General features: G+C 37.8%; 1 protein-coding gene and 1 long non-coding RNA gene across 2 annotated transcripts; one reads left to right on the top strand and one right to left on the bottom strand.

Moving 5' to 3' along the window:
* Positions 1–43,733: 43,733 nt before the first annotated feature.
* On the bottom strand, positions 43,734–44,473 carry LOC129244879 (uncharacterized). Its single transcript, XR_008582389.1, has 3 exons — positions 44,342–44,473; positions 43,980–44,067; positions 43,734–43,900 (listed from the first exon to the last, which is right to left on the bottom strand). It is a non-coding gene; the product is annotated as an uncharacterized LOC129244879 (long non-coding RNA).
* Positions 44,474–44,725: 252 nt separating this feature from the next.
* LOC129243936 (sodium channel protein 60E) lies at positions 44,726–137,718 on the top strand. Its single transcript, XM_054881416.1, has 30 exons — positions 44,726–44,903; positions 44,989–45,316; positions 45,390–45,472; positions 45,559–45,778; positions 49,259–49,393; positions 49,474–49,695; positions 49,771–50,359; positions 50,495–50,583; positions 56,115–56,240; positions 56,325–56,495; positions 56,560–56,753; positions 56,832–56,934; positions 62,703–62,831; positions 74,649–74,663; positions 75,223–75,432; positions 77,278–79,751; positions 83,695–84,022; positions 84,111–84,211; positions 93,397–93,571; positions 93,866–94,162; positions 98,543–98,697; positions 105,559–105,692; positions 105,906–106,575; positions 106,680–107,039; positions 111,305–111,413; positions 115,986–116,167; positions 127,871–127,989; positions 131,876–132,127; positions 132,203–132,388; positions 136,978–137,718. Exons 1-30 carry the CDS (start codon positions 44,842–44,844, stop codon positions 137,553–137,555), a joined length of 8,796 nt encoding a protein of 2,931 aa, XP_054737391.1. The 5' UTR covers positions 44,726–44,841; the 3' UTR covers positions 137,556–137,718.
* The last annotated feature ends 6,461 nt before the right edge of the window (positions 137,719–144,179 follow it).

The following is a 144,179-nucleotide window of genomic DNA, read 5'->3' as shown; positions in this document are numbered from 1 at the left end:
GGAAAGCTCCTCTTGAAAAACCATCTGCTATTCGAAGTATGCTTGAAACTGTAGATTCCTCCATTTGTGGAACAACATCCAATCCGCAATTTCGAAGAGGAGCTCAACCAAACACCCAACACAGGATATAAGCACCCTACATTGTTGTTGTAACATCATAAAACATTCCGCATTAAGTTGCAGAACCAAAAGTCGTGTAGCTTCAAGCGCGCATTCCAACTAAAAAAAGCAGTTTATGTTTAATATTAAATTGAAATATTTTTTTTTTAGTCCAATTTAGTGTCGAATTTTTACTTCGCGTAAATTCTAATCCATTCCAGCAGCTTTTACATATTAATTCCTGTTTTTGTATTCACCATAAAAAAACACAAATGAAAACTTTCAAAAATATAAAAGTTTTCGCTTGTATCCTGCGCCAATTTGTTAGCGCATGCATTTCCGTGTGCCAGCGTAGGACAACTTTTACTTTTCAGCACCAGCGTAATTTGCAGCGAAATAATTACGCAAGTAATTTAACGCGTTTATAGAGCGCGTATGTGTGTGTGCTCAACGCACATTAATTGCAGGCGTTCAAATGCCAGGGCGCTCGCGTAGCTTACTTTAACTCGCAGAGCTCAGCTTAGGCTCATTATCTCTTTGCTGGCTGCGCTCTGCTTTTAAAAAGGAAAGTTTTCATTTGCATACTTCAAATTTGCATATCGGCATGCGGACAGACGCATACTCGTACGTATGTGCACTTATAAGCGTATGCACCTGCACATGTATGTATGTATGTATGTATGAGCATACGCTCGCATGTGACGCGTTGCAGCATAATTCGCCATTTAATTTTAGTAATTCGTTATTCGCTTAAAAATCTTGTTCGTTTTTTTTTTGTTGCTTGCCTTATTTTCTCCACCACTTTGCAGCTGTGTTTGTCAGCAAATGCTTCCACTTCCGCACTTCCGTTTTAACTGCTGTTGCATTTTGCTGCAGTGTGCCACATACCGCCGGCAATATGTTGCAATATCTTTCTTTCTCTGTTCTCTGGTCTCTGTTCTCATTTCGATAAAACTTTTATGCAGCTTCAATGTGGGTTGTTTGAATGCGGATTTGCAGTTTTTAAAAGTAATTAAATTGTAGTTAACGTAACACTTTTTTAAAGACCGCCTTGAGTTGGTGTGATTGTGTTGACGAGGCCACACTCGCAGTGCTGATTATTTGCGTAATGTTAAAAGCGAAAGTGTTTTTATTTTCATAAAAAAGGAGAGTAGAGTAAACTACGAATTACGAAAGTTAAATGCCAGCCTTTGTGAAAGCCTTGGAAAGTTTACTTATGAAAAATCCTTCAATTTCTTTGTGCTAATTCGCACTCCTTAAGCAACCAACCAACTACTACTCAATATTCCATGAAAGACATAAGGTATTGCATAGCACGGGTAGCCAGCCACCAGCTAGTGATAGTCTATTTTGACGCTTAACTCTAGTTAGAGCCAATTTCCACGATGGAGGAGGAAAGTCATACCTAGCTGCCTCGGTAGTCTAGCGTAAGTGGACTAGCCTGCCATCCCATAGGTTGTGGGTACGACTCCCATGTAAAGCACGGTCCTCGCACTTTTCCAAATTTACCTAATTTCCCTGTTTCTAAGCAAAAAAAAAAAACAAAAAAGCAAAAAGATCTCATTCCTCAAACCCACAAACTTATCCTTTCCATCCTTACTCCCGCAGAATAGTCAGCGCATTATTTGCATTATGACTGCTAAAACAAGCTAAATCAGTAGCATTGCATCAGTGACGCCAGCAAGAGGAAGCGGGCGTCCGTGGTAGTAGCGCAGACACACTAAATTTAGCGAAGTCCCCAACCATCTGTGCGATCCTTCTGCCAGAAATATGTGAGACATAGATGGCGCTCCAAGCAGTAAGAAGGCGTTGTTCCTAAGCAACGACAGGTGGGCATTCCCGCTACTTAGGACTGGTACCTATACCTATACCGCATGGGCAAGGGAACCGATTCCAAGTGCTTATGCTGCGAAGCGCTGAGCGTTGACGCTGAACATACGTTTTTTAGTCGTAACAGATCGCTCGCGGAAAAAAATGCTCTGAAGAATCAGATTGGCGACATCAGGCCGAGCAACGTAATCAGCAAAATGCTGGAACGCGAAACAAATACATCGAGAACACTGGCGACAAATATGGTAGACCCAGACGTCGCAATCGCACTTTTACGCTTGAAATCCATTACTGATTTTCTTTTTTCGCGTTTACTCTCGGCAAACTGCTTCTGCGCGCTTGTAAACAATACTCTGGACTGTCATTTAGTCAACTTACAGACAGCTGAAGGCTGTGCAGCAACTGCGCGAGCGGTCTGAAGTTGGTTACACATCGAGTGCCGGACCCTGTACAAACCCTGGACAGTGGAAAAGCATTCGGAGAAGTCACATGTTCTTCCGATAGCTTAAACACAATCGATAAGTTTGATTTTGAATGATGTTTTAGCGTTTGTGCTTTGGTATGATTTTATCGTCGTTTTTGTATACTAAGCGAGAGCCTATGAAGTGGTTTCTTACCAAAAAAAAATTAAAAAAATTAGATTAACACACAATGAAAATATGTAAAGAAATATTTGTTTTTCGCAACTTCCGCAACTGAAAGTATGTAATTTCATTCGGGTTAAAACTAATGACACTTAATGAAAATTTTCAGCCAATACATTTAAAGGAATTGTCAAATAAGCTCACTTAGCCTACACGACAGCTGACTATCATCTAAACACTCATATTATCATCATCACTACCCTAGCCAAGGGAAAATTCTTATAGTCTCCCCTTGTTGGTGTGACATTCTATCTCTCGTTTACCAATAGCAATTTCTTATAACTGAGAAATATATCTACTATGCTCTAAAGGCAAGGCAACTAGTCATTTTTATTCTTACAATTCAATAACTGCTGAAACTTTACACGGCAATTGTCAGACCAATCCTAACATACGGCATATTAGTATGGTGGCCAGCTTTAGATAAATTGTACGTCAAAAGAACCATGGCACACGTACAAAGAATGGCCAGTCTTTGCATCTGCGGGGCCCTCAGAACCACACCCACAGATGCACTAAATATTATTCTTAACATTCTACCAATAGCAGTACGGTAAGCAAACAGCTGCCAAAGCAACTCTCAGACTAAGAGAAATCGGCCTACTCAGAACGTACCAAAGAGGGCACTCCTCAATTTTAAAACAATTCCCCTGCATTCCCAGCACAACGGATTTCTGTAGGACCAAGGACATCAATTTCGATAAATCCTTTGTCACAGTATTTCCTTCCAAAGAGGAATGGGATAACGGGCTCATTGTCAAGATAAATGACTTAAACATCTACACAGATGGCTCAAAACTAGACAACCAAGTAGGCGGAGGGGTCTACTCCGACAAACTCGGAGTATTCCAATCATTTCGCTTACCTGATCATTGCAGTGTATTTCAGGCGGAAGTCATTGCCATAAAAGAGGGACTTAAAGAGATAAAAACGAGAGTATTATCCGCAAATGAAGTCTTCATTTACTCGGACAGTCAAGCAGCAATAAAAGCGCTGGAATCAAAAACACACTCGTCAAAAACAGTTCTAGAATGTTTTAAACTACTAGATGACGTATCTAAGTGCTACAAGGTGCACCTTATCTGGGTGCCAGGCCACAGAAACATTGCAGGAAATTGTAAGGCGGATGAACTTGCAAGAACCGGTACAACGCTCGGTCTCGAACCGGATAAGGCGCTGATACCCATGCCCATAGCCACTTGTAAATTACTTATAGACAGGGAAACCATCAAAAAGGTAAATACAATCTGGCAAAACCTCACAACATGCGAACTAAGCAGACAGACATGGCCGAACTGGAACAGCGGTAGATCGAAGATCTTGCTACGATTCAACAGAGAATCTATAAGAAAAATGATAGGTGTTTTAACTGGTCATTGCTTAATAGGCAGCCACGCTAGAAGGTTAGGACTCCCTTACTTCGATTTCTGTAGAAGCTGTCTTAATACAGAAGAAGAGGAAACAGTCAGACACCTTTTATGTGAGTGTGAAAGCCTAGCTATGAGAAGGCTGCGCACTCTCGATACAGCATTTCTAACCGATGTAGCGGATATAGCCCATCTAAAACTAACGAAGCTCTGCTCGTTTATTAAAGCAACCGGATGGTTTGAAAAGGAACACGTAGAGTAAGGATAAGCTCCAGTGGTATCACAATGGACCTGCCGAAGGTCTAAGTGTGTCTTGCGACAACCACCCTACCTACCTACCTAACTGCTGAAACTCCTCATTGTCGTCATTACAAACTTCTCAGCACTACTCGTAATAAACATACTTCTCATTTTTGTTATCAAAAAGTAATCAGCGCTGATGATACAAACTACTCATTTTCGTTATCAAAAAGTAATCAGCGCTGAAGGTCCAAACTACTCATTTTCGTTATTAAAAAGTAATCAGCACTGATGAACAGCACAGAATTTGTTTAAAGATTATGACAAAACATTGAAAGTTTGATAAAGAAAATTGTTTGACATTTCTTAGATGTGTATTATTTTGTTTGGAACTTTTATTTGTAAGGCTTTTTTTGTTCAATGAATTATATTTTTATAAAAAATTAGCGCCAGAAATGTTGTTTGTTAAAGTGCCTTAATTAGACGAGCATCAGTGTATAAAATATCAGTTACCTGCAACTTATCTCGCCTTTTTTCAGATAAGCAGCTTTTCAAATTACCTCGAATTAAGAAAGTTCAAACGAAATTTAACTTCAAAAAGCTACTCAAGCAACTGCACAGCTCTCAAAAGAAAGCCAACGCGCGCTAATTGCATTTTTTCTGATTTAAACTCAAACAAAACAAAAAACTTAGACTACGCGACCAGGTTCACTGACCAATGCAACACACCCCCAATAATCAGGCATAATAGAAGAGTTAGAAACAACAGCATCAACATCAACAGTTGAAAATACACTTCACTTGAAGCCGACATGAATCGATATGAAGGGAGGAGGAGTCTGCAAAGGAACGAGAGTGACTACAAATTCAATTTCCTTCGACCACCAGCGCAAAACAGCTTGATAATAATGTTGCTAGCGTCAAGTGAAAGGAGGAAGTTTGCTTTACGGTTGCTGTTTCCGTAACAAAAACATTGCCCGCAAAGAGCCTACTGCTTCACAGCAACGTTATTTGTGTGTGCACGAGCATTTGCGATGTTGCTGCTCGTTGAGGCTGGCGTGAGCCACAGTATTGTTGCCACAGCTGCTGTTGTTTACAGTTCAGACAACTTAGCTGTTGCTATTATGAGAATTCCTTGTACTGAAGTATGTGCATACTTGCACACGTATATACGTACGTAGGTATGTGTACATGGTTGGTTTCTCGGTACGTGTCGTTGCGACCATCTATAGTTGACGCCTGTGGCAATCACCAGCCAGCTTTTATGTACTCGTAATTATGTTGGCAAGATTATCGTGATTGTTTTGTCATATAATTGAATCAATAATGACTAAAAATTATAGAGCTCATTTCGGTACAAAAGATATCATCAGTAATATTGAATGGATCGAAATGGGTCATAATTGCGAAATCCAAAACTTATTAATTTGTTTTTTATGGTGCAAGTTTTCTTGCCAAATTTAATTGAACCGAGTGTTGAAAACGCTTTTAATGAGAAGATGCAACGGATTAGTGCTTGCAATTAATTCGCTAGGAGAAAACCGCGCAAAATCGATGCTGAGCAAATACTTCCACTTAATTTGGGAAATTAGGCGCTCAATTATTTAAAAATTTGATTGGTTTTGAATTAAAATTGCCTCGCAAGCAAAATGTTGCTGATTTCACACCGGAATTATAAATTGTATTATATTAAGTTGTTCAATAAGTTTTGCCGTTCAATCTGTGGTGCATCAGCGCAACACAGCATCAATACCGGAAGACCTCAGAGCTTGCTAGCGAAGGCACAACTTGGAATTTTATTCCGCCAGCCTCTCCACACATCGGTGGTTTATGGGAAGCTGGGGTAAAATCCATAAAATTTCACCTTAAGGCCAGGTTACCCTTGATTTGTGTGCTTTTTTAAATAAACTTTATTCATAGTACAAAATATATTTATTAATCAATTTTTTTACATGTGAAAAAACAAATATTAAATTGCTTAAAAAAAATTTTTTTTTTTTTTTTTTTTCAAATGGTGGCTTTCAAAATGGCTGCTAAATTTTAGCTGATTCGTAGTTGGATGCCATCATATCTCGAAAACGAATTATCTGAAAGTAAAAAATCAAACGGTTTCATCTTCTGTATTGAATTGGTTATGACCGCAAGCAGAATCAAATATTTTTAATAAAAAAAAACAAAATGGCGGACTTTTGAATTTTTTACCACTATTTTTTCACTTTTAATTGTTTATAACTTTTTTAAATAACAATAAATGTTTGTGATTCTGCTTGCGGCTATAACCAATTCAATACAGAAGATGAAACCGTTTGATTTTTTACTTTCAGATAATTCGTTTTCGAGATATGATGGCATCCAACTACGAATCAGCTAAAATTTAGCAGCCATTTTGAAAGCCACCATTTGAAAAAAAAAAAAAAAATTTTTTTTAAGCAATTTAATATTTGTTTTTTCACATGTAAAAAAATTGATTAATAAATATATTTTGTACTATGAATAAAGTTTATTTAAAAAAGCACACAAATCAAGGGTAACCTGGCCTTAAGCGTGTTGTGCAAGACTGCGCTTTGAATTTCGATGAGTTGACTAGACATTTATATCAAATAGAAGCTTACCTCAATTCGCGTCCCCTTTGCCCGCTCAATGAAGATGAGGAAAACTGCGACGCACTTACACCAGGACATTTTTTAATTGGAGAACCAACTTTTAATATTCCTGATGAAAACTTACTTGCTTTCACTACTGCTGGATTAAGTCGGTGGCGTATGGTTGAAAGCTTAAAATTTGGCGTCGCTGGTATTCGGAGTATCTCAGTCGACTACAAAGTAGTCCGAAATGGACCACTAAATGCTAAAATGGCGACCTTGGTCTGATGTATGCCGAGAGATGTCCACCTGGCAAGTGGTTTTTAGCGCGCATAGTTGAAATACATCCAGGACCTGATGGACTAACCCGCGTAGTCACTTTGAAATGTAAAGGAAATTTTTTCAAGAGACCTATTCGTAAAAATTTTTTTCTACCTAACGTGGGCCTTTCCAAATTAACGGAAGATAGGATTGTTGAAGGCAACAGCGATACGGCTGTGAGTCGGGGCACAACCATTCAACCTGGCGATAAACCAATTACCTCCAACGGCTCTGCTGGAAACAATTCTACTTTTGCCGTTTAGTGAAGTACTGTCGTCCTTGGGCCCGGGAATGTTCATGCGAGGCATATTTAAATAATTTGTAAATATATATATTTTTCTTGTTAAACACATTCAACATACTTCAATTTATATACAATAATTTAATTTTTGTAGCTCGCCATACTGTAATTGCATTATTTGAGTGCTCTCGCCCTTTTCAAATTGTTGCCTTGCAGTATTCGAGCTTAGAATTTAGCTTTCCTTTTTCTTTTGGACGTCAGACCGTGTGGTCGCGTAGGTATCAAGAATATTCAATAAACTATGAGAAATCATTGTTTCGTTTCTCAAAACTACAGAATGCGAAACTTCTTAATTCGTCGAGTGTTTGCCACAGCGCACGCGCTACTCTGCGGTTGTTTAGATGGGTCGAACTGGTATTAGTAAGTGTTCTATTGGGTTGTTCGAAAAAAAATTTCGTTTTTTCCAGACAGAAGATTTAATTGTATTTTCTCACAGCTAACTTCACACTTAAGTCGCATTGTCATTATATGTTTTGACAGCTGATATAGCAAGGCTGGTGTGTGAATAAATTCAATTGATTTTACGGAGTAATTTTTGGTCGGTGCCCTTTGAAATATGGAGAGCAATAAGCAGCATTTTCGTCATATTTTACTTTTTTACTATTGAAAAGGTAAAACAGCTGTTCAAGTCAGAAAGAAATTAACCGACGAATCTTGTATGATCGCACCTGATTACCAAAGTTTTGTCTCAGACACTTTCTTATTCCTCCCATATAATTCCACATTTCAAGAAGCATCTCGAATACCTCGAAACCCAGAACAGATTGGCGGTGTTCAGTTGAAGACATTGTAAGGATCTGGGACATTTTTTGAAAATATTTTTAATTGGTTTATAGCAACCTAAAGGCCATGGCAGCAGGCTGACAAAGAAAGCTTGTTTTGAAGAAGCGACAGCCATGGATACTTACCAGCTTTGCACTTGTGTTTGTTGTAACAGCTCGCAAAACCCTGCGAAGTGCAGTGAAATCATCGATCGTCGGCATCTTTCTCATCCGAGAGTAGGCCCGGGAAACAGACTATTTCGACAGGGTACAGGCAGAGGCAAAGAGGTGTTAGATGAGAGGGTTTAGGGAGCATGTGTACAGGTTGTTAGTGTCGAGCGGGGTGCCTTCGCATGTCGTACATATATTGAGGAGGTCTGAATCAATTCTGGATAAATGGGAGTTTGACTTACGCCGTTGTGTAAGAATAACCCGCGAAAAAGGAAAGATGGATTGCTGAATTTAAACGTAGTTCATACAAGCCAGGGCGTCCAAAACCAGGAAAAACACCACAAATCGTTGAAAAAATACAGGAAATCATATTGGAAAATCGTCGAGTGACTGAAAAAGATTTAGTAGAAGCCCGTTGAGCAATCTAAGTAATATTTCGACTGAAGTATTCGGCGGCCTCGGTAGTCTAAGCGTAAGTGCACTAGCCTGCCATCCCAAAAGTTATGGGTTCGAATCCCACGTAACGCAGGGTCCTCGCACTTTTCCAAATTTACCTACCTTCCCTGTTTCTAAAAAAAAAAAAAACAAAAAAAACTCATTCCTCAAACCCAAAAAAGACTAAAGAGTGGTGTAAACCAGAAATCGGCCAAGAAGGTTTTAGCATCAGATTTTTGGGATGTGAAAGGAATTTCGTTTGGGGATAAATTCTTTAAAAACTGCCTCAGCGACGATTTCGCACCTTCCTTGCCATTGCCTGCTCTATCCAATAGTAGATTTACCATTTTAGGTAGATAATCCTTTTTATGAACTGGAAGAGCTCGAAGCTGTGGAAATCAGGGATCTTCTAAAAAAATTTAAAAGCACAAACTGGTTTTAGGAGAGATAGGGACTAGTTCCCACGCGGCATCACAGTGACCTATGAGCCTGAGTGTGTTTCACAGGACAACCGATTTAAGCAAACTTAACCTAACAGTAAAAAGAGAATACAGTCGGTCACATAAGCACTAAAAATGTAATCGGCAATATTCTAAGCAGCGAGGAAACTTTGGAGATCATTAGTGGTTCCGGGAAAAAAATACTCTGATTGAAAAATTGGGACCTGGGCGCATCCACATAGGCTTTTTGTAATGAGAAAGATGGAATGCCACTCTGAAGCAATACGAAAGCGGCTCCAGGGTGGGCGATGGTTCCAATGGATGTGGAGTATTTTAATCTCCAGACATACCATTGCTGCGACGGCAGCTTTGATGTTGCATTAGGCATTTTTTAGCCCCCAAACCGCCAAAAACCAAAAACCAGAAAATCAGTAAAAATTACAAAAACCTACAATCCAAACATTCCACTTTTATATTTGCAGGATCTCGTTTTAAAGGAAAAAATTATAAAATATACAGCAACATTCATGGAAAAAATAAAATAAAGGATTATTTATAATAATAATAATAGGCGTTTACAATAGTGTGAGAATTTTTTGGGTGTTTGGCCAAGCTACTCCTGCTATTTTTGGTTTGCGTCCTGATGTGTTTCAACAAATGGAAGTACCTACTATATGTCGACTCCGGAAGGCAGTTAGTTTTTTAATATAAGGAACTTTTCTATGGCAGAAGTTCACTCACAGGTTTTCCATTGCCTGCCAATTGGCGACAGCTATTAGAAAACATTTCCTCTCTAATTTTGGTGGTAGAATTTGAGAATTTTTTTTTCCAAAAACGTTCCAGCTAGGTATCACTGAGAAACGACGACGTCTTTGCAACCAGACCAGGCGATTTTTGGCGGAAAGGCATCAACAAATTGGTTGAGAAGTGAGAAAAAGCCGTAAACAGCAACGGCGAATATATAATTGACTAATTTCTTGATATAATTATTGTTTTTTGCTTAAATAAAAGCCTTCGGTAAAAACGGTACGAACTTATTCCCCAACCCAATATGACCATGGATACTTTTGTAAGAATGTACAACGGATGATATATGTCCTTTAAGATGTTGACCACAGTCGGTCGAATTGGCGCAGTGGCCAACAAATAAAAATCAGGTGAAGCTGATTGTGACAACAGCCAAGAAAGGAACAGCAATAAATTGGCCACCTCTGCTAAACAACAAATCAAATGATGTGAACAGAGAAACCTCATTAACGTGCAAGGCAAAAACAAAGGCTAATTTGGCGAACAAAAAAAGTAACGAATATTGCAAAGCACCTCTTCACTGCGAATAGGTGGGTTGGTGGTGTTGCTGAAAAAACATGTGACCTGCGACGATAATGAATTCAAGCGCTGTAACGCCTAAAAGCATGTGTCTGTGATGACTGAATGAATGCGATTGGCATTCAAAATCAAAATCTAGCTAATAAAAATGCAAAGCGCATGAGCAAATATATTACCGAAGAGGCAGTGTTTATAAACAAAGTCACAAAAGTTGTATATGCGCAACGAGAGATAACTGCATGCACTGGCATATCATTTGCTTCTTTATTTAAATCTAAATTAGCTGAACAATGTCACAGAAACATACGCACACACACACACATGGGCCTCACGCTGTGGCTGCTGCTGCTACTGCTACCGCAACAAATGAAATAGCACACATTCAGGCGCATCGCCCTATGTTGCCTCATTTCGCATGCAAATTGCTTTCATAGCTGCAGCATTCGCTCAGCGGTTGCCGTTGTGGTGGCTGCTGACACTATCTGGCGTTGCTGGCGTTGCATACCAAATCTGCATTTATTAACATCTATTAAAAGTTGCGGCAGGTCAAGAGTGCCAGAGTGTCAGAGCGTCAAGCATGCCTAAAAATATGCAACACCACAAATCGTTTCAATTATGCAAAGTGCCCAGCACCGATTTAAATGCGAATTAGTTTTCCTCTTTCACATTTTTTGGACAATACAATGTTGCCAACACTTTAAAGACAATTTATGCTGGAAACAATTAACTGCATTCTAGTTCAAGGAGTAAACTTAAGAGCCGGCAATTTAACACGTAACAAAAATTTAATCGATTGCAGCTTACTCAGAATTTAGGATGCGCATGGTTCCTTATTGTAGCCAGGATGCTGAGTATTCTGTGTAGAATGCAGCCATGAAACAACTAAGAAAGAGACAGCATGCAAAGGTGGCAAAAGAAAAATTGTGTGTGATAAAATGAAAACTTTAATTCAACGACTTTCGTCGATGAGGAACTGTGAGGAGCAGACCGTAAGGGTGAAGTGCATAGCTTCCTTTCATATCTCATCGTCATAAGCACGTGAGCATAGGAAGAAGTGACTAAGAGAGCATAAAGAGAAATCGGTATTGGTGTTACAAAATTGGGTTATAATCACACAAAAAGGCACTAAAGCCCCTCTTTTTATTTTTATTCCACTTCTGATTTTTTTATATTTTTTACTCCACACTAAGAAAAGAATTGTTCTATATGGCTTATTAACTGCAAGTATACTTTTTCTTCCTTTTTCACTCCTCTCGGGAGCATAGGGCTTCGACAAGACTCAGGCTTGCGTTGGTTTCGTTAATCTATTTTAATTGCTGACTAAGTAATTAGCCTGCCCCTACCTGTCCTAAGTAGTGGGAATGCCCACCTGTCGTTGCTTAGGCACAACGCCTTCTTGCTGGTTGGAGCGCCATCTGTGTTTCATATTTTTCTGGCAGAAGGATCGCACAGATGGTTGAGGACCTCGCTAAATTTCGAGTGTCTACACTATTACCACGGACGCCCGCTTCCTCTTGCTGGCGCCACTGACGCAATATGTTTTTCTTTGTTTTTGCATATTTTACCAGCCACAATGCAAATAATACGCTGACTACTGTGCGAGAGTAAGGATAGGAAGGACACGTTTTTAGGGTTGATTAGTCCTGCCATAATTTCTGTTACAAATTAAGTCCGTTAAAGATATGAAATTATACTATTTTTTTTTAGTATTCGGCGAAGAGCTCCTTATTATACACAAATTCAGTTTACCAGACCACTACAGTGTTTTCCAAGCAGTGGTAGTGCCACTTAAAGAAGCAGCTGATTGGCTGCTCACTTGTGAAACACCTGTAACGAAGCTTAATATCTACTCCGATAGCCAAGCGGCAAACGGGGCCTGGGTTCGTTGATGTTGCACTCGAAACTGGTTGGAAAATACTTGACTTTCGATCGCGTCCGAATTCTCCGATATAAGGCTCATCTGGGTACCTGGTCATAGCGACATTGCATGCAGCAAACTGTGAGGTGGATGAGCTGGCTATACAGGGGAACTGTGATGTAGTATCCCAACGAAACGAGAGGATTGGGATCCCGTTGACTACCTGCGGTCTGATTGTGCAGAGGTGGGCTTCGCACATACTATTTACATACTTTGTAAATCTGCGAAATCTTTCAGGCCACGAGTACATCCGAGGCGCTCGAGTGATTTTCTGAGGTTAAAAAAAGTTCAGCTCTCGAATTTCGTGGGCACCCTTGCTGAACATTGGCTGCGAGGCATACATGCTGTGAGACTCGGCATCACTTCGAATCCTTTCTGCGTCAGCTGTATGGAGGATGAGGTGGAATCATCTCAGCACCTTCTTCTTCGCTGCCCTGCTTTCGCTGGGCTAAGATTTAAGTATGTTGGATTTCATCTCTCTGCTAAGCCTGCTGATATAGTAGGCCTTGATAGGCGGCTAACATCACCGGAAATCAGTGATCGTTCCGTCGTCCTCAACAAATACATTTCTTCCAACCCCTATGAGGTCTGAAGCAGTCATCTGCAGGTCGACACCTATCAGTAGTACTTTCCTTAGCTGAGACATGGCATTCTCTCACTACGTTTGTTTCTATATTTTGAAACTCTTCCCACCAATAGTGTTTTTTTTATCTCAAGCTAGCTACTGATGACTTATTCGATAATGACGTCTGCTAACTTCCGCCTGGGTCGGTAAATATTTTCGCTGGTACTCACCAGATCCCAATAACGTTCGTACTTTGCTAGGTGCCTGGCTGATAAATTACAAGGCGACCGACAGCGGTTATTAAACTAAGTTGCGACATATTAGTCGCCGTGGACTGGTTAGTTGACCGAGCTCCTTCTCCTATTTGTGGTGTGCATCTTGATGTTGTTCCACAAATGGAGGGACCTACAGTTTCAAACCGACTCCGAACGGCAGATATGTTTTTATGAGGAGCTTTTTCATGACAGAAATACACTCGGAGATTTGTCATTGCCTGCCGAGGGGTGACCGCGATTAGAAAAAACTTTTTCTTACTTTTGATCTTTCGCCGAGATTCGAACCTACGTTCTCTCTGAATTCCGAATGGTAGTCAGTTTGTTTAGCATAGTACGCACAATAAAGAAGAAAATAAAACAAAATTGTTTTGATAGCTTATACAAATTTTAAGGTACACTGATTTTAGCCCAACCAATATTTTTCGTGTCATCGTCATTTGCGGGAAGTGTTGATTTTCCTCTTTCATTCGAAAAAAAACGGTGGCTGAAGCGCGTCGAGAGCTACAAAAAGTTTATGAAGATGCTGCTTTAAGTGAAACAACGTGCCGAGATTGGTTCCGTCACTTCAAAGACGGTGATTTTAATGTTGACGACGGTCCGCATGAAGGAAGGCCAAAAACCTTCGAAGACGCTGAATTGGAAGCATTGCTCAATGAGGATCCGTGTCAAACGTAAGAAGAGCTTGCTTCAGTATTTGGAGTTACCCGCCAATTCATTTCCAAGCGATTGCATGCTTTGGGAATGATTCAGAAAACAGAAACAGGGGACTTGGGTTCCTTATGAGTTAAAACCAAGGGATGTTGAACGTCGTTTTTTCGACGTTTCGCCTGTGAAAAACTGCTCCAGTGGCAAAAAAAGATGGGGTTTTTTCATCGCATCGTGATGGGTGATGAAAAATGGATTTATTACAACAGCAATCCAAAGAAAAAAAGTCATGGGGACTGCCCGTCGCCTCGGCCGAATATTCACGCTGCGAAGGTTATGCTATGTATTTGGTGGGACTAAGTTGGTGATATTTATTATGAACTGTTAAAATCAAGCGAAACCATCACTGGGGATCGGTATCGACTTCAATTGATGCGATTGAGCCGAGCACTGCGTGAGAAGCGGCCGCAATACGCGGAGAGGCATGAAAAAGTGATTCTACAGCATGACCGTTAAAACCTACCTGGACACTGAAATGGAAATCCGACCCCACCCACCATATTCTCCAGATATTGCGCCATCCGATTATCACCTGCTCCGAACGATGGCACAAGGTCTAGCTGACCAGCAGTTCCATTCATATGAAGACATCAAAAAATGGCTTGATCCGTGGATAGCCCCAAAAGATGAACCGTTTTACCGCGACGGTATACGAGATCTACCAGAAATATGGGGAAAAGTAGTAGCCAGCGATGGGCAATACTTTCAATGATTCATTTGTAACCATTTTTTCAGAATAAAGTTGTATTTTCATCAAAAAAAAACAGCGAGAATTAGTTGCGCACCTAATAGCATTTCTCGATTTTTCGTTCAATTTATTTCAATTGCAACTATTTTCAAAAATGTATTTTTCTCAAAGCTTCTCTCACTTCAATAAAAGGCGTTTAGTTTACTCAAATTTTATTTCTTCCCAAAAACAACTCGCCCAGAAGTTGCTAAAACAGCTTTGCTAATGCCATCATCCCACCAGATCATCTCACAAGATTTCTTTGCTTAGTAATTCGGATTTTCTAGCTATGCAAATCTGAGCTAATATTCGTATTTCAATTGCGCAAAAATGTCAACTTACTGTTGCGGAAGAAAGTACCTACAAACTATTTTCGAAAGCTTTACCCCCCCTTTTATCCACTTGCATAAATTTTAAATGCACTGTTCAGTGCAACTCTTCCATTAGGACGCTTGAAAAGCTCTTCAAATTTATGTCAGCATTGAAAGTCGTATTATTGCGGCTTTGCCTAAGCGCTCGACTCCGATGCGCCATTTCCAGTTTTTGGTATTTCTATTTTCCCACATTTCTAACGACATTTTAAGTCGGTTAACCATCAATGATGGCAACAACAAACCGCAACCGGTTGGCAATGCGCTCACAATGGGCTAATCTGGCCGGGGCAATGAGTCAGTAAAGCAGCTGGCTGGCGGGTGTGTGTAGTGAATGGATAATAACTTAACTACATACATACACACGTGGCACATAAGTATGTGTGTGTAATTGTATATGTCTTTGTGTATGTGGGTGATATACAGTACTGAATATTTGAGCATTTTTTCGCCGAGTACCAAGGGATGTAGCTCACGAAGCAACAAGTTTAGCAGCAGCGCCAGTTGTGGGGAGCAAAAAAGCATTAACCACAACAACAGCAAATGCGCTGGCAGTTGCACTGGCATTTGCATATACACAAACAACTGTGGGTGCACAAATTATCAACTCTCCAAATATGCACACAGCGTACAAAGAAATGATCTTTTTTATTTGTCCCCTAAAAGTTAATTTAAAGCAATTTTTGTTATGCATAAGCGGCTGCCATATATCCATTTGTGTTGAAACATACAAAAAACAACAAAACAAGACAAAGAAAAACAGCACAGCAGCAACATGCCAACAACTAGAGAGAACATGACAAATTATTTCACTCCGTTGCACATCGCCTGGCATCGTTACCCACTGGCTGGGTTTGCCACCAGCTTTGCCTGCTTTGGTGCTTGGCAGCTCTGAAGTGCAAGTATTTCCACTTTGCATGCTTAGAGTTGTTGCTGCAGTTTGGATTTATTTTGTCGCATTTTCGGCGCTTTTGCTTGTTTTTCGGAAGCTGGACGCTTGAATTTGAATAATGAGCAGCAGCCGAAGCATTCTTATGCCCAGGCAACAACCATGCAATCTTTGCACCCTGATTGCGCCCACTTTGGCTATTTGCTATAAAAAATTTACTTTCACTCCACTTGGACGCTGCATAACTGTGGTCAGAAGCAATAAATGCCTAAGTCGACTTAAAAATCAGCAAATTCTCTCAACTGGAGAATGAAATGAATACTATATAATTCTAAAAAATCCGATTTGTATATAATAAAATGTCATGAATTGTATAAAATATTATTATTATAAAATATTATTATTATAAAATATTATTATTATATAATAAAATATTATTATTATAAAATATTATTATTATAAAATATTATTATTATAAAATATATTATTTTTATTTTTTCAAAGTAATACAAATTGGCGCAAAATGTGTCACCTATCGGAGACAGCTGTCAGACAGCTGCTACCGGTCCTCTTCCCCACCTGGACAAAGGAGGTCAAACTGCAACATAAGGTAAAAGTTGATGACGCACCAATTCACCAAACAACCCCAGAATATTGGGAGTTACCTTTGACAGTTTGCTCTCCTTCTCAGCGCACACAACCGCTATTGCCACTAAAATACAGTATCGCAACAAGGTCCTCAAATCGCTTGCCGGCAGCACTTGGAGCAAAGACAAATAAATGTTGCTATCGACATTTAAGGCAATTGGCCGGCCGGTTCTAAACTATTCTGCGCCTGTCTGGTTGCCTGGAACCAGCAATTCGCAGTGGACGAAGCTACAGACCTGCCAAAACACTGCCAAAAAACACAACGAGGCTTATTTGCTACCTGTAAAGGAGCATAATAAACTGATCAGCAAGCAGTTTCTGCTAGGGTGTTACCGTAGGTCCCACCCATGCAGACACCTGTTTGAGCCTGAGCCACATCCCATGCATATCAGGAGGCATTTCCTCAATTACGAAGAGTTTCTACTTCCCCGAGAGTCCCGCGTGACCTTGGCACAATTACGTTCTGGATATTGCAGCATGTTAAACTCCTACTTATCCAGAATCGACCCCGACATACTAAACATATGTCCGGCATGTGAACGCACCCTGCACGACACTAACTACCTTTTCACATGCCGCATCAAATCCACTCATTTAACACCCCTCTCCCTTTGGACCCAACCTGTCGAAAGAGCAAGTTTCCTGGGCCTACCGTTAGATGAACTAGACGAAGACGAGCGGTGATTGCACTACACTGGCAGGGCAAAGATACTGCTACAACAACAACAACCGGCGCTGATTTTTCCGCGTGGCCGGCTCCGGTCCCTGAGGACCGTCATTACATTTTTCGTGGGGCCGACGATATTAAAGTTGAAAGATGTATCCTGAATGAATGTAGTCCAATATATCTACTTTTGATGAGCTTTATTGAAGCATTCTAAGCAAAAGTGTTACTGGGATCTACACATTTAACAAAATGTAACAACTTTTTTTTGTTAAATTCTTGGCTTTCTTTCAAATAATCTTGAATTTTCATCATAACAACCAGAACAGTATTTCTGAACTTTATGCACGTCTCCTTCCTTTTTCTGTAATTTATGAACAATTTTGCCCTGCCAAAGTGGAGTTCGAACATATACTCGCTGTGTTAGTCCATTTACCAATTGTCACCGAAATTCCGTAACTAATATTTTTTGTGCGGCAACTTCGAGAAAGAGGAAGAGGGAATCGAACGCCGCTTCTTGCCGGCCGTGGAAAAAGCTCAGAAATTTCGGCGCCGGGCTCAACGTGTTAAGGTTAAAATAAAGATTTCCATTACTCAAAATCATTTTTTTGTGTTTATTTAGTAAAAAATGTATTCGAAAACAAAATAGGATGATTAATTTTGTGCCACCTTGTACGCAAGAAAAAAGCGGCTGGGCAGATTTTCCGGCATGTGAAGGTACGATACTTACCACCTATTCACATGCCCTTTTAAACTCGCTAGCCCAACACCTCTCTGCCTCTAGAGTCAACCCGTCGAAACTGCATGTTTCCTGGGCCTACCGTTAAATGAGCTAGACGGTGACGGCCACGGAGCATATCGGTGGTGACTATACCGCACTGGGTTCATGCACTTTGATGGATCCAGAGTATTTCTCTGAGCCCAACTTTTTCAATAAAATTTACCATTTGTCCTATTTTATTGAGTTTTATTTCCTCCTTTTCTATGCATCAGTGCTGGGCGCCATGCCAGTGCATATTTGGCGGTTTCTTCTGCCTCCCTACAGACCCTACGAGATCCTTTGGAGTATATTCCCAAGTTAGTAAGATTATAATTGCATCTGCAATGGCCTGTCAGAATTTCTGTGATGATTCCAAATTTATTCTTATTTATTTGCATACAATTTTTAAATTGCTTTAGGTTAATGTTACCTATAATTGAATTTTATTGCGACAAATCAGGTAAATTGACGCAGTAAGATGGAAAAAAACCCGGTGTGTGCAAAAAAAAAAAAATTTTTAATTAAAAACGATAAAAATAAAAATTAAAACAAAAACTAAAAATTAAAAAAAAAATTAAAAAAAAGATTAAAAATTAAAAATTAAAAAAAAAAATTTAAATTAACAAAAAATAAAACTTAAAAACAAAAAATGCATTTACAAAAAACAATTAAAAATTAAAAAAAAAAAATTCAAAAATAAAAAAAACAAATTAAAAATTAACAAAAAAAATTAAAAATGTAAAAACACATTAAAAAAGCAATTAAAATTAAAAAAAAAATAATAATAAATAATTAAAAACTAAAAATTAAAAAAAAAAACAAAAACTGAAAATTAAAAAAAAAAAATCAAAAACTAAAAATTAAAAAAAAAATTAAAAATTAAGAAAAAAAACAGATTATTCTGCAAATAATAATTTACAAAAAACTATTTTAAACGTCTAAAAACAACGCCAACCGTACTTTCATGCAAAATCTAACTGGGAATTCTGTCAATCAGTTTCGGTTATGCTTCCGAAATTAAAAATTACAGTATTTAAATATTTTTCTCAACTTTATACTTTGGGTAGGTAATTTTTAAAGTATTAAGGCAACATTTGAGCAAATTTCTAGACTGCATACCCGAAAAAGAAGAATTTTCATCGAATTGTCAAACTTTTTAATCAGAATTTCTGGAAAAAATTGTAGATGGCATACCCACAATTTTATAAATTATTTTTGTTTTTTAAGTGCAAGTTTCTGGTAGGTCAAAATTCCCACTGATTTTTGAGAATTTTTGTCGGTCACGGTCTTGTGCATTTCCTCCATTTAAGGCCTACTCCACATTTTGTTTTATATGGAAGAAGCAGCCAACACCTTCAGCAAAAAAATTTTTTTTTTTATTTTGAAGTTTCTGGTAGGTCAAAATTCCCACTGATTTTTGAGAATTTTTGCCGGTCACGGTCTTGTGCATTTTCTCCATTTTCTCTTCTGAACCACTTTAAACTGGCATTTTATTATATAACAATTCATTGATCTCTAAAACTGTATACCCAACAAAAAAATTCTAAAAATTCTGAATAAGAAGTCTGAAATTTTAATGAAAATTTGTCGCATTTTTACAAATTGTATACAAAGTTTTCTTTTATAATATATGGTTCTTGTTGTAGTATGAACTGTGTTTTCATAGAGGAATAAATGAAATTACAAAATAAATAAATAAATAGTCACAACATATCAATATGTGGTGTACACTTTACTTTGACGCTGATGGCTCAGTAGTAATCAGTATCGGTATCAGTAGTAATTTCTTCCTAAGCAATGTTTTCAAGGAAGTTTTCCCTGAAAACATATTGGCTTTTATACACTTTATGCATAAATATAGCATATGAAGCACATTTTACTCGGAAGTAAAATTTTCGACTTAAGCCATTATTGGTTGTGATGATATTCTATTCTACCCGCCCCTATTATGCCTCTTACCCTATTTTAGCACTCTATTGTACGACAAGTTGCTTATAAATATGTGCACAGCCACTTTACCCAGACCCGCACAATTTGCAGCCTTATCGTTTTAATATAAATTTAAACGAATTTTAAGTGCTACTTGAGTGTTATAAATATTTTTCATTGCCTCCTTTGTCAATGTTTTCGGTTTTTCTCTCCATGAACTTTACTTATGCAATCTATGTAGAAATATTTATTGCTCCTGATACAAGTGTCTACAGCACTTGTTTCAATTTTTTTTATATTTTTTTATTTTATATTTTTGCTGCCCCTGGCATTCTCTTTATATTTATGTGCCTGTTGCAAATTAACATTACACTCGTTTAGTGCTGTTGTAGCCGCTGGGGCGTATGAGCAACATTTCTTGTAGCAACACTTAAGCGGTGTTACAAAATATGTACTTCCAGCTCTCGTTACATAAAAATTTTAGTTTTTTTTTGAAGATTTATGGCAAGAAAAACAACTAGCAGGTTACTTAAAACAGATTTAATACTAAGCAATTGTTACACTACTAGGAGGGAATGCATATTTTATGAAGACTATTTTCCCCCTTGATGTCTATAATGGGGTCATATCTTGCGATCTATACATTGCATAGAGTCTCACTATGAAGCGATTTAAAAAACAGGCGACATTATGCTGGAAAAAAGTGCATTGACAGTTTTGTGTTTGTTTTGTCCAGTTGTGTCTTACAGCCTTCCAAAATGGAGGTAAAAAGTAAGAAAATTCGATACATAATTCAAAATCACTACGCAGCAGCATCAGATGAAAAATCGGAGCAGGTGGCCAAAAAATTCGTGCGGCTTATGCGTACCGTACTGCAATAGCAAAGAAATAGCAATGGTTCTAACAATTCCATTTTGGTAATTTGCATAGATGGCGAAGATAGCGCACGCAGCGGTAAGCGAATCCTCGAAAATGTCGATAAAATCATGGATATCATCGATTCGAACCGACAAGTGAGCATTTTTCACATTGCTCATGAACTGAAGATTAGCCAGAAACTCATTTGTGACCATGCAAATTGACACATAGAACTTTTTGAGCTGAATTGACGTGTGCAATTCTTTGCTAAAACGCAAAGAAGGTAACATATTTTTTAAACGCATGGGAACTAGTGAGCCGGTCTAACAATCGACAACCGTGTCTTGATGGCCGAGTAGGCTTTCTACGCTTTTCTGTGCGTTTAGTAGAGTTAGAAGGGAATTATGCGTTATGTGCTGACACATCATCCGTCAGGCTTCACATCAGGCCGGAAACTTAATTCGCCATTAATATCCACATTGAAACGGCCACTTAACTCAGTTAAGGTCAACAGGTTACTGACATTTTACGGTATTCAAAATACTCACCAAATTTTGGTAGCCAAGAAGGACGAACTGATATAGCGCCAATATTCTTTAGTGACCTAAAGTGGGCCATTTCTATTATTATTATCAGTTCAGTATGTCGAAGTAAGCGCTTAGGAGAATGAACTTGCAATTCCCTTCTTAGACAAATAATCACATTGTTTTAAAGGCCCAGCTGATTTACACAGTAGACGAAAATTAAAGCGCAAAAACAATACTTAGTTGTTAGTAGTTAACCAAGAATGCCTTTTTCATCGACTCTGGACTTTGTTTACGGAACACCGTCTCATACTCAAATATATAATACTAAGTCCTGCCACGAGTTACAAGTTAAGTCCGTAGTAGATATAACACTATAATACTTTTTTTTAATGAAGCTAGCTTTAGTTAATCATGAAAATATAAAGCAAAAAAGTTTCCATTTTCATTCGAAATGGTTGCCATTTGCTTATACACAAGCCTTCAAACGATTAGGCCTTTCAGCTAATGCAGCACGCACGGTTTCCATGGATGTTGACGTCGCTGCTCGCACCAAAGATTGTTTGAGACTCTCCAAATTTCTGTGAGGCCTTCGACATGCCATATTCTCCAATTCTGACCACAAACTGTAGCCCAATGAATTCAGATCTGGACTTCCAGACGGCCAATCTTCTGCGGCTATGAACACCGGAATATTGTTTCTTAGCCACTGCTGGGTGGTTTTTGACTCATGGGCTGGGGTGGAATCCTCTGAAGAAATTGCACAAAATTTATTATTTTTTGACTTAACCTAAAAAAAATTCAAGCTCAAGGGATTTCAATTAAAAAACGTGTAGTTAGTTATATTTTGAATGTTAATGCACCGCCTCAATGTCTCTCTGAGCTGTGATCGAACAAAGAAATTCTCTGCAGAAATTTCAAAACATTATTTTTTGACCTTACCTAAAAAAATGCAAACTCGAAGGATTTAGAATATAGAAATGTGTGAATAGTTTTTTTTTTGCATTTTGGTGGACCGCCTCACTGCTCTCCTCAACTGCGATCGAAAAAAAAAAATTCTGAAGAAATTTAAAAAAATTTGTTTTTTGACTTAACCTAAAAAAAAATTTAACTCAAAGGATTTAGATTAAAAAGTGTGCAAAGAAATTTAAAAAATTTATTGTTTTTTGACTTAACCTTAAAAAAATTCTAACTCAAAGGATTTGGATTAAAAAAAAGTGTAGATAATTCGTTTTTGCATTTTTCTGCACCGCCTCACTGCTCTCCTTTGCTGTGATCGAAAAAGAATTCCTCTGAAGAAATTAAAAAAAAATTATTGTTTTTTGACCTAACCTAAAAAAAAATTCAAACTCAAAGCATTTGGATTAAAAAACGTCTAAAAAGTTATATTTTGTATTTTGGTGCACCTAATCACAGTCCTCTTAAGCTGTAATCGAAAAAAAATTCTCCGAAGAAATTTCAAAAAATGTATTGTTTTTTGACCTAACCTAAAAAAAAGCAAACTCAAAGGATTTAGAATAATGAAATGTGTAAATAGTTTTTTTTTTTTGCACTTGGCGCACCGCCTCAATGTCCTTCCCAACTGTGATCGAAAAAAAATCCTCTAAAAAAATGTCCCAAAATGTATTGGTTTTGACTTAACGTAAACAAATTCAAACTCAAAGGATTTTAATTGACTGGAAATTTAACTATATATTTAAAATCACTTTCTACACGGAAATAAGCAGAATATTTTTCATATTTATAAACAATTTTCAGACGTTGTAAATGTTTTTATTTTCGAAAGCTTTTAAGGGGTTATGTTTTGCTATGTTAACAAAAGTCTTACATTTTCATTTTATTTTTCCTACTTTCTGCATTTACAACTGCTTGTAAGATTTCAGTCTTAACAATTAATGCTGTTGCTCGTACTCACAATGCGGCGTGAGCAACTATTATTGTTTTTGTTTTTTCTTTTTTTTTTTTTGTTTACTGCGGTAGTTGTTGTTGGTGTGCCTAGTGGTGTGAAAAACTTGCGTCAAGAGATACATAATAACAAATTTACACAACTTAAGGTGTCGCAACCAAACCCTGGAACAAACACAAACAAAATGGGCATACATACATGTACGCCTACGTGGGTATGTATGTGTGTATGTATGTATGTATGTGTATGTATGTGTGTGTATGTATGTGTGTGTATGTATGTATGTATGAGTGTGCTCATATTTGTATGTCCACGCGTATGTGTGCGAGTAAGTTTGTTTCTGGGTTAGTTTGTTGGCGCTTTTGTTCGAATTAGCTGTACGCCGTCTAACACCACACCGCCGCACCACCCAATCACCCACACCACAGCCCACTTTCGAGTCATTGTTTTCACACGCTTAAGTTTCAGCTTGACTGCAAGCAAGCACATTTACTTTGATAGAATAAATAAACATGAATAGCTGCAGACACAATGTTATTTCTATAGTTTGCTACACCCACACACATATACATAGGTATGCATGCATGTATGTGTGTGTATGTATGTATGTGCATGTGATTGCTGCACAACTTTCTTGGAACTATCTGGCCTTTCCGCCCTTTCATCTACTACCTCCCGGGGCATGACTACCCCTGATTGAAATGGAAAATGAGAATGAAAAAGAAAAGAAAAAGTTGTTCTCCCGTTTTCTTTCATTTTCCTTCAACAAGCTTTTTAGCGCACTCATACTTGAGCAATTTCACTTTGGTCAGAAGCGCGCTTTCAAACACAAACACACGCACACAAACAGCATAACAACTAAAAGTGAATATGCAGAGAGCACACAATGCATACACACACACTCACGCATACGCTCGCGCATTCACTCAACAGCAAACACATACTAACCAAGTAAATATGTTCAACTAGACACACAACAACAACAACAACACACACACACATATATATTAATCTAAACTTACATAATAAGAATACTTTTAATTTTCTGTATCTTCTCTTCAAGCTCTTCTCACACACTTTCGCTATCTTTAGCTATGGCTTTTTGTTTATAAATAAATATTTCAACAACTTATTCAAGTAGATTTTTTCTTTTTATTTTTCTTTTTTTTTTAAATACATAAATACTTGTTGTTGTGCTCTCATTTCTCTTTTAAATTAACTTTTTTATTTCACTTAGTTTTCCTCTTCGTTTTCCTATCATTTTTTTTTGGTTCCGCACACCCACAGTGCCACAGAGTGAAGAATTTGTTTTTGCACTGTTAAATTAAAATGCATGAAATTAATCGTTTTGTTGTTTCCACTCGACGTTATTAAATTCCACAGCTGCCACTATTTCTCTCTTTCGCTGCAGTTATCTGTTATTTTTTAGACATTTGTAGAGCGAACATTTTTTGGAGTTGTTGCCCAGCGTAAATATTTAATTTCTTTCCAATACACGCCGCGATATTTATAAATAATTTGCATCGCAGAGTTCGCGGCCAAATAAATTTCGATTTTTTTTTAAATAGAAAACATGAAAAATTTAATAAAAAATTTGTCCAAGATAAAATTTTTTCTTTTCTATTAAAAAAAATGAAAATTCGAAATTTATTTGGGCGCGAATGCTGTGGGGAAAATTAAAGGTTAAGTCAGACGAGTTACCCACTTCTTCTTCTTAATTGGCACGTGCTACTCGGCGCCAGTTAGACACACGAAGTGAAGCCAAGTCCTTCTCCACCCGATCTTTCCAACACAGCGGAGGCCTTTCCCTTCCTCTGCTACCACCAGCTGGTACCGCATCGAATACTTTCAGAGTAGGAGCGTTTGTATCCATTCGGACGGCATGACCCAGCCAGCGTAGCCGTTGGATCTTTATTCATTGCGCTATGTCTAGGCGGCCGCCGTAGTCGAATGAATTGGTGCGTGACTACCATTCGGAATTCACAGAGCGAACGTAGGTTCGAATCTCGGTAAAATACCAAATTAAGAAAAACATTTTTCTAATAGCGGTCGCACCTCGGCAGGCAATGGCAAACCTCCAAGTGTATTTCTGCCATGAACAAGCTCCTCATAAAAATATCTGCCCTTCGGAGTCGGCTTGAAGCTGTAGGTCGCCCCATCTGTGGAACAACATCAAGATGCACACCACAAATAGGAGGAGGAGCTCGGCCAAACACCCAAAAAGGATGTACGCGCGGTCCGTCGCCTGCGATATTCGCCGTTGCCAACGTGCAAAGGTCCAAAAATCTTGCGCAGAATCTTTCTCTGAAATACTCCAAGCGTCGCTTTATCCGATGTTGTCATCGTCCACGCTTTTGCGCCAGACGAGTTACCTACAAAGGGAAATTATGTTGGCGATGAAAGACTTGCCTCGTCCTATTCCTATTTGTTGCAAAATCATTGCAATTTTTTTACGAATCTATCCAGCTCTTCCAGCGAGGCTATGCCTCAACTATACAGGCCCTACGTAGAAGTGACTCCACAGAAATAGGAAGATCATTCCTCAAAGAGTCCGACACTTGACCAGCGGTATTTTCTTCGAACCAAGCGTCCATATTGTCTATCATCATCATCATTGTTTCTTTGAATACCTAGCGGGACATAGGGCACCAACAACACCTACGCGTCATATCGCCCCCGGGTGCTGGATAACGCTTTTATCTGCTTCCAGCTTATACCGAGTTAAGCCGTCTCGCGATCTACAGTTCTTTGCCAGGTTTCTCTTGATCTGCCAAGCGCTCTTACTCTCGCTGTGAGTGGTTTTTCGTGACATTGCCATCTTCGCTATGTTGGCGTCTTCCTTGCGTAAAGTCTGACCAATACGCTTCCAGACGGAAATATATACATATATATCTACTATAGAGTCTCGTTCGTATTCACGTGAGAAATCATAGTTTCGTTTCTGAAAACTAAAGAACGCGCAACTTCTTATTCCATCGAGTGTTGGAGACAGCGCACGCGCTACTCTGCGGATGTTCAGATCGGTCGAACTGGTATTAGTAGGTGCAACTTGTAAAAACGCGCCAGCGAGTCTTGTATGATTGTACGAGCCACCAGATTACCAAAGCTTCCTTTCTTATCCCACCCATATAATTCCACATTCCAAGAAACATCTCAAAAATCTCGAAATCCACAACAGATTGACGATTAAGGATCTTCCACATTTTTGAAAATATTTTTAGTCGTTCTATACCGACCTAAAGAAAACTTGTTTTGAAGAAGCGAGAGCCATGGATGCTTACCAGCTTTGCACTTGTGTTTGTTGTAACAGCTCGCAAAACCCTGCGAAGTGCAGTGAAATCATCGATCGTCGGCGTCTTTCTCATCTGAGAGTAGACCCGGGATACAGACTATTTCGACAGGGTACGGACAGAGGAAAAGAGGTGTTAGATGAGAGGCTTAGGGCATGTGTAAAGGTTGTTAGTGTCGAGCAGGGTGCCTTCTCATGCCGTACATATAGTGAGGAGGTCTGAATCAATTCTGGATAAATAGGAGTTTGACCTAAGCAGTTGTTTAAGAATATCGCGCGACTCAGGAATGTTTTCGCCATCAATTAGTACACTAGAAAGGAAAGATGGGTTGCTGAGTTTAAACGTAGTAATACAGGACGTCCAAAAACAGGAACGACACTAGAAATCGTAGAAAAAATACAGGAAATCATATTGGAAAATCGTCGAGTGACTGAAAGAGATTTTGTACAAACCCTAAGCTTAACATTGGGCAGTGTAAGCAATATTTTGACTGAAGTATTGGGTTTCAAAAAGCTGTATGCGTAATGGGTGCCGCATTCTCTAACAATGGAACAAAAACACATTCGAATGCGAATTTCTCAACAACATTTGGAGCGGTTTCGAAAGGAGATCCACTTTGATTTAAAGCATCGATTCATCACTATGGATGAGACTTGAGTCTATCACCAGGATCCTTAATCAAAACCAGAGGCTAAAGAGTGGTGTGAACCTGTTTCTTCGGCTCCGAAACGAGTTCGTGTCCAGAAATCGACCAAGAAGCTGTTAGCATCAGTTTTTTGAGATGTGAAAGGAATTTTGTTTATGGATTACTTACCAAACTGGTAAAACAATAAATTCTACATATCATTGCAACCTTTCAAGCCAGCTGAAGGAAAAAATTCGTGAAAAAAAACCGGTTTGAAAATGAAAAAAGATCCAGTTCGCAAAAGAAAAAAACATGCTTGTTTATCAGGACAATGCACCGTGTCACAAGAGCATTTTGACAATGGCTAAAATCCATGAATTAAAGTTCGAATTGTTGGAGCATGCACCAAATTTTGTCCCTAGCGACTTCCATCTGTTTCCAGACCTAAAAAAATGCATGCAAGAAGACGAAGAACAAATATTGGAAAGCGGCTTTGTTTAGTCTATAGAACTTCTCAACTCTGTAAAGCTGAAAAATTAGTAGATACTTTAATAAAACTCATTTTTGGGATTTGCTTAATCGCGAAAATGTCTTGTTTAAGGCCGCCCTTGCCTCATTGGAAATGGTGTTTTTTGGATGTTTCTTTAAAAGCGTGTAAGACGCAAACGAAAAAAGATTTTTTATTTTTATTTCAGTATTTTATTCTTTGATCCTTTGTTTAAAAATAAAAATTTCGTTTTTGGCCAAACAAGGTTCGCTCAAAAAGTTGCCAGCCTTCAAAAAATGGTCTTCACATGAACAATGGACACAAATATAGCCGGTTCTTAAGAACCGATTTTGATGCAATAAAATTTAAATGACGTAGAATTGATGTCGTTATCGCGTTAAGTACGAAAATTCGGGGGAAAAAAATTGTTTGTATTTTTTTTTGGACCTTGAAAGACAAAAACAAGCGACAAAAACCGATTTTTCATCTTTGAACGTCCGGTATTTTGTACAAAAAATTTTTTTAAGATCGCAGTTCACACGATGATGACTTACATACTGAACAAGAACTTTTGTGCCTATGACTGACGCTACAACGCAGCAGTTTCTTCCTCTGGTGTTTCCCGAAAACAGCATCAACTTTGGAAGCGAGTTCTTAATATTTCAAAGCGTTCTGCAAGCGTAGACCTATTCAACTCGCCCCGTAAAGAAATACTGCCGCGATTCTGTAACTTTTTTTATGTGATTTAAAAAGAATCCAGCCATCGGCGCACCCTTTATATACATACTTGTATGTGTATGAAAAGCACAAAACCAAAGCGCAGAATACAAATATAAAATTAACAAAATATCATAAAGAAGGAAATGAGGAGGCATGAGCGCGATGCAAAAGGTAGCGCAAAGAGAAGTCAATGAAAAATTGAAGTATTATTTACGCGCCCAACGATAAGAAAGAAACGTAATAATGAGGCGTAATAAAATAAAATCATGAACGAAAATAAATAACTTAGCGCCGTAAATAGGCAGTGAGGAAGTGGTGGTAGCAGGGCATTCGGAGCTATGATGATTATAATGATGGCAATGATAAGAGCTGTGCTATCGTATCGTCGGTGTTATTACTGGGTAGGCTGGGTTGCTATTTATTTTTAGATGACGCTTAGACAGCCAAAGTCGTTCAACTTGCGCCGATAAGCTTTGATTGGTGCTGGAGACGCTAACACTAATAATGATAAGCGTAAATGAGTAAACAATGCGGTGTTGAGGCAGGAAATTTTACAGCAAAAAGCGTCAAGTGTGAGAATATTTTGGCATTAACAACTTGAGGCTTGATTGCACATATAAAATAATAATAGCTGAGAGGGCATAAAACATACTTATAAAATATGTACATATATATATATATATATATATATAAACAAGTATTAGGGGGACCGAAAAGTGGGCCAATGCCTGCTGCGTATCGCAATGCTTCTTTGCCGTTTATGAGTTCATTGCGTAGTTGAAAGTCATGCCAGAGGCATTTAATAGGAGGCTTATTTAGTTGTGAAGGCGGCCGCCATAGTCGAATGGGGTTGTGCGTGACTACCATTCGGAATTCGGAGAGAACGTAGGTTTGAATCTCCGTGAAACACCAAAATGAAGAAAAAGTTTTTGAAGTGAAACTTCTTAGGCGTCGATGGACGAGCGAGAATGGAGAGTGAAATTTCAAGGTCATGCAACGTTTTGGACAGTTTCGTGCCGCGAGAGAGAAAAAAGATCTAACGTAGAGGAAAAGGGGAGAGAGAGCTATTGCTCATACATATATATCTTAGATACACTTTAAGCTATTTTTCCTGAGTTTTTCCTTGTGGTTGCTAATTTCTAGTGAGAAATAACACTGCCTACTTTTTGGTGCTTGTTTGTTGGTGCAAACTTTTAGGAAATATATTTTTGGTGCCAACTTTTTGGCGTTATATTTCCTTGGTGCCTACTGTTTGGGGCGTTTTTTGGTCCCAATTTTTTTGGCGTTTTTTTTTTTGGTGCCTACTTTTTGGCGATTATTTCCGTTTCCTGGCTTGTGCTTGTGCGTACTAAAAAGTGTTATCCATTCCGGCGTCGGTTTTATTGGTATTGCCTTGCGGTAATTCGTGCCGTTGCTGCAGTCCTGGAATCGCTGCGTTTGTGCGCGTGATAAACGCTCGGAGTAGTGAGCGTTGTTGCCACGGTTTATGTCCGGCATTTACCTACACCAGTCGACCCTTCTCCGTTTTTAGTAAATTTTGTCTATTTGTATTCTCTGCAAATGTTGTGAATTTATTTAGATATACATTCTTTCTCTCTCTCTCTTTCTCATTATCCCTCGGGTCTCTCTCTCTCTCATTATCTCTCGGGTCTCTCCCTATTTCTTTGTCTGCCTTGAAAGTTTCACTTATGTTATGTGTACTACGCTACACGCACTTTTTTTTCTAATAGCGGTCGCCTCGCGGCACGCCATGGCAAACCTCGGAGTGTATTTCTGCCATGAAAAAGCTCCTCATACAAAATATCTGCCATTCGGAGTCGGCTTGAAACTGTAGGTCCCTCCATTTGTTGAACAACATCAACATGCATGCCACAAATAAGAGGAGGAGCTTGGCGAAACTCCCAAAAAGGGTGTAAGAGTGTTCTCTCAGTTCAGATCTAGTTGTTTCGATATTTACGACTCGCATCGAGCAGGAAGACCAACAACTTTAGACAATTTGTAATAAAGGCGGAGGTGGAAACAAATCCATGTCAGACAAACGAGAAACTGTCAAATACTTTTAGCCAACCTTGATACTCACATCATCGGTCTTAACAACCGCGCGGTTAGTTCTGCCTTTTGCAAACTGGATAAAGAAGCAAAGCGAATGAGTCTGGTGGTGAACGAGGACAAAACGAAGTAACTCCTGTCACCAAACAAACAGTCGGCGGAGGTTGTAAGAGACTTCGCTTCTCTAGAAACCAACATTAATACCGATAACATTGCCAGCCTTGAAATCCAATGTAGAATCTCTCTTGCCATCAAGTACTACCTTAGACGAAGTAGTAAAGTCCTTTCTCCACGAAGAAAACTAACATTATACAAGGCTCTCATCATGCCCGTCCTAACGAATGGCGCAGAAGCGTGGACAATGAAAATATCCTATAAGGCGTCGCTTGCAGTGTTTGAGAGAAAGATTCTGCGGAACCCCTGCACGTTGGCGACAGCGAGTGTCATAGGCGATGCTGAGCTTTACGGCGACAGGGGCATAGCGCAATGAATAAAGATCCAGCGGCTTCGTAGCCCAGCCCCTGCGGCTCACAACGAACCCATTTCGTGGTCTAAGTGGCATTTCTGTCTCTATGTGCGATGCGGCTGCCAAACCTAACCTAACCTAACTTTCTTCAAAAGTGGAAAAAATTTTATTTCTTGAAAAGCTTGTGTCAAACGATACCGACACATTTTTTAAGTAGTCAATTTGCCCATCTCAACCTGTTGCAAGAGCACCACTTTCGGGGATTTGCATTAAAAGTAGTTTAAGATGCTTCAATGGACAGGGAGCAGTTCATTTTTAAGCTCGCGAACATCTAAAACTCCTTTAAGGGTATACACCTAACATCTTTTAGATTCGAAAAGTGCAAAAAGAAAGCCGACTTAAAAGCTTATTGGAGCTTCAGGCACCTTGGGTTTAAAAAGTAAGGTTATGACGAATTGAAATGTTTACCATTTATCTTAATTTCGAATTTAATCGTTGCCGTAAAAAAACTTATTTATGCCTGCCGCGACACGTAAGGAAATCACTTCTGTTCTACCCATCAAATAAATAGGTGCACATGATTTCGAGTGGGCTTCCAGGGTAAAAAAAGGAAAAACTTACGCCGACGAGTTGCCACGACCTTAGCCATTTTATCAAACGACCGAAAATGTAATGTAAAAAGTCTCTAAGTATACAAATAACATTTTATCACGCCGACATTAAAAGTAAATCAGGTAAAACGCCAACATACAAAATACTTGTGAAATGGTTGGTGCCTTTGACTGCCGCATCAAAGGAGCACAAATATTTGTAAGGGATGCATATAAATAAACAACGGAGGCACCAGTGAAAGTGCTAAGGACGTAGAGACTGCAAAACGGAAAATAACCTATTTTCCAGCATTTATAGCACACACAAATTTACATCAGCACACAGCTGAGCATAAATAGAAACAAAGAACCACGCGCTACCTGACAGCATCAGCTGCTGTGAGAAAAGGTGATGAATAAAATGCGAAAGTTGAAAAGGTTAAATAGAAAAGAGAATAAGAGAAAAGAGCCATGACGCAAAAAAGACGGTTCCAGCGTGGTGTTGAGAAAGCTAGGCCGGAAAAGGTTGGCAAGCAGTTAGCGGAATTTGCTGCGCTATAAAATCTCTAATTTCCGCCCATCTTAACAAGCGATTTATATACGCACACATAGAATATGACATGTATACATGTATGTGTATATGTGTGTGTGTAATAATGCCGCGAGTGCGATAAAACACAACAGCGTTTGCCAACCAACCAACCAACCAAGCAACCAACCAACCAGCCAGTCAACCAAACCAAAACCGACACCCAGCGTCTCTCCTTATTTGTAACTCTTTGTAAATCCCATAACACAACAAACACATTTTACTAAGTATTTTCGCCACATTTCGTTGGGCGTCTTTTCGCACCTGCAAATATACAATGCTAATCATAAATAGGCGACCCGCTCTCCCAACATAAATATAAAGTTGAAATGGAAAAAGCAGAAGCAAAATGTGCAAAGGTGTCAGCTTTGTGAAGGTCACGCAACCCTTCTATCACCAAAACACTTGATAATAGTGAAGACTAAAAAATGAAGAGCAGGCCGGAGAGGAGGTGAAAGTTCGCCGAAAGTATTTGAATACAGACTCCTTCTATCCTTTTTATAGTTTGCTACAATTGGCTTTGTTGCTTAGTGAACAATAGATAGAGCTCGTGGACGTCTTTATGGTGTTGCTAAACTGAATTTTCACTTTTCATAAAAGTTTTTGAAAGGGAATCCAAATCTACTGTATAGCACCACATTTAGCATCGAAATACAATGGCATGGCAAATACATACATAAGTCGTCAACTATTTCTTTATATATGTATGTACACATGTACATCTGTGTTCAAAATAATAGCAGCGCGACATTATTGCAAAGTTTTGCCGATGTTCTTACTTTATTTTTTCTTATTTATTTATTATTTTTTCTTATTTATTTAATTTTTTCTTTTATTTTTATATTGTGTTTTTTTTTTACTTTATGTTTCTTTTTACTTATTTTGTAATATTATATTTTTTTTATAATTTAATTTAATTTTTTACTTTTACTGTTCTTCTTTTATTTTTATTTTTAATTCTATATTTATTTTTTTTGTTTTGGTAATTTTTTTAAATTTTTTTTTTTTTGTTTAATTTTTTAATTTTTTTTTATTTGTTTTTTTTCGTTTTATTTCATTTTTTGTTTTATCTTTTGTCTTTATTTATTTATTTTATTTTTATTTGTTGTCTTGTTTTTTTTTATTCTTTTATTTTATAGTATTTTTTTTCTTTATCTTTATTTTTTTTTTTTGTGTTTCGTTTTATTTTTTTTATTTTATGTTGTCTTTTTTTATTATATTTTTCTTAATTTTATTATTATTTTTTCGCTTTTCTTCTAATTTTTTATTTTATTATTATTAAATTTATACCTTATAAAAAAGTATTAGAGACTTGGAGCATTTTGCCTCGCAATTCAATTCATATTTCATTATATTTTATATTTTTTTTTTTATATATTGATTTTAACTCTATTCCTTTATTTTAATTTATTTAATTTCTTTGTTTATTTTATTTTATTTGTTTACAGTTATTTATTTTGTTTATTTCATTTTATTTAATTTTTTTATTCTATTTTATTCGATTTTTTTATTTTATTTTTTAATTATTTCATTTTCTTATGTTGTGTTTTTATTCTATTTTTTTAATTTTATATTATCTTTTTTTTAATTTTTTTTTTTTTGCTTTTTTTTATTTTTTTTAATCATTTTAATTTATTAATCATATTTTTTTTTATTTGTTGTCTTTTATTTTTTTGTTTGTTTATTCTGTTTTCTTTATTCTTTTATTTTATAATATTTTTTTTTGTTTTTCTTTTATTATTTTTTTTTTGTTTTTCCTTTTATACCTTATAAATTAATTTATAAAAAATTTTTGGAAACTTGAAGCAAAGCAATTCATATTTCAGGTTGTGCTTTTTATATTATATTATTTCCACTTTATTTTTTTAATTCTATTCTTTTATTTTTTTATTTTTCATTTCTTTATTTTTTTATTTCATATTTATTTCTTTATTTTTTTCATAGTTATTTATTTATTTTATTTCACTTTTATTTCTTTATTTAATTTTTATTTTGTTTTATATTTATTTAAATTTGTTTTTTATTTATTTATAATAATTTTTTTACTTTACATTTATTTAATTTTTTATGTTTTTTTATTCTATTTTTCTTTATTTCAATTTATTTTTTTGTATTGTTTATTTTTTTTCTATTTTGTTATTTTTTTATTTTATTATTATCAAATTTATACCTTATAAATTCATTTATAAAAAAGGATTTCGGAAGCTTGGTTATTGAAGCATTTTGCCTCGCAAGCCAATTCATATTTCATGCAGCAAGTTGTCCTTTTTTATTTTTTTATTATATATTTTTTTATTATGCTTTTATTTTTATTTATTTTATTTCTTTTGTTATTTATTATGTGTTTTTATTACTTTTTTTTATTTTGTGCTTTTTTCTTTATTTTTTTATTTTTATTTATTTTATAGATGTTTATTTTTTTATTTCATATTTATTTTCTTTGATTTTTATTTTGTTCCTTTTATTTCATTTTTTTATTTTATTTTTCAATTTTATATTTTTAATTTAATTTATTTTTATTTTACTTTTTTTATTCTTATTTATTTTCTTTTTTAGTTTACATTTACTTTTTTAAATTTTTTTTTTTTTGGTTTTTTTTTTAATTTAAAATTTAAAAATATAGTTTGTGAAACAAAAACCACATAAATAAATATTTCGAATTTTTTAGCAAAATTTAAAAAATTCAAAAAATCTTTCGCAAGCTTTCAAACTTCTTAGTCAGTTTTGTAGGCGATTCAATTTTGGCATAATATTTTGCCAGTTAACGAATGCTCGCAAACTCTTTTATATGGAGAAAATACCGCTAGGAAAAAAAATATTTAGCGCGATTTTGGACCCACTTTAAACTTGCACTTTATTATACCAAAAGTCAGTGGGCTACAAAATGTTACGATCTAATTATTAAATAGTCAAAGCTTTGCAATATCTCACGCTGATATTATTGCGAACTCAGATGTACTTGCATACGATATCGCATTTATTGTATTTTACACTTCACGTCCATTTCACGTTTCACCGTCGGTGGGTCCCGACAGTGGCAGATTTAATAACCGCGCCGTAGCCATGTTGTTATTATCAACGCTTTACCACACCTCTACCCTCCCTCCATGTAACTGTTAATGTTAATAAGTACATACGAATTTACTTTATTCGTTCATTACCATATTTCGGGCTTTGTTTCAGTCGTTTTTCTTGGTTTCCCACATTGTTCCAATTTTGCTAAGATTTTTTTGTTTTGTTTTATTTTGTTGTTGCGGTGGAATGCGCTGAAATTGCCGCAACATGGCTTAATTAACATCTTAGCTGAATTTATTTCTCCGCCTTCTCTTTGCCATTTTCGTTTGTTTTCAAATTATTTGTGCAGATTTGCTTGTAAGCTACGCAATAAGTAAGACTTCTTTATTTTTGTGGGATTAGAATTTAATGCTTCTTGTTGTTTTTGACACAAATGGCTGTTTCTAATATTTTCCACAATGGAATCATTTCTGCGAAACATTTACGATAGGAAAGAGAGTAAATCTTGCGAGAGAGGGAGTGTCAGCAATTGAGTAATGTAGATACATATTTAGCCACCAAAAGTTATCATATGAAACTCTCATATTCTATTAACACCCGGAGACTGTTTTCGATTTTGGGCCTGCGACAACTTCCACAAATCCCTCCCAGCTAAGTTTACACTGCAAAACTAAAGTACGACGAATTACAAATTTAATGATAGCATACGAAATGTCGCGTCAAAAGCAAAGGGTATTAAAATTCCATATAATTTTAGTGTTTTATTTAAGCAGAAGTAAATAAAACTAAGTAAATAGGTATATTTTTATTTATTTTTATTTTTATTTATTTTATTTAAAAATGCATTAGCAGTTTCAGTTGTTTCTTTGATAACAACTTTTAAAAATCGATCCATCAATCGGGTTTTTATCCTCGCCCTATTGACGAAGCATTTCTGTTCGACATATTCAAATCAGGTGCAAATCGGCCTATTATTTATGTCAGATGTACAGATAACAGTATTTTATTTTGAGATATTTATGGCTTTAAAAATTTTTTAGCCACTTCTGTTAAACGATTCATAATTTGTAACCACAAATATATATGCATATATATTTCCCTCATTGTTGTTGTAGCAACATTTCCCATACATGTACGGGGAGTGCTGCTGGAGCGACAGTCCTTGGCCGGACATATAGTAAATTCGGGTCGTTCCGGTAACGTAGAACTGACTATTTATTTTCATTGCCTTCAATGAACTATAATTTTGGTATTCATCTTTATGATACAAAATTGTAAGGGAAATAAAAAAATATTAAAAACAAAAATTATTGATAAGTTTTACATTATACAGATCGATAAGTAAAAACACTCTCAGCTGGTTGTCAAAAAATGCCCACAGCTGAGAACACCTGATTTCAAAGAGCTCTTTTATCTAACATAGTGAGAAATAGCACTGCCTACTTTTTGGCGCTTGTTTGTTGGTGCAAACTTGTAGGAAATATATTTTTGGTGCCTACATTTTGGCGTTATATTTCCTTGGTGCCTACTGTTTGGGGCGTTTTTTGGTCCCAATTTTTTTGGCGTTTATTTTTTTGGTGCCTACTTTTTCGCGCTTATTTCCTGGCTAGTGCTTGTGCGTACTATAAAGTGCTATCCATTCCGGCGTCGGATTTATTGGTATTGCCTTGCGGTAATTTGTGTCGTTGCTGCGGTCTTGGAATCGCTGCGCTTGTACGGGTGATAAATGCTCGGAGTAGTGCGCGTTGTTGCCACGGCTTGTGTTCGGCGTTTTCCTACACCGGTCGACCCTTTTCCGTTTTTTGTAAATTTTGTCTATTAGTATTCTCTGCAAATGTTGTGAATTTATTTAGATATATATTCGTTCTCTCTCTCTCTCTCATTCTCTCTCGGGTCTCTCTCTCCCTCTCTCTCTCTCATTCTCTCTCGGGTCTCTCCCTCTTTCTTTGTCTGCCTTCAAAGTTTCACTTCTTTTGATTTATTTTATTTCTTTTTTATTTTATTATTTATCTTTTATTTATTTTTTTTTATTTTATATTTATAGCATTTATTTTGTTCTTTTTATTTCACTCTTTGCCCTCAGCGAATTTGACAATATCAGCTGATTTGCAAAACGTCACACTAACCCAATTAATGATCAGTGTGACCAGATTACAATTTTCGTAACTTCATTTAGCATTTTTATTTTTATTTTTGTTCTCTAAGCTCGGAGTTTTAGTTCTTTCTTCCTGACATTTTTCCAGGCTCTTCTAAATAAAATGTGATGTTTATAATTATGTATAATTTATATATTTTTTTTATATTTAAATTAGTTCAATAATTCACTTAGTTCTATTTAGCTTTACTTTTTTTATCATCTGGTCACACTATCGGCGATTGCGATTATTGTTGGTGTTCGTGATTATTTATGTATTATTTGTGCGAGTGTCAAGCAGGCCACAGACGTCAAACAAATCAAAGAAATCGGTTGAAACTCATTTCGAAATTTGTTTTGAAATATAGAAAAGTGAAAAAAATTGTATGCGAATACTCATCTCGCATGAAGCGGTTGACGCAAACGCAGCACTGTCATCATTCATAATCCACACACCCGTTCTCCTAACCCAGCCCCATCTCTCTCCGCCGACTCCTTTAATCCCAACGGCTATCTCCTTCACGTTACTTCACGAATTCGTTCATCTTCGTCCAAGTGTACCCATTCCTTGCGTAACCATTCTAACATGACCTAACCTAATTCATCTCGGCTTTTCAACCAGTATATACCCAAATTGAACGACTTTATTTCTTCGTCCTTTCCTCTCTTTTCACACACAAACAAATACCATGCAATGTTTACTCAGCAACGAAAATGTGAAACTTAAATCGTCAACAAATCCGTAAGTGCGTGGCGAACAATGTTCTGTACGTTTGATTGTCAAAGCAAAGTATTGGGAAAGTAGAAAACAAATAATGAATTCGCCTTGTTTCATTCTGAGCCAACAGCCACATGGACACAGCGAAAGAAAAAAAAACAAATCAGCTGATTTACCAACACCACCTTTAATAGATTCGCCTTGGTTCCACCGATTGCTGCGATTTGTTCCCCGTCTGTGGCCTGCTTTATTTGTGTGTGACATTTGTTCCCTTTATTTACATTTGGTTTTTCGAAGTTTTGTTCTTCTTCTCCTTGGAGCAGTCAAATCTCTCTCTGTCGCAACTACAGTGTTGCCTTATTTGGGATATAAAAACCACTAAAATGCCCATTTAAAGAAAATAAATATCAAATTTTTATTGAATTAGTTAATAAGCTTTGTATGCATGACAAATTTACTATGTGCGCTTTTTTTTAATAAATGTGTTAAGTAGAATAGACTGTATAGAGAAAACAGAGTTTTAAAAATCCATCTTGTGTTTAAAATTTATGTTGAGAGAGTCACCTTAAATTTTATAAGAATCAACAAATTTTCAATAGCACTAAAATCTTCTCAGAGTGGTCTTTCTTAGCATTTTTTTTATCATTTATGTAATTTTTTCTTAACTTACCATTTTGGTAATTTTGGATCAAAAAAAGAAAAAAAAAACTGAAAAATTTTCGTATTTTGCGTTTCAAAAATCACTAAATTTATTGCGAAGAGCAAAGAGTTGGTAACACTGCACAACTAGGCTAGTGTGACGTCACGCGCTCTTTCACCGGCGCAATCTGGTTTAAGTATATTAATATTCCACAAATAAAATATTTCAACACCAAAAGAGGTAAATTTGCTTATTTAAAAAACAGTCCAACTAGAGATTTTTAAAAAGTCGGCGCCAGTGGGAATACGTGGTCTGAACGAAGCCACGTACAAGAAAGAAGGAATATGCGAAATATCTACAATTAAATATTTTCCATCTGGAAAAATTTAGCTTCCGCTAGATACCAAATAGTGAACGCTGATTGTAGCAACATTGTCACGTAGGCAACTAGTGGCTCTCCAAAATCTGTATTTGCCTAAACAGCAAATTTGACACGCCATCGTTGGCAAGAATCACTGCGACTTTATAATCATTCATTGCGTCGTTATTTATGATCACTTAAAGATAATTGCTACGATTCTTATCCAGTTTAGAATGCCAATAAAATAAAATTTCGTACGGCATTTACTTCACCTTGCGCTAGTACAAAGAAAATACAATCAACTACCTCTGTTGGCAAACAAACACAAAAATCTATAAACAAGCAGTAACAACAACAACAACCGGCCTAAGAAGTGGGTAAACAAGTTATGTATGTATATAAGTACCGGGCGGCAAACTTGGTTGCCGGAGTGGAACGCTTGTGAATGTATGAAAAAGTTAAAAGCACGAATAATAATTTCGAAGTAGAATCCGCAGAAGCAAAAACTTTACAGGCACGCGTCAATGAGAAATTGAACAGCTGGCGCTATTCATATTTTTATCATATTCGAGGAGTATTTCTTTGAAATTTTCATTAGAGATTGGCGATTCGACTCATTTTCGCTTTTTAATTTATAAAGCCCAAGTCTTATTTGAATACCAATTGAAATTGTGTGGGCAGGTTCACCGATTTCTATACATCTTTTTATCAATATACATACATACAAATGTACAAATGTATGTATATAAGTGCATAAGAGTGTGTTTATTAAGCTAAATTTTTGCTCAAAATTGAAGAACCGCACATAATTCGTAGTGTAAGCTTTTGACCGAAACTGCATCTGCTGCCGCAATAACAACAACTCCCAATAAGAAATTATGCAAACGGTTTATCGGCAATTAAGCGGCATTTCTTCAAATACTCATGTTTCAACTTCGCAATACTTCACTCACCAAATTATTTGTTTATTAAAATACCACACGTTTGTCTAAAAATTGCATAATTCACAAACCTTTTCGGTTACACAATTACCGCAAAATGTATATAAATGTATGTAAATATATAAATTCGTGGTGTCCACGCTAAGGCGATTTCTCCATACGACAGCAGACGACGCGGCAAAACGAATGTAAACAATGGAATGAGTGTTCGAAATTCGAACCCAGATGTTTGCCGAGAGCAAAAGCTTTGCCAGATGGGAAGAACATTGGATATTCTCTCTAAGTATTTTAAAATAAACTGAATGAAGCAAAAAGTGAAGACTGATAAAAAAAGGAATTCAATTTAGCAAAAATAAATTAAATATTTTATAGCGCAGACAGTTAGCAGAGTTAATGCTGATTTATGAACGCGCATACTGAAATATTTAACTGACCGACGATAATTTTGTTCATTTATCAAATAGTTTTGTTTTCATGTGGATTAGAATTCCATAAGTTGGAAGAGGAACTCAGCAGAGCATCAACAAACAGGTGTAAGCGCCAGATATATGTTAATATATATATCTTTAACTCTAATATACATTTAGAGGGCTTAATGCAAGAGCTAATTTTCACTAAATCCGTTGCCTCAAACAACTCGTGAAGCTGTAATTAGTGCTGTGGTATCCATAACGGCATAGCCGTAACATTACAGCATTTCTCGATTAGTCAGACCGTAACCATAAAAAGCTGATATTGAAGTAGAATTAATTTCCACTAAGTCAATTAATTTTTCGACGTTCATTTCTAATATTCCAATTTTTATCAAAAATATCAAAACAAATCTAAAATATTTCACTGATGATAACGATTACGGGGAAAAGCCAAAATTATTTGATGCGGTACCTATAAGCGGCCGCCGTAGTCGAATGGGTTGGTGCGAGACTACCATTCGAAATTCAGAGTGAATCTCAATGAAACACCAAAATTAAGAAAAAGTTGTTTCTAATAGCGGTCACCCCTCGGCAGGCAATGTCAAACCTCCGAGTATATTTCTGCCATGAAGAAGCTCCTCAGAAAAAATATCTGCCGTTCGGAATTGGCTTGAAACTGTAGGTCCCTCCAACATCAAAACGCACGCCACAAATAGGAGGAGGAGCTAGGCTAAACACCCAAAAAGGGTGTACGTTCCATATTATATATATATGTATACCTATAATCGTTTATAGTAATGCCCCTATGTTTGTTCAGTACCGCTGATTGCTATGGTAACGTTTATGGCTAAGGTTCGGCTCCACTAATTACAGCTTAAGAAAGCTAAACGAGGAAAGGAGAAGAGCACTCAATTGCTCGTGCTCGGCAAAAAAAATGTCTTAATTTGAAAGAAGAGAAATCATGTCATGTGGTAGTAATGAAAATGTGCACACCACAACAAATAACTATTTGTTTTATTCAAATTCATTTATTTCGCTTGTGCACTACATTGTTTTTGTTAAGTAAGCGAAATTAATAAGTTTCTGGTCGTTCATTTTTAGTTTTTTCGTCTTCAAACACAAATTTGAATGGAATAAATACGTAAAACCTTAAAATCAGCTGTTTTGTTTGTCGCTGCCGATTTGAAGGTATTTATGAAGCTGGCTTTACATTTGCGGATAAAAGAAATTAAATTCTTTACATCATCAGTCTGTTTAAATTATAAAACAAATACATTTTGTGATAATAACGCCTCAGCTGACCATCTTTTAAACGATTGTCGTACCTTAGAAAGTTTCAGGAAAAAACACTTTGGATCTACCAAACCTTCTGCTCTGTTGGCTACGGTTTCTACAAGGTGAATTTATTATAGGTGACAGCAACCACATATAAGTAAAACCCTACATGTATTTGTTGTTGCTTTTGGTACAAGCATCAAGTCAAAATATATACAATACAATACGAATGTAAACATACCTGTCACCTATAATAAATCCACCCTGGGTTTCTACCACCAATATAACTGCTTTGAATAATTTTTTGAAAGATTGTAACTTAACTACAATGATTTAATATGATTTGCTAATAATAACACAGACGGTTCTATCTATCTATCGAGTTGTAGGCCCTGGCAGCTTGTACTCGTTCTTGTATTAGTTTTAGTATTACATATTAATTCTAATAAATAAATAAATAAAATAAAACAATTACAGGCAGCGGTGTTGCCCTGTGTCAACGACACGGACAACACAAAGTTCAAGCAACAAAAGTTTCCCAGTAAAAAAAGAACAAGGCCTAGAAAAAGCCAATTTGAGTGCTTAACCCTCAACAAACATTTCCCAACAATTTATGTATGCGATTTTGGTGGATTCTTTACACTAGAAGAAAATCAGTGACATTTAACCCTACTCGAACCACATGAAACAACTATATATATGTATGTACATAGATGTAATATAATAAATTCATACTTGAGCACCATCGAGGCTGTTCCTCACGTTGAACTCCCCTCGCATTCTTGTAGTCAGTTGTAATATAAAAAACCTTGACTTGAGCAGCACCAAGGCTGTTTATCCTCATGTTGAACTCCCCTTGTATTCTTGTAGCCAGTTGTAATATAAAAAATTCATACTTGAGCAGCACCTAGGCTGTTTATCCTCATGTTGAACTCCCCTTGTATTCTTGTAGCCAGTTGTAATACAAAAAATTCATACTTGAGCAGCACCTAGGCTGTTTACCCTCACGTCGAACTCCCCTTGTATTCTCGGAGTCAGGTAAAAATTGTTGATCCGCTGATTCATATATGCTAAATTTCAATTTTTCGGATAAATCATGTAACATAACCTAACCATTGGGAGCTGATATCCAGTCATTTTTGATGCTACAGACTCTTAGCAGCACAAGTCTGCGTACTTACATATATACTGTTTCAACGAGTTATTGTTGTAGTAGCAAAGCATTCCCCATACAGGTACGGGGAGTGCTGCTGTGGTGACAGGCCTTGGCCAGATATATGTATAGTAAATCCGGGTTGTCCCGGTAACTCTAGGGGGGACGAGTGTAACACAATGATGCTCTATGCAGACCTTGAAATATTGGTAAAAACGCTGAAATACCTGCACTAAATATTATTTCAGATAAATAGATGTTTTCCTAATAAACCAACCGACTGTTATGGGTAGATCATATTTGAATTAGTGTGAACAGAATCGCGTATCTTACTATTTTGGAATTCCATCTGCTATATTCTTGTTCTTCACCGGGAAGTATTACATCAACTAAATATCTGAAAGTTTCATAAGATCCGCTAATACCGAAAAAACGTGCAAATACAAAATTTGCAAGTTTTCGTTGAGTGAAATTATAAAATTTTATAATTGTGAGCCCTTATGCTATGTATAGTTGTTGTTATAAGATTGCTTTTGTTTAAACTTTTTTGCTAATTATTTGAACTTCCGCGTGTGAGAACAGTTTTCAAACTGTTGCAAGTGATCAATTTCTGCTTCTTCTTCAAGTTGGCGTTCCCAATATGCTTTTCTTTACAAGTTTCATGCAAAATGTTGCTTTGTGCAAAAAATTTGAATAATATTACATATTCACTTCTAGAATATAACAAAATGCTATTTCAAATTTGTGCAAAATATTTCACTAAAAATCGTAATTTCAGAACAAATTCCCAGCAAATATATGTATCTATTCATCGATTACCGAAACTCGTAATCAAGCTGCGAACCGCCCGCTACTTTGCCATTATTGAGGTTATGTAGCTTAAAACGTGGTCTGCCACTGTGTTTGCACAAGTGTTTTACATTGTTCCAGCGTGTATTTGCCACTACGTGTCATGTGTTTTGAACACATGAAATGCCCACTAACCAATATATTTCCAATAATAACTGCACATTTATAAGTTTTTTTGTTTCACTTCCAGCAAAAATCAAAGATTTCTCTTTATTTCAAACATTTTACACTTTTCAATGTAAATTTTCCGAAACACGCCCAAATATAATACTTTGTAGCGAAATCTTTACTTGAAGCATTTCATGTCAGGTTGAAGCTTGTAAAAAAACCTGCAAGAACATAAAAGAATGTTAGTTTTGCTTTATTTGGAGCGCTAGCGCTCCGTAAAGTGCCATTACGAATACTTACATTCTTCAGGGTCGTCAACGCTTTACTTGGACCTCGCACGCATCTTCCTGCGCTTACGCTTCAACCTCCGCATACGCTTCTTACGCCACTATAAATAAAATTAAAGGAAAAACACACAATTACAAAAAATTCGCCAGTTGTAGTTTTTTAGCACAAACGCCAATAATTCAACCACGTGTGTGTGTATACAGAAACTGAAAGCAATGGCGGCCGGCCGCAAGAGAATTGATTGTTCTTATTTATTATTAATGTCAAAAAATGTATTTCACACATTGCTTAGTTGGAATATTGCGCCGTGGTATATTTATTTTCATAAATACTTAAAACACTTTTTTCACTTATATGCTCATATGAGACTTTACCTTAGCTCTCATATTTGATTCTTCACACGAAGACGGTTCAAGAGAGAAAGAAATATGAACGGAAATTTCTTTGCTAAACTGCCTTTTGTACCATCAGCGGTGCCAACGTTGAAATATCGATCGCATGCGCTGAATCGCTGTATTGCACAGGGTTGATTTGTTTGTAGTACCAGTAGGTGGCGCTGCGGGTATTATGTTAGCACAGGAAGTTGATTGAAACAGATTTTAGTTATATTTCATTTTGTCAAATAAATTATTTCAATGACTTTTTGTTTATTGTCTACTTATTTTAGGTACGAGTAATATTTCAGAATTACTGTAAACAAGTAACCTTTGCTTTTTTTTCATTTTAGACATTTTGTGTGGTGTCGAAGCGATTTCGCAAGAATTATATACACCGTTTCACCGGCACCAAGAGCCTCTTCCTATTCCATCCATGGAGTACAGCGCGCCGTGTCTGCGTTTACATAGCAACGAATCAGTTCTTCGACTACTGCGTCATGGCCACTATTTTGTTCAATTGCATTTTTTTAGCCATGACCGAAACTGTGGAGGAGGCTGAGTAAGCATAACTAATTCTAGCCCCACGTACATATATTTGAATAACTCAATAATATAACCATTTCTTGCGGTATTCCCAATTGCAGATACATCTTCCTTGCGATTTACTCCATTGAAATGGTCATAAAAATCGTTGCCAAAGGCTTCCTACTCAACAAGTACACCTATTTGCGTAATCCATGGAATTGGCTGGATTTTGTAGTCATCACAAGCGGCTATGCCACTATCGGCATGGAAGTGGGAAATCTAGCCGGTTTGCGTACATTTCGCGTATTGCGCGCCCTAAAGACTGTTTCAATAATGCCAGGACTCAAGACTATCATCAACGCACTACTGCACTCATTTCGACAATTGGCCGAGGTCATGACTTTAACCATTTTTTGCTTAATGGTCTTTGCACTATTCGCACTGCAGGTGAATAATACGAATGAGCGAATTCAAAAATTTCTTTTGTAAACATTTTTTATAAATATTCTCTTCACAACAGGTATATATGGGTGAATTGAGAAATAAATGCGTGAGAAATCTTCCAGACGATTGGGTTAATACCACAGATTTGGAGTGGCGGAGGTGCGTCTAAATAAATATTGCTTGAAAATTTCTTCGCTAAATTTTTATAAAGAATTGCATAAACTAGTCATACATTTTTTTTTCAGCTGGATCAACGACACAGACAACTGGCTCTACGATGATGATGAAATGCCAATGCTATGTGGCAATTTGACCGGTGCACGTCACTGCCCTTTTGGTTACACTTGCCTCTGTGTGGGCGAGAATCCAAATCATGGTTATACGAATTTCGATAACTTCATGTGGTCTATGCTAACAACGTTCCAGTTGATTACATTAGACTATTGGGAAAATGTGTATAATATGGTAAGCCTTAATATTTCTAAAAACACAACATTAACTTTTACAATTTACATACACGAATAGTAAAAGAATACAACACCCTAAAAGACAGCAGACTATCATATAAGCACACATATTAACAATATCACTAATTGCAAAAGTGCTCAGTAAACTACTCATTTTTGTGTTACCCATGGGAAACAAATTGTATGTTATCGAAACCGAATACTGTTCAAGTAGCAGCTATGGGAGTAGTAGTAGCGCAATAAAAGTGAGAGTAGTAGCGGTACCTGGAGTACACGTGATTAATTTCGCAGTACTCCGAGAGAGTACTGAACATTTTTGTTTGACTAGTACTCTGAGCTACTAGCAGTAACGAAACGTAGCTTGGAGCGGAGTAAAACAATTGAGCGCGCGTTTTGCACTACCTGCTACACTACTCATCTGTTCAAGTTCAGAGTAGTAGCAGAGAAGGTTAATGCAATTGCATTACCATTCTCTGGTAGTAGCGAGAGCAGAACAATGCTTTCTGTAATTTCGCTGCTATGAAGTAGTCAATGCAAACCCTGAATGAAATATTTGTAAATTTCTGCTGAAAGTGAATTGTCTTGAAGGCAGCAATCAAATATAAAAAAAGAAACGAATATAACTACATAGAAACATGAAGATAAGTATGAGTATGAAAACAAAGAAAGAAATTAGGTTTAGGGACCCTAAGACGCAAAATAACGCAAACTTAACTCTATCCGGGGTATAAAATATCAGGGAGTCATCCTTGATAAAACCTTGACATGGAAAAGTCATTTATCGTACATCACAAATTAAGCTTTGAGAGGCTTTACGATACAAAATGGTGTCTGCGGCCAAAGATAATGGCATGGTCTTATAGGACAATAATAGTGTCAATGATAAGCTCAGCTGCCTCTTTGTTATGGTGGGCAAAAGTAGACCAAATTAATACTCAAATGGCACTTGACAAGGTACATATATAGAATAGCCTGTCTGAGCGTAGGGACCAATGGGAATTTGTCCCACAACGGCTTTAGGAATGGTCACTGGACTCAATCCACTCCACCTTGTAGCCAAACGGACGGCAGTTAGTGCAGTTCTAAGATTTTGTAATTTACTTCATCTTAAAAAAAGGCAATCTTAGAATTCTGGGTTCAATCCTGAACTCTTCGTGCATGACGGTCAGTGACAAGATGGAGAGAAAACTACAATTCTCCAAGAATTTCAAGGTGGTGATGAACAGTGATTGCTCAGCGTGGAGACATAATGAAAATCTTTAAAACAGGGTGCATAGTTAAGGTTTACTGATGGATCCAAAATGGAAGACGGCAGTGCCCGGAGCTGAGGTTGTTGCATCATATTTCAAAAAGGCAATTGCAATGGGAAAAACGACTTCCATTTAGATTAGATTAGATTAGATTAAATTTGTGGGTGATTGGACAAGTCCAAGCACTCAGTCTGGAGGCCATTGTACTACACCCGGATAGAATTCAGTAGAACGAATAGAGATAGAAAAGATAAAATGTGGGCGGTAAGACTGAAAAACTAGTTTGAGGTCACTCACTTCTCCAAATCTCTTGGATTCATTCATGAATCTTAAGAGATTCGGAAGAGGAAAAGTATGAACCTTTCACGTCTTAGAGCTATGTGCCAGGGAATGTCTTCGTAGAGGCACGCGTGGTGTCAATATCAATAATCTCTCTGACAGTCAAGCAGCTCTAAAATCGCTTCTCATTTCAATCAAGGTTGGTCTGGGAATGTTTTAAAATTCTCGAAACTCTAGCATCAAAAAACTTCGTCACTCTGATATAGGGGGTGTGCGTACCGGGACATGAGGGGCACGAAGGGAATGAAATTGCGGACACTTAGCGAAAAAGGGTGCAAACACCCTCTTCATTTGTTCTGAACCTTTCTGCGGGGTAATATCTTCAAAAGAGCCTTTTTGCGTAAGCGGAAACAAGGAGGCCAAATTGAGTACTGGAGAGCTCAATTGGGGCATGCGGCAATCGAAAAGACTCATTCATCCAGAGCGTATAAAGATAGAGGCAATCCTTAACCTCAGCAGAAAAGTCTTAAAACTCAGCACTGAACTCTACACAGAACTGCTGGCAGGACATTGTAAACTTAATTACCACATGAAAAAATTTGGTGTGGCAGAAAATGATGCTTGTAGACTCTGCAAAGAGGCACAAGAAACAACAGAACACATTCTATGCGACTGCCCTGCAGTGGCACGACGCAGACTAAATTACCTGGGAAACGGAGTTATACAAGATGAAGTTCAAAATAAACAGACTGGCGTGATAAAAATGTTTTTGATGGCGCCATCTTTTTAATGAGTTAGTGCGATGGAAAAAAAATTTGAATTGATGAAAAAAGTCTATGGCGATGATTATCTATCTCGTGCTAGAGTTCATGAGTGGTTTACACGTTTCAATGATGGTAGTGAGGACATAAATGACAAGGAACATACGGGCCGCCCTAAATCAGTAATTACCGAAAACTCCATCGAAATTGTTCGTAAATTTATCAAAAATGAACCGAAATCATCGTTCAAGTTCATGGAATCGGAGTTGAATATCTCCAAAACATCAATTTATCGCATTTTAACTGATCATTTTGCCTTACGAAAGGTCTGTGTCCGTTTCATTCCGCACAGGTGAACTGAGGACCAAAAATTGGTCAGAACTCAACATTCGAAACACTTCGTTACGGAGGCGAGAAAAGACGAGAACTTCCTTTACAACATTGTAACGGGTGACAAAACGTGGTGTTTCCAACATGAGCCTGAAATTAAGTGTCAAAGTGTCGAATGGAAGGCCCCAGACGAGCAAGCACACAAAAAATCGCGTTTGGAGAAGTCAAAAATCAAGTCGATGCTTATTTGTTTTTACGATTCCAAAGGAACTGTCCACAAGGAGTTCATGCCAATGGACCAAACCGTCAATGCACTTTTCTATCTTGGCGTTTTGAAGCGTTTGTTGCATTGCATTCTTCGAATTCGCCTTGAATGCCGCGAAGGAGGAAGCTGGCGCTGATTGCATGATAATGCACCATCTCATCGATCCACTCTTGTGACTGATTTTTTTGAATAGAAATCGCATTTTAACTATCAATCTCTCACCGTATTCACCTGATTATGGCGCCCTGTGACTTCTACCTATTCGGAAAATTGCATTTGGCCATGAAAGGAACACGTTTTGCGTCCATAGAGGTCATCCAACAGGCTTGTTCCGACATCCTGAAGGACAGTCCGGCCAAGGCTCTTTCGAAAAGCACACAAAACAGTGTATCGAGGCCAGAGGAGACTATTTTGAATAAATAAACTCGAAGTTATCAGAACAAAGCTCCCGTCGTTTCTATTTTAGTTCAGTCTTGTTTATTTTGGACTTCACCTTGTAGATCCAAACAGCCTGGTAGAAATTAAGCCTACTGCAGTGTTAGGATTTATAGCCTAAAACTTTTACTTACGCCTTTTTTTTGTTGCAATTTCAGGTCTTGGCCACATCTGGTCCCATGAGTGTGTCATTTTTTACCGTGGTTGTGTTTTTTGGCTCATTTTATTTAATTAATCTAATGTTAGCCGTAGTTGCATTAAGTTACGAGGAAGAAGCGGAAATCACAAACGAAGTGAGTTCATAAAAGTGACACAAATCGTAGACAAAAACTAGGGATTTCATTCTTATTTATTTCCATTATTCATTATTTAGGAACGCAAGAAAGACTTATTGGATCATCGCGATGATTCAACCTTTAGCTTTGACCCGTCCGTTTTAAATGTTAAAAAATTAAATAAGAATAACAAAAAGAAGATCGATTCGCGTAAGGGCGTCTTACTAGCATCGTACAGCAAAAAGAAAACGCGCAGAAAAAAGGTGAAAGGCGTCAAGGAGGGTGGCAATAGTAATAACGATAGCAACGGAAATGGCCAAGTAAAGTTCACTTTTCGTTTTTTTTTTCAAATACATTTTAATAAAACTACATTTGTTTCATACAAACTTCCATAGAATAAAAGTAGATCCGTTACGCCCAGTCCCGGTCAAAGTCCGCGACACAGCAACGCCGAACGTCCCACACAACTACCATTGCAGCTCTCCACTGCACAACAGCAGCAACAGCAGCAGCAGCAATTGCTGCCACCCCCCATTGCACCACAACAACAACTACAGCAACAGCAACAGCACAAATCACAACCGCAAACACCACAAGCGCTCACACCGAAAGAGGCGCAGACTGCTCGCACACGCATTTGCTTCCAAGAAGATGGCAATAAAAATCCAAATATGTTATATCCATCCGATAACAAAGGTCAGTTGGTGCCTGGCAGCCGTCAGGCCAGCTCCAATTCGAGTGGTGTAAATCGCGAATCATCGCAAGATGATTCCGGTGTGGTGGACGATCATGAGGAACAGGAAATGGGTACCGAAATGGTGAACGTGTCCACAGTGGAGCTGCCAAATGAGCTGACCTCAGTGACGTTGGCTCTGTCGCCACGCGAGGTGCGCCTCATCAAATGCAATGGCAACATTGCACGCATTAAGAAGCATAACATTTATGCGCTGCATCAGGAATTTTCTTCGGAAATTGTGGTTATCGGTGAGTTGGCAAAAAACAGACGAAGGACGTTTTTAATGTTGATAGTTGAGAGTTAACGTTCAACTTTTTACGGGCAGTCGCTGTTAAATATGCAAATTTTAGTTAAGTTTTAACATTTTTTTTACATTTTTTCAGATGATCTTCCCGATCGTAATTGTGATAGATGCATACAGTGCTGCGTCAACTATGAGGGTTGGCTGCAGTTTCAAAATTGCTTATATAAGGTAAAAATAAATATAAAAATAAAAATAAAAAATTTGGATGCTAAATTTATATGTTAAGGGGTTATATACGGTTAGAAGGTCAAAGAAAAGCGAATTTTCCAGATTTTTTTCTGAGAAAACTTTTAAATTTATTGATCTAAAATCTTTCAACTGTATTTAAGACTTAGGGTGCGGCCAGAGTGAACGCTGATGCCGAGCCGAGCCGAGCCGAGCTTATTGACGCTTATTTTCATGCGAGAAGAAAATTTGTATATAACACAGTGAATGCGAGAATCAGCGCTGAAATTTTGTTTATTCCATGTGTTTTGCTCTTATGTCATTTAATTTTGTTGTTCATTTGTGTTTATAAAATTGCTGTACACGGTAATGGATTCATCTGATGAAGGGTATTTTGCTTCTCCTAGTGTGATTAATGCAATTATTAACACAAAAGAGTTTGGAAAACATCCAATTACACTAAAGAGGAATGAATTTGGTGAATTTCATCATTTATATAATGATTTATCTTATATTTATTTCGTGGAGGGAGCCTGAGAAACGGCTACCCCACTCCATTGGCCAGTTTTTTTTCGATTTTCGTGGTGTGGTGCACTATGGATTCATTCCACCTGGCCAAACTGTTAATAAGGAATATTGTTTAAGCGTTATACGTCGTTTACGTGAAGCAATTCATCTAAAAAGACCAGAATTATGGGCCAACAACTCTTGGTTTTTGCATCACGATAATGCACCGTCTCACACTGCACTCGTTCTTCGTGACCATTTCGCCAAAAATTCCACGCATATCGTTCAGCAACCACCGTATTCGCCTGATTTGGCTCCGTGTGACTTCTGGCTATTCCCAAAACTCAAGAGGCCACTCCGGGGAACGCGTTTCGAGTCGATTGAGGAGATAGATGCTGAATCGAAGAAGGTGCTGATGGCTTTACCGGAAATGGATTATTTGGCATGTTTCGGGGATTGGAAAAATCGTTGGCATAAGTGTATTTCATCGAGAGGGGATTATTTTGAAGGGAATGAAATTGATTTACAAGAACCAAATTCACCTTACTTTTTGCCCACAGGTAAAAAAAGAAAATATTAATCCTGGCAATCCTAATAAGGATAATGGAAAACTTTTATCAAATTATTGCATTGTCATCGGTCCTTGATAGGTGTGCAAAATTTCAAGTCGATCAGATTTTTAGAAGCCAATGAAAATTAAGCTCAAAGATTCCGTTACATACATACATACATACATACATACATACATACATACATACAACCCGACCTAATAAAAGTGTGTTAAAAACACAACTGCACTCTAAAAAGTAAACATCAACAATCCAAAAAAGCGAGCAAAACGCTTTGAAACTGTTTTCTCGCACTCATCGGCTTTGCTCTCTGCTCTTGTCGGCGCTCACTGTGTTATACACAAGCTTATTTGTATTGACTTGTATGTAACCAGTTTTATCGCACTGACAATCTCGGCTCGGCTTTCAGCGTTCACTCTGGCCGCACCCTTAGTATTAGTAAAAATATTTATTTGGAAAGGAGCTACAGCTGATCTGCGGGAGCTCCTCTCAAAAAAGACGTTTTGCGGTGACCACTAGATCTCTGAACGGGATCCTCTGAAATTAAAAAAACCCAACAGATTTCGTTAAAGTAATGTTAAATCTAGTAATAAATCGAAGGAATAAGCAAAATAATTTTTTTTTTACAAAATGGCGGTTTCTCCAAAAAAAAAAAATCGATTTTTGACCAAAATTTCGGCCTTAAATAGTTTATAAAAAAGACAATGTATCGGTGTGAAAAAATCTTCGATTAATTACTAAAAAATATATAGGGTGTGCCATCTTTTATGTCGGTAATTTTTGTTTTTTTTTATGTTATATTAAATTTCGGCCTTAAATAGTTTAGAAAAAAATATATAGAATTATCGGTGAGAACAAATCTTCGATTAATTACTAAAAAATATATAGGGTGCGCGATCTTTTATGTCGGTATATAAACGCTGAATAACTTTGCCATTTACCAACCGATCGACTTCGACAAACATGTTTTCAGTTCAGTACAATTTCAACTATGGAATCGCTTTGCACCGAAACAACGCGCTGAAATAGTGACGCTATACAGCGAAAATAGTCGTTCTCTTCTTCTAACTCAACGCGCATATCGCAAAAAGTATCGCGGCAAACAGGCACCGTCTGACAATACTATTCGCCGTTTGGTGTCGAATTTTTTTGAGCACGGGACAGTAGGAGTTCGTCAACATGCCGTTCATCAACGACCAAGACGTTCAAATGAACTTGTTGAAGCAGTGAGGGAGAGCGTTGCCCAGGAGCCAACAGTGTCGTATCGTCGTCGCGCTCAGCCTTTTGGCGTCAGTGAAACCACAATGCGGAGCATATTAAAGGATGATTTAAATTCGTTTCCTTATGAAGTGCAATTGACACAAAAAATATTGCCGATAGACCATTCACGCCGCCTGGAATACGGCCAAACAGTCGTTCGAATGGTTGATACTGAACCAAATTTTTGGACGCAAATTTTAATGACTGACGAGGCTCATTTTAACCTCTCTGGCAGCTTGAATAAACCAAATTGCCGCTTTTGGGGAACTGAGTATCCACACGAGATCCATGAAACGCCATTGCATGACCGGAAAGTAACTGTATGGGCCGGCATTTGCGCCAAAACCTTCATTGAGCCATATTTTTACCGAGAAAACGAAACGGTCTATGGAAACCGATATCGATGGATGTTGGCTGCCCGCAAATGCGTGAGAAAGGTTTAGACGGTCACTGGTTTCAACAAGACGGTGCGCCATGCCACACTGCAAATGCACCAGTTGAATTTCTGCAATGAAAATTCCCGGGTCGTCTAGTATCAAACCGAGGCGACATCGACTGGCAACCCAGATCACCTGACTTAAAACGCCCGGTCTTCTTTTTGTGGGGTTATCTGAAAAGTAAGGTTTACGCCAACAAGCCGCATACTATTGACCAGCTTAAGGCAAACATTCGTGCCGAAATCGACGCTATAAAACCCGAAATGCTTGACAAGGTGATGACAAACCCAGAAAAAAGATCGCAGTTTGTGTTTGCTAATCAAGGTGGCTACTTGGTTGATATTGTATTCAAAAAATAGTTTTAATAAATTGTAAATAACGAAGCCAAATAAAAATACCTCACTTATACATCAGTTTTTTTTTCAAAATTATTCAATGTTTTCATACCGAAATAAAAGATGGCGCACCCTGTACTTAAGAAGCTCGTGTAGGAATTTGAGACTAATCGGCTTAGCCGTTTTCGAGTAATGTTGGTCACCGAATCTGAAAACACCATTTTGAGAAAAACGCGTTTAAAGTCCGGCCTTGTACTTTCAAGCACTCTGAAAGGCCTTTCAAATTTGTGTATAACTTCGAAAGTATTCACCGAAACGATATTAAATTTTCTGTGTGTATTCTTAAATAAACGGTTTTCCACTGAGAGGTGTTATTGGAGGTCTTTTCCCGTAAAATATCAATGGTTTCGTTGCTTGTGTCGCACGTAGCGCCGTCTTGTTGAAAATAAACGTTGTCCAGATCTATCCAGAACCATCCAATTCCGGCCATAAAAAATCGTTAATCATATCCGATAGCGCAATCCTTTCACCGTAACTGTTGCTCCAGCTTCATTTTCGAAAAAGTAATGACTCCGGCGGACCATTAACCGCAACAAACAGTCACACGTCGAGGATAGAGAGGTTTTTCAACAATAACTCTTAGATTTTCTCAGCCCCAGATCAAACAAATTTGCTTGTTGACGAAGCCGCCGAGGTGAAAATGAGCCTCATCACTCAATTTGATTTTTCGATGGAATTTCGGAACGTTGAAATGCTTGAACAACGACTCAATCAGCAAAGACACGACGTTGTTAATGATCGGCCGGCTTGAGTTCTTGTGTTAACTGGACTTTATAAGCCTTAAGACCCAAATCTTTATGCAAAATACGGTGTAATGACGCTTGCGGAATGCCTAATTCCAAAGAACGACGAGGAATGGACAAACCTGGGTTTTCTTCAACACTTTCGGCTACAACAGCAATATTTTCGGCTGTTCTTGAGCGACGTGAACGGGTTTTATTCTTCACATCACTAACTTGTCCCAACAGTTCGAATTTTTGACGTGATAACGTCTTATAATTCGATTTAACAGGCTGCACGCACGAAAAAATGTGTCGTTACCTTGCTCATTAGTGTTACCTTGCTCATTGCCGTTACCTTGATCATTGCCGTTACCTTGAATGAACTGCAAGCGAAAGCGCGAAGCGAACGACAAAGCAAACAAAGCAAACGAACGGCAACGTTCGACATCTTGCTCTCTCCTACTTAAGTGAGCGTATATGTGTATGTATATGCGCATATGTACATATATAAATTCACGTATTTTTATTTGCATATGCCTTCTTATTGATTATTATTAATTTGATTTACTTGAAGAATTTAAAATAAAACCAAGTTTGTTAATAATACCTGTTGTTTTAATGTTATTATTATTTTTTGACGTGATAACGTCTTATAATTCTATGCGTGCCGGCTGCACGCACCAAAAAATGCGTCGTTATCTTGCTCATGCGTCGTTACCTTGCTTGAACAGCATGTTATGTTATGTTATGTTATGTTATGTTATGTTATGTTATGTTATGTTATGTTATGTTATGTTATGTTATGTTATGTTATGTTATGTTATGTTATGTTATGTTATGTTATGTTATGTTATGTTATGTTATGTTATGTTATGTTATGTTATGTTATGTTATGTTATGTTATGTTATGTTATGTTATGTTATGTTATGTTATGTTATGTTATGTTATATTATGTTATGTTATGTTATGTTATGTTATGTTATGTTATGTTATGTTATGTTATGTTATGTTATGTTATGTTATGTTATGTTATGTTATGTCATGTTATGTTATGTTATGTTATGTTATGTTATGTTATGTTATGTTATGTTATGTTATGTTATGTTATGTTATGTTATGTTATGTTATGTTATGTTAATGTTGACTCATTCTCTATATCCATACAAAATATCTATCAAACAAATAAAATTAAAATTTTCTTTTGAAAAATGCAACCATTCAATCAGTATGACATTATCACGTTAAACTATCGTCAGTAAACCGACTTTACAGACAACCTCTTTTTTCACCAATTTCTGTATTGCGGTCCGACAAGGTGCTTTACGATGACTCAAAAATGTTCGAGCTTTACGAACCGTCTCTGCCAAATTTTCACCATTTTTATACTGAATTTTAATAATTTCAATGCGTTGTTTAAGCGTGTATCGTTCCATTTTTATTAAAGGCGTAGTTTCTGCTTGTCAAATATCAAAAAATGACTGCTTCAAAAGTGACTTTTACCAAAATAGCGGCTATTCAAAATAACACCTGTTATTGGAAAACCCATACATTAAGAAAATAAAATTAAAAAAATGGATTTTTTGAAAATTCTAACTGTATATAACTTAACCACTTAACTCAAATTTTTTGGCAATTTCTTGTAGGTGGTGCGCGATCCACTCTTCGAATTAGCTATCACACTTTGCATAGTATTAAATACAGCATTTTTAGCTATGGAGCACCATGGCATGAGTGAGAACTTTCGCAATGCGCTAGACATAGGAAATAAAGTATGTATTCTAGCATTGGCAGCGTCTTCAAGTAGTGGCTCATTAATTTTATTTTTCATTTTTCATATTTCGTCTGTTCACCAGGTTTTTACGTCTATTTTCACATTCGAATGCATCATTAAATTAATGGCCTTGTCGAAAGATTTTTTTCTATGCGGCTGGAACATATTCGACCTGATAATTGTGACAGCCAGTTTATTGGACATCATATTTGAGTTGGTGGATGGTCTCAGCGTGTTGCGTGGCCTGCGATTGGTGCGTATCACTAAAGACATACAAATGTATTTTAAATTTTTAAAATATATCCTTTGCTCAACAGCTGCGTGTGCTAAAACTCGCACAATCATGGACGACAATGAAGGTCCTGCTCAGCATTATTATATCGACAATAGGTGCTTTGGGTAATCTAACCCTCATTTTAGTTATAGTTATTTATATTTTCGCTGTGATCGGTATGCAATTGTTTTCGAAAGATTACACACCCGAGAAATTCGATCCAGACCCAGTGCCAAGGTGAGCAACTGAAACTACCGAAGAACTTTGTGTAATATGAAATAAAATTTTTTGTAATCTTCTGTAATTTATTTGCAGGTGGAATTTTAATGATTTTTTCCATTCGTTTATGATGATTTTTCGCATATTGTGTGGTGAGTGGATTGAGCCGCTGTGGGACTGTATGCGTGCGGAGGAAGAGGTAAGCATAGTCTTTCTTTTTTTCAAAATTTTTGTTTTATGGGGTTGTCCGGAAAGAAATTGCCGATTTTTAAAAACAAAGTAAATAAATTTTTATTAAAACTTAGACTGAATCTCAATCAATTATATATTTTCCATTTTGTTCGATAACCTTTTGCCATCTTTCCGGAAAATTCACTATTCCGCGCTCATAGAACTTCTGGCTTTTATTTGCAAAAAACTGCACCAAGTGCGATTTTATAGCCTCGTCCTTGCCGAAAGTTTTACCATATAAGGAGTTCTGCAAAGACTGGAACATATGGTATTGTGACGATGCAAGGTCAGGGCTATATGGTGGATGTATCAAAAGCTCCCAGCCAAGCTCTCTCAGTTTTTGGCGAGTGACCAAAGATGTATGCGGTCTAGCGTTGTCCCGATGAAATATGACACCTTTACGATTGATCAGTTTTGGTCGCTTCTCGTTGATGGCTGCATTCAATTCGTCCAATTTTTGGCAGTTAGGTTAGGTTAGGTTAAATGGCTGCCCTAGCTAAAGGGCTCACTTGGACAAATGTTAAGAAATTCGTCCGTTGTGGTGCCATACATGGGAGAGGAGAAAGGAGATGGGAAGGAATAAGGAGCCTTGGGATTAGATACGATGATGACCATACATTTTTACGACGGCGCCGACGGGGGCTGATTTGCGTTCGTAGTTAGCCGTAACAAGCTACTAATGGACTTCACCAAATTTATGATATTTACAACGGCTATATCCGCAGGCGTAGCGAAAAAGTGAGAACCCAGATTTCTAAGTCTTTGCCAGACGAGAGCAGGGCAGCTGAGAAGAAGGTGTTGAGATGAGTCCACCTCGTCCTCCAGACAGTTTCTGCAGAACGGACTTGAGACAATCCCAAGTCTTACGGCGTGAACACCTAACGGACAATGTCCGGTAAGGATACCCACCAAATTTGAGAGCTGGGGTTTTGTAAGCCTTAGGAGTTCCCTTGAGTGTCCCCGATCTACCCGTGGCCAGAAGGATCTCGCGACCTTGCACGTTTGCGCACTAGCCCAGCGGTCGCTGAGTTGACTCGTGGCCCATCATTCCAGGAGCAGACCACAGGTTCTCAGGGGAAACCCAATTCTCTCATTTCGCGACGAAACCGTCTCCAAAGTTTCCTGTCTAGCTAGCTCATCAGCCCAGCAGTTTCCCTCTATGCCGCTGTGCCCGGGAACCCAAATGAGCCTGATGATGAAGTATTCGGATGCAATCGAGAGAGAAGCCAGACATTCCCCGACCAATCTTGAGCGCACAAACAGCGAACCCAAGGCCCTAATTGCCGCTTGGCTATCGGAGTAAATATTTACTTCCTTAACGGTAATTACCGAATTAAGCAACCAGTCCACCGCTTCCTTAATTGCGGATACCTCCGCTTGGAAAACACTACAGTGGTCCGGGAGCCTAAATTTAAGTTTGATGGGGGGCTCCTTACAGAATACTCACCCACCAACCCTTCCGTCCAACTTCGAGCCATCCGTGAACATGTTTGTCATGCCTTGCCGCCGAATGTTGCACCCCGCCCACTCATCCCTTGAGGGAATGTGAGTAGAAAAAGGTCCGCTCGGACCTAGCGTGGGTGTACAGTGGTCCAGCACCATAGGGATGAACTCAAAGTTTTTAAGAATGCTAGAATGTCCGTAACTTAAGTCTGATTGCGGCGTGCGCAGCGGTAGTTTTTCCTACAATGTCCACGTGCGCCACATTCAGCATAGCGTTAAGCGCTAGAGTAGGAGTGGTACGGAGAGCCCCAATGATTCCAATAAGGGCAGACCTTTGTACCCTCTCCAGCTTCTTAACTGATACCATCCTTTCTAGCGAGTTCCACCAGACAAGGACTCCGTATAGCAAGATTGGTTTTATAATCGTGTTATAAAGCCAAAAAGTTGATGAAAGATATATTTGAATTAATCGTTTGGTTTCTCTGAAGCAGGTCAAAATATTCCACACCCTTCCAGTCCCACCAAACTGAGAATATAATATTCTTTTGGTGAATATCAGCCTTTGAAGTGGCTTGTGGCGCGTCATCATGCTCGGACCATGATCGTTTTCGATTGATGTTATTGTAAAGAATCCATTTTTCATCCCCATCAGTAATAATCCGCTTCAAAAACGGATCGACTTCATTGCGTTTAAGATGCGTATCACAAGCGTTGATTCGGTTTGTTAAATCAATTTATTTTAATTCTTATTTTGAAAAAAAAAATTAAGTGAAATTATATTTAATTCAATCAACGCTTATGAAAAGGAGCGAAACAATTCTTGCGTAGTGGAACTTCACATTCTTCACGTATTGTTTTAGTATGCCTTTCAACATTTTTGAGGCGACAGCCAGCGCATCTTGTCTTGTGCTTCCTTCGATTGGTAGATGAGTAGCGGAGTTTCCATAAGTCTTTTTCTTTTTGGAAATGCAACCAGACCTTCCACTGCGAATATTGGCGGCCGTTTTCTGACCTTCGGCAATCAGTTCTTCTGCCAAAATTACTATAAACTCAATCAATGGCATCTTTTGACGACGTAGCTCTGAATATAAAATTCATGAATTCACAACGGACATCATCAAAAGTCGATAAACAATTTTCTTCCACCACTTATTGGATTTTCGGTTCAAATCATATAAGCCGGCCATTTGATCTGCTCTATCGGCTCCTCCCATAATTTCGCGATAAAACTGTATCATCTGAGGACATGGTGTAGGTATTATTTGGCCATTCCTCTGCTTTTTTCCTATGGTTGTCATTTCATAATCGTGGCAGTTGCTTAGGAGGATAACTGCTTTTGTATACAGTAAAGGGTGGTTAAGTTTAAAGGGCCAGTGTTGATTTTGAATAAAATTAATTTTTTTTAGAAAATTATTGTCATTTCTCTTTATTATGATAATATTGGTATAACTCAATTACGTATGGAACAAAATATTGGCCAAATAGCTGCCACGGCCTCAGCGGCTCACCTCCATCCGATGGTCCAAATTTTCGATGACGCTGAGGCATAATTGAGGTTCTATGCCGTTAATGCGCCGAATTATCTCATCCTTTAGCTCTTGAATTGTTGCTGGCTATCGGCGTACACCTTCTCTTTCAAATAACCCCAATGAAAGAAGTCCAACGGTGTCAAATCACATGATCTTGGCGGCCAATTGACATCGCCGCGACGTGAGATTATTCGGCCATCAAATATTTCGCGCAAAAGAGCCATTGTTTCGTTAGCTGTGTGACAAGTGGCACCGCCCTGTTGAAGCCACATATCGTCTACATCCATATCTTCCAATTCGGGCCAGAAAAAGTTCGTTAGCATCTCACGATAGCGAACACTAATCACAGTAACTGCCTGACCGGCCTCATTTTGGAAAAAATACGGCCCAATGATGCCGCATCAAACTGTCACTCTTTGTGAGTGCATTGGTTTTTCGGCAATCACTCTTGGATTATCATTCGCCCAAATGCGGCAATTCGGCTTATTGACGAATCCACTGAGGTGAAATTGTGCCTCATCACTGAAGATGATTTTCTTCATGAAGTGCGCGATATGCATTTTAATTTATTTATTTATTTATTTATTTATTGTCTTTGAATGGATACATTCTTACAGACTATATTAAGCTAATGTACAATAGTTTATTAATTACTAAGAAAAGAACGATTTAAGATGATTGACTAAGATGCCATACGGCCATGTAAAATCAGCACCAGAAGAATTGAAAAACATATTTAAATCTGAACATGCCCTAGGAATCGGAGCATTCATCCCATAGTTGGTTCTCGAGAAGCCAATTTTAAAGGTTTCGTACTGTCGGAGCCTCATATTGGGTATATTAAATTGAATTTTACTTAAAAGGGAAGGGCAATCAATAGATCCAGAAATAATACGAATAATAAGTGAGCACGATAGAATAGAGCGTCTGCTATCAAGTTTAAAGATCGGAGCGCAAAACGAAGAAAGACTTTCTGAACTCTCTCAATCCGATTAGACAGACCTATTTGGTACGGTCTCCAAATAATAGCGGCATACTCTAATCTTGATCTAACAAAAGCACAATACAATGTTTTGAGAGTGTGTGGGTTGGTAAATGCAGAAGAATTTCGGCGAACGAATGCTAGCATCGCATATGATCGTCTTATGACGTGGTTAACATGGCTAGTGAAATTCAGCTTAGAGTCGAAAATAACGCCTAAGTCTTTAATTTCCTCAACGGATTGCAAAGGTAAGCCAGCAATATTATACGAAGTATGCAAAGTATTGTTTGATTTAGCATATTTTACGTGAAAGCATTTACTAATATTTAGTGACAGATGGTTTAAATAGCACCAGTTCCGGACATTGTGCAAGTCGGTTTGCAACTTTTCAGAGTCCCTAACACTGTTAATCACCGCAAATATTTTAAGATCATCAGCATACAACAAGTGTTCTGCAAACGAAAAGCAAGAACCAATATCGTTAATAAAGAGTATAAAGAGGAGGGGTCCTAGAATACTTCCCTGTGGGACACCGGAGGATGCAATAAATGCACGGGATGTCGTATTATCGACGGCTACAACGCAGTGTCTGTTGGACAAATATGATTTGATCCAAGACAAAAACGTGGAGTGTATACCCAATGATGCAAGCTTCGACAAGAGTATTCGGTGCGAAACTTTGTCAAACGCTTTAGAGAAGTCTGTATAAATTGCATCAACTTGAGATCTGTTCTGGAAGGCTGAAATGCAGTAATCAGTGAAAATAGACAAGTTAGTGACAGTGGAGCGACTTGCGACGAAACCATGTTGGTTGGTAGATATTAGGCCTTTGACAGCAAAATATAACTTATCATTTACTGTTATCTCAAAAAGTTTTGAGACAGAAGCGAGACACAAGCAATTCTTCAGCAAAATGCCCGAAAGGCCATCTGAGTCAGTTTTCGTTGTAGACTTAAGCTTCGTAATACCCTTGACGACATCAGTAACAGATAGGCACAAAGTCCCAAAATTGAGAGGTGAAAAACTATTAGAGGGCAAACTAGAATCGGAGTCTAGGTCGGGTTCAAAATTAGAGCAAAAAAAGTCAGCAAATAAATTGGCAGATTCTATGGCAGAATTTGCATATTTACCATTATAAAAAACACTGTTTGGCACCATTGAGCAAGACTTTTTTGATTTGATGAATTGCCAAAAAGCCTTCGAATCCGAAATAATATTATTTTCGAAACTCAAGATGTAATTTCTATATAAGAACTTGTTCAAACAGTTAAACTCTTTTAAATGGCATTGAAATTTTGAGAAGTGCATTGGGTCTCCAGACCTTTTATACAGTTTAGAGAATTTGTTTTTTAGATTCTTTAGGTGCCTAAGCCGTTTGGTATGCCAAGGTGTCTTATATACTTTCTTATGATAAATAGGAATGTGCTTCAATTTGAACGCCCGTTTTCATAAAAGCCTGAATAACTTTAACGCGTTGCTCGATTATGTATCTTTCCATAGTTCAAATTGAGTTAGTCTGAAATTGAAAAATGTCAAATGAAATGGGGAAAAGAACTTGACGTTTAGGTGTGGTTCAGATTCAATATCGGCCCTTGAAATTTAACCACCCTTTACATTAGTCCAGAGCTGCTTGTATTACTGAGTCAGTTATAAAAAAACTTTTGCTGGGACGTATGTGTCCCAATAGGTCCAAAAGGGTTAACGCCGTCTATATGTAAAATCGGCAATTACTTTCCGAACAACCCAATAGAAAAATAATTATTGTCATTTATTTATTTGCAGCAAGGTGCCTCTTCATGCTTTGCAATATTTTTGCCAACTCTGGTTATGGGCAATTTCATGGTGCTAAACTTGTTCTTGGCGTTGTTGCTCAACAGTTTCAATTCGGAGGAATTGAAATCGAAAAAAGAGGTAAAGTATAGAAAAATGTCACGCATAAAAGTACCCATTTGATTAGCCGAAAAAAGTCCAGTCAGATGTGCGCGTTTACTGTGTTTTTTCTTTCTTTATAAATGTGTATGTTTGTGATTCTTTATACGAAAAAAAAACCAAAATAATTATTTATAAGCAAATCCTGAATTTATAAAATTCGCTTAAATCGATTGCAATTAAATACAAACAAATGTTAAGCGATGTCTTCGTTGTGTGCTAAAAATGACTTTTAAAAATCCTAATTTTAAATGACAAAAACAAAAAAGTGTTTGTTAGTTTTAACAAGTTATATTGGTGTTAGTGCAAAATATACAACAAAAAAAAGAAACTAAATTATTTTAATCTAAATTCCATGAATTTAAATTATCTAAAAGCTTTGCATTGACAAATTTTCATTTGCTATTTAAATATTTTTTTTGTTTTAGCTGTGTGCGTGTGGGTTATTTACTTTTCAAAATGCACTTTGATGTTTAGTTATAAAATAAGAACTTCAAAACGTTATTCAAACACTAATTTGCACAATACATTGAAAATACAAAATTTTGTTTTATTTACATGATTAATTTGCTTTAGAATTTTTAAACTTTGTAACTTTTAAGAGGTTAGCGGTAGTCAGAGACCCGAAAAAACGATGATTTTCAATAATTTTTTTTTTGCTGGTCAATAAAAACGTAGCATTAATATGTACATCATGGAGCGGCAAGCTAATCACCTACCCGGCCAGAAAGCAAAATAGATTAACGAAACCAACGCAAGACTGAGTCTTGTCGAGGCCCTGTGCTCCCAAGTGGAGTGAACATGGAAAAAAAATATATCATTTGACTTTAGCAAAATTTCAAAAAAAAAAATTTATAATTGTGAAAGTCATCGCTGTTTGTGTGGCGCCCGTTTCCCCAGAAGTCCCTTGCGGTGATCATCACCAGTCCTTGGAGATTCATCTACAATCAATCGGACAAGAGAAATTAGTTTTATTAATAGATAATCTTGCGCGTGATCGAAGCTTTTTTTTCAAAATTAAAAATGTGGCGGCCTCAGGAGATATTTTTGAGAATTTCGAGAAAAAAACCGACATGTAATTGCTAAAAAAAATTAAAATTTTGAAAAAAAAAAAAAAAATCCTTCGATAAGGCACGAGTTTTTTATGTTTTTCAAAAGCAGTACAAATCTTATTGAAATCTACCAAGCGTCTTTTAAGTTACAGTGATCACCAGTCCAAAAATCATAGTTTTGAAAAAAACGCAGATCAAGTTTTACTATGTATCTGCTGCGGAGCGCCCGAGCGCTTTTTGTTAACTGTTAAATAACTCGAAAAGTATGTGCCGGCTTCACTTGAAATTCTCAGACAATATTTTTAAGATATATGCTTTAAGAAAATGCAAAAAAATCAAATTTTTTGAAAATTCTGACTACCCCTAACCCCTTAGTATTTATTTCAAAATTAATTCACGTCTTTCCATTAATTTTATTTCAACAAAGCTGCTGTGAAATGGAAAAGATTGAAAAAAGAATGAAAAGTAGAAAAAACTAAAACTAAAAAAAAATTAAAAAAAGATTTAAGATAAAAAATGTAATTATTTATGGTCCGGTTTCACTAAACGGTTTCAAAATTTATTATATGTGGGTATATATATATATAATTGGCGCGTACACCTTTTTTGGGTGTTTGGCCGAGCTCCTTCTCCTATTTGTGGTGTGCGTCTTGATGTTGTTCCACAAATGGAGGGACCTACAGTTTTAAGCCGACTCCGAACGGTAGATATTTTTATGAGGAGCTTTTTCATGGCAGAAATACACTCGGAGGTTTGCCATTGCCTGCCGAGGGGCGACCGCTATTAGAAAAATGTTTTTCTCAATTTTGGTGTTTCACCGAGATTCGAACCTACGTTCTCTTTGTGAATTCCGAATGGTAGTCACGCACCAACCGATTCGGCTACGGCGGCCATTAAGCTGTTATAATTTTAAGTTTTATAATTTCAATACCAAGCTTTAGTATTAGATTGGGGAAAATTTAATCAAAAAATCCATTAACTTCTCGATAGATGGCCGTAGTGATCGTAGTGATGATGAACGTATCGATCAAACACCTTAAGTTACAAAGAGAGCCGTTTAAATTTTGTGGCCTCCGTGGTTAGGTTAGGATAAGTGAAATGACTGCCTTTGCTAGAGGCCCACGTGGACAAAAATTTAAAATATGTCTCTTGTGATACCATACAGGGGGAGGGGTGGGAAACAGGAGCGGGAGACGAACTAGACAGAATTCAGGACTTGGTTTGAGGATGACGACCAACGAGTGGCGATTTACGTTTGTGTTAACCGCTTCAGGCTACTGAATTGTCTGAATTGATTGAACTGATGAATTTCACCAGGTGTGTGATATTTAAACTCGCAATATCCGCAGGTGTAGCAAAAAAGTGAGAGTTCACGTGTTTAAATCATTACCCGACGAGAGCAGGGCAGCTGAGAAGAAGGTGATGAAATCATTCCACCTCGTCCTCCAGCCAGCTTTTGCAGAAAGGACTTGAAGCAATTTTGAAGCCTCGCCGCATGGACACCTAACGGACAGTGTTCCGTGAGGATACCTACTAAATTTGATAGCTGCCGCTTTGTTAGCCTTAGAAGTTCTCTCGAGCGTCCCCGACCAACCCGCGGCCAGAAGGATCTCGCGACTTTTCACGTTTGAGCACTGGCCCAGCGCTCGCTGAGTTGACGCGAAGCCCATCTTTCCAGCAGCAGAGCACAGGTTCTTAAAGGAACTCCAATCCTCTCATATTGCGATGAAGCAGTCTCAAGGGTCCCCTGTCTGGCCAAGTTATCGGCCCAGCAGTTTCCCTCTTTGCTGCTGTGACAGGGAACCCAAATGAGTCAAATATCGAAGTATTCCGATGCAATCGAGAGGGAAGCCAGGCATTCACCGACTAATTTTGAACACACAAACAGCGAGCCCTAGACTCTAATTGCTGCTTGGCTGTCGGAGTAGATATTTACCTTCTTTACTGTAATTAACGAAGCGAACATCCAATCCATAGCTTCCTTAATTGCGGTTACATCTGCTTGGAAAACACGACAGTGATCCGGAGCCTAAATTTGAGCTCGATGGGGAGCTCCTCGCAGAATACTCCCCCACCAACACTTCCGTCCAATTTCGTGCCATCCTTAAACACATTTGTATGCCCTGTTTCCGAATGTTGCGCCCTGCCCCCTCTTCCCTTGAAGGAAGCACCCTAAAGTATATATTATTATTATTTATTAAACTTATATTAAAAACTAAATACGAAAAATGTATACTTAATTAGATTCGGGCTCGGATGTGCTTTATAAAGTTGTTGATAGAGATGATATGATTGGATGTGGGGTTTCTTAACAATTTAATCCCGTTCATCCTCAAGTAATGATTTCTGGCGTCTACCGAATCGGGGCAATCCTGGAATATATGGTTTAAAGAGAGAGCTCATCCGCAGTGTACGCAAATGTGTTGATGTGTGTCAATAGCGTGGCCAAGACGTAGCCAGGAGAAATGTTTTACTTGTGTTTTCCTTCCCCCGTTGGGGGTATATGCTCTCGGTTTATGGTAGTGTAGTGGGGGTGGGTGTAGTTTAGCCACTCTAGTTTCGTTCTGGTGTTGAGATATCGTTTAATTGCTAACACAATATCTCTCTTTTCGCATATGTGATCATTTGTTATCGGTGCTGATTAGGCTTGTTTGGCCACCTTGTCTGCCATCTCGTTCCCGTGAATTCCAATATGGCTTGGTATTTAAAGTAAACGTAAGGTAGCCTCCTTGCCAATGAGCGTATCTCTTATTCTGCTAATGGTGGATGAATTGGATAGAGGGTCTAGAACTGTTTTTAGAACAGATTTGCTGTCGGTGCAAATGAGAGTTTTATGGTCTTTTCTGAGGTCAGGCTTATAGCATGGCAAACGGCATCTGCTTTTGCAGTAAAAACAGATGCCCAGTCCGGCAAAGTTTGCACCCGTAGATTGTCTCCGTTTGTGTTAAACACAGCAAAGCTGGCTGGCTACGTTATCAGATTTTTAATCACCTGTGGACACACAAAGTCCAATTGTCAGCTTCATAGTATGTCTTGCGCTCCTGGAATATAGAAAGGAGTGCTTCGGGTGATGTCGTTTTGTTTTGCAAATTTTGATAGGCTGAGGTCACAGGATGATTATGTTATCTTCCATTGTGGATTTTTTGCATGGTAGTTTACCATCAAATGGGATAACTCTAGCTTGTTGGCGATTCCAAATATTTGATGCATAGCAGAAGTAACTTTTTGTGAGCTTTTGGATCGGTTTATATTTGAGGTGTCTTTGTCGATGATTGAGATGGATGGGAAAAGAAGTTTAGGGAAAGTTTAGGTGAAAGTATATAAAGGACTTGGAAATGAAAAAAAGTGAAATGCGATTAAATATTTTCCATTTCAGTTACGCTTTGCTATATTTAATTTTCATATATCGTTTAAACTTAATTTTTTTTTGTTGTTTTTTTTTTCAATCTTTAAAAATATTCACATAAAAAAATATCGTTTACTTTCTTGTTGTACAAATGAAAGTTTGCGGAAAAATTTACTTATTTAATTTCATATATTAATTTTTGCCTAAATGTACAGTGTGTGCAATAATTATAAGATACTTACTCTACATACTATATAACTCACTAATACATACCCAAGCATTGTGCTAATATACACACTTTTATAAAACACTCAAAATACATATACATGCATACATACACATTATGCGCATTTCTATAAAATATATGCCTTCAAATATATATCAAATACAAATACATTTTTACAATTATAGCAAAAGTTGCCAAAAAGTAACTTTTCACTGTTTAAATTACGGAGAGATGTTTCAATACTTTTCGCAGTAAAATAAAAAGTTTGCACTGGAAAAATACCAAAACGAAATACTAAATACACTTACAGGAGTGCTAGGATCAAGCGTTAACATGGCGCTCCCAGTCGCACACGAAGAGATTATACAACTATGGTAGGCGTGCCGACGGGACATAGCCCAGTAGCAGGGTATGCTTGTATGCGAGGAATCTCTTACAGCGTGGAATACAGGAAATTTAGGAAGCAGGGCTCAGGCCAACTTGTAGATCACCTCCTTTGCAGAAACAGGCTTAAGGGGGTATTCTGGTCTAGACGCCTTAATATTAGGTATTTTTAAAACCAAGATAAAAAAAATGAAAAACATTTTTACTATTCATTTATGGTTATTATTAATATTGCAAAAGTATAAAAAAAAATTAATAAAAAAAAAATAATAAAAAAATCGTGGAATTACAGGCCGGCGGAGTGGGGGCTACATAAAAACCAGTGCTCTATGGTTGACATGATTCTAACCATTGTAGTGATCTAAAACAAACAAATTAAATAAATTCTTCATTAGTTAGGATGTGGCTATCGGATTACGCCAAATCAAAGAAAAAAAATTCACAAAATGGCGTCAACTTGAAAAAAAAAATCTTTTTTGCCCTCTTTTTTTACCTTTTCAAATTTTTTAAAAATATTTCAAACTTAAATTTTTCAAAATCCGAGGCTGAAGCTATAGACAGATGCATAATAAAAAATTCTTATCAAACTGCAAAGCGATCGGTCAAGTAGAACTTGAGATATCATGACGACCATCTCAAAAAAAGTAGTTTTGAGAAAATTGCGTTTGAAGTTTGAGCAACAATTCCAATAGAATAACTTAGATCACCGGGTATATAAAGGGTTTTTCAATTGGCGCGGGTCGATTTTGGCGCCCTGTGGCAGCCATTTTGTTTTGGTGACATCTGTCAAATCTTTTGTTTATTATTCAGTTATTTATGCCAAATCATCATGGCAAGTTACACGATTGAACAGCACGTTCAAATGATAAAACTTTATTATCAAAATGAGTGTTCATTAACGCAAACGTTGCGCGCATTGCGCCCATTTTTCGGTAGACGTGGTGGCCCTTCAAAGTCGACTCTTCAACGTTTGGTGGCCAAATTTGAGACGACCGGGTCAGTAAACAATCAGCCAACTCCCGTACGTTCAAGGAACGCAAGATCAGCCGAGAACATTGCTGCGGTCCGTGAAAGTGTACAGCAGAACCCAAGGCGGTCTATTCCTCGCCGTGCACAAGAACTTGGCCTTTCGCAGACTGCAACTTGGCGAATTTTGCGTCGGGACTTGGGCCTACACCCGTACAAGATCCAACTGACCCAGGAGCTCAAAGTTGATGACCATAGACAACGCCGTTTTTTCGCTGACTGGGCTTTGAATCGTTTGGAAGAGAACCCCAGTTTTGCGCGAAAAATCATCTTTAGTGACTAGGCGGATTTTTGGATGAATGGCTGTGTTAACAAACAAAATTGCCGTACATGGGACGACACCAATCCACACGAGGTTCATCAGGTGATAATGCATCCTCAAAAAGTTACCGTTTGGTGTGGATTTTGGGCCGGCGGCGTCATTGGTCCGTACTTTTTTTAAAACGACGTTGGTGAGGCGGTCACCGTCAACAGCGAGCGCTACACAACGATGATGACCAATTTCTTATAGCCCAAATTGAACCATATGGACCTGGACGACATGTGGTTCCAGCAGGACGGCGCTACGTGCAACACAGCAAACGCCATTTTATTCCATTTCAACATATATATATATATATGTATAGAATAAATAAAGATTAAAATATCTGGGGCACCACAGTTTGATGAATGGGAAGATATCTCAGCAGTAGGTTGGAAAATATATAATAGAAACAAGCACCATACGAGTTGACTCGACATAACTAATGGCCTCCGTCTGGTATTGCTATAGACCGAACCGTTCTGTGCGTGAATGCAAGTCAACCAGTTCAACCTAACCTAACCTACCCACTGAATGGGTAAAATGTTAAAAAAGTACAAAGAATCTATCACTTTTGATCATCGGTTCCTGTTTCTCCCACTGGAGCATAGGGACTCAGTAAAACACTTCCGTCTGATTGCAAGAAGCTTGATTTCGCTCCAAGTTTTTCCAGACGTTTCAACTTTCTTCTGAACAATTCTTCTCCAAGATATTTTTGGACGGCCAACCTTGCGAGCACCTTGTGGATTCTAATCCCGTACTTGACGACAGATTTCATTTACCTCCTTGCGAAGCGTATGCCCAATCCACCTCCACTTTCATAACTTTATCATGTGAACTACCGGCTGCATTTTGCACCTCTCGTATACGATAGATCGTCCTTGCGTATGGTGTTGGGTCACCAGATCTTCAATATTCTACGTAAACATCTGTTCACACAGCTTTGAATTTTATTTTCAATCCAATTATTTGTGAGCCAGGTTTCCGATCCATGCAGGAGTACTGATAGTACATTTGTCTTAAAGATCCGTAATTTTGTATGTACGTTGAGGATGCTCGGAGACTAGATAGCTCGAAGTTGTGCATCCGCGCCGTTCGCTTTATTTATTCTGGCGATAACGTCTAGTTTCGCATTGTCTTCAGCGGCAATTATACTACCCAAGTAGGTAAAGGTGTCAACGTTCTGAATTTGATCACCATTTAAGAGAAACGGGCGGCGAATTTTCATGGCTTTCGTTTTCTCGTGATTTATTTTTACCCATGCATTCAATGAGTTTGAGGACAGATTGTAATTTTGTTCTGTATGTCGGTGTGTTTGACGAATAGAAGGCATATATCATCAGCATAGGCAAGGTCTTCGAGATGTTCATAGAAGTTCCAATAAATACCTCTCTAAAACAAGGAAAACCAAATGCGGGTGCCGACAGTTCTAAATTTTTATGCTGTTCATAAATTTGACCGTAAGCGAATTAGAATTGACTTTTTTTATAAAAGAAGTGCATTTTAGCCATTATACTGATTACACCAGTTAACAACCAAAAAAAGAAAAAAGAACCAGACCAGCTCATTCCGATATAAAATCAGGCGCTGAGTAAAAAAAATCCATATTTTTTTCTTGCCACATAATTTATGGAATATCAATATCGCCAAATAGCGGTTGAGGATTAAAGAAAAGAGGTATGATCCCCCCCCAAAAAAAGGTCTAATATTTGGAGAATCCGTTAAATGATCAAAGCAAATGATAAATCAAATGAAAGGTACTTGGAAGGTGGGCTGAAACGATATTTTAGGGCGAAGTGTCGGCCATTGGGCACACTACAGGTACAAAATTTATATTAAAGGTAATTCAATTTGCTATCTTTTGTTCGTGTTGCATTTTTCATTAAACGGTTAAAAATGTTTTTTTATGCAAAAACATGAAAATTTTCGATTGATTTTGTGAGAAATACATCTAAATACATCTCTTAAAAACTCGTAGCCTTGCTCTAGCGAAGGCAGGACACTCACAGAGAAAGTGTTCAGTGCTATCCGCCCCCTCCAAGCAAGACAGGGAATCGGGTTCTCACTGATTCCAATGGTGCTTAAATCCTAATCCCTTGGGTTGTGTCTTGTAATATTACCGACCATCAACCGAACGTCTTTCTACCAACTACTTAGTGGAAACTTATCCGTGTTTTTGTGACAAAATGCACAAGTTGTCATTAATTCTACTTGAATATCAGAAGTTTATGGTTACGGCATGACTAATTGATAAATGCTGTAAAGTTGCTTCTATGGTTATGGTTATCGCTATGGCGTTATAGCTACGACATCACTAATTGCAGCTTCACATAGCCCAGAGCAGACCGGGTAAGGATTGAATTCTTGTCGTTTGGGAATCATTGCACAAATCTATAAGTAAAAACAGTCTCAGGTGGTTGTCAAAAAATGCCCACATCTGAGATCGCTTGATTCCATAAGGCTCTTTTATGTAAGATGGTTGCCTAAAAAATAATAAATTTCCTAGAAAATCGCATCAAAAAGTCTAAAAAATTATGTAAAAATTCAAATAACTCTTAAAAAAAAGAAAACATTATTATAGCTAAGAAATATATTAAGGGGTTAAGGGTAGTCAGAGGCCCGAAAAAATGATGATTTTAAATGATTTTGTTTTGCTAGTCAATTGCTTTATTTTACAAAAATAAAAACATAGCATTAATACATCATGGAGCGGCAGGCTAATCACCTACCCTGCCAGAAAGCAAAATAGATTAACGAAACCAACGCAAGACTGAGTCTTGTCGAGGCCCTATGCTCCCGAGTGGAGTGAACAAGGAAAAAAATACATCATTTGATTTAAGCGAAATTTCACAAAAAAATTAATAATTGTAAAAGTTATCGCTGTTTGTGTGGAGCCCGTTTCTCCAGAAGTCCCTTGCGTTGATCAGCACAAGTGCTTGGAGATTGATCTAAAATCAATCGGACAAGAGAAATTTGTTTTATTAATAGATAATCTTGTGCCTGATAAAAGCTTTTTTAAAATTAACAATATGGCGGACAGGAGATATTTTTCAGAATTTCGAGAAAAAAAACCGACAATTAATTGTATAAAAAAAAATCTAAATTTTTGAAAGAAAAATTCTTCAATCAGGCACGAGTTTTTCATGTTTTCAAAAGCAGTATAAATTTGAGTTAAATCTACCAAGCGGTTTTTAAGTTACAGTGATCACCAGTGCAAAAAACATAGTTTGCTATCGATTCCGGAGCGCCTAAGCGCTCTTTGTTAACTGTTAAATAACTCGAAAAGTATTTGTCGGATTCACTTCAAATTTTCAGACAATATTTTTAAGATATTATACTTTAAGAAAATGCAAAAAACAAAAGATCCAATTTTTTGAAAATTCTGACTAGCCCTAATCCTTTAAAAATATTTGTTATTGTAAATTTTTCAAGTCAAAAATATTATCTTGCATTTTTTTGTCGATATTCTATCGTTTTTAATGTTACCAAAAAAATTCTTATTATAGCAACAACGCTAATACGATCAAGTAAAAAGACCAAACCTTCACACCATCGCACACTTGACTCCCTGTCAAACTCACACCAAGGGTGCCTGCCAAAAAATAAGAAGAAGAAGAGTGTTTTTACTCGTACTTTTGTATAATGTTAGGGATGTCAGAGAAATCTGTTGTTAGATGTCAAGTTGTTTAGTTATAGTTGCTTTGCCACAGAGTATTCTACAAAGAGCTTCCCTTCAAACTCAAATTCAGGCTACCGGATCACTGCAATGTGTTCCAAGCAGAGGTGGCCGCAATCAAAGAAGCAACTGACTGGCTACTTATATACATATAATTGGCACGTATACCCTTTTTGGGTGTTTGGCCGAGCTCCTCCTCCTATTTGTAGTGTGCGTCGTGATGTTGTTCCCCAAATGAAGGGACCTACAGTTTCAAGCCGACTCCGAACGGCAGATATTTTTTTTTTTATTAGGAGCTTTTTCATGGCAGAAATACACTCGGAGTACACTCGGAGCTTTGCCATTGCCTGCCGAGGGGCGACTGCTATTAGAAAAAACTTTTTCTTAATTTTGGTGTTTCACCGAGATTCGAACCTACGTTCTCTCTGCGAATTCCGAATGGTAGTCCCGCACTAACCCATTCGGATACGGCGGTCGCCTACTGGCCTACTGGCTACTTACTTGTGTAATAACTGTTAAGAAGGTTAATATTTACTCCGATAGCCAAGCGACAATTAGAGCCCTGGACCAACTCAGCGAGCGCTGGGCAAGTAAACGAACGTGTAAGGTCGCGAAATCCTTCTGGCCACGTTTGGCTGGGAGACGTTCGGGGGAAATTCTGAGGATGACAAAATCTCAGCTTTCAAATTTTGTGAGCATCCTCACGGGGAACTTTCCGCGGGGTATACATGCCGTGAGACTCGGAAATTCTTCGAGTCCATTTTTTGTAGCTGTATGGAGGATGAGGTGAAACCATCTCAGCACCTGCTTCTTAGCTGCCTCGCTCTCGCGAGATTAAGATCGAAAATCTGATGTACTTCATCAGCAGAATAAAACGGCTAACACAACCGCAAATTAGTCACCGTTCATAGTCCACAAATACTCAAACTTTTCAATGTGCAAATATTCCTTTAGAGATTTTTAGTATTTCCAACATGTAATTATTCAACTAAATTAATGCTTGATGCAAAAAAAAATGCTTTATGATAAATGCAAAAGCCAAAAAAAAGTATTGAAACACCTCCGAATCAGTGCTGGACGTTATTTAAAAACATACATATTTTTATACTAATTATTCAACATAATCTATATTTTTATATATTTCTATTGTCTTCCTCTCTTCAATACGTCTGTGTTTCCCCGCTCAACTGTTGATAACTTGCGAACGATCCTCCATAACTTTGTGTCTCTAAAACTCAACCAAACTAAAACCAAAAAACTTTCCCAAAACTACTGTGTTCTACCTCTATTCCTGTGTGTGTTTGCGTGCCTAAAATGACTTAAATGCAATGAATATTGAAAAAATATACTCACTCTTAATTACAAAAACAATTAATTTATAAAATGAAATTTATAAAAAAAAATCAAAAACTGCTTTTGCAAATGTACAAATATTTGCACATAATTATGAAATTAATTGTTTTCCTTCTTAAATTTGCCATTAATTTTGTTGATTTTTTATATTGCCATAAATGTTCTGAAAAAAAAAACAAACCATAAACTATATATTTATGTACAACAACAACTAAATATGCACCAAATGTGTTCAACTAAACAACATAACCATTTACTACTATGTACTCCGCCGCTCCGTTTGTGTTGTAATGAAACCATGAACTATTGAACTATTGAACCATTGAACTATTTGTACGTACACCTTTAAACCGCAAATGTTTAAAAATCACATTGAAAATCAATATTCACTTAATACCAAAAACAAAAAATATATGTATGTCACAAAATAAACAGATTTTCAAAAAGAAGGTAATTTCCTGCGATTTAAATTATTTTACAACCACCCTAACCAAAAAAAAACCAAAAAAAAAAATTATATTATATTATATTTTACAACAAATTACTTGTTTTACTGTAGCGCTCCCTCCAAAACTATATAAATTTAATCAATTCAAATTGCTTGCTCTTTGCTGTTGCTCATTGTTTGTGTTGTTAAATTTTCGAAAACTCTAAATGTTAACTGTAGTCCTCAAAACATTTAAAATACATATACACACATAAAATATTACTGTAGCATGCCCGATTCCTTTTACAAAGTAGAATTTATGAAACACAAATAGAATCCGAATTGGCGCAATTTTGTAGCTTAGCAAACCTCAAAAAACTAACTAAAATTTTAACCAAAATTTTTGTATTCCGCAGTTTAGATGATTTAGTGTATATTCTATATGAAATTGGCGCCAATGCAAGCATAAAAATTCTCTACAAAATTTTTATAAAATTCCTCAGCTTCTCCCAAAACGCATTTCAACGAAATCAATTTAATACTAAGACTTTTGGTTTTTTCATTTCCTCTCGCATTCCTTAGGAAGTCGGCGAAGAGTCGAAGTTGGCGCGTAGCATCGAGCGAGTACGCGATCTGATACGCAAGAAACGGCAGGAGCGCAAAGAGCGTAGGGAGCGAAAGTATGCCACAAAGTTCCAGCAAATCGTTATCGAGGCGCAGCAGGCGGCGGCGCAGGTGATCGAAAAGCCAAATCTTATAACGGAGACTAAATTACATAGATTAAGTTATCAAGTGAGTGTCTAAGTTCCTCTCCTTCTCCTTTGGATTCAACTTTTTCTCTTTCTCTTCTTTTTTTCATCCCTTTATTTTTTCTTTTTATTTTCTTTTTTCCCCCTTTTCCTTTTCCTTTTCTTTTTCTTTTTATTTTTGTTTTAATTTTATTTTTATTTTTGATTTTCTTTTAATTTTTTTCATTTTCCTTTTTCTTTTTCTTTTTCTTTCTCTTTTTACTCTTTCTTTTCTTTTTCTTTTTCACTAACTTTATCTTTTTAATTTTGTTTTTGCTCTTCCTTTTCTGTTTCCTTTTCCTTTTCCGTTTGACTTTCCTTTTCCTTTTCCTTATCGTTTTCCATATGCAAATCCTTATCCTTATCCTTGTTCTTATCCTTATCCTTATCATTATCATTATCATTATCTGTATCTGTATCTTTATCCTTATCCGTATCCTTATCCTTATCCTTATCCTTATCCTTATCCTTATCCTTATCCTTATCCTTATCATTATCCTTATCATTATCATTATCTGTATCTGTATCTTTATCCTTATCCGTATCCTTATCCTTATCCTTATCCTTATCCTTATCCTTATCCTTATCCTTATCCTTATCCTTATCCTTATCCTTATCCTTATCCTTATCCTTATCCTTATCCTTATCCTTATCGTTATCCTTATCCTTATCCTTATCCTTATCCTTATCCTTATCCTTATCCTTATCCTTATCCTTATCCTTATCCTTATCCTTATCCTTATCCTTATCCTTATCCTTATCCTTATCCTTATCCTTATCCTTATCCTTATCCTTATCCTTATCCTTATCCTTATCCTTATCCTTATCCTTATCCTTATCCTTATCATTCTCCTTATTTTTACCATAATCCTCATCCTGACCATAATGCTTCCTCTTATCCCAATCCATATCCTTATACTTATACTTATCCTTATTCTTAACCTCATATTTATCCTTACACTTATCCTTATCCCTTTCATTTTCCGTATCCTTATCCTTAGCCTTATCCATATCCTTATCCTTATCCTTACCTTTATACTTATCCTTACCATAATCCTTATCGTAATGCTTCCCCTAATCCATATCCTTATTCTTAACCTCATATTTATCCTTATCCTAATCCTTATACTTATCCTTATCCCTTTCTGTTTTTCTTATCCATTACCTTATCCTTTTTCTAATCCATGTCCTTATCCTTATCTTTATCCTTATCCTTATCCTTACCATAATCCTTATCATTATCCTTATACTTATATTTATCCTTATTCTTATCTTTAACCTCATTTTTATCCCTATTCTTATCCTTATCATTATCCTTATATTTATCCTTATCCTTATCCTTATCCTTATCCTTATCCTTATACTTATTCTAATCCTTATCCTTTTATTTATCCCTTTCCTTTTCTTTCCTTTCCTTTCCTTTCCTTTCCTTTCCTTTCCTTTCCTTTCCTTTCCTTTCATTTCCTTTCCTTTCCTTTCCTTTCCTTTCCTTTCCTTTCCTTTCCTTTCCTTTCCTTTCCTTTCCTTTCCTTTCCTTTCCTTTCCTTTCCTTTCCTTTCCTTTCCTTTCCTTTCCTTTCCTTTCCTTTCCTTTCCTTTCCTTTCCTTTCCTTTCCTTTCCTTTCCTTTCTTTTCCTTTCCTTTCCTTTCCCTTCCATTCCTTTCTTTTCGTTTCGTTTTCTTTCCCTTTACCTCTTCTTTTCCGTCTCCGTTTCTTTCCCTTTTCCTTTCCGTTTCCCTCTTCCTTCCTTTCTCCTTCTTCCTCCCTCTCTCTCTTACTCACACTTTCAACTTATATATTAAACTGTATTTCATATCCTTTCTTTCGCCTACTCTTCTTTTTCCTTCAGGAATCTATGAATCGTCCGGTGTCCGGTTCAGATTTCGGCTTTCAGATACCGCTCAAAGACACCTTGCACACCATAATTGACGGCGTGGAGAGTGAAAATGAGCTTCCCGAACAACAACAACAACAAACACATTTGCAGTCACCCACACAACAATTGCATCAACAACAACAGCTCATGCTGCTGCAACAACAGCAGCAACAATTACATCACATGCAATTGCAACAGCAAGTGCCGTCATTCGATGGCATTACGACAACAACAAGCTCCTGCCAATTAGACAATAATAGCCGCAACGACTACAATACGCTTTATCCGCAAGCGGAACGTCGTCTGTTACATCAAGTGTCTTCCGGTTTCGGCACCCAACACAACGATTCACGCGACGAGCCCACATACACCGAGTCCATTGAGTTACGACTCATGGGTCAATATAATTCGACTGATACTGATCCGTATGCGAATGATCAGCGTAGCGGCTCGTTTATGCGTGGCGATTCGCTGCAGGATACATCGTCGCGTCGTTACTGCAGCGAGGAGCATGATGAGGCTTATTTGCAATATCAGAAGTCATTGTTGACGCGCTCTCCCAGCTATCGGAAGTCGTTGGACCGCCTATCGCAATCGAGCGATCAGTCGCAACGTTCGCTCATACCTTCGCGTAGTCTGAAGTCTGACGAGGATTTGCATTTAAGTGTGCGCCGGCACTCAAGCGGCCACTCGTTGAATACCATCTCTATGGAACATGAAGAGCTGCTGTCGCATCAGGGTAATTTACGTGATGAGCTGCTGAATTGCGAGCATAAGGAGCTATTTCAATTTCTCCAAGATGATGCAGACAATAGCAATAATTATTTCAGCGAGACTGTTGGTTATGGGTCGGCGATTGTTGATGCCGACACAGATTCGCTGATTGTCGATGCGCGCAGGGAGGAACGCAAACCGTCGACGAGCAGCATCAAATCGAATTTGAGCTATATTTCTAACTCGATAATGCAGCAGATTGAGCAGCGTCGCAATGGCAGCCATGCATCCAGCAATGGTAACGGGCATGACAACGAAGTATTGCCACTGGTTGAGCATTCCGAATTCGATAACATCATACAAAGCTTCGAGAAAGAATTAGAAGAGATTAAGCGTTCAACAACGTCGCTGGAGCGACGCTTGTCCACACTATCAGAGCCCTCGCCTGCTGCCGATGAAGCCAATAAAGCCATACTCGATCATATCGCTGTCATTACAGGCGCTTCCGAACGTTCTGCCGCCGATGAAGTTGTACACCCACTCAATCCGTATGACAGTTATGATCTGTCAACGGTGCCACGACGTCAGCATTCGTTACTCACAAGCACCGATCGCAATTCGGTGAAAATTAAGCGTCGCAGCCTTGAGAAGCAACGCAAAATCGACGAAGACTTTAGCATATCAAATGAAATACGTAAAATCTGTGATCAAATTCATGCCCCATTCGTGACAATCGAATCGATGGCGGTGGCGGCTACTGTTACAGCTGCAGCCAAATCGCCATTTGCACGCCACAAGAGCGATCAGTTTAGCGCACAATTTGATCGTTTCAAGCGATTGTCGCTGATTGAACGTGTCGATGAAGTACCTGAAGAGGAGAAACCCATATCAACGCTGCGCATGGAGTCGGAGAAACTACCACGCAAGTGCCTCACCACCGACGCCATCCGATTGGACAGCTTATCGTTGAAGAGCACAAACTCATATGAGAATTTGCTAATACAAAAGCAACAGTTAAGCCGTCAACAGAGTAAACAACGTGATGGCGGCTCTTTGTCTTCGTCGGGTGTGGCAGTACCACCAACGCCACCGACGTCACTCAAGTCGCAACTCGAACCGCCAACACTAGCACAAATATCCTCAATCAAGACCACGCCGCCGCTAGCGGCACTCACTGAGCACCAACAACATTACCATGCCTCGAAAATACATGACCCACCTCCACCACCACCACCAAAACAACCACTACTTGCGTCAGCAACAAGAACCACCATTTCCACCACTATCACCACCACCACCACCTCGACCATCCGCCCAAGGGCTGCCGGCGTTGCGGGCGATATGCGTGCCAAACGCTTCGCCGAGCATCCACAATCGACTCTAGACAAAGCCGCTTCCTTTCAATCCGCACGCACCGAATCGCATAGTTCATGCGGTGGCGGTTATGCCGACACCAGTTCGGTACTGGCACTGGGATACAGTGTACCGGGTGCACGCTCATCTGCGGGCGGTGCTATGGTAACGGAGACCGCCGAGCCAACACAGAAGTCGGCCTTCTCACGGCTGACTGAAAAACCATGGCATTGTCTGGTCTCCTACGTAGACGATCTCACAGTAGGTGGGAGACGTAACTCGCAGGGAGCATACAATGATCCCATGACTTTTCCAAGTTTCGGACAAACGAAACCACCGAAAGTGCCAGACGATTGTTTTCCGCAAAAGTGTTACGAACAGTAAGTATGATTAGATACATAATTACATAAATGTTGAATATGATCGTGAGTTCAATGTTGAAGAAATATACATATATTTTATGGACTATTGATTTTTTTATTTGTAATATTTTTTTTACAAGTTTCGAAACGTCCACAAATAGAAAATTATAAATTATATCTACATTGTAACCTTCCAAATATTCAAAATCTTGTATTTATCCTGATCATTAATGGTTGTTATTTATATTTAGAGGTGATTCTATCCAAGTTTAAGCCTGAGACCTCATAGCTCATAAACAGCAAAATTTAAAGGACATTCAAACTCCAGTTTTGCTTTTGTGCACTTTTTTTAATTTTCCTAGTCATAAATGCAAATTTCAAGAAATTCTTATAAAATCAGAACCCATTCCAGTCACCTCTTATTACATTTAAATATAGGTTTTTTTAAAATTTTGTTAACTGTCTAAACGAGATACCCAGCTCTCGAAAATATACCGATAATATTCTGGATTCATACGAACTGCATATGCAGGTCTTCTCACCAAAGATGTTAGAAAATAAATAAAATCTCTTCCACCGGTATTTTGTATACCGACCATTTCATCTTATGACGTGCTCCGAAAAGAAATGTTTCAAGCCAGATGATCTCAGCTGTGATAAAAATAGGGAAATCAGTTGCGAGTTTCTTCACCTATAAAATGAGCTCGGCTTCGAGCAAGTAACAACAATAGGCCCTACCGGATTTTTTCTGATATGAAGTTTTATGATATTTGGAAAAATCATATTTTATTAAATTGTTTCGATCTCAGCTGAGGCTTCCCGATCACTTCGTTCTTTTCCACGCGGAGGTAGTCGATATCAAAGAAACGGGCGATTGGCTGCTAACACTGAAAACTACGCTATCAAGCTTAGGTGTCCCCGAATTGACGTGGTAGAGAGAGCTGGCTTGTCTTGTTTCTCAAGGCCAAGAAGGAGTTCGGGTTTTCTCAGCTATCCGTATTCTGCGTTTGTATTCTGGTAATATTCATCGAAAATATATTAATATTCCGAACGAAAACTCTGCCTTGAGACTTAACATAGCTTTAAGTCCCTTCGGCAGTAGGTCTATGGTTGATGATGAGAACGAATCAACTTCTGTTCCGCACCTGAGTAGGTCTCACGTAATATTATTACAATGCTCGAAATATTATCAGGCTTAGATATAAACTGTCAGCGAGATTTCCTTAAAAGCGTGTCATAAGGATGACTTCGGTTTTATGTTTGGTGAGTGCCAGGCCGTGATTGCGTCCTTATCATGACTTGGTTCAGCTTCCTTCTAGCGCCCTCAGTGTCCCGATCTGGTATGACCGCCGCTATATCGTCCGCGTATCCCACTAGATATGTGTCTTCTGGCATTTCTATGCTCGCTGCGGTTTCTGGCCATCTGTTGGCTCGTAAAACAGTTCACGCTCACTCAGGCAGCTCTGGAGAATCCTTAGCAGGTATGCAAGTATTCGAAGCATTTCTCGTAGTTCCTTCATAATATCTATCCATCGTAGGCTGTTAAAGGCATTTCGTAAATTAAGAGTTGCCAGGACGGTGATGCGGTTCAGGTAGTGGTATCTGCGTTGAACGCTGCTTACCACCTCCTCTATTGCGCCAAGGGTTGATTTTCTGCGTCGGAAACTGTATTGCCTTGCTGACAATCCTCCTGCACTCTCAAAAGACTCTGCAAGCCTGCGTTGTATGAGTCTCTTAAACAATTTTCCGGCGCTGTTCAGCCTGCAAAGCGGACGCCAGGCTGACGGTAGCGCTGGGTCGCCCTTATCCTTACTGATCAGCGTCAGGTTCTATATTTTCCACAGCTTGGGGAAGATGCTTTGAGCAATGTATGCATAGTAAACGTCAAGCATCACATCTGGTCGCCTTTCAGCCACAAGTTTGAGAGCTTCAACTGGGATGCTTTTGAGGCTTCTCGCCGCATGTTACAGGGTCCAACACTCGAAGTGTGACAAATTAAAAAGGTCATAAATTTAGTTTGGAAATTTACTTTTATTCAATTCAAAGTAAAAAACGTGTGCAAATAATACAAAATTAAGAATCAATTTACTTTTGCCCGATATGACCACCTTTTGCCTTGTTTATGGCCTTGAGACGGTCCAGAAACGAATCGCAAGCTGCCCAAATGGAACTTGTAGGTATTTTGGCACTCTCGTGGACAATGGCTTTTTCAGCGCCTCGAGACTTTTAGTTCTTACTTTGTTCTCTAAAATGACCCAAAGAGAATGACTCATCGGATTCGCGTCTGGTGTCGGTGTCGAGTTCTGTTGAAACGTCCATGGTCTGCCACCGAAATGTTTGTCTGCCCACGGCTTCTAAGCAACCTCCAGAATATTTTCCCGATAATATTTCGCATTTACCTTGACGTCAGGCTCGATGAAAAGGATTGGAAAGCGCCTATCTGCGGTTACAGCGGCTCAAACCATTACGCTTGGCGGGTAGTGTCTCCTGATGGCCAATCGATCACTCAAATTCTCGTATGAATGGTTGGTCAAATAAACCCTATTGTTTTGGGAGTTTACGAATTGCTCAATTTGAAAATTTTTCTCGTCAGCAAACACAATGTACGGAACACGAAAATTCACCGCTTTCGGCCAAGCGAAGCAACTACTTCGCTCTCGCAAGTCTGAGTTGTTGCTGCTTTGGTATGAGATCATGCGCCTTTTGGATCTTGTAAGGCTTGACTTTGAGATCATTTTTCAGCATGAGGCGGATAGTACTGCCAAATATTTTCAGTTCTTTCGATATTTGATTGGCGCTTCGTCGTTAGCTCAAGTCGCTTCTTTTTGAACCATTTCACGTGCCGTTGCAGACTTTTGATGACCACCTCCATGACGTTTCGTGATGCTACCAGTCTCATTGTAACGAGTAATAGTGCGATAAGCAAAAACTTTATTTAGTTTAAGGTGCTCGAGCTCTCGAACAATCGCTGGTTGTGATTTTCCAGCCAAATATAATGCAATCCCACACTATTACGTTTGAAATCCATTACTGATTTTCTTTTTTCGCGTTTACTCTCGGCAAAATGCTTCCGCGCGCTTGTAAACAATACGCTGGACTGTCATTTAGCCAACTAACAGACAGCTGATGTGCGGGCAGCGAGCGGTCTGAAGTCGATTACACTTCAAGTGCCGGACCCTGCAGCAGTCGTAGCAGCGCCCAGCTGCTAAAGATTGACCATAAAATAGTTTTAAACCATTCGCGCAAAAATTTTACCTAAAAATAATTGACTTCTTTTCCCTAAACTAATAAGTAGACACGCCCAAAGGATGGGTGTGCCAACACATCACTTCTGTAGGAGTTGTCTAGATGAGGGCGAGAAGGAGACAATCTCACACCTACTGTGCTACTGTGCTGCTCTATGCAGACGCAGGTTTACTATTCTGGGTGAACAATTTTTTGATGAGTTGGAAGATCTCAGTTCTACAGAAATCAGAGATATTTGAAAATTTTTGAAAAGCACACAATGGTTTTAGGAGAGATAGAGACAAGCTCCCCACGCGGCATCACAATGGGCTATGAGCCTGAGTGTGTCCCACAGGACAACCGCTTAAACCTAACCTAACCTAATCTTTCCCCAAAGTAGTAAGTTTCATGCTGCGTGTCAAATAAAGTATTTCTAATTTTTTTATTCGTTTTTATTACATTTTTTTATAATTATTTATATACTTTCATACCATTTCCATAAATTAGGTCCTTACATATTTTTCATAGAATTAACTAAAATTTATATGCAATATTTCTTTACCCATAACTAAATTCTTCCAATACTTCTTTCTATTCCACAAAATATTTCTTACTTTTCTATTTTTCTCCATTTTTAAACTTGCTCTTTTTCTTTTCTCTCACTCTCACTCTCGTGCCTTTACCTTTTCTCTTACTCCTATGCAAAAACAAAAAAAAAACAACCGTATACTTTCAGCTTCTATTTTCGCTGTCCATGGTTCATGTCGTGCATGGACACGAAGAGCGCCAAACATTGGACACGCATAAGGACGGCTGTCTTGACGGTTGTCGATACTCCAGCCTTTGAGTGGTTTGTGCTAGTGCTCATATTCGCGTCGAGCATCACACTCTGTTTCGAGGACATCTATTTGGATAGTAATAAGACGTTGAAGCGCGTACTCTACTGGACGAATTTCTCATTTTGTCTCATCTTTGTCGTTGAAATGGTATTGAAATGGTTGGCGTTGGGGTTTTCCAAATACTTTACGAGTTTTTGGACGATATTGGATTTCATTATAGTCTTCGTGAGTAGCAAAGAGTTTTAAAAACCAAAAAAAATATAAACAAAAATGGAAAAAAATTAAAAAAAAAAAAAATGTTTCTCCCATACAGGTATCCGTTTTCTCATTGCTCATCGAAGAGAACGAGAATCTCAAGGTTTTGCGTTCGCTGCGCACATTGAGAGCTTTGCGTCCATTGCGTGCCATCTCACGGTAAGTTGTGCAGTGTGCGCTGAGCTTGTAAGCCCCTTTTTGGGGCCATTCACCTTTGCTTAGTAAAACTAAAACATGCTAGATTTGTAAAAACTGTATAACTGAAATGAAAATTGAAAATTTCGCCCAAATATGCGTATCTTATTGAATTTTTATCAATACTTTTTATATTTGTCATGCTCCATGCTAATTCTGCCAAGCTAAAACTATTGATGTATTTGTAATTGTGTAATTTTATTCTTTGAGTCTTTAATATTATATTTATGCATCAACTTTCTACTTTCAGATTTCAGTCTGCCCTTTTGACTTATTTCATTAAAAAACAATTTACTTATATACTCAGCTACTAATTTTCTACAACTTTGCCTTTGACGCTTGTACTTGTGCACATTTCTTGTAATTCTCTTATGTTTACGTATAGAAAACTATGATTTTCAACTTTCTTATTGTATTTTAAATGACATTTACAACAAAAAAAAAAAAAAACCAACAACAAGATACAATTTGGAAGTGTTTAATACAATCTCGTCTTCTTTATGAATTTCGAATAGAAATAATTAAGCCACACCGAAAAGTACCGTATAGCTGTGCGAGAATCCTGTATTTGAATGACAACACAGTACTTAGCAGTACTGAGTATTCCCGTGCTCCAAACAAAAACAAAAAAACGAAAAAACAAAAACAAAACAAACAGTTAATGTATACCGTTTACCGTACTCCTGTACTTCCTTTTAGGCAGCCAGTTCCTAATAAATATTAAGTCGAAATTCAGCAGCTGAAAATTGTACCCAATCCGGTTGTTAATTGTGTTGATTCAAATTTGCGTACAGTTGTATTTGCGCACAAAAAGTAATAAAAACAAGTAGTAAAAAAATTTTTTTGAAGTGAAACTTCTTAGGCCTCGATGGACGAGCGAGAATGGAGAGTAAAATTTCAAGGCCATGCAACGTTTTGGGCATTTTCGTGCCGCGATAGAGAAAAAAGATATAACGTAGAGGAAAAGGAGAGAGAGAGCTATACCACATATATATCTTAGATACACTTTAGGCTATTTTTCCTGAGTTTTTCCTTGTGGTTGCTAATTTCTAGTGAGAAATATCAGGTCAGTCCATAAGTTCGTGCGTATTTTACCCATAATTTCACTTTTGTACGATTTTTGTATACAAAAAATTAATCGCGGAATATAACGGAACTATTTATATTTTCTTTGACATATTGTACATTCAACAAGTGATTTTTATCGCGGATAGAAGCACTTGTTGTTAAAAAATAAAATGAAATCTGCGAACGCGTTTAAGAGGCATATTTTGTATCTTTTTATAAAAGTGGTAAAAATGCAACAACTGCTGCTGCAGAAGTAAACACTGTTCACGGAGAGAATACCGTGAGTGTAAGGACTGCGCAAAAGTGGTTTTCAAAATTCCGAGGTGGTAACTGCGACGTGGAGGATACCCCGCGCGCTGGTCGTCCTGAAGTCTTTAACTCCGACGCCTTGCTCGAACTCGTGGAAGCTGAGCCAAATTTGACAGTCGATATAATAGCTCAGAGGTTAAATTCATCGCATGGAACAGTTCACAGGCACCTGGTTCAGCTGTGAAAGGTTTCAAAGCTGATAAAATGGGTTCCGCATAGACTTTCCGTCGCCAACCTTCAGCAGAGTGTGAATGTGTGTTCTGAGCTGCTGCAACGGCGTGAAAATGAAAGTTTTTTTAACCGTATCGTTACTGGTGATGAAAAATGGGTCCTTTACAATAATCCTGTTCGCAAATGCCAATGGTTAGATAAAGATGGAACACCAGAACCGACCCTTAGAGATGGCCTTCAACCCAAGAAGATTCTTCTGTCTATTTGGTGGGATATGACCGGTATTGTTTATTATGAACTTCTGGAACCAAACCAGACGATAACTGCTGATTACTATTCCTATCAGCTATCAAACCTGAATGAGGCACTTAACAAAAATCGACCGGCTTTAGTGAATAGACGCAAAGTTTTATTTCACCACGACAACGCAAGACCTCATACCGCAAGGCAAACATTAGGCAAGCTGAACGAGCTCGGATGGGAGCTAGTACCGCATGCACCATACTCTCCGGATGTTGCACCTTGTGATTATCACCTTTTCCGTGGACTTCAATCCCATATGAGTAACAAAAACTACTCCTCAAAAGAAGCTATAAAAATGGATATCGAAGCGTATTTTGGCTCCAAGGACAAACAATTTTTTGAGCAGAGAATTAAAAATTTGCCTAAACGTTGGGAAGACATTGTAAATAATGAAGGGAAATGCTATATTTTTGGTGCCTACTTTTTGGCGCCTGTTTCCGTTTTCTGACTAGTGCTTGTGCGTACTATAAAGTGCTATCCATTCCGGCGTCGGATATATTGGTATTGCCTTGCGATAATTTGTGCCGTTGCTGCGGTCCTGGAATCGCTGTGTTTGTGCGGGTGATAAACGCACGAAGTAGTGCGCGTTGTTGCCACGGTTTGTGTCCGGCGTTTACTTACACCGGCCGATCCTTCTCCGCCTTTTGTAAATTTTGTCTATTTGTATTCTCTGCAAATGTTGTGAATTTATTTAGATATATATTCTTTCTTTCTCTCTCTCTCTCATTCTCTCTCGCGTCTCTCCCTCTTTCTTTGTCTGCCTTGAAAGTTTCACTTCTGTTATGTGTACTACGCTACACGCACTTTTTTTTAATAAATGTCAAAAACAAGTAGTAAAAAAATTTTTATTTTTTTAATAAATGTAATTGCCACTAGCCACGTGACCAAAAAATATTTATATCTGAAATTTATGTGCAACTTTTTGTGCTGCAAACACAGAGCAATTCGTGTTACACTTTGCCTTCCAAATCGTTAATTCGCCTAGCCCAAATTTTGTGCCCAGTTATTGTTTAGAGTTTGAATCCTTTGTAACCACTATTTGTTTGAGTCCGCACCTTGCACCTCTCAATCCTGTTTGTATGTATGTCTTAATTGTAGGTACTCACTACTGCTATACGGCACACAAACTAACACACAACTCATCCTTTCACCAACACCGCTATCCCTGTCACTATGCTATCCTTTTGTATTAAAAATAAAGTTTTCTTTGCCAAAAAAAAAAATTAAGTGGATAGTTATTTATTCGCATGTGTGTTTGTAATTTTTCACCGTATAAAGCGATGAAAGTAATTAGTTGCTTAGGAGCCCATGTCTCAAATAACCCCTAAAACTACAGTTTACTTTATCGTGCCGATAAGCATACTTTCGATACGCTTTCTGAGAGATATATTTACAGGTTAGTTGGCGCGTCCTTTAAAATGTTTAGTTCACTTTAAAGTGCAGGAAAGTAAAGTGAAATTAATTAAGGTGATGGAAAATTAAGAGCAAATGCTTTTTGGCTTCGAAACCACCAAATTTATCTTTGTCAGGTATGCGAGAAAACGAAGATAGTTAAAGATCACTTTTAAGTTAAAAATACTTTTATGGGTGCATTTTGAATGCCCGAAACAGAATTGCAGTGAACATCGGGTAACGCTTTGACGGGTGGTGATGACTAATCTAATCCCGTGGGCCTAGCACATAAAGCTCACTTTACTGCTTAGCTGAAAAAAAAACGGTTCTAAGCAAATCCAAATAGGCCAATCCACGCTTGCTTGAGTAGCAGAATGTATGACCATTTTTCGGCTATAAAATACATACCCAGTATTGTCCAACATATTTTTTTTAGATAGATTTAAAGGGGTTAGGTGTAGTCAGAGGCCCGAAAAAATGATGATTTTCAAAAAATTTTTTTTTGTTAGTCAATAAAAACATAGCATTAATACATCATGGAGTGGCAGGCTAATCACCTACCCTGTCAGAAAGCAAAATAGATTATCGAAACCAACGCAAGTCTTGAGTCTTGGCGAGGCCATATGCACCTGAGTGGAGTGAACAAGGAGAAAAAAAATACATCATTTGACTTAAGCGAAATTAAAAAAAAATTAATAACTGTAAAAGTTATCGCTGTTTGTGTGCCCGTTTCCCCAAAAGTCCCTTGCGGTGATCATCAGAAGTCCTTGGAGATTCATCTAAAATCAATCGGACAAGAGAAATTAGTTTTATTAATAGATAATCTTGATAATCTTGTGCCCTTTTTTCAAAATTAACAATATGGCGGCCTCAGGAAATATTTTTCAGAATTTCGAGAAAAAAACCGACAATTAATTGTATAAAAAAAAATCGGAATTTTTGAAAAAAAGAAATTCTTCGATCAGGCACGAGTTTGTTTTATGTTTTTATGTTCATTCCATTCAAAAGCAGAATACATTTTATTGAAATCTACCAACCGGTTTTTCAGTTACAGTAACCACCAGTTCCAAAAAACATAGTTTTGAAAAACACGCATTGAAAGTTTTACTATCTGCTCCGGATCGCCCGAGCGCCCTTTGTTAATTGTTGAATAACTAAAAAGTATTTGTCGGATTTACTTCAAATTTTCACACAATATTTTTAAGATATTATACTTTAAGAAAATGCAAAAACAAAAAATTCAATTTTTTGAAAATTTTGACTACCCCTGACCCCTTAAAGATTTTCGTTGTTAATAAATTCTTACAGTTCTCTGACATTATTAACTAATGAAACCAGACGCTTGAAAAATTTGCGCTACTTTGAGACCACTAAAGAAAGCGGCCGCCGTAGCCGAGTGCGTTGGTGCGTGACTACCATTCAGGAGTGCGTAGGTTCCGCATTAAGTAGTAAAGGCACATGTCAACTGCCTGCCATGCGGAAAAAGGCTTTAGAACATCTATGGTACTTAATCTGCTTCCGTTGAAATGTTTGCTTTAATTTGCAAACACCCGAGCAGCTGGCAGGCAAATATTGTAGTTTGAATGCGATGCGGACCTGGGTCCAGCTTAGATTTGGTCACCTTTAAAGGATATTCACACCCTTGAAGGATATGCCAGTAAGCTATGATTATAGCACCACTCTACTACTGTAAAAACCACGTTTCATATGACAAGTCTAGAGAGCATCTACTGAGGGAAAACTAGATCTGGGATCAACTGCGAACTTTAACGATTCTGCAAGCTAAGCAAAAAGGTTGGCAGTGATATTAGCTCTGAAGAGCTCTAATTGAACTTCAATTTACGGCCTCTTGACCGTGTAAATTAATAGTAATAAGAGTGGGAGGGGGCTCTTTGGCTTAGTAGTGCTGTCATCTCTGCACAATCCATGACAAGGGCAATCTATCAAGTTACTTGTCTTCTTCTGCTGAATTGGCGCGATGACCGCCGCTAGTTGGACACACCAAGTGAAGCCAAGTTCTTTCCTGTTCTTTCTTTCCAACGCAGAAGAAGCCTTCCTGTTCTTGAGATTTCTCTTTCTGAGATATATGAATTTGATTGCCTGCTTGCCTCTTATGGAGATATTTTTAGTTAAGTCCAAAAATTAAAATCTAAGCTCCTCGAACATATTCTAAAAATGTTCAAATTACAGATGAGTAGGAGTTATTTATCCAAACTTTAATAGACCTTCTTTAAAACAGACTTCTCTAAAGAAAACTTTGTATCGCTTTATACGAATTGTACGGCTTAACGTTTTTATTGGTGTCTTGTTTGTTATAAGTAACTCTCTAATTGTGAACTTTATTGTTTAATATTCTATTAACACTTTTTTTTGTTTCAATGCTTTACACAGTGATTTGATGGTAAAATATTTTCGAAGTATAAAACGTAGATAGTCAGTTTTATTCTGTCATCCGATGCGCCGTCCGTTCGTCTGCGCTATAAAATAGGAAATAACAAGCGATTTAAAGATCTCAGCAAAACCATTGCACTCACTCATCCTCATCTTGGCATTACAGTCCGGGGTGGACCATTGCTTCCTCTACAAATGCCTCCATTCTTCTCGACAGTCCGCTTTCGCTCTATGTTGTGAGATTTTTATCTTTCGAATATCCCCTTTTACGTCTTGCAACCATCGTCTCCTTGGCCGGCCTCTCCTTCTTGCTCCTTCGGGGTTTGCTTCAAATACTTGTTTGGTCCATACCACCATAATCTTTGGGACTTTATAAACCGCGTTACATTTCCTCCCACGATTAAAACACTGAGCTCGTGGTTATACCGTATACGGCATGTACCGACTTCTAATCGTATAGAGCCGAATATTCTTCTAAGAATTTTTCTTTCAAATCGCATCGGTAAATTAACGTCATGAACTTTAAGAACCCATGTTTCACAGTCGTAGGTGAGAACCGGTCTTATTATAGTTTTGTACATCTGTAGTTTTTGTTCCTTTTATATCAATGAAGACTTCATAAGTTTGATATGGCCAAAATATGCTCTGTTAGCTACCTGAATGCGGTCTTATATAAATAAAGACATATCCTTATTTATGCTGAGTACTACGCCGAAGTGTTTAAACTCTTGCATGAACACAAAAACATACAATGCATACCCAACATAAAATGTTTCCAAGGACAACCTTTTAAAAAGTATATCAGCTCTAATGGGATGAGCTCCGAGAGCTGAGCATCAAAAAGTAGTAACTTCATCTGCATGATGTACGATCGATGCAAGATCGAGTTTCAAATTCAAATCCTGAGGAGATATTCGAATAGGGAAATAAATCCTGTATTTATGCCAGCCCTGGTTAAGCCGAAATTTAGGTCTTCCCAAGACTGGGGCATTAGTGAAAGTTTTAGACTGCCTACTTGACTCAATGGTGAGCCAATATTCATAGACTGCGAGCTTAGATGGCTGAAAACCCCCACCAACTGAGGTTCAAAGAATTTCCCCCAAAAGTGCATCAGCTTTTTCGTTGGTTGGCTGTCCGCTTTTCTAAAAAACCGAGTTCGCCGCCGAGTTTAACAAAGTGCCGCCATCGTTTCTTTCTTGTGCTAACCGGTGCCGAACACACCAAAGGAAGCCAAGTGCTTCTCCCTTTGATCTTTCCAACATAGAGGAGGTCTTACTCTTCCTCTGCTACCACCAGCTGATAACGCATCGAATACTTTCAGAGCCGGAGCGTTTGTATCCATTCGGACAACGTAGCCGCTGTATCTTTATTCGCTGCTATGGTCGTCTATGTCGTCGTAAAGCTCATACAGCTCATCGCATCATCGCCTATGATACTCGGCTTTCAATGAATTCGACAGCGTTCGTTGTTGAGCTTTTCTTTCCGTTCTCTCCTAATATATATTTACATTACCCTAACCTACGGTTAAGAGAATACAGAGGGTAGCGTATACCGCGGGTTCTTAGTGAATTTGGCAGATTCAGCAAGAATCCAACTTTTCTTTAGAAGATACCTCTTTTCTATTCAATCTTCTACCAACTTCCATGTTTACAGTAACCTAACCTAACATTTTTTTCTTTACAAAAGCCGTTTATTTTCACAATCTCTTCTCAGTTCTCATAAAAAACTCATCTACAATTACGTCACTGAAAATTTACGCGCATTTTTCGACTTCCATGTGATTAATCTTTTATTCTATAATTCTTGAATCTAACCTAGTATTTCATAGTTGCCAACGAGAGGTAGCTTTGTGGAACTTCCCTCTAAAATTAAGACATTTTGCCGTCTCAAAATTTCGTTTCAAACTGCGTAATCTTGTATCTTTGCACCTCTGTCCCACGCTTGCATCTGTCGAGCTCATTTAGCCTACCTTATCCGCTTGAATGGTAGTCTTCCAAGCTGAACTATGTCGGTAGACATAATAGCCTGATACACGTGGGTATCGCAGGTAACGAGATCTTTGACTCTTTAGCCAAAATGGGGGCCTCAGAGGCCAACTTTCTTTGCTCAGATCCCGTTCTGTCACTCTCTTCTGCAGCCTACTCTAACCTACAACCGAGCTTGGCAGGCTTTGAGAGGCTGCAGATGGACAAAACTCATGTTACCTGTCATGTCCGACCGACAGTCGTAGCTCCTCCTGTCATTAAGCAGCAGGGACTGTAGGCAGCTGCTTGGACTGATGACGGGTCAATTTCTATGTGCAACTCTGTGCACGCTGCCCAGCATGTGGAGAGGAGGATGAGACGGCGGACCACTTTCTGTGCGTCTGTCCAGCCTTCGCTCGAATCAGGCTTGAACTCTTTGGCACTGACGGATTAAGAAGGCACCACCTTGGCTCCTGGCACCAAAAGATCAAGTTACAAGTGGAGTTGAGTTGAGTTGCAAGATTTTATTGGATACATTTTTACTTGTAAGAATCTGTAAGTGAGAAAAACAGCTGATCGGAAAGTAAAAATAAGCACGAATTAAAATTTGCGAATTGCAGTTGCTAATGGAATGTTCTTCATCTGACAGCGATGATGAAATGCAACAAATTATTCTGGGAAAAAAAAAATTATGGGATGATAAGCTTTTTATTTGGATTTTACTTGCTTCATTTTTATTATTTTAATTTAATATGATACAAGGTAGCTCAGTGAAAATTTTTCTAATTTTTGTAATTTTTTCTTTTTCTGCCAAGAATTTATTCAGCTGTTCGTCAAACTTGCAAATTGTTACTGATTTTGCGTTCAGGTACTTTTTTTGATATTTTTATCTTTGTGAGAGAATTCTCGGAAATTAAGTTACTGGCAAGTTACTGGACAATTTTTACATGAAAAGAGCAGTCAGAAAATTCATACCGAATCGAAATATCGCGCGTTATTCATTCCCGAGTAAATTTTTAGCAAATGAAATGCAGAAGAAGCATAAAAAATTTTAAATAAATTTAAATAAATAAAAAAAAATTTAAATAAAAATAAATTTAAATAAATTTTAAATAAATTTAAATTTATAAAGCCTTAAAAATCCACAAGCCTTGATTAACAAAAGTTGTGCGCCAAATTTTTACCCTCAAATCACTGATGCTTGTAAATTTTTTAAAAAATTCTTATTGTTTTATTTCAAAAGCAATGTTGTCGGTGTCTGTATGTATGTACTACATATGTTTTTGTTTAGCATCACTAATTACATCAAATGCGATTGTGTTTTTTTTTGTGTTTTCCATTATAATCCTTAAATATTTGCGCACTTCTCCAATATCCCCAATACCAAATCTCTTGTAAAAACATGCAAAAAAAAAAGAAATAAAAATTAAAAAAAATAAAAATAAAAATTAAAAATAAAAGCATTTACAAATAACAAATAACAAATATGTAAATATGTAACGCATATCCCCCATAAATCTATGAATCTGTTTCATTTTATTTCTATTCCAGGTGGCAAGGAATGCGAATTGTAGTAAATGCTCTCATGTATGCAATACCGTCAATTTTTAATGTACTTTTAGTTTGTTTAGTCTTTTGGTTGATATTTTCCATAATGGGTGTACAATTTTTCGGTGGTAAATTTTTCAAATGCCTTGACGACGATGGTGAATTGCTGCCAGTGACGGTTAGTAAGCAGAATTGGACAAATTCTACACACACTCACATGCATACACGCACACACTCATACACACACAATTATATGCATAAAATATTATATCATATAACATATTTTATATACATAAATATGGAATTCAATAGCGATTTTTTTGGAATTTTTGATGTCGTGCACTAAAAGTGTAACGATGAATTTTTACTTCTTGAATCAAATATTTTTTTTTTTCTTACTTTTAAAAACCTAGTTTTTATGCATTTTAATATTTTTATATTTATATTTAATATTTTTGCGTTGGACAAACAGGAAGTGAACGACAAGGCCGAGTGCATTAAGCAGAATTACACTTGGATCAATTCGAAGATCACATTCGATCATGTGGGCATGGGCTATCTGGCGCTGCTGCAGGTGGCCACCTTCGAGGGCTGGATGGAGGTGATGGCCGATGCAGTGGATGCGCGTGGCGTCGATCTGCAGCCGCAACGTGAAGCCAATCTGTATGCCTACATTTACTTTGTCATCTTCATAGTGTGCGGCTCATTCTTCACACTCAATCTATTCATTGGAGTTATTATCGATAATTTTAATATGCTCAAGAAGAAGGTAAGTGTGTCGAGGTTCAAGGCGCATGGCACTACAGGTTTGGTACTACTAGATACATAGCGCAAAATATTGCGAATAAAATTTGTTAGTGCACTTGATTTACACTCGACAAAGACGTACGCACACACACAAGGATATGTATTTCGAAGATGCGCACAGACACTTGTGGTTCACATACAGCTGCGGTCAATATAATGGCACCACGCACAAATTTATACTAACTCCGTTTACATCTGTTTAACTGTTGGGCCGATTTAACTCAAAAAAAAATAATAAATTATTTGATGTTAATGGTTTATTATCATAAGAAAATTATTTGGTTTTCTTCAACAGTTTATAATACGCTAATTAATTTAAACAAAAAACTTAAAAACTACTTAGTCAAAATAATAGCACTTCAGTTCATTTTTAACAAAAGTTAGTGGTCTTTGTTAAAATAAATAAAAAATTTCACTCAGATACCTTGAAGATAAATTAATTGTATTGGGCAAAAAGTAAGGTGAATTTGGTTGTAAAATAAAAAATCTTTATTTATTCTTGTAAATCAATTTCATCCCCTTCAAAATAACCCCCTCTCGATGAAATACACTTATCCCAACGATTTTTCCAATCCCCGAAACATGCCAAATAGTCCATTTCCGGTATAGCCATCAGCACCTTCTTCGATTCAGCTTTTATCTCCTCAATCGACTCGAAACGCGTTCCCCGGAGTGGTCTCTTGAGTTTTGGGAATAGCCAGAAGTCACACGGAGCCAAATCAGGCGAATACGGTGGTTGCGGAACGATATGCGTGGAATTTTTGGCGAAATGGTCACGAAGAACGAGTGCAGTGTGAGACGGTGCATTATCGTGATGCAAAAACCAAGATTTGTTGGCCCATAATTCTGGTCTTTTTAGACGAATTGCTTCACGGAAACGACGCATAACCCTCAAATAATATTCCTTATTAACAGTTTGGCCAGGTGGAAGGAATTCATAGTGCACCACACCACGAAAATCGAAAAAAACTGCCATCATGGCCCTTATTTTTGAACGACTTTGACGTGCTCTTTTCGGTCTGGCCTCGCCTTTAGCACGATATTCGCTTGATTGGTCGGTTGTTTCAGGGTCGTAAGCATAAATCCAAGTCTCATCTCCCGTAATGATGCATTTGAGCTTGTCCTGATAGTCTGAAAGAATTGTTTCACACACATCAACGCGACGACTTTTTTCCAAGAAATTGAGAGTTTTCGGTACCAAACGATATTTGACTTTTCGTAGGCCCAAATGGTCTTTCAAAATGGTTTTCACAGATCCTTCTGATATTCCGATCATATCAGTAAGGTCTTTAACAGTCAACCGACGATTTTTGAGCACTAACTCCTTCACTTTATTGACGTGTTGGTCATCTGTTGACGTCGATGGTCGTCCGGAGCACTCCAAGTCATCAAAACCACGTTCTCGACCCTCTTTGAAGTTTTTGTACCACTTGTAAACATTTTTCTGCGACATGGTCGAATCACCAAATGCCTTCTGCAACGTGCTAAACGTTTCCGCAGCCGAAATTTCATTCCGCAAACAAAATTTGATGGCACTTCTCTGCTCAATCAAATCAGACATTGTAAAAATCGAAAAATGCACTCTTAGTCGTTTGGTAAACACAAGCATAAATATATTACTGATAACGACATTCACATGAAAGTTGGCCCAGATGTTATTAACAGTGCTGCCAACTCATGAAAAAAATAACTAGAGCAAAATTTTAATCCCACGAAGTTTGACAAATAAATTCACCTTAGTTTTTGCCCACAGTGGTTTCAATACTTTGTCGCGTGCCCTTTGTTTGCTGTTACCTCGGCACAACGCCTTCCCATGGAATCCACTAAATGCTGGCATCTTTCAACTTTGCTGGAACTCCAATTTTTCTGCACAGCCCTCCAGAGCCCTTCAACGCTTGTTGGTGTTATTGTAGATACACCCTTCTTTATGTCCGTCCACAGATTTTCGATAGGGTTCAAATCTGGGGACTGTGCAGGCCCCTCCATTACATTGATAGAGTTATCGTTAAACCATTTTTTTGCCATTTTGCTGGTGTGTTTGGGGTCATTGTCTTGCTGGAAGACCCACACCAGCGGCATTTCGTAGAAAGCATGCGGCAGCATAATTTCAGCAAGGATTTTTACTTAAACTGATGAATCCATAACGGTTTTGATCCAATATATAGGACCCACACCTTGAAACGAGAAGCAACCCTAAACCATAATACTAAGACCTCCATGTTTGATAGTTTTTGCTGTGAATTGTGGCTTGCATTCGCTGTTAGGTGGCCTACGGACAAAGCATCTGGAACCCTTTCCACCAAAAAGAACAGTTTTGGATACGCGAGTCCATAGCACATTTCTCCACTTTTCCTTTGGCCAATTTAGATGTGCTTTAGCAAAAGATATCCATTTAGCAACATGCTTAGAGGAAAGGAGCGGCGCTTTTCGAGGACTACAGGCATTGAGGCTGTTGTCTCGAAGTCTGCGGCGAATAGTTTCCACATTTGTCGGCACATCCAATGTTGTTTTGAGCTCTGTGACTGTCATAAAGGGATTTGCTCCGTACTAACCGTTTTACTATTAAGGGTAACAAAACTCGCTTCCTACCACGGGATTCAACTTTTTGCTCATATCTTAGGGCATTTATGCATTATAATTTTATTGTAACAGCCCAGCAATTCTCTTATTTGGGAATACAGGATTTGATTGAAAAGTAATGAGCCTTATTTTTTTTTAAGCAGTTTCATTAAACCTTTTGACTTATACAACTAATATTCTTCAAAATAGGGCCCTTGAGCGTCAATATACCGCTGGTAGCGGTCCTTCCACTGCAGGAAACATTTTTTAAACTCATCCGCCGGAATCGCGTTCAATTCGGCTATCACAGTTTTTTGGATTGCCTGGATGGAGTTGAAACGCCTCCCCTTCAGCTTTCTTTTCAGGCGCGGGAACAAGAAGAAGTCCGGAGTGGACAGGTCTGGGCTGTAAGGAGGGTGGGAAAGCACCGGAACCCCCATCTTGGTAAATGCAGAGGTACAGATTAAGGCGGTGTGCGCCGGCGCATTGTCATGATGAAGGGTCCAATTGTTGACGAGGTCGGGCCGAACCCGGGCGACGCGGGTTTTCAGCCGGAGGAGCACTTCTTTGTAAAGTGCCGCGTTTACAGTGCTTCCTGGAGGTACAAACTACTTGTGGACGATGCCTCGACAGTCGACACACTTTTAAAAAACAGCTTTCCCGCGCGGAGCGATGTTGACTGCACCGCTGTTGCGAACTGGGACCGGTTTCTAGTGGAAGAGGAAGGTCCAACGATCATTTTCCCCCACCAGCCGATTCGGTTGATCGCTTGACGCGGGAAGGCTCATTACTTTTCAATCAAACCCTGTAGGATTTACCCTCGGACACAAATTTTTTTATTAGTCCATGTTTTTCAGGGGAACAATGCTTTCCGCGACCCATAACTATACAATTTTTATAATATTATTACACGATTTTATTGAAAGTATTTTAAAAAAATTTTATTACCTTCCGTTTTCGCTTTTTTTCACAAAATTTTGCAAAACAAAATTAAAAAAGCCTACTGGTGCTATTTTATTAACTGCACAAAATGATAAGTGTTGACAAAAGATCTTTTATAACTGATTAACAGTTACGAAATTTGACAACAAATGCACATACTCTGAGATAGCATAAAAAATGTAACTGTGTTTTACACTCCAAAAAAAAAAATGTATAGTAAATAGGTGAAATTTTTACATCTTTCGAATCAGAATATTGCAACTGGTGCTATTATATTGATCAGCACTGCACATACATGCATACATACATGCTTACATTCATACATACATACATATATACTTACATACATTCAATATTGACAAAATACACTGGGATACTTTGTTTTATTTTTAATAAATTTTATTTTTAAGAGAAATGCATCAAATTTATTTGATGTTGTGCAAAGTAATGACATGCATACATACATACATACATACACACATACATATTAACATACATACACCTACTTGTATATTTAAACACCACACGAAATAATGTAAATTAAAAAAAAAAATAGTAATAATAATAAAAAAAATTTAACCAAATACAGGAAAGTACTTTTCGGCAAGAGCGGCAACTTTTGCCGAAAAGTAATTTCGCTCACATTTTTTTTTTTTGTTTTTGTTCGGTGTATAAATGTTAATACATACCTTTATATATGTAAATACTCGTACATTTTATTTGCTACACATACAGACACACACACTTTTTTTATAAATATATTCAAACATTGATAAAGTGAAACATTTATGTTGTTTTTATATATAAATATTAAAAAAAATTTACTTTCATCGTTCCATAGTATGAAGGAGGAGTGTTGGAAATGTTTCTCACCGAATCTCAAAAACACTATTACACCGCCATGAAAAAGTTGGGACGAAAAAAACCACAGAAAGTCATTAAGCGACCAATAAATCATTTTTTAGCAATGTTTTATGATTTATCGAATTCGAGAAGGTAATGATCAAATGCTAAAATTATGATTTATACAAAATAGCTGCATTCAGTTAACATTACTTTTACATTTTATGTTTGAATACTCTAACTTACCTACTCTAACTAACCTACATACGTTTTTTTTTGTTTTGTTTTTGTTTTATTTGAAACGCAAATTTTTGGTTTCCTTCCATTTGAATTACGCCTTTGCATTCACCAAATTTTAGTTCAGTTCGGTAAAGCTGCTGCTATTTACTCTAGAATTGCTCAAGTAACAGTAACATATCATTAACATATCTACAAACATTAACATTACTTAGAAATGCATACATTTTAGCCCCTCTCCAACTCCACGCCACTGCTGTGCGCGGCCTCTTCTCTCAGTTTCTACCTCTCTCTCTCTCTCTACCGCTCTCTATCACTCTTATTCTACTCATACTCTACTACTACAGCATAGTTGAGTGCGTACTTGAAAAAGAAAATATGCTGAAAATTTATATACAATCCACTCGTATCGTACATACAGTGACTCACAGCTGCATCAAATATGCAGGTAATACTTTTTTAGAAATAAGAAAATTACACGATGTTTATTAAAATTAAAAAAGAAAAATGTATACGACTTGTAATGAGATATGTACATATGCAATCAAAACAGATACCCCACTAAGTATTAGCCGTAATCATGAAATAAAAATATTAATGAGTTTGTGTTTTTTGAATACTTTTAATTTACAGGGTGAACGATATGAAGTGTTACCTATTCAAAACACCATAACTTTTTTGTGTGAAATTAGTTTTTATTGATTTCAAACACAAAATTGTCTAAAATGATTACAATTTTAACATTCATTCACTTCAGGTCGATATGACCACCTTTTGCCTTGACTATAGCCTTCAAAGAGTCAAAAAATAAGTTGCATGCTGCACGAATGTGATCTTGAGGTATTTTGGCCCATTCTCGTATAATCGCTTTTTTCAGCGCATCCATACTGGCATATTTTTTAGTCCTCACCTTGCTCTCCAAAATGGACCAGATGGAATAGTCCATCGGATTTGCGTCTGGCGAATTCGAAAGCCATTGTGTGGACGAAATGAAGTGTGGAACATGATTTTTAACCATTCTTGGTTCACACGAGCTTTATGAGACGGTGCCGAGTCCTGTTGGAACGTCCATGGTCTACGACCGAAATGTTTGCGTGTCCACGGCTCTAAAGCAGCTTCTGAAACATTTTCCCGATAATAAGTCGCATTCACTTTGACACCAGGCTCGATAAAAACGATTGGAGAGCGTCCATCAGCGGTCATTGCGGCCCAAACCCATACTTGCGATGGGAAATTGCTTCGAGTGGCCATACGTAGGCTCAAATTCTCGTATGTGCGTTTGGTCAAGTAAACACGATCGTTTTAAATGTTTATGAACTGCTCAATTCGGAATTTTTTTCATCAGAAAACACAATGTTAGGAAATTCGCTACGTTCGTGCAAGCGCAACAACTCCTTTGCTCTTTCGCACCGAATTTTGTTTTGCTGGGATGAAAGTTCGTGGAACTTGTAAGCCTTGACCTTGAGCCCATTTTTCAATATGCGTCGAATGCTGTGTTGCGATATTTTCAGTTCTTTGGCCATTTTTCTTCCACTTCGACGTGGATTCCGTTCAAGTCGAGCCTTCACTTTCCGAACCATTTCTGGCGTTGTTGCGGTTTTTTTGGTCCACCTCCATAGCGTTTTGCTATGTAACGTTTTATAGTGTGATAGACAAACATTTTATTCACTTTGAGGTGACTGAGCTCACGAACAATGGCTGGTTGTGATTTTCCAGCCAAATATAACGCAATCACACTATTACGTTTGAAAAAAATTCAACAAAACTGCTTTTGATGGCTTATAAACAATATATTGAACTGTCATTAGAAAAATTTTGACGTTGATGTCATGAGCTGTTCTACAGATACAAGCAGTGTGAATTTGGTCTTTTACCCTGTAGTGCATCATTTAAGCTGTGACCTCAAAACTGTAACTGAATTATTTTAATTTACCATATCTTTCTTACGAAGAAACATTTTTTGTTATTAAATAGAACATATTATTTAACAATAAAAAAATATAAGATATTTTTCTGCAATGGAAATAAAATAAAAAAATATTTGATATTTTCGAAAATTTTTTTTGGCTGTATCAAATAAGCTGTGAGTCACTGTACAAACTCGAATCTATCTGAATACTTACTTTACTTACCCTATTCTCATTAAACTAATTTCAATACTGTTGTTTTTTTGTTTTGTTTTTTGAAAAATGAGTACTCGTACTTGCATACATACTCGCATACGTTAAAAATAATTGCATCGCAACCGCTTATAATCTTTCAAAGTGGTTTTCTTCAATTTTTTGGTAAAAGTGTTACAATTTTAATCATACATACATACCTACATACATAGTTAGGCACATTCATATGTAAATATACTCTCTCGTTGCGATAACGAATTTACTGCTACAGTGCGTTCTTAGCATACTCGTACCCGCAGTGCGTACCCGCCGCCCACAAACAAATTTAGCTGTTCATACATAGCTGAATGATTGAATGATTTGGTGATAAAATTATTTAAACACTTGCTTTCTTCTCTAATTGCGAGTGAGAGATTTTACTTGTAATACGATTGTTGCGGTGTGTTCTACAGTTTGTAGTTTCCTACTGTGGGAGAACTGTAAGCGTAGAAAACCCCAAAACTATTTAATTTGTATGTACTATGTAGTGCCTACTAAGTAAATCTACATAAAGTAGACAAATTTCCATACCTATATTTCGATATTAGTGTCGTTGAAATGGTTAAAATGTACATAAATAGATTGTGATGGAACAAAGTGACCCTGTAAGTGTTTGCATTGATCATCTCTCCTGAGAATGTATAGTAATTGACTCCCCTACAAATATGCAATGAAAATCTTTATTTGTAGTGTGACACTTCCCAGTATGTTTGTATGTAACACCTCTCTACGTGATCTCCGTACAAAGGAGAGACCTACTTATGTATATTTTTATTTTTGCGCATAAATCATTGTGAAAAATCCATGCCATCATCCGTTCATTGTTGTTTGCTGTTTTCAACTTCAGTTTGCTATTTGTTGCTTGCTATAGCTGTGCATATTAGTGTGTGTGTTTGAGTTGAATATTTTATATTTTCTTAAATGTATAAGTAGTATTTTTCACTATATTCGTATTATTTAATTTCGTTAGTCGATAGTCGATTTATTAATCGATAGTCATAACTAATATAAAAAAAATATGAAATGAAAATTAATAAGAATATTTAGTTTGTTGGTATATTTAATGATGTTGAGAAGTTCGTATGGGTTTAAAACTACATAGAAGAAAAAAAACCAAAAACATCTATACGATTAACTGTATTAGTTCTCAATTTGCTTAAAAATATACACAAATATGGAAAAAATAACGGAAAATTCAACCGACCAACAAATTTAAATGTTTTTAATTAGACTAGAAAAGCGACCGTACAAATACAGGGTGTTTCAATAAGACCACAATTTCAAAATATACACAAATATAGAATAAATAACGGAAAATTCAACCGACCAACAAATTTAAATGTTTTTAATTGGACTAGAAAAGCGACCGTACAAATACAGGGTGTTTCAATAAGACCACAATTTCAAAATATACACAAATATAGAATAAATAACGGAAAATTCAACCGACCAACAAATTTAAATGTTTTTAATTGGACTAGAAAACCGAGCATACAAATACACGGTGTTTCAATAAGACCACAATTTCAAATTATACACAAATATAGAATAAATAACGGAAAAATCAAGCGACCAACAAATAAATTTTTTTCAATTTCACTAGAAAAGCGACCGTACAAATAAAGGGTGTGTCTATAAGACCACAGATTCTTTCTGCATAAATTAAATGCAACGCAATTTTTCAAAACAATGTTTGTTTTAATTAATCATTTTTTTAGTCAATGCCCACAAAATTTTCATTTCATTATTCCACGGCATATTCCGCGAACAAAAACTCTCTCTTATCACCAAGCACGGAATAATCCGCAATAAATTATTTTTTTGTTAGTTTTGAAAAAACTAATCCTGTAATCCTGTAACATTCTTTTTCATTAGAACAAACAGTAAAAGTCTTGCCGACGCAAAGTATTTTGAGAACATCGCGCATTTCGAGCAGTGATGCAAAGGGGTTAAGCTCTAGAATCATCTCGGGCTTATTGGCATAGACTTTATTTTTCAAGTAGCTCCAGAGAAAGAAGTTACAGGGTCTGAAATCGCAAGACACAACATTTAAAAAATTCGGCAAATTTTTATCAAAATTTAAGACTTTTAAGACCAAATTATTAGAAAAAAGCTTAGCAGTTTTGTAGTAAAGGGTTTTCCAATAACAGATGGTATTTAAATATTTAAAGGCTATCGAGAGATGATTAACGATTTTTTATGACCGGAATTGGATGGTATTGATCTGAACAACGGTTATTTTCAACAAGCCGGCGCTACGTGCCACACAAGCAACGAAACTATTGATCTTTTACGGGAAAAGTTTCCAGGCCGTGTTATCTCTCGAAGAGGTGATCACAATTGGACACCGAGATCTTGTGATTTAACAGCTTGTGACTTTTTTCTTTGGGTCCACTTGAAAGAGAAGGTCTACGCCAACAGCCCAGGGTCATTCAAGATCTCAAAGATGGAATTCGTGAGGCTATCGAGGACATAGGGCAGCCACTTTGCAATTCAGTTATGGAAAATTTCATGAAAAGGATATTATCCTGTTAGCGTCCTATTAACGGCATACCTTCCTCTTTATAATGAAATAAACATCCGATCATGTACATATGTTAAAAAATAGCCCTTTTCTTTGAATATCAAACACGACGTTCTGTAGACGACCTCGGCTCGTGATATTTACGTTTGGCCCGACGATCTATTCACGAGCCTGGCTCGTCATATTCATGTTTGGGCCAACATTTTCATCACGAATCTGTTCTGTGCTTTAAGCAAGGGGTTAACTCCGTTTTATTGTGGACTATAATTTCATACAAATGCTGTCTGGACTGGCTTTGCTGTGTAGCTTGTACTGTGAGAACAGTCCCTCAAATCCATGTTTGACACGTTCTGGCTCTATCTCACGAATGACTCAAACCATGTTCACTTTTTTTTTGTTTGCTTCCTTGTTCACTCCACTCGTGAGCATAAGGCCTCGACAAGACTCAGTTTTGCGTTGGTTTCCTTAAACTGTTTTGCTTTCTGGTAGGATAGGTGATTAGCCTGCCACTTCACCATTACTGGTCTGAAACTTTTCTGTATTATTCGTTTAAGGGGGAGCCTGCTTTAGAGGCTTCAAACAATCGATTTTTTTTGCATAAATGTCTTCCCAAACTATGCAAGAATGTGTCCTCAAAATCTCAGAAGCAAATTCGAAATATTTTCGGAGTTACAGAAGAAATTGTGAGCAAGCGTCGAGCAGGTATACATGCGGCCGAATCGCTCGAAGTGCGATTTCTCTGTTTTTTATTTTCGCGATTTTTCCTAATTGGCGAGAAAGATAGGGAAAAGGTTAAACGTCCTATTGAAACGAGATAACATTGATTGTATTCGGAATTAAATTCTCTTCTAGTTGAACATAAAAAAACTTAAAAAAGTTATGATTAACCCACTTTTTAAACAATCTAAAGTGAATTTGTTTTTCCAAAAAAATTAATTTTTTTTAACTAGCGAAAAATTGTTGAATTTCTCACTTTTTGTTTTTAATTTTCTTGGTCTAACTAGAAGCTATACTATACTAAAATAAAAATTTTTTTAGGTTTTTGGTTTCTGATGAAAATTGCGACCTGCATCTTTCTCGCCGCACGACACGGGCACACCCGAGGCGCCTCGGCAAAATGCTTGGCATAATATTTCAATAAAAAAATTTGAGAAGACTGCTGAAATATATAACAATAAAACCAGAAAGTTTCGTTTCAATCGAATATTTCTTTCCTTCTCAAAAAAATCCACGAAAAAATCGATTTTTTGAAGCCTCTAAAGCAGGCTCCCCCCTTAAGATCCCCCTTCAAGGCGACCATTTGACATAATTCAATTTTTTTTTTCCTTGTTCACTGCTCTCGGAAGCATTATCGAAGACAAGACTCTACACGGTTCTAGGCTGCTCAATATTTATACCGCTTGATTTTTGCCAAGTTTATTTTTATGTAATATATCTACCTTAGAAAATCGCATTTATGATGCTAGGCGGCTGCATGAATTTTATGGTACACCAAGTTTAGGAAATTTTATATATACATAAAAAAATTAAAAATAATAGAATCTTCTACAATTCTTACAATTAAAATTTTGGCAAAAAATGTTTACCGTTATGCGTGTAGTGGAGTTACGTATTAGAAATCAAATAGAGTTTATTTTAGTGATATTTTTTTAGTGTTTCGCTCATTTTACAAATGCCACGTAGAGTTTGTTTTTCTCAATTTTATATTAAAATTAATTTAGTTCGCACAGGTTATAATAATTTTTGATTCATCATTCCTTCTTACTTAATTTTAATAAAACTTTTCAATTACAAAAAATGTTTGTAAATTTTTTCGGTTATGTAAATAAATTTCTAAAAATATATTTCCTTCAATAAATATGACTAAAATGTGTTCTTTTTTCAATAACTCTTCTCCCCCTTTCCTCACGGCTAACGTTACATGTAAACGTCACTGAAACTTCTTAAAACAACTACAACAATAACAAAAAACACATGAAACAATCTATACAATAAATGTCAACGCCCGCAACTGAAACACTTAACAACAAAAACACAAAAACTACAACAACGCTGCATACGTTAAAAAAAAAACAACAACAAACAACAACCCAGATTCGAAATAGCCATATTTGTATTGATTTTTTTAAATATGTTAACAATGGGTATCGAGCACTACAATCAACCGCATTCTGTGTTTTTTATACTCGAAGTAAGCAATGCATTTTTTACCACCGTTTTTGGTCTGGGTAAGTACCGTACACCATTACATACATAGCATAGATGAGAATTTATGCGATACCAAAAAACAAAAAAAAAAAACAAAAAAACGCAAAAAAAGCGAAAAAACGCAAAAAAAATATGCATGTTTCTAAATGTAAATATGTAAATATTTTGTAATTTTTGTACCCAATTCATTCTGTTCTGTGCACTAAATCCCAATTTCGTTTCGCCTCCCACAGAGGCGATCGTCAAGATCATCGGTTTGCGTTATCACTACTTTACTGTGCCATGGAACGTTTTCGATTTCCTACTTGTGCTCGCCTCAATTTTCGGCATCCTCATGGAGGATATCATGATCGATTTGCCCATCAGCCCAACCCTATTGCGTGTGGTACGCGTCTTTCGCATCGGTCGTATACTGCGTCTCATTAAAGCGGCCAAAGGTATACGTAAACTATTGTTCGCTTTAGTTGTCTCACTGCCGGCGCTATTTAATATTGGCGCACTACTGGGATTGATCACCTTCATCTATGCGATATTGGGCATGTCACTGTTCGGCCATGTTAAGCTGCAGGGCGCCTTAGATGATATGGTGAACTTTCAGACATTCGGACGCAGCATGCAGCTGTTGTTTCGGCTAATGACCTCCGCTGGTTGGAATGATGTGCTGGAATCACTGATGATTCAACCACCCGATTGCGATCCCTTCTTCAATAAACAAACAAACGGAGACTGCGGCCATCCCCTATTGGCCATCACCTATTTTACTAGTTTCATTATAATCAGTTATATGATTGTGATTAACATGTACATTGCAATTATTTTGGAGAATTTTAATCAGGCACATCAAGAGGAAGAGATCGGTATTGTCGAAGACGATCTGGAGATGTTCTATATCAGATGGTCCAAGTTAGTATAAATATATATACGTAGATATATGTTTTGCACTCGTACAAACCTAATTTTATACACTTTGCTTTTTTTTGTTTTATGTTTCTTAAATTGTTTTACAGATACGACCCACACGCCACACAATTCATACATTTCGGTCAACTTTCGGATTTCATTGCCTCGCTCGATCCACCGCTTGGCATTTCGAAGCCCAACACTGTGGCGTTGGTCTCATTCAATTTGCCGATATCGAGGGGTAATAAAATTCATTGCCTTGATATTTTACATGCGCTAGTCAAACATGTGTTGGGTCATGTTGAGGAGACGGACAACTTCAAGCAGTTGCAGGAACAAATGGACGTGAAATTCAAGAAACAATTCCCCACACGAAAAGAGTTGGAAATTGTTTCGTCAACACGTATTTGGAAGCGGCAAGAAAAGGCGGCCAAGACTATACAGAATGCGTGGCACGAATACCAGCGGTAAGAATAAAAAAATAAAATTAAATTAAAAAATAGAATAAAAAAAAAAAAAAAAAATTAAAAAATAGAATAAAATAAAAAAGCAATAATAATTGTAAGAAATCCAACGATTGGCCTGGGGTACGGTACACTAGACAGGGCTAGTTTACTGGGGCGGCAGCCCTTGGGCGAGGAAAACACGAGTCATTCCGGTAACGTAGAACCGGCTGCCGTGAGAATAGCCTCTTTCCGTCCGCATGACGTATTGGTAATATTTATTTTCACGCTGGGCCAAGAAAAATAGCAGATGGTTAAGCGTCGTTTTAGGCTTTTTATTTAACTTCTTTTACATACAAAAATTAAAAAAAAAAAATTTTACTTCAAGTGGTTAGAGGTGGTCAGAGGCCAGAAAAAATTATGATTTTCAATAAGTTTTTTTGCTAGTCAATTGCTTTATTTTACAAAAATAAAAGCAGCAAAATTAAAAAAAAAATTAATAATTGTAAAAGTTATCGCTGTTTGTGTGGAACACGTTTCTCCAGAAGTCCCTTGCGGTGATCGTCACAAGTCCTTGGAGATTCATCCTCAGGAAATATATTTCAGATTTTCAAGAAAAAACCAACAATTAATTGAAAAAATCCTTCGATCAGGCCCGAGCGCCCTTTGTTAATTGTTGAATAACTCGAAAAGTATTTGTCGGATTCACTTCAAATGCTCGCACAATATTTTTAAGATATTATGCTTTAAGAAAATATAAAAAAATTCAATTTTTTGAAAATTCTGACTACCCCTAGCCCCTTAAGCGTCGAGATTGAAGGGGTCCCGGTGATCTAGAACTCGAAAACTTTGGGTATTTTCAGGAATATTTTTTTGCAATAAAAAAAAAATGAAAAAAAAAAATTGTTTACTTTAAGTGGTTAGAGGTAGTAGAGCCCAGAGTTTTTTATGTTTTTCAAAAGCAGTATAAATTTTATTGAATTCTACCTAGCGGTTTTTAAGTTACCAGTTCAAAAAACATAGTTTTGCGAAAAACGCATTTAAAGTTTTGCTATCGATTCCGGTGCGTCCAAGCACCCTTTGTTAATTGTTGAATAACTCGAAAAGTATTTGTCGGATTCACTTCACAGATATTATACTTTAAGAAAATATTATATAAAAAATTCATTTTTTTGAAAATTCTGACTGCCCCTAGTACCTTAAGCATTGAGATTTAAGGGGTTCCGGTGATCTAGAACTCGAAAACTGAGGGTATTTTCAGGAATTTTTTTTTGCAATAAAAAAAAATGGAAAATGATATTTAAATTTTTTAGGCGTTCCATTTAACTTTTTTTTCAGTTTTTAATAAAAAAAAAGCGAAATAATTAAAATAATAATATGATTCTGGTACGGGCGATAGCCAGTGTTCGTGAACAACATATTACAATTTCAGACGATTCGGTTGAGAAGGCCCAAAAAAGTCGTTTCGAGATAAATGAGTTGAAAGTTTGAGGTACAGAGCGCGCGGACCGCTCTCTACCTAGTTAATGGGCTGCAGAAGCTATAATATTGGGACTTTCCGCATGTAAATTTCACAGTATGTTCTTGAGATGCTATACTATCGAAATATCGAAAAAACAAATAATCGATTTTTGGAAATTTCTAGACCACCGGGTCCCCTTAAAATTGATGAGCTATAGAAAAAATTCTTCAACTGAATGAAATGTTAAAGATATACGCCCGTGAATAATTTATTGAGAGAGGATATTATCGTTTCATGATTGGTAACAAGAGATTCCTTTATATCAAAGGTGTGTTGGTATAAAAATTCCTGGATCTTAAGGATCAAAATGGTTCATTAAGGTCACACGCCTTCAACTCAAATGTATAACAATTCACGTATAATATTTTCTGCTGTTGCTTTGAGCGTAATTCGCTAAATTTCCTGGTGTTCCATTACAGGTCGTATGCAAAGGGAATATAGCTTTTATGCCATACCAAAATTAAGTGAGCTACAAAACTGCATCCCAGAACTTTTTCAATTTTGATATATTTTTCTTGTTTCTTTTTAAATCTTAGTTACTCTATGATCAGAAAGTACCGGGAATGTTTAAATAAAACAAAACAGAGTTAAATTTCAGGCAAATTTATTTTATCTCCTTCAAAATATGACCCGTCTGAAGCAACACCCATGTGGCAACGTTTAACCCAGTCCTCCATGCACCGCTGGTAGGCCGACGAAGGGATGGCCTTCAGCTCCTTCGTCGCATTCTCTTTGATCTCCTCTATCGACTGAAATCTCCTTCCGCGAAGTGGTAACTTCAGTTTGGGAAACAAAAAGAAGTCGCACGGGGCCATATCAGGTGAATACGGTGCTTGCACGATGGTATTTACTTGGTGTTTGGTCAAATAATCCAGCCCAATTTGGGCTCGGTGCGATGGCTCAAAATCCAAGAATTGTTTGCCACATTTCCGGCCATTTGCGTTGTACAGCATCTCTCAAACGCTTCAAAACGGATAAATAGTGACAGATGTGTGTCGTAAGAAAAAAAATGGACTGGTTCCCATGTACGCGGTTCGTTTAAATTAAACATTCCCGGTACTTTTCCTAAGAAAAGCCATTTATGATACCTGCATTTGACTTCCATCTCCTAACTAAGTTGCTTAAACCATTTAGATCTATTTAAGAAGGTAACTAGTCCCCCCAGTGAGACATTTTGCAAATTTCCTAGCATTCAAATAAATATGAGCCAAGATATTTGGCACGGCTTCTTTGAAGTGCAGGACATTCACAGAGCTCCTGCAAAAGCCATTGTGAGGTACTCCCATTCTAATGGCTAGGATGTCAATAGTGTGCCTGTGAGGAATCTGGTACTTGATCTGTTGAATCCAATCAGACGTTTTGTCCTTTACAGATTCAATTTTGGTCAGAGCGCTTTGGAGACCCTGCAGTTAGTAGTCAGAGATCACCTTCTATTGGTATCCGCGATTACGCTCAAGTCAATCGCATTGAACAGTTCGTTTAGATGAATGCTTATGTGGCCTCTACCACTCGCTGAAGGTCCTCGCTCAGATCCCTTACTTGCCTACTGATCCGCTCTTTCATTTCCCTTCACTCCAGAACCTGGGACCCACCAACGTGTGGTGTTGTTGCCTAAGCGAACGCGAACTCCTGCATTCTTTAACAAATTTTGAATTGATGCGCGTTCAGGCCAGTGCCTTGATCGCTGCTTGACTAACAACAAAAATGGTAAAAATTGCTAGAGGCTTATGCTGTTGCTATTGTTGTTGTTGTTGTTGTAACGGCAAAAACATTCCCCATGCATGTACGAGGAGTGCTGCTGAAGTGACAATCCTTGGCTGGATATAATGGAAGTCCGAGTCGTTCCAGTAAAGTAGAACCGACTGTCGGGGGATCGTCTTATCATTTTAGCTGCTTTGCCATAGCGTAGATTTTAGCTTAGAAGGCGCTATACCGGTATGGGAGCCTAAAGGAGCAATTTAAGGATTAAGGACAATCCAAATACACTCCCGATCCAGTGCTATTGCCCATCTTTGAGCCGTCAGTATACAGATTTTAATTTTTGTTTCTTTTGTGGGTGAGGTAGGGTTCAAAATGCCTTCGCACTTACAGTGACCATCGTCAACTGCGTCAAATTGCGTAGCCCATAAAACAATCCCGCCACCTCTTCTGAGAACTCCTTTATACATTACTTCGGGACGACCCAGAACGGCGTCCATGAAATGGACCAATACTATTCACCCACGTCTGGGTCCACCATATCTGTAGCCAGCTTCATGCTATAGGCTCGTCTTCTAATGGCTCTGTGCAGCCGTACCAGTGGTATGTGGGGCATGCTCGAAGGTTCCTCTCACATGGGAGTATGGAGATTATACGCCAGCGATAGTTTCTTTAGCATCTGCAGCAAAACCGTTTTTACCGCCGTGAGCACTTGACTCGAACGTCTGTTATTTGTGGTCACTTCACTATAAATATGGTTACCACAATCATCTATAAGCTATATTTTTGTAAAAAAAAAAAATTAAATAAAAATAAATAAATAATCAAACCTTTCTAATATGTCCCGCTGCCACGTCACTGTGTATGGCTGGTGAAGGCTGGACTGCAGAATAGAAATATGTCTTTAAATAGTTCAACTTTAGGTACTCTAAAAATATGTAACCGTCTTGAAATTTAATTTGAAATCGAATTTGCTTCCTCAGCTTTAACGCAAAAAAAAATAAACGCTGCTTAAGTTTCAACACCACAATTAAATGTGACTGTATTTTCTTATTTTTCTCATTTCCAGCATGAAGAAAGAGAAGGAACGCTCAAACTCGGGTGACAGCATGACCCAAACATCGAGTCCCGGTGGATGGCAGTCCAAATTGTCTGCGCTTAATTTCTTTCATCTCCAAGTACTTATCAATATACATACATACATACACATGCATATATTTATATATATATATATTATATACATTAGTTTGGGAGAAGAAAGTCCATTATTTTTGCACGAATGGTTTAGCTGAATGGAATCGACGAAACCAAAATTGCACGTAATTAGGTCTGTTCGAAGAATGATAGAAACAAGATTGCGCCCATCAGAGAGTGCGTGACGTCGAATTAGTTGAGTTGTGTCGTGTTGCCAATTATTTGCTCTTCGCAATAAATTTAGTGCTTTTTTATACCCAAAATTCGAAAATTTTTAAGTTTGGTGTTTGTTTCTTTTTTTAATTTAAAACTACCGAAACTGTAAGTTAAAAAAAACAAAAGTTATATTATTAAACAAAATAATGTTAAAAAAGGGCACTCTGAGAAGATTTTAGTGTTACTGAAAATTTGTTGGTTCTTATAAAAATCGATATTTTGAAAGTGTAAATTTAATTGTTTGCTCCTTCTAAGGTTTTGTTAGAATATTAAATCTTCTTCTCTCAACTCTTCTTAACATTGAAAACCTTTTTACACATTTTAAAAAGCGTTTAAATTTACTGAATGCGACTTAAAACCAAAGAGGTGTAATCGTTTCGTTCGGTCTTCAATCCTTAGTGGGACATAGCATCAAGAGGTGTATTTATAGTAAAAATAAGGAACAAAATACCAGAAAATACTGGAGAAACCATGTCGACAATTTTACAAAAAGAGTACCTTATCTTGTTACATAACCTCAAATATAGCAAAAAAGTCGTTCTCTAAACAAAAGAGTTGCTCTTAACAAAGCCTCTTCTCTCTTCTATGTTAAAAACAATTTGTCACCCATACAAAGTTCTTTATGTAATTCAATAAAAATTTGGTATTTTATTTCCTTTAAGTGGGCATTTTAGTGCATTTTTATATCCAAAGCTAGGCAACACTGCATTAGCGAAAGAGAGATTTGACTGCTGGAAGGAGAAGAACACCAACAATAACTGCAATCGCGGGCAATGTGACCAGATGTGAAAAAAATTAAGCTAAAGAAAACTGAGTGAATTATTGAACTAATTTTTAAAAAATGTCATGAAGAAAGAACTCCGAGAAACTAAACCCAGAGACTAAATAACAAAGAAAATTCTAAAGCAAGTTACGAAAATGATAATCTTGCCATACTGGTGCTAATACGACGTCATTCATTGTCAAATTTGCTGAGAGCAATTTGCTGAGAGCCTTCTCATTATTCTTTCCATCATTAGTCTGTTCATGAAGCAAATGGCTGGCAACAATTTTTAAAAATTATCACGTTTTGGATGTCATGTCCCCGAAAAACATGCAAAGTAGGGGAAAGTGAGAGAGCTAAATAACATTTCATTTTGAGGGGAAGTTGCAAGTTTTTACTGGATGAATTTTTACTTGTAAGAATTTGCAAGTGAGGAAAACAGCTGATCGCAAAGTAAAGATAAACACGAATTAAAATTTGCGAATTGAGTCAAAGTTCTAAATTTAAATAAAAATGGAGAATGCAAGCAAATATATTTTAGATAAAATGTATTGTATTAAATTTATTTGAGGTCATATATTAAATGGAAATCGGCCAATGGTATAGAGGTATGCATTTCTGAACCACAGGCTCCAGTTGTTGTAGTTGTAGCAGCATAAACATTCCCCATATATGTACGGGAAATGCTGCTTAAGTGACAGTCCTTGGCTAGATAATAATCTGGGTCATTCCGGTTACGAAGAACAGGGAGCCCTCAGTCACCGTTGCTGCAGTTTCCAAAATACAAATCGAAAGCATTGAAGGTATCTTTTGTGGTTTATGCTTGTACTTCTGGCTTATGAATTAATTTGGCAATATATTTACATATAAGTGCATACGCAAACGGAAGCAAGGATAGTATGAAGAAAGTGGTGATTGTCACAACAATACAGTTGCTAATGGATGTTCCTCATCTGACAGTGATGATGAAATGAACCAAATTATTGAAACGAAATGAAAGCACGTGATTCTGAATCTCATAATTTTGCATTTTGTTTGCTATATTTATTTTTATTTTTTAATTCATTACGAGGTAGCTCAAGTTAAAAATTTTTTAATTCAAGTGATTTTTCCTGCTAAGAATTTAATCAGCTGTTCGTCAAACTTGCAAATTGTTTCTGATTTTGCGTTCATGTAGGTAGGTAGGTAGGTGAAATGGTTGAAGTACCAGTCTGGCACTCGCCAAATAGCACTAAATCGCCGTTGTGATACCATTTTCAGACCTCCAACAGGCAGATATCTACAACCAAGCAGAGCTGTTGCTATAACGGAGAAGATTGATGGGATTTAGGTTGGCGCACTGCCCTTGGCTGTCGAAGAAAAGAGCACCCAGTAATCTTAATCGTCTAGCTGCCAAGCATGGACATTTACAGAGGCATGGCGTGGAGTCCAAAGAACTTTCTGAGTCCTTCCTATATTGTACTGGGCCCAAAAGGTTTTCGAAATAGCACATGGAGAAGTGGCACTCCATCTTTTCTGCGAAATAATTTGTTCAGTTCCTCCTTAACAACTGTCAGGGGTATGCCGATGACCGGGTAGGAGGTCTCTGAGGCCAATTCAATCCCCTTCCTGGCAAGCTCATCAGCAATTTCATTTCCGTCTATGTTCCTATGTCCTGGTACCCAGATCAGAGAAATGTCACCTGCACACCCAAGAGATTTCATCTCTTCCTTACAGGAGTTTACTAATTTCGTTCTGCACCATGGCATCGTTAGAGCATTGATCGCGGCTTGACTATCGGAGAAAATGTTAATATCTCCCTCGCGGTCCTTAAGCATTTTGCATGCCTGCAGGATGGCAAAGACTTCTGCCTGAAAAACACTAGCAGTATTCGGCAATTTCAAGGAGATAGATAAATTTGATGATTTAGACAAAACCCCTACTTCGACTCCCGATTCCATCTTGGAACCGTCAGTGAAGACAGTGGTGCAAGCTTCGATGCAGATTTTCCGCTCGATCCTATTCTGCCTATTTGGAAAGATTGCCTTAGTACGACTCTCAAACTCTAGTTATAGAGATATCTGTTCGAAGTCGGAGAAGTGGGGAGGTAACTGCCCGATATGCTCCCATGTCCCTTAAGCGATTACCGCCAGAGGCCAACCTCCTTTAACCAGCACTTTGAGAAGCGATGGAAGTAACGTAAAATTCGATGAGAAGTAAGTGCAAAAGGGCATTCAGGGCAGCACTGGGGCAAGTTTTACATGCTCCGATTATTCCAATGCCTGCAGAGCTTTTCACCCTCCCCAGTTTAGTGTTATTATAGCCCTTCCGAAGAGCTTCCCACCAAACCAGGCGTCCATACGTTAAAATTGGCAAAACCACTGCGTTGTACATCCACAGCACGATCTGTGGCTTGAGCTTCCATTTTTTACCGAACATATATTTACAGGAGTAGAAGGGTATACTGGCCTGCTTTACCCGATTTTCAATGTGTAGCTTCCATTGGAGTTTGGAGTCAAGTATCACTCCAAGACACCTAATATCCGATGAAAGAGGGAGAAGGTGCTTGTTTAATTTGGGAAGTCGAAAGTGTAGAGGTTTATAGTTTCTGGTAAATAGCACCAGCTCCGTTTTTTCAGAGTTGGCTCGGAGACCACAAGTGGCCGCCCAGCGACTGAGTACAGCCATCTCAGCCATGACTGAGGGAAATGGTCCCGATACCATTGGGACCAGTCATCGGCGTATACTACTACCTTAACCCCACCACTATTTGCGTTCATATACTATTTTTGATATTTTTCTCGTTGAAGGGGGGAGCCTGGTTTATGAGGTCTAAAAATTGCATCTCTTTGCGATTTTTTTTTTTAAGGAAAAAATTAATTTAGCACTGCAAAGTTTTTTCTATCTTTTAATGAACATTTAAAAAGTATAAAAAATTTTTGTTCTGGTTAAAATAAGTTGAAAAAATGTTAAACATATATTAGAAATTAGTAGAGTGCTGCAACGCTGGAGTTTCCCACTGGCGTACAAGATAAAGCTCGTAATTATTATCTGAAGCAAAAAATTCAAATGGATTTCCAATTATCATGATTTTTTATTCTAGATGAACTAAGAAAACTGAGAAAAATTCCAAAATTTCAACTTTTTGAGGTTTTAAAGAAAAAAAATGCCTTTCTATAAAAAAAAAATCACTTCAACTTGGTATAAAAATCTTGAACATTTTTTTTATCTATTTTGTTAGTTCAAATAGAAGAGAATTTAATACTGAAGGGAACAAGCTATGACCTTCATCAAAGAAAAACTGTAAAACCTACTGAATTTTCTCTTTGTTGACTTCCATTGTTAACACCCTGTAACTCACAACTGCGTGGAACAAACCAAAAAAGAGCACAAGCATGTTTTTAGTGTAAATTTTCACCTTGACAACGCGCATAAACTTTAAATTGTTTGTTTGAAACTTCACGAGATCTCGAACACTACAGCCAGCTACCGAGAAAATAATATATGTGCTTCTTTTTCCCCAAACTAATATAGATTTAAACTTCACAATTAACAATTAACTCACTCACATTCCATTTCATCCAAATTTCATACGCAGGTCAGTCGTCGTGGCACTCAATGTTCTAGCCGTGCATCCTCACGCAAATCATCACGCGCTTCGGATGCGTCTGACCTCAGCGAATTGGCTGGCCCTTGGCTCAACCTGCCATTGATGTTGGTCTCTGGCGCCGACGACGTGGTGAAGGATATTAAGCAGCAAAACGAGGAACTTGGCAAGCGGTACTGATGATTATAATATTTACATAGAAACGTTGATTTTTTCAATTAATTGGTGACAAAACGAAAATTCAAATTCAAATGCAGTTTTCATAGCAATTTTTGACGAAACTAATACCACTACATCTTCTACTACTATTTACATATATATATATATTATATATTTACTAAATTACTTAGCACCCATTTATGCAACAGCATTTTGTTTGTTTATAAAAAATTGTAAATTTGTATCTTAAGTCCTATTTCTAGAATGTCCTCTTGTCTCTCCCTAACATATGAGTCATTGCTCGCAGATATGGTCTCAAACGTTTTACGAAGTGGCTCACAGTCAAGTGATTTAAATTTGTTAGCAAATTTTGATGATTGTGCAAGAGGTAATTGTAGGTGGTAGTCTATATAGTTTAGTGTAGCCAAAAACAAAAAAATAAAAAATAAAAAAAAAACAAAAAAAAAAAAAATTCAAGCCCATGTATTGTACCTAAATAATCAATAATCGTGCATACTTGACTCGTATCACATACATACATGCATATGTAACTTATACCATATATAAGGTGTGTTTCATAATCATAAGACCCCTCTAATTTTTCAAAGTATTTTAATTTATAGATTTCAGAGGAAAATAAAAATTTTACACATCCATTAAAATAGCAAAAGTTATCTGTTTCATTATTCAGAATTTCGAACTATTTTTAATACATAAAGAAATTTTTTTAGCAAAAATGTATTTGCAGGCGTTTCAAAATGATAAGACACTGTTTAACTAAAGGGATCGTTTAACAAAAGCATACTTTTTTCCAATTTTTTGTCTGTCGCCTAGAATATTTTAGTATTCTATGGAAGCGCCAATGGCTTTAGCGACAAAAAAATAACCTTTTCTTCCTCGATTCTGCTAAATTTTTAAGTCAATTTACATCTAGAAAAGCCCATTCTGTTGTTGTTCTTGTTGTAGCAGCAGAAATATTCGCCACACACGGACTGGGAATGTTGCTGGAGTGACAGTCCTTGGCCGGATTTTATTCCGGGTCGTTCCGGTAACGTAGAACCGACTGTCTGCCTTAATTGCCGCTCTAAGCTCATTGGTGTTGTCAAATTGGCGATTGTTGGCGTAAACTCTTCTGACTAATATACCCCAAATATTTTCCATTGGCTTTAGATCCGGAGGATACGCCGGCCAGTTCATAGTTTCTATGGAACAATCGGTCAAATACTGTCTTTTTTCGCTGCTTACGTGGATTCGGGCGTTGTTTTGCTGAAAAACGAAGGGCACTTCCCGAATATCCTGAATAAAAGGAAAACGACTATTTTTCAAAACGTTTTTGTAGTCCCCACTATTCATTCGCGATGATGTAAGCTGTGTTATCAAGAGTTGCATTCGATGCCCTCCAAACCATAGCAGAACATCCACCGAAGTTATATGTATGTATATAATTGGCTCGTACACCCTTTTTGGGTGTTTGGTCGAGCTCTTCCTCCTATTTGTGGTGCGAGTCTTGATGTTATTCCACAAATGGGGGACCTACACTTTCGAGCCGACTCCGAACGGTAGATATTTTTTTATGAGGAGCTTTTTCATGGCAGAAATACACTCGAAGGTTTGCCATTGCCTGCCGAGGGGCGACCGCTATTAGAAAAAACTGTTTTCTTCTTTCCGGTCTTTCACCGAGATTTGAAACTACCTACCGAAGTTGCGCTTCGAAAATAAGAGGGAGCTCTTGCGCAAATCTCTCCAGTAATTTAAAAAACCATCTGGTCCATCAAGGTTCCAATTTTTTTTATCCGTAAATATTACCTTCTTAAAAAATCACCAAATTTGTTGTGTCATATAATAACACAGGCCATCAACCGAACGTCTTTCCTTCCAAGTTTTAGTAGAAAATTTGACAGTTTTCTGTTCGGACTTGTCACAAAACACTTTGCAGTTCTGCAGTGTGCGAGACCGGACCAACGCTCTTTATGTAAATTGCTTACATAATCGCTGATCCACTTCTTGACTCCTGCAGAACTGATTCCGTTTATTGGCTCTGGCCCTTGTGGGAGAACCGCCGATCCACAGTTGCTCAATTCATCGGTAATTTCGTTTCCTTGAACACCGGAATGTGCTGGAGCCCATATAAGTAAAAGCCTGTTCAATCTTGCGACAGAATTAAGCTTCTTCTTACATTTTTTAATAATTTTCGAGGTTTATTTCGCGTTCTCCCTTCAGTGCAGCCTGACTGTCACTGAAAACTTCAATCTATTTCCCGTTTCATCTACTCTCGATTATCCATTCGGCTACTTTCAGGTTGGCAAAAACTTTCATTTGAAAACAGTTGCCATTTCCCCCATAACATAGTGATACTTATTACTATCAATAAAGTGCCATCTGGATCCAGACCCTATTTTATTCTTGGACCCATCGGTAAAGAAAATATCCGTCAAACCTCTCTGAATGCATTCTGGATTGCTCCATTACTTATATATATATATATAATTGGCGCGTACACTCTTTTTGGGTGTTTGGCTCCTCCTATTTGTGGGGTGCGTGTTGATGTTATTCCACAATTGGAGGGAGCTACAGTTTCAAGCCGACTCCGAACGGCAGATATTTTTATGAGGAGCTTTTTCATGGCAGGAATACACTCGGAGGTTTGCAATTGCCGGCCGAGGGGCGATTGGTCTGATAAGTGCTGTGTATGTCAACATAGGACCACAGCAGGTTTCAAACTCCAGGTTTTACCAAAAGGCTTTGCGCTATTGCTGAAGTATCCTTAATGCGCGATTCACCTTCACTGAAACGTGTGTCCCCCAAGTCAGCTTCTTATCCAAGATTACTCCTAGATATTTAACTTCGTTGAAAAGACAAGGTGTCACACCTTTTAGTCTTAGAAGACTAAGTTCATCCAATTTCCGTTTTCTCGTGAACAAAACTATGGAGGTTTTGTTCGGATTGACAGAAAGACCTTGTCTCGTGCACCAGTCATCGATTTTGTACAGAATCTTCTGCACTTTCGTGCAAAGCCTCCTTAGTTAATGGCATTTTAGGTTAGATTGAATGAAATTGTAATTAAAGTTATCCAAAACAACAATCAGCAGCTTCCATCTCTTCAGAAGCTTATTTTCGAGTAGTGACTTATCATTATGAAACGCCGAAAAGACTAGCAAAAGTGTGCAGCTTCTTGAACGGTTCTACAAAATAGAGTGAGCTTTCGCATCAAAAACAATTGATGAAAGTCGTTAAGTTTATAACTGCAAAATGACGCCAAATAAAAGCTACTCCGGAAAGTAAAAGCGAGCTTATGAGAAGTGCGCTTATCAAAAATTGTATACCAAAGGTGTCTTATGATTATGAAACGCATCTTAAATATGTACATTTCTCGAATATTTACATACATACATGCATAGCTCATACTTATAAAATGTAAATCGAGTAATTTAGGGGCATATATTGCATATTAATTGAAATGAAATTTATAAAATTAGTCTCATCTTAGTTACTTTCTACTACATACACCCGTACTTAACTGATTGCATTCTTTCGTTTCGTATGCCAATCTACCAAAGTGCATATGTTTGTATGTGCAGCACATGGAAATGTACTTACTCGCTCTATCTTCATATGTTCCATAAACAACTCATACATTCACTCGTACTATTACTTGTATATCCGCATACTTGTAAAATGAAATGTTCACACGAAATTTCCATCGAATGATTGAATCTATCTTAAGCAGTTGACAATTTCTCATTAATTTAACAACAATTTGCAAATATTTCAGTTTAAGTAATTTACAACAAATATACAAAACGTAAACCAATTCGATGCGTACAATTTGTAAGTAGTGGCCTAAACTATTTTTTATAATTTATTGACTTATTTTTCTTTAGTTATTTCTATAGAAATAATTCAGATTACTTTCTAGTGCTGTAATATAATTCATGAAAATTAGTTAATTATGCTTGTAGTGGGAAACAAAAACTGCATACAAATTTAAAACCACACCTGCATACGAGTATAAGTTGAAGTTAGTTAGTTGTTCGAAAAAAAAAAAAAATACCAAAAAATATCACAAAACCTTTCATCTTTCTTGCTACACATAGCGCATACAATATGGGACGCGCCATAGCCACATATACACACATATGTCAAGCAAAATGCTCGAAACTGTTCCACCTTCAACCTTCAACTACCTACCAACACTCTCATCCATAGCACCACCACGCTCAACAGTGAGCCACCTTTGCCTTTAACACATTCTCAATGTAATCGTGTACCTTCATCAAAAACTGCATTGAATGCCAACCAAACACTTTCAAGTGCTGAATCTGACAAATGAAAAACGAAATAACGGCCGAAGTGAAAAGAGGTATTTTTTGTGCCTAACGATCTTCAAAATGAATTTTCGTAACTTTCAAAATTTGGAAAATTCATTTTGAATATTGTTAGGCGCAAAGAACAAGCAACGATAGAAGCAGCAACAAGGCAATAAAACTGAAACTGACCCCACTGGGAAAGATATACGACAAATTATGGTGCGCTATGGTTCGACGAGTCTCAGCATTTTCGAACATAAAATACGAACGAGTGCAAATGAAGCGAGAAACAGATAGGGAATTAGAAGGAATATAAAAGTTTATTTTTTGAAGCTTTTTGCATTTATACGAGGATGTATGCATTTTTTTTAAAGTAAAATTACTAAAATTTTTTTTTTTGTAAAAATTTAAGACGAAAATTGAAGCAATTATACGAGGATGTATGCATATTTTTTTATTAAAATTATTAAAAATTTTTTTGTAAAAATTTAACACGAAAATTGCAGCAATTATACGAGGATGTTGCATATTTTTTTCATAAAAATTATTAAAAAATTGAAGACGAAAATTGAAGCAATTATACGAGGATGTATGCATATTTTTTTCATAAAAATTATAAAATTTTTTTTTTGTAAAAATTATTAAATTTTATTTTTGTAAAAATTTAAGACGAAAATTGAAGCAATTATACGAGGATGTATGCATATTTTTTTATTAAAATTATTAAAAAATTTAAGACGAAAATTGAAGCAATTATACGAGGATGTATGGATATTTTTTTCATAAAAATTATAAAATTTTTTTTTTGTAAAAATTATTAAATTTTATTTTTGTAAAAATTTAAGATTATAAGATATATTAAAATTATAAAAAAATTTTTTTTTATAAAAATGTAAGACGAAAATTGAAGCAATTATACGAGGATGTATGCATATTTTTTTCATAAAAATTATTAAATTTTTTTTGTAAAAATTATTAAATTTTTTTTTTTGTAAAAATTAATATATTAATTTTTTTTTTTTGTAAAAATTTAAGACGAAAATTGCAGCAATTATACGAGGATGTATGCATATTTTTTTTCATAAAAATTATTACATTTTTTTTGTAAAAATTATTAAATTTTTTTTTTGTAAAAATTATTAATTTTTTTTTTGTAAAAATTTAAGACGAAAATTGAAGCAATTGTACGAGGATGTATGCATATTTTTTTATTAAAATTATTAAAAATTTTTTGGTAAAAATTTAAGACGAAAATTGAAGCAATTATACGAGGATGTATGCATATTTTTTTCATAAAAATTATAAAATTTTTTTTTTTTGTAAAAATTATTAAATTTTATTTTTGTAAAAATTTAAGACGAAAATTGAAGCAATTATACGAGGATGTATAGTATGCATTTTTTTTATTAAAATTATAAAAAAAATTGTTTTCTAAAAATTTAAGACGAAAATTGAAGCAATTATACGAGGATGTATGCATATTTTTTTCATAAAAATTATAAAATTTTTTTTTTTGTAAAAATTATTAAATTTTTTTTTGTAAAAATTTAAGACAAAAATTGCAGCAATTATACGAGGATTTATGCATATTTTTTTTCATAAAAGTTATTAAATTTTTTTTTGTAAAAATTATTAAATTTTTTTTCGATGTAAAATAAATTTGGATTTTTATGTGTTCAATCAAATGCTTTATGTTTTCACTTAAAATTAACTTTTAATTAATTTTAAATTAAAGAAAAAAATAAACCGTTTTTATGTTTAACTTTAACTCAAAAATTCGCGTCGTCGATCCGAAGGTTTAAATACAAGAGGAAATCCAAAATAAACAAGACTGGCGTCATAAACATGTTTTTGATGGCGCCATCTTTGTAATAACTTAGTGCTTTGGAAGTTACATCCCTAACTGACTTCCAGTGAAAGGTTGGTGACATTCCGTTCAGTGGAAGTGAAGTTATTGTTATAAAATCGGTGAAACGTTTACCGAAACCTTTGAATTTATGACAAAATTGTATGGCGATGTGTCAGAGCCTGTCTCGTGCCGGACTTCATGAGTGGTTTACACGTTTCAGAGATGTGAGGACATAAATGACAATGACACAATACGGGCCACCCAAAATCAGTAATCACCGAAAACTCTATCGAAATTATTCGTAAATTTATCAAAAATGAGCCGAAATCATCGTTCGAGTTCATGGAATCGGAGTTGAATATCTCCAAAATATCGATTTATCGCATTGTAACTGATCAATTGGGCTTACGAAAGGTCGGTGCACGTTTCATTCCACACAAGTAAACTGAGGACCAAAAATTGCTCAGAATTCAACATTCGAAAGACCTCATTAAAGAGGCGAGAAAAGACGAGAACTTCCTTTACAACATTGTAACGGGTGATGACACCACGTGAACCTGAAACTAAGCGTCAAAGTGCCGAATGGAGGGCTCAAGACGAGCCACCACCCAAGAACTCGTTTCTGGAGAAGTCAAAAATCCAATGGATGCTCATTTGTTTTTACAATTCCAAGGGAATTGTTCGCAAGGAGTTCGTGCCAATGTGCCAAACCGTCAATGCAATTTTCTATTTTGGCGTTTTGAAGCGTTTGCTGCTTCGCATTCGCCCTGAATACCGCGAAGCAGGAAGCTGGCGCTGATTGCATGATAATGCACCATCTCATCGATCTACTCTTGAGACTGATTTTTTTACTAGAAATCGTATTTAACCATCAATCACTCACCGTATTCGCCTGATATGGCTCCCTGTGACTTCTACCTATTCAGAAAATTGCATTTGGCCATGAAAGGAAAACATTTTGCGTCCGTAGAGGCCATCCAAAAGGCTTATACCGTCAACCTGAACGACATTCTGGTCAATGACCTGAAAAACTCTTTCGAAAAGCTTTTAAATCGCCCAAAACAGTGTGTCGAGGCCAGAGGAGACTATTTTGAATAAATAAACTGGAAGTTATCAGAACAAAGCTGCTGTCGTTTCTATTTTAGCTCAGTCTTGTTTATTTTGGACTTCACCTTGTATGTTTATGGTAAATATATCGTTCATAATTAGCTTGAACCTGTATATGAAGTTTATAAAGATGCCACCTGAAATAAATTTATGCGAAAATTTAATATCACATACACATTTTTGGAGGTTTATTTTCGCGCCGCTCTCAATTTACGTAGCTTAAGAATCCATAATCAACAGCTCTCTAAGTATCTTAAGGCTGAAGTAAGCATTTATAAATGTTTCCCATTCTGCAGATTGCTGGTTGCTCTTAGGTGAGTTAAGTTACGTTTAAGTCTAGAGTAATTACACTATAAGACATACTGAGTAACTCTGCTTAGTAAAGACTCATAGTCTTCTTATAAAGTTAATCAACTTAATTTTTAGCTTGTATTCATTGGATTTTGATTTTACTTAAAATATAGAGGATGAAATTATGCAAAAATTATATTTACAATTAAATATTATTTCAATGAAATGTTTGCCCAAAAGCATTTCTCATGTAAATCATTTCAAGTGATTAAGGAAGCCGCTTTAGTTTATAAGAAAAACAAAATTGTCAGAACATGGAACATTTTATAATTAATCTTAACTCGCAAGAAATCAAATTTATAGATAGCTAAAAGTTCTACGTTTAGAAAAATTCACAGTTAGCATGCTAGACATCCTAAATATGATAAATTTACCCGGAATTTGGTTCCATTACCCAAAGTATACTTACTATTCACCAAAAAAAAAATTTTTTTTTAAATAAAAAAAATATTTGAATTAAGTTATATGTAACTAGAAAACGTCAGTCCATGCATGTATAAAATGTGTTGTAATCCATAGTTTTATTCTAGAAAATAATCGGATAGTAATAAATTCTCTTAACGAAATTGTCAAAACATCAACAACGCTAAAAATGCGCCCACAATACCTATGGCATATAAAACCAAAAAATATCAGTCCAGCTACAGGTTGGTTGGTTGGTTTAAGTGGTGATTCACCAGGAATCCAACTATCCGTTAGTCTCCAGGCGTCCCATCGTTTCATGTTTATCAATGTCGACGATGGCTTGAACTTGTAGGTGGACCGTAACTTCTGCTATTTGGTATAGGAATAAGTTTCCGCCCTTGGGTTTTCCAATAACAGGTGTTATGAATGAATGGATTGCGCTATCGGGAGATGATTAACGGGTTTTTATGGCCGCAATTGGATGGTATTGATCTGGACAACGTTTATTTTCAACAACACGGCGCTACGTGCCACACTAGCAACGAAACCATAGATCTTTTACGGGAAAAGTTTCCGGACCGCGTTATCTCTCGAAGAGGTGATCCCAATTGGCCACAGAGATCTTGTGATTTAACACCTACTAAAATCAGACATTGCGGCATACAGGTAACTCCTTTTCGTACTGTCGAATGCAGCTTTGAAGTCGACGAAAAGATGGTGTGTGTCGATTCTCCTTTCATGGGTCTTTTCCAAGATTTGGCGTATTGCGAATATTTGGTCGATGATAGACTTTCCAGGTCTAAAGCCACACGATAAGGTCCAATCAGTTGGTTGATTGTGGGCTTCAGCCTTTCACACAATACGCTCGCTAGAACCTTATAGGCGATATTTAGAAGACTAATCCCGCGGTAATTGGCACAGATTGCAGGATCACCCCTCTTTTGGATTGGGCAGATCACACTTAAATTCCAATCGGCAGGCATGCTTTCATCCGACCATATTTTGCATAGAAGCTAATGCATTCACCTAAACCCTCCTCGCCGCCATGTTTGCATATTTCAGCCGGTAGTTTGTCGATGCCCGCGACTTTGTTGTTCGTTAGCCGTGTTATCGGTATTCTTACTTCGTCATGGTCGGGTAGCAGAACGACAATTCCATCGTCAACGATTGTGATACGGGATCTTCACATTCTCTGTGACTTGCGCAGCTATCAGCAATTTAAGATTGCTCTGGATGTCAGTCACCAGTTCGCCGTCCTTGTTCTTACAGGAAAACGCCCCGGTCTTAAAACCTTCTGTAAGCCGCCAAACTTTCTGGTAGAATTTTCGGGCGTTGTTTCTATTAGCCAGCATCTCAAGCTCCTCGCATTCAACTATTTCGGCCTCTCGTTTCTTCTGTCGAATAATACGTCTCTCTTCCTTTCTTAGCTCTCGGTAGCGATCCCACATGGCTCGCGTTGCGCCCGATCGCAGCGTGGCTCTATAGGCAGCATCTTTTCTTTCGGCGGCAGCATGACATGCCTCGTTGTACCAACTGTTTTTTCGGGCTCGCCGGAATCCGATTTCTTCTTCGGCGGCGGTACGTAAAGATCGAGAAATGTTGCTCCATTGCGCGTGCATGCCGGGTTGTTGGGAAGTGCTCTCTAAGGACAGGAGTGAGAGTCGAGTGACGAATCTTCTGGCTGTCTATTGTGATTGCAGCATTTCGATGTCGAACATTCTTTGCGTAGATAGATGTACGCTTTTTGCTACACAGAGTTGGGTACCCAATTTGGCTGCAACGAGGGAATGATCCCAGTCGATCTAAAGCACTAGAAGCGTGTCTTCCATCTATCACAACATGATCGATCTGGTTTCGTGTTTTTCGATCAGGAGACAGCCAGGTGGCTTAGTGAATCTTTTCATGCTGGAATCTGGTGCTGCAGACTACCATGTTTCAGGCTCCGGCAAAGTCGATCAGCATCTCTCCGTTACTGGATGTTTCGTTGTGCAGGCTAAATTTTCAGACTGTGGGATAAAAAATTCTCTCCTTGCCAACCCTGGCGTTGAAGTCGCCAAGCCCGATTTTTATGTCGTGGCGGGGGCAGCGCTCATAGAAGGAATCTTTGGTCGCATCGTCCTTCTCTTCCATCGGGGCGTGGGTGCAAATGGGCGAGATGCTAAAAAATCATTATAGCGCGTACACCGGAGTGAACCGTCTGTTAAACTACAATTTTAATAAGAATTAACTGCGCCGGTAATACCGATTAACGCCGCCGTCTCTCTAAGCTATAACGCTGGTCTCTAATGTCTGAATTGTCTACAATGTCTGAATGATCTAACAAATGCCTCTCAGTCTGCTAGAAACTTGTAAGGAGACCTTGCGAAGATGGAGTTGCCGTTTGCGCCAGAGCTGGGCAGGTAGCAGAGGTAGTTTTTAACGCGGATAGAAATTTCGTAAAATGGAGCAACCGAGTTTTTTACTCCTTCTATTATATGTGCGCATTAGGGCGGGTCGATTTAAAAATCGCTCATTGCTCTGTGAAAATCGTATTCTAGGGATCAAAATAAGAAACTTTGCCAAAGGAATCATACCTCTAAAACGAATGCTGATGTCCCCCAATTTGGGTCGAACTTTTGGGTAGGGGCAAATTTTGAAAAATCCTACTTTGACCCATTTAGAGTGCTCCAATCGAGTCCAAATGTATGACCGACCCCCACTAACTTTGGACGGCCGATCCACCCATGCTAGTGGCACACCCCCTGGAACTCCCCTGGGGGGTTCCCCATACAATCATTTCAAAATATCACCATTTTTGGCCTTTACATGAAAAAATTAGCTAAATGGCTGTTTTTTCTTTATTTTTATTTATTTATTATAATAATATCTATTTTTTCTCTTAAGAAATTTATTTGGTCAGAACATATGTAAATGAAAAAATTAATTTAAGTGAGTTATAGAAAAGAAACTAAAAAGTTCGACCCAAATTGAGGGACATCAGAATTCGTTTTAGAGGTATGGTTCCTTCGGCAAAGTTTCTTATTTTGATCCCTAGAATACGATTTTCACAGAGCAATGGGCGATTTTTTGCCTCCCCACAAATCGACCCGGCCTAGTGCGCATAGTATATGTATGTATGTATGCTACGTTTGTTGTTGTGTAATAAGATTTAAATATACAATCCACCTTCCTGAAAATAATTGTTTTAACATTTAAAATACAAAGTATTTATATTGAATGAATTTTTTATGGAGTCCTACAATTAGTCAATGGAGCCCGAAGTTATTATAATGCATTTATGTCGTAGTTAATTATATTTAGTAAACTAATTTATTATATAATTGCGAATTGTTTATCCCAGAGGAACCTGTGTTGTAGCTACACCACCAACAAATTTTCGTCAAAAATTTGCAAAATTCAAATAAGCGCGATAAAAGCGAACCGATGCTTAGCTAGGGCAAAAAAAAAACAAAAAAAAAAAACAAAAAAGAAAAACGAAAACTTAAAACTGAAATCAAATCTCAATTAATTCAATATCATTAAAATTTATTTATTTATTGTTTTTTTTTACAATTTTGTATTGCTTCATAAATTGCCACACACGAAATCGTACAACGCCAAAAAAAAAATATATATATACATATGCATATATGTATAAAAATACCAATCACAACAACAACTACAACAACAACATCAACAAATACAATGTGTAACAAAAGCGGTAGCATATTCGTGGAAGTGCCTCGAGCTAATCGCCGTCGAAGCTTTTATAATTTCTTTTTGCGCCATCAGGATGCTGTCGATGATAGCTTAACATCACCATCAGTGCATAGAAAAAGTAATTATTTGAAAATTGAAAAGTCAACAACAACATTCACACGCACGCACAATAACTTGTAACACAAAATTCACATAGACAAATGCACGAAAAGTGACACAGAAGCACTTACACATACACACACATAGAAAATTTCTTACTTGCATACACGCACACGCGCACATAAATAAACACTTTTTCAATAATAAATGTACTGTGTAAATATGTATTTTTTTCCTTAATTTACCGTTGGTTGTGCCTAGTCCTAAAATGATCAGAGTCAGTACACTCACTCCATCCCTGCTCACGACCATTTCCCATTCCCCATTGTAAATTGTACAGCAGCCATCAAATGCATTTAAAACAAAAAAAATGTTAATTGTTTCAACTCCATTCCCTACACTGTAAAAAGGAATCCATTCACCTCATTCACATAATTCACTCATAATTATTTACATAGAAATACATACATAAGTAGTCACATCAGTGTATGTCTCAGTGTGTATGTCATGTACTATGTGTGCGTGCTCGTTTGGTTTTTTTTTTTTGGTCTATGTAAAAGACTTATGTAAAGGGTTTTTAAATGGGGACATAACAGTTTTTGTATTGAAATATGATTGCATCCCTATTTTTTTTTTTTTTTTTGAAATTCGGTAACAACGAAATGGCACTCAAGTGCACATTTTTCTCACGTTTGCAAAAATTGAATGCAGAAATTTTCAGTTGAAGGTAGGCCGATGTAGTCATCATCATCATTCCCTCGTCTCCATTGCGGAGCATAGGGCTAAAGAAAAATTTTTCCATTTTGTGCGTTTCCCGGATTTATTTTTCACTTGCTGCCAGGTCTCATTGTTTTGTTCACGTGTTTGTCTGCCTCTTCGATGCAGCGTCGCCGAGAGCCCCTAGGTCTGCCTCTGCTGCGTTCCTAGGTCTGCCTTGGGCGTTCCAGCCCAGCGCTTGTCTGCTGATTTCAGTGCCAACTTTCCGTAGTGTATGGCCAAGCTATCTCCCTTTACGCTCTCTTATTTCAGTTGCAATTGGTTTTTGATGGCATCGTCGCTGCAATTCGGTGCAGATAGGCAGCTGTCTGGCCACCAGATAAGTAGAATGCGTCTCAAGCAGCGGTTCACGAACACTTGCAGCTTCAGTATAATTTCCGCAGACAGACACCATGTTTCATAGGCGTAGAGCAGAACTGATTGAACACTGGAGTTGACAATCCGCCTCAATCAATTTTTGTTTTAATGCGCATTTGCTTGGCCTGCCACACCGCTCGAAGATTTGCAAATGCACCTCTTGCTTTTTACAATCTTTTAGTTATATCCTTTTTGAAGGTATTGAAAAACGCTTACATTTTCAATATTTTCCTCGCCGATATTGTAGAATGCATTGTTCGTGTGTACTGCCAAATGTTTGGTTTTCTTTGCCTTCAATTGAATTGCATTTGCATCCAGCGGCACTAGAGTGTTTTACGAGATCATTTAACTTGCTTTGCATATCCGATTTGCGTTGAGGGAATAGAACGATGTCATCAGCAAAATCTAGGTCTTCGAGATGTTCCATTGAAATCGGTTGCCATTCCTCTTTTTCCTGCATTGTCGATTGATGTAGTTGGTATCTCATCGAAGACAACAAGCAAAAGAAGCCACCATATGTATTCGTGTTAAAGTCGATCAAAAGCTTTTTCATAATCAACGAAGACTAGGTGCGATGTAGTGGCAGAAAAATAAGCACATTTTGGGATTTTTTTCCAGGAAGACAATGAAATAAATCAAATATCCGAAGAAGAATGTTCATGTCATATTTTTTAATTTTTTTTTAAAGCAATATTAAAGCATTTTGCGACTGGTCTTACACTTAACGCCACACTGAGCTTGCGACCTCTAGATCTTCAAATTTGAAAGGAAGCGAAGAAGGCGGCACACAGACTCAAGTTGAACAGAGTCTTAGGAAACGAAGAAAATACTGGCCACTGTCAGATTTGCGACCAGTTGTCCGAACGGTGTACACAATCGGGTGCCTTACTTTAGCTTCGGTAGGAAGTATGATGTTTTGATCCCAGATAGAGATCAATGGTTAACTCCAGAGAACCTATTAACGGTATATCAGCACACTTTCTACACCGTAGGATTTAAAACCAGTGATGATAGCGTATCTGGATGATACTTAGACGAATGCACTAAGTACTCCCACGCTGCAGAACAGATGGCTATGGTATTCTTAACGGCAGCCTTTGCCATCTTAGCATACTGGCTAATTGAAAAAAAGTGGCGGAGTAATAGAATTTGGAGGTTGGAATTTGTAGTGACAGTCAACCTGCACCGAGAGTCCTTGCTATTCACCGAATGCTGTCCACCGAAATTAGTCGGTGAATGTAAGACAAAACTGAACAGTGTTGCAAAACAAATCAAAGTCTGTCTTATTTGAGTGCCCGGATATTGTGGTATTGCAGAGAACGAATTGACCGATAAGCTGGCTAATGGATGCTCTTCAAGCATTCCAGTAGGCCCTCAACCCTTTCTAGTAGTCAATTCTGCATCGATTAAACTATGGATTGACGCCTTCCTGAGGCCTACACATAGAGGACGTTGGGCTGAGTTGGGCTCCTGCAGAGCCATGCCAAGTGCTTTGTGAAAGAACCAAACAGGAAATTAGCGATCTTTCTCCTAAAACTTAACAAAAAGTACCTGAGAGTACTGGTGGGTGTAATCACAGGGCACAACGCTTGTGGTCAGCATATGGCAACCATGAGAATCATTTGCAACCCAATATGCCTATTCTGCGGTGAAAGTGAGAACACTGTATAGTATTTTCTCTATAGCTGTCTGGCGTTTTCCAGAATCAGACTTAGACTGTTGGGCTGCGATGTACTGAGTAATGATAAAGTTCATACTCTTCATCATCCGGGTATCTTTAGATTCATCAATGAATCAAGAAGATTTACGGAAGAGTGACCTCATTTTTCCGTCTTACCATTCGTACTGTGTCTATCTTCTCTCTAATCTATTTGGGCGGCCGCTGTAGCCGAATGGGTTGGTGCGTAACTAACATTCGGAATTCGGAGAGAACGTAGGTTCGAATCTCGAAGAAAAGGTTTTTTCTAATAGCGGTCGCCCCTCGGCAGGCAATGGCAAACCTCCGAGTGTATTTCTACCATGAAAAAGCTCCTCATAAAAACCATTTGCCCTTCGGAGTCGGTTTGAAACTGTTGGTCCCTCCATTTGAAAAACATCATCAAGACGCAGACCACAAGTAGGAGGAGGAGCTCGGCCAAACACACAGAAAGGGTGTACGCGCCAATTATATATATGTATATATGTATGTATGTATATAATCTATCTGGGTGTAGTACAAATTGCTTCCTGTCTGAGTGCGTGGACTTGTCCAACCACCGACAAATCTAATCTAATCTGCTTGGCCGAACCAACTACACCTGAAACTTTATGTTTAATAAAAAAATGCCCTCATCTATAGCGGTAAATAGAGGTCTTACGGCGCATAGAGAACTTACGGCAAAATTCAAAGAAATTAGAAACTTCGTTTAAGCGAAAACAAAAATTGCCAGTGAGGCAAGCCACAAGTGAAAGTATTGAAAAAATCGGAGGCGCAAGTGATTCGGTTCAAAATGAACCAATTTCTTCGATTCTTACTGTTCACAGGTATTTCGAATACCACAGCCCATGGAAGTTGGTTATGGAAGTTGAAACTTCGCATAAAAATCTTGACCTACTACCTAAATTAACTCAAGGCTCTACTACCTCTTAAACTTTGAAGCACCAAAACTTCTTCGTTTTTATGTCCCTATTGGAAAACCCCACACACAAGTACTCGTGCATACGTATGTGTCCGATGGATTTATTTCCCATAAATTTAGATTTTTCTCAACGTTTTTGCATTCTCCCTTAAGCCAATGTTTTTCTTCACCGTTCACCCCTCACTAATGCAGGCATTTCACCAACAACAACAGCAATTTCCTCCACAACCACAGCCACCGATAGACAAACCCAACCGCAACAACAACAGCAACAACAACTACCTACGCAAATAGCGCCAACGCCAACGCGTAAACGTGCCACCAGTTTCATACGTAAAAAGCCACCGCTTGAAAGAGGTTTGTCAGCACAAAGCGCTTTAAGAGTTAACAAAAATGCTTTTGTCTGTATGTGTGTCGATGGTATTACTCAAACATTTGAACACATTTCACTCAGAACACATTCCACTTGATTTGTTTCAGCCGAAGGACCTACACCGGAAGTGATCGTAACAAAACCATCACCGGAACAGCAGTCGGGACCGCTCGGCCTGCGGCCGGAGAACTCAACGCTGGTGCATGTGTTGGTGCATCGTGAAAGTGAAGAATACAAAGAAGAGGAGGATGATGAAGAAGGTGGTGCTGGTATGCTACCAGCAGGAGGAATGGGTAAGTTGAACATACGAAGAGCAAAAATGTCATTTAAATTGGACGAATTTTGTTGGAAGCCCTTTAATCGTTTTCCATTATCCAGCACTACCAACTCAAAAAATGAGCCTAAATGGGTTCCGAATGGGCTTTGACTGACCATCAGCCGTTTGGCGCGGTTTCGAAACCCACAGTGGGCATGAAACATCAAATTATAGAAAAGTTGTTTCTAATAAGTGCCGTAATAGGCCGCCGTAGCCGAATGCGGTTGGTGTGTGACTATCATTCGGGGGTGCGTAGGTTCGAATCTCCATGCATGAAACAGCAAAATGGTAGAAAAAGTTCTTCTAATAGCGGTCGCGCATTTTGCCGTTCGGAGTTGGCTCAAAACTGTAGGCCTCACAAATAGTAGGAGTTTGGCCAAACACTTAACTGAAGTGTACGCGCCAATTATTTATTTATTGTATTATTTTATTTTAATAGGTTTCGATCCTGCACAGACTATAGCAAATCTCTGAGTGGATTTCTGTTATGAGAGAAGTTCTCTTAGAAACCATATAGCGTTCAGATGCGGCATAGCACTTGAAGTTCCACCAATTGTAGGACAACAGCAAGGCACACCACAAATTTGAATACCTAACTTCCAACCTTCTCTATTACCCACGTCCACGGTCTGTTGGAGTATTAAAGTAAGACTACATTTTAGATTCACCGTCTCTAGATTCGATATGTCTGCAGTGTTGATGATGAGTAGAAAGAAAAAGCAGAGGACAAATAATATTAGAACTTAAACGACCGCTCACGAGATTTCTCGCGTTTCAGAGCGGAAAGACCGTAAAAGGTCGGCAACGCGATTTCTCGATTTAGAACTTTGAAAATTCAACAGAATTGCAGAAGTTCATTGGTCAAATAGTTCCAATAGGGCAAAACTTTAAATCAGATTCAAGTAATACTGGTTTTCCCTTCAGAACCTGTGGACTGCTCATGGGAAGACGGGCCACGCGTCAACTCAACGAGCGCTGGGCTAGTGCACAAACGTGCAAAGCCACAAGATCGAAGACGCTCGAGGGAATTTCTAAGGCTAACAATGCCGTAGCTCTCGAATTTGGTAGGTATCCTTACCGTACATTGTCCACTAGGTGTCCATGCGGTGAGACTTGCGATTGCTTCAAGTGCTCACTGGCTATACTATATATTTGCCAGGTATCTCCCATCTTAACCTCTTTAAGTCCGAGAGGAAAGTATCAAATTATATTTCTATAGCCAATGAGTATTGCTGGATCATTTCGTGAAATAAGATTCCGCTTAAATTAAGTTGAAGATGTTTCACGACAATTTATTCTCTCCCGAGGTTTTTTTTTGTTTTGTGTGGAAGACTATACTCAGACTGCTTGTATGAGTATTTGAATTGACCCCAGACTACGATACTACTTTCTCCTTTGCCAAGAGTTTCGATCTTTTTCAGTTGATATGGAATATATTCACCCATTCCAGCAGAAGAAGCCTCAGTGTTAAGAATCATGAGTGGGAAGCTTCAGTGCTATTGGTGGTTAATATACTTGATACTTCCCCATCTGCTAGAAACTTCGCTCATTTTCAAATTGGTCTTCATGCATCAGTGCGTCTTCATTTTTACCATTATTCGTCACTAACAAGAGACACAAATCGTGACCTTAGTTGAAGTAATATATTAACTTCTTTGGTCCGCAGCCCGTTCTGCCACTCCCTTCCCTTCTGCAGCCATTAAAGCCACGGTTAGTAAATTGATTATTACAACCCACAAGCGAGCTTGGCAGGGTGAGAGAGGATACAGATGGACTAAACTGATGTTACCTGTCATGTCCCACCGACTGTTGCAAATCCTCCTGTCAATAAGGAGAAGGGACTGCAGGCAGCTGATTGCACTGATGACGGACCACTTTCTGTGGGTGAAGCACATGGAAAAGGTGGGCATCTCAGACAGTGTACTCTGCCCAGCTTGTGAAGAGGAGGATGAGACGGCGGACCACTTTCTGTGCATCTTCCCCGCCTTCGCTCGAAACAGGATAAGGTCTTTGGCACTGATGTGTTAAGAAGCGACCACCTTGGCTCCTTGGCACCACAAGATCCACTCGGATTTCTTCGGAGGTCGGGAGGCCTGTCCCGAAAAAAAAATAGTTGAAGTGCTGTGGTTATGTGACCACCTAAGACCATAGCTTGCATAGAGCAATTCAAAATATTTTTCTGTATGTTGAATGAATAGAGACTTAAAGACTTTTCCTTACGGCAAAAACTTCTCGATGACTTCTGTATGCAGAAGTAGCTCCCTAATCAATGACTCTAAAATTGGTATATTCAAGAAAGAGTTTTGAAGATCGAAAATTTAATTCACTTAGCGTCTTCAATTAAGTTGAGACCAGTTTAATCTCCTTCTACCACCGAAGGTTATTGCGTCGACTGTTTCGTTCTCCCCGCAGTCGGTTCTATGTTACCAGAACGACCCGAATTTATATTCGGCCAAATACTGCTACTCCAGCAACATTTCGCGTAAATGTAAGGGGAGTGCTTATGCTATTGCAACAACAGCGGCGAGTATTTTACGAGTTGTAAATGTATTCTTATCTTTTATAAGATAATACGAGATGTGCCAATTCAATTGCGGGAATTCTGTTATAACTCAAGTACTGCCAACGTCTACGTCTGGAAAGAAGGGACCAGCTCCAGTCGATTGATTTGTGTTTTATTCTTGTTTTTCGAAAGTAAATTTTTTAGTAGCGTCCTGGAAATGAATAACTGACGTGCAAAAATCGATTTGTTGTCAATCGTAATCAGAGTGACGGCAGAGATTGTATGAATTGGGTAGCCAGTGGTGATGAGACCTGGAATATCTAATAAGACAGATGGTGGTAGAGCGTAGGAAGCCTGGATGTCCAAATCGAAACGGAATTTTATCGCTTTTGTCAATAATCGCGCCATCGAAAATCGTGATGCGAGGGGGGTTCACTAAGTACCCGTGTTAGAAATGAAGACACATTTTTTTCAAAATTTTTTTTTTTTTCAACATAGTCCGCTTTTAGAAAGATACACTTCTCACTACGCTCCGGCCATTTTTTAACCCCTTCAAAAAATAGGATTTGTCGAACTCTCCAAAATTCGCCTTTTTCCCGCGTGACATTTCTTCATATTAGGAAACAAGAAAAAGTCACAGTTGCTCCCTGGAATCGAGGGAATACGGGGGGTGCGGCAGCCATCCATGACACAATTTATGCAGTTTGGCGGCGACAACTCAGGATGAATATACTGGTGCTTTGTCGTGATGAAACAGCACCTTATTTTTTGTCTAATGCGGCCGTGTCTCCTTCAATTTTTTCTGAAAGCGATCCATTAACTCACTTTGGTATTGTCCAGTGGTCGTACTTCCTTTTCCTAACAAATCCATGTGAATGACGCCGTTCGCATCCTACAAAGTCGTCGTCATAACCTTTCCGTCCGATGGGACTGGCTTCGTCTTCTTTGGAGCAGATTCACCGAGAGAAATCCATCGTTTTGATTGTTGCTGTTGTTGCTTAGTTTCTCAATCCAGGTTTCATCAACGATAGCAATTCGACGCAAAAATTCCTTTGGATCTCGCTTGAATTGCTCCAAACACTGCTTCAAAGTTAACAACCGCATCCGCTTATTATTGGTTGTGAGCAAACTTGGTACCCATTGGGTCGACAATTTTTTCATCGCCAACTTATTATGTAAAGTATTAATTGCCGCTCCGGTGGACACATCTATGGCCTCTGTTACTTCGCGCCTTTTCGTTCGTCGATCAGCGAAATCATGTCGTGAACTTTTTGAATGATTTCCTCGGTAACAACGTCTGCCGAGCGTCCTGGTCGCTTCTCATCAAAAACGGATGTTCGTCCACATTTAAATTCACACACGTTGAACCAATAACTAACTGTGGTCATATATGGCGAAGCGTCCCCATAGACAGCCTCCAACTTTGCTTTTATCTCCTCGCATTTTTTCCCATCCAAAACCAAAAAGCGAATTACCGAACGATGCAGCTCTTTTCCCATCTTAGCGAAAATCACGAAACACGTCTTACTCGAATAGCGGCCAAATCCAAACGAACCTATCAATCAGTTTCAAATTTGTTGTGCCGTCGTTTGATAGATGGCAGCACACGAAGCTAACACCAACCTGCCTCAAGAACGCACACTGTCAACAAACACGTGTACTTATTGAAACGCCCTTGTATATTCTGAACCCTGCCAAAACATTTCTATGTGAACATGCTGGAGCTGCTGTGGGTACGTCCGCATTTTTCCTATGTTATTCGAAGGTTGCACGACAACAAGCGCCGGTACGTTGCGCATTGCTCACTGTACGTTATGTGGAACCGATTAAGAGCAGAGGACTACCAAGACGTAATCGTTGTGTAGAGTTAGGGCAACCTATTGTGAAAGTAAATAAATAAAAAGATTTTGTTCGTAACCAAATTTGCTTGTATTCTGTTGACCAATTTTAAAAACTTAATTGGCTCGTGCACCCACGAGCGCCAATTGGTGGCTGAATTCTACATATATACATTCGAAATTTATTTTCATATAATAATAATCTAATTTTTTCTTTCCCCCCAGACAAATACAAACCGCCACAAATACACATTAGCCCTGGTTCAGAAGACATACGCTTCGATGAGTACATTGCAATGCAACAACCCACGGTGCAAATAATGGTCGATAGTCCCAAAGAACCACCACGTGGCGATTTCTCTGATGACTATCAAGAGCCCTCAGCACGCGTTTACGATTATTCTCCACCAATCATTGAGAGAGCTGTTACTGAGGAAGCCGATAGAAGCCCAACAATGGACGCATATTTTGAGGAAATATCACCGGCAACACCGATCGACTTAAATGCACCGATCGATGTCAATATACAAGGGGACACATCAAAAGTATTCTACGATTATAATCCACAGGATGCCAATGAGATCATCGTGTTGGAAACATTAACCGAGGAGTCACCCAAATCGGAGGACATACCACTACCACCACAAGCTCTACTACCAACACTACCGACATCAACAATCACGGCTGCAGCATCCGCTACACCAATAACACCTGTTGCTGCCACTCCGCCAGACATGCGAGAGAGCAGCGTCACCACCAGCGATGCTGGCACGTCGGATGAGAGTGACAAACCGGTTAGATGACCTTCATTACAAACAGCACCGGTGACGGAGAGTTCGGTCTCGTCGAGCACCAGTTGCTGTAGTTCACGACCCATGTCGACTTACAGTTCCACATCGGCGGCAGATGTTTGTGCAATACCCGAAATGCCAAAGGATAGTGAAACGCCAACGGCATCAGTGTCACCAACTGCATCATTACCAACGGCTGCGGCTTCGCCTTCGGCTACGACTGAGGCTGCGGCATCCACACTGGCTCCATCAGTAATTGCTGAAGCAGCTGAGGCAGTACAAGCAGCACCACCACCTGCTGTAGCTGAAAGTGTGCAGGATGCAGATAATGACGTCTATGCCAGTGCTGCAACGAAATCCGAACACTCACACGGCAGTTGACAATCTCGAGCATGAGGACTGCTGCCCGCAATAAGCCGCTGCGTCAGATTATCTAGCAAATACGCGTTTAGTACGACTTGCTGTTGATATGAATCGAATGCGTTCCCCTATATGCGAGTATAATACAAAGACACACACATAATTCCATATGCGTTAGTACTTAGAAGTATTGGAATTGAGTACTCACTATTCCTCAGAATCTTTATATCAGTTGTTCGTATTCATATCCAAGCTAAAGGAACAGTTGTATGTAGCCATTAAAGTGAATAACCATTAGAAAATAAAATATATTACATAGAAAGTTAAGTAAGATGGAAAAAAAAGAAAATGAAAAAATGCAAAAAAAAAAAAACCAACAAAAATTATACAAGGAAATCAAATGTTAACAAATATAAACAATAGCGTTGACAATAGCGAATAAGTTGAGGTAGTCGAAGCTGTGTCAACATTGCAAATTCCAAAGATTACAAGAAACCAATTCATTATATTTAACTCAGCAATGTAAATATGTATGCTTCACATACATACACACATATGCAGGTATGTCTTTGTATATATGTACATACATACTTATATATGTATAAATTAGCAGTTAACTATGCGTATTGATATTAGAGGTTGTTGCAATTTTGTATGTATGTATTGTAATATGTAAGTAGTTAGAGCTTAAAAGTTGGTTGAAAACTGCAAAAATTAGATAATATAATATATAGGGTGCGATTTAGGCTGCTTGCTGCATTCAAAAAGGCATCATAAACGAAGTATTCAAAATCGAAATATCACCAGTTCAGTTGGGTTGCTCGATTGATCGGTTAATTGATAGCTAGTAAATGCTTTGAATATTTTTATTTAATACATTTTCTTAGTGCGATTCCTTCTTTTTTGTTTCCTTGTTCACTCCTCTCGGGAGCATAGGGCCTTGACAAGACTCAGTCTCACATTTGTTTTGTTAATCTATTTGATTTCTGCCAGGGTAGGTGATTATCAGTCCTAAGGAGTGGGAATGCCCACCTGTCGTTGCTTAGGAACAACGCCTTCTTAGTGCTTGGAGCGCCATCTGTCTCTTACATTTTTCTACCAGAAGGCTCACACAGATGGTTGAGGACTTCGCTAAATTTGGTGTGTCTACGCTATTGCCGCGCTTGCCCGCTTCCTCTTGCTGGCGCCAGTGATGCAATGTGCAACTGTTTGTTTTTGCTTGTTTTAGCAGCCTTACTTACTTACTTAGGTGGCCATAACAACCCGTTACCGAGTTACGGCCAACCTCGCTAGCTCTCTCCAGGCGCCTCTGTTCCGCGCGCGCCTTGTCCAATTCTGTACAGTAAGCGAGCATAGAGTTTCCTCCACTTGGCCTTTCCACCGGAGCAATGGTCTTCCTCTGCGTCGGCTCCCTTGGACTTCGCCCTGGAACACCTTCTTTGCTGGAGCTTCTTCATCCATACGCACGACATGCCCTAGCCAAAGCAGGCGTTGGATGGCGATGCGTTGAACTACGTCAATGTCGGCATAGAGCTCATACAGCTCGTGGTTCATTCTTGAACGATAGTCTTTGCCAACGCGCACAGGACTGAAGATCTTACGAAGAACTTTTCTCTTGAACACCCAAAGAGCGGCTGCATCGCTTTGTGACACTACCCATGCCTCTGCGCCATAAAGCAACCCGGGTATGATGAGCGTCTTGTAAAGTGTCAGTTTGGTCGTGCGAGAGAGGGCTCGACTACTCAATTGCTTTCTAAGCCCATAGTAACACCTGTTAGCAAGAGTGATTCTCCGTTTGTTCTCCAAGCTGATATCGGTGTTGCTGTTAACGGCGGTGCCAAGATAAATAAATTCTGGCACAACTTCGAAGGTATAGTTGCCCGCAATGACGTGCGTTCCTACACGCCGTGTGTTCCGCGTTGTAGACAGCATATACTTCGTTTTACCCTCGTTCACCGCCAGACCCACTCGTGATGATTCCTTTTCGATAGCAGAAAACGGTGGCATCTCGCTTATAGCGGCCAGTAATGTCAATGTCATCGGCGTACGCAAGGAGCTGGACACATTTGTAGAAAATAGTGCCATTACGATGAACACCTGCTTTTCCGAGCACACCTTCCATCACGAATTTGAAGAGGTTGCATGACAGTGTATCGTCTTGTCTGAAACCTCCAACGGTATTGAATGGCTCGGAGAGCCGTATGAGCTTCGCTGGTATACCGAACTCAGACTTGATGGCGTACAGGCAATCCCTTATCGGGCTATCGAACGCAGCTTTATAGTCGAAAAAGAGATCGTGTCGACTTGCTTTTCATGGGTATTTTCCAGGATTTGACGTAATGTGAAAATCTGGTCGATGGTGAACTTACCACGTCTGAAGCCGCACTGATAAGAGCCGATCAGTGTGTTGGCAAACGGCTTAAATCTTCTACATAGGACGCTTTAGCAGCCACAAGTTTTGGGTTTGAGGACCGAGTTTTTTTTTTTGTACATTAAAAAAAGTGCGAGGACCGTGCTTTTCGTGGGATTGGAGGCTAGTGCACTTACGATAGACTACCGAAGCCGCAGAGCGATTCCTACGCATTCCTAAATACCAAAAAAAACCAAGATTTGTGTTCATTACAATTTATTATATATACTATATTATTCTTCTTCTTAATTGGCGCAATAACCGCTCACAAGATTTGGGTCGAGCTTAGCAAAGCGCGCCAGTCGTTTCTTTCTCATGCTAACCGGCGCCAATTGGACACACCAAGTGCTCAGAAGACAAGTCCTTCTCCACCTGATCTTACCAACGTAAGATGAATGAAATCAATCCGCTCGATTCGTCGACAAGTACTCGACCATTACCGATAGTCAGTAATTGTTCAGAGAAATCTTCAGTAGGTGTATCATTAAGTAATGCAACTCTCATGTTTGTTGTCAGCTGAAGTTTCTTCTCACAGCGCCATAGATTCGATGATTTGAGGCAAGCGTTTATTTCGTCAGCAGCCGTTGATCTTGGAAATACTGACAGTGTTTGGCGAAAATCGCCAGACAGTAAAATCATTGCGCCTCCAAAAAAGTCAATAATGGCAATTTCACTCTTCCACTAAGGCACAATCCGGGCTTTTCTCCGGAAAACTTCAATGCGCCACAATACTCGCAAACAACGTTCATTGGCCCAATGCAAACGCTAGGATGCAAGCAGTAATCAGTGTTGCAATCATATCGAAACGCTGCTCGATTCAAATCCGTAATTGATAATTCTCTTGTGCGTCGAAAATGATCTACTTTTTGATCTCTGTTATTCGCTCGACGACTTCGCTTGGCCAACCGAGCCGTTTCACGGGCTGTCTCGCTTTGCTCTTGTGATTGAGAACCACGAAGTCGAGCCATACTAACGCGGCGCTCTTCACGGGCAATTCCTTGCCCTTCTTCAGTCGTTTCATTCGCAATGTTTCGTATCCTTCTTGCATTACGGCTTTGTCGGGAAAGATTCGATCGTCTTGGTCGCGGCATTGATAATGATGACTCAAAGAGAATACAAATTACTGTGATTATATATTTCTGACAAAATTTATATTATCAAATTTTCTACTTAACCATAGTCAAAATTACGTTTAGCTGTCATTTGCGTTTTGTTATTCCATATCAGATGCGTTTTTTTTATACTACATTTTATAGTGACTTCACGGAAACGCGTTCGAATGGGATAAGAAGTATCCTATGTCCATCTCCTGGTTCTAAGCTACCTCTCCACCAATTTTTAGCCAAATCGGTTCAGCCGTTCTCGAGTTATAAATAGTGTAACTAACATGACTTTCTTTTATATATATAGATATGGTTTTTTAAGCAAAATAGATGAAAAAATATGGCATAAAAGAACTACTTTGTGTTCAAGCGCCTCAAAAGCATGCAATTTTGATTATTTTTTACCACAATTAGGTTCATATTCTTAGGAAATATGTTGTTAATAAAAAAAATAAATTGCTGTTGATTTCGGAGAAAATTGCAACTTCAGGAATTCCCACCAGCAAGACACTCGGATGACGATCGGCCATGGATAGCACGCTCTAACGCCACTATCTCCCGCGGAAAGAGCTTCAAAAAAATTTAAAAGTGTACCTAAAAATATAAATAAAATATCCTCCAAGTTTAAGCAATTTCTGATTATTCCTTCTTTGTTCAAAAAATTCACGAAAAACACCAAAATTTTGGCCTCCGAAACCGGTGTCCCCACTTAAGCCCCATTTAGCGCCCACAATTCTTTTGCATGTACTTATAGAGTGCTGTGGCTGCGTTTTTTACTCTATTATCAATCGTTTGCTTCCACGGAGGCTTCATATCTAATACTAATCCTAGGTAGATGGCTTCTTCCCCAATTGACAGTGTGAAGATTTGAGGTTAATTAGAATTAAAACAAACTAAATATTTTTTTGATGCTAACTACCAGCATTTGAGCCAAATTATTTTCAATTCAACTGATGACTATGGCTCACCCAATTTCATATTTATTACCCAATCATTTCCATTTCATTTGCTAATAAAACAAGAATTACTTCAAATCAGCAGCAAAATAATTTAACCGCTTAATCAAAAAGAAAATACCATCAACCGTACTTTTTATCAAGTCATATTTTTTAGTGTAAATAATTTTTATTTACTACTATTTAGTATTGTTGGCTGCAGTTGATGGCACCAACTAACTGCAAAGATAACGCCAAATGTGTTAGTGAAAAAATACGATATTGAAAATATTACAGCGTTAATTATTGATTAATTAATTAATTAGTTTTTGTTAAGTAGTAAATCTAAGTAGACGAAAATTTTTGTGAAAACAAATACGAATTATTAGTAAAAATGTAATGTGGAAAGTAAGAAAAAACTGTACTTTATATGTACATATATAATTGATAAATATTCAAAAACCGTTTTTCAAATGTCCCTTGTAAATAATAAATTATTAATAGCTTACCGGTAGTTAGGCGTATTTTTGTTCGCTGATTTTTATTGAATTTTAAGTTGCGTGTAGGTTTTCAATTATACCCAGTTAAGTGTATACATGCACTAATACATTATTATATAATAGAAAAAATATATATAAAAATATAAAATATATAATTTAATAATAAGTCACGACAGCTGATGAGAATTGTATATACATATAGAAATGAATGACATGAGATTGTCGCAAAGCTCAAACACTGAGAGGTTAACAAAATGTGTATGAGAAGTTCTTCTTTAAGTAAAAGCAAAAACACTTGGCGTAAAAACCAGAGAGCAATTCAGATTTACATACGGGCAAATGGTCTGACATCGTAGCATGATTCAATGATAAAAGATTTGCTCACTAGTGACATTCGATTTTTGACACTCCCTTACAAAATGTTGTATTTAAGAAGGTGAATAAAGCCGAAAATATTAAATCATTTTTGGTAAAAATGGTAGCAAAAAAGTATTTTCTTATTTAAATGGAAAAAAAACTGCGAACGGTTTAAAAAATAAATTTTAATTAATATTTCAAAGAAATGTTCAAATAGTTCAAATAGAAGTTATTAGCGGAAATTGCCAAGTGTAATATCGGGTAGTCGAAAAAGTCTTTTCGTATTTCTAATCAAACTTGAACTCATATTTTTTTATACATATTTATAATGAACTTTATCAAACCAAATATGTACCATTTTGGTCAACCACCTTTTGCTATTTTTCTTCTAGAGACATTATTCCATCAGTGTAAAACTTGTGTGGTTTCTCGGCGAAAAACTGCGACAAGTAATTTTTACAGGCTTGTCTTGAAGCCAACTTTACTCCATTAAGGGAGTTCTGCATTGACCGAAACAAATGGTAGTCCGATGGTGCAAGGTCAGGGCTATATGGTGGATGCATCAAAACTTCCCAGCCAAGCTCTCCCAGTTTTTGCCGAGTCATCAAAGATGTGTGTGGCCTAGCGTTGTCCTGATGGAAGACGACGCCCTTTCTGCTGATCAGTTCTGGCCGTTTTTTTTCGATTGCTTGCTTCAATCTCATCAGTTGTTGACAGTAAAGAGTAGAATCAATCGTTCGAGCAGGCTGGAGCAGCTCATAGTGGACGATTCCTTTCCAATCCCACCAAACACACAGCATAACCTTTCGAGACGTCAATCCTGGCTTTGCGACCATTTGTTGAGCTTCACCACCCTTGCACCATGATCTTTTTCGCACATTATTGCCGTATTTGATCCACTTTTCGTCTCCTGTTACCATTCGCTTCAGAAATTGTTCGATTTCATTTCGTTTCAGCAAAGAATCGCAGAT

The sequence above is a fragment of the Anastrepha obliqua genome, chromosome 4, assembly GCF_027943255.1.
Source record: "Anastrepha obliqua isolate idAnaObli1 chromosome 4, idAnaObli1_1.0, whole genome shotgun sequence".
Taxonomy (NCBI): Eukaryota; Metazoa; Arthropoda; class Insecta; order Diptera; family Tephritidae; genus Anastrepha; species Anastrepha obliqua.
This window is presented reverse-complemented; position numbering and strand designations above follow the sequence as displayed.

Excerpts from the sequence above, each read along its gene's own strand:
- LOC129243936 (XM_054881416.1), top strand. The coding sequence starts at position 44,842 with ATGGCCACTATTTTGTTCAATTGCATTTTTTTAGCCATGACCGAAACT. Across the intron at positions 49,696-49,770 it reads ATAGCAACGGAAATGGCCAA|AATAAAAGTAGATCCGTTAC; the intron begins GTAAAGTTCACT and ends AAACTTCCATAG. Across the intron at positions 50,360-50,494 it reads TTCGGAAATTGTGGTTATCG|ATGATCTTCCCGATCGTAAT; the intron begins GTGAGTTGGCAA and ends ACATTTTTTCAG.